General features: G+C 37.1%; 9 protein-coding genes across 13 annotated transcripts; 3 read left to right on the top strand and 6 right to left on the bottom strand.

Moving 5' to 3' along the window:
* The first annotated feature begins 36,805 nt into the window (after nucleotides 1–36,805).
* On the top strand, nucleotides 36,806–37,558 carry LOC131438313 (uncharacterized). Its single transcript, XM_058608228.1, has one exon. It carries the CDS (start codon nucleotides 36,944–36,946, stop codon nucleotides 37,484–37,486), a length of 543 nt encoding a protein of 180 aa, XP_058464211.1. The 5' UTR covers nucleotides 36,806–36,943; the 3' UTR covers nucleotides 37,487–37,558.
* Nucleotides 37,473–38,204, bottom strand: LOC131438314 (waprin-Thr1-like). Of its 2 annotated transcripts, none has more exons than XM_058608229.1 (4): nucleotides 38,064–38,204; nucleotides 37,938–38,000; nucleotides 37,712–37,876; nucleotides 37,473–37,650 (listed from the first exon to the last, which is right to left on the bottom strand). In XM_058608229.1, the coding sequence occupies exons 1-4, from the start codon at nucleotides 38,065–38,067 to the stop codon at nucleotides 37,544–37,546; spliced, it is 339 nt and encodes a 112-aa protein (XP_058464212.1). In that variant the 5' UTR covers nucleotides 38,068–38,204; the 3' UTR covers nucleotides 37,473–37,543. The 2 variants fall into 2 exon arrangements, with proteins under 2 accessions (XP_058464212.1, XP_058464213.1); XM_058608230.1 differs by having other exon boundaries at nucleotides 37,938–37,997; nucleotides 38,064–38,152.
* Nucleotides 38,205–61,617: 23,413 nt separating this feature from the next.
* On the bottom strand, nucleotides 61,618–92,476 carry LOC131434882 (cGMP-gated cation channel alpha-1). The gene is made up of 7 exons (XM_058602118.1): nucleotides 92,384–92,476; nucleotides 84,495–85,355; nucleotides 84,266–84,438; nucleotides 83,822–84,207; nucleotides 83,607–83,756; nucleotides 83,451–83,535; nucleotides 61,618–63,251 (listed from the first exon to the last, which is right to left on the bottom strand). Exons 2-7 carry the CDS (start codon nucleotides 85,280–85,282, stop codon nucleotides 62,005–62,007), a joined length of 2,829 nt encoding a protein of 942 aa, XP_058458101.1. The 5' UTR covers nucleotides 85,283–85,355; nucleotides 92,384–92,476; the 3' UTR covers nucleotides 61,618–62,004.
* Nucleotides 92,477–92,674: 198 nt separating this feature from the next.
* LOC131437908 (probable tyrosyl-DNA phosphodiesterase) lies at nucleotides 92,675–95,323 on the bottom strand. 2 transcript variants are annotated; one of them, XM_058607570.1, is made up of 5 exons: nucleotides 94,865–95,323; nucleotides 94,678–94,758; nucleotides 93,568–94,621; nucleotides 92,926–93,511; nucleotides 92,675–92,867 (listed from the first exon to the last, which is right to left on the bottom strand). In XM_058607570.1, exons 1-5 carry the CDS (start codon nucleotides 94,896–94,898, stop codon nucleotides 92,733–92,735), a joined length of 1,890 nt encoding a protein of 629 aa, XP_058463553.1. In that variant the 5' UTR covers nucleotides 94,899–95,323; the 3' UTR covers nucleotides 92,675–92,732. The 2 variants fall into 2 exon arrangements, with proteins under 2 accessions (XP_058463553.1, XP_058463554.1); XM_058607571.1 differs by having other exon boundaries at nucleotides 93,568–94,618; nucleotides 94,865–95,322.
* Nucleotides 95,324–96,240: 917 nt separating this feature from the next.
* On the bottom strand, nucleotides 96,241–98,071 carry LOC131437967 (inactive peptidyl-prolyl cis-trans isomerase shutdown). Its single transcript, XM_058607679.1, has 2 exons — nucleotides 97,800–98,071; nucleotides 96,241–97,734 (listed from the first exon to the last, which is right to left on the bottom strand). Exons 1-2 carry the CDS (start codon nucleotides 97,841–97,843, stop codon nucleotides 96,450–96,452), a joined length of 1,329 nt encoding a protein of 442 aa, XP_058463662.1. The 5' UTR covers nucleotides 97,844–98,071; the 3' UTR covers nucleotides 96,241–96,449.
* Nucleotides 98,072–109,137: 11,066 nt separating this feature from the next.
* LOC131436763 (uncharacterized) lies at nucleotides 109,138–111,463 on the top strand. Its single transcript, XM_058605664.1, has 2 exons — nucleotides 109,138–109,273; nucleotides 109,330–111,463. Exons 1-2 carry the CDS (start codon nucleotides 109,248–109,250, stop codon nucleotides 111,443–111,445), a joined length of 2,142 nt encoding a protein of 713 aa, XP_058461647.1. The 5' UTR covers nucleotides 109,138–109,247; the 3' UTR covers nucleotides 111,446–111,463.
* LOC131436764 (UPF0598 protein CG30010) lies at nucleotides 111,357–112,669 on the bottom strand. Of its 3 annotated transcripts, none has more exons than XM_058605666.1 (3): nucleotides 112,262–112,669; nucleotides 111,835–112,042; nucleotides 111,357–111,774 (listed from the first exon to the last, which is right to left on the bottom strand). In XM_058605666.1, exons 1-3 carry the CDS (start codon nucleotides 112,388–112,390, stop codon nucleotides 111,476–111,478), a joined length of 636 nt encoding a protein of 211 aa, XP_058461649.1. In that variant the 5' UTR covers nucleotides 112,391–112,669; the 3' UTR covers nucleotides 111,357–111,475. The 3 variants fall into 3 exon arrangements, with proteins under 3 accessions (XP_058461649.1, XP_058461650.1, XP_058461651.1); XM_058605667.1 differs by having other exon boundaries at nucleotides 111,835–111,964; XM_058605668.1 differs by having other exon boundaries at nucleotides 112,227–112,404.
* Nucleotides 112,670–118,455: 5,786 nt separating this feature from the next.
* On the top strand, nucleotides 118,456–119,488 carry LOC131437603 (ribose-5-phosphate isomerase). Its single transcript, XM_058607058.1, has 2 exons — nucleotides 118,456–119,011; nucleotides 119,073–119,488. Exons 1-2 carry the CDS (start codon nucleotides 118,574–118,576, stop codon nucleotides 119,460–119,462), a joined length of 828 nt encoding a protein of 275 aa, XP_058463041.1. The 5' UTR covers nucleotides 118,456–118,573; the 3' UTR covers nucleotides 119,463–119,488.
* Nucleotides 119,466–120,629, bottom strand: LOC131437604 (protein TEX261). Its single transcript, XM_058607060.1, has 4 exons — nucleotides 120,341–120,629; nucleotides 119,975–120,276; nucleotides 119,802–119,913; nucleotides 119,466–119,747 (listed from the first exon to the last, which is right to left on the bottom strand). The coding sequence occupies exons 1-4, from the start codon at nucleotides 120,408–120,410 to the stop codon at nucleotides 119,632–119,634; spliced, it is 600 nt and encodes a 199-aa protein (XP_058463043.1). The 5' UTR covers nucleotides 120,411–120,629; the 3' UTR covers nucleotides 119,466–119,631.
* Nucleotides 120,630–132,933: the final 12,304 nt, after the last annotated feature.

Genomic DNA, 132,933 nt, shown 5'->3' with positions numbered 1-132,933 from the left:
CGAAAGTATTTCTGAAATGTTTGAATCCATGGATGAGTTGATAAATGGGAATACTTACCTTCACCTATCCTTAACATGGTAGTTACTAGTGACTCACCTGAAAAGGAATTTCATTAGAATGCACTTACCGTATGTGACACTCTGGTAAGTACCTGAAAAAAAACAAAAAAAATCATGTCAACATTAGGCTTTTTTGTTCGATATCACCTGAAATCGCAACTCGGTGAAGTAAGGAAACACGCCCTAACCTAGATGCTAATAAAAAATGTTTGAATTATGGAAATTTTTAAAAAGTACAATATAATTACAGGTTAAAGAAGTATTCGACTTGTAACCAAATATAACGTGTTTGCGAATGTAAGCAGTGAACATAACATTACTGTAGAATTAGAAAGAGTACGATCGTTTGAAATTTTAAACTTTCATAACCCGCTAAATTCCGAACAGGATGTCGTATCTGGATTGAATTTAGTAATTTTGTATAGAATAATAAGACCTAATATTTGGATCAATGTTATGTTATGGGGAAAGATGTGCAACAACTTTCAAAATGCATGCACTCAATTGTCATCGATATTTGTACAGATCTACACACACTAAGGTTCATTTTTGTCGTGATTACGTCTTACTTTACTATGGGCCGCCTTTTCAAAATTTACCCAGTACAAGAATTTAATAGCGAGTATCTCATTTTGTTATAAAATCAGGAACATTTGTTTTCCATATCATCGGAAATATGGTCAGAAATATATGATAAAATTTTCAGTAGTTTGAGACCACAAATAACTCAAAACTGAAGTTTTCTGGAATGTTTAGTATGAACGAGCATTAAGGTGAAATTCAGTACCAATAAAAGACGCGTAAAATTTCAACCGCTTGAATAGAGCGAATCATCGCACAAAGCATATCGACACATAGAAATACTGAATATTTTCAGTGGTTGAAAGCAGCGAACAACATATTGGTGTTCGTTAGTAAAACAGACACTTACTATGAATTCTTATGAATCATGAGTGTTTTCAATAGACTACTATGATGCATTTGTGCATGTTAATTTTTTTGGCCGCACTAGTTTCTCAGAGATGGCTGTACCGATTTTAACAAGTCTAGGCCCGATTGAAAGCTATTGTTAGATCATTGATCAAGTTCGAAGATCAAATGGCTGTGACTTTTGGTTCCGGAGATATGATGGTATAAGTAACGTAATTGATAAAACGCGTTGTGTTTTTACCGCGCAAGACTTTTTTCGAGATGACACTAAATCTCGACGCTTCATGCTATTCTAAGCCTTTTGGCATCAAAATTTTTTTTCGATTTCGAAAATTTCATGTACTCCCTCCTATGGTAATTTTTCAAGATATATGAAAATGCCACTAAGTGGACTGAGAAGAGTTTTTTTTAGATTAGCATCACTGTTCTCATACCAATAGGAAACGCAAATGTCAAGCACTGGTTTGGAAAAATGATGCTGACTGTGTGACATAAACACTGAAGCATGGTTTTGTGAAGAACAAGTACTTGTTCTTGAACTAGTTTAACTTTGAGCTTCCGTTCAGAAAGTAATACCTGAAGACACTTATTACGAGAAAATGTGTCTTAATAAACTCGTGAAGATGAAGACACCCTAAGTAGCGTGATTCCGTTAGATATGGCGTTTTCACACAAATCTGCTTGATATAAGATGCTCTACACCGTTTTTCTTGGGCAAAATAAAACAGTGCCTGAACGACATATTGAACAATAATTATCAAATCGGGATCCCGGTTCATTGCTGCATTCCTGGCGATGAAAGAGCCGATATTTTAGCCAAGTGTGGTGCTATTGAGGATGATATTTATGAGCGAACGATTGCTTTCAACGAATTCTATAGAACACTTGCCAGCTGGCAAACTTCTTGGGATAGAGATGATCTGGGTCGGTGGATGCACTCAATGATTCCGCAAATATCGACAAAGGCATGGTTCAGAAGACTGGATGTCAGTAGAGATTTCATTCGTATGATGTCCAGACTCATGTCCAATCACTACACGTTAGACGCACATCTCCTTCGAATCTGACTCTCCGAGACTAATCATTGTGCTTGTGGTGAAGGTTGGGGGGATATTGATCATGTCGTTTGGACATGCGTGGAGTATCGTGATGTCAAAGCTCAACTAGTAAATTCTTTGCGTACCCAAGGTAGACTACCCAATGTTCCAGTTCGAGACATTCTTTCTTGTCGTGACCACATGAAACATCTTTATCATTTCATAAAGACAATTGGAGTTTTAATTTAATAAATGACCCTTTTAAGACTTAATTCTAATTCCAGCTGCGTCCATGAGTTCAACCAATAGCTAAATTAGAATAGAAATTATGTAATGATACAAACAAGTTCGAAATAGTTTATGAAATTATAAACAAAATGTCAGAAAATAACAGCTTATTTTATATTTTATAGAAGTTAATCATTTGGTTCAAATAATAATATAGATTTCATTATTAATGACGAATAACCTAATATGATATTTAAGTAATGAGAGGAATATAAGATGCTCTACAATTTTGCCGAAGAATGTCATCCTCCTTCTCATCTAATTCGGCCAATAATCTTCGTATTACCCTAATCATAAGAGTCATCCTCACACTGCTTATATCCAAATATGATTTTTGGGACACTGATAATTTGCCCTAAAGACATTACAACTCCATAATAATAGACAATGCTACACACATTTTCGTTCCACTAAATTGTGGATCTGGACCACCGTGCACTGGTAGTTGTAAAAACTAAAAGTTTTCTCAGCTCCATCTTTGAGAGGATCGATTTGGTGGAGAAAAAACAGGCCCCAAAAAACATTGCGCCGAAATATTTTAAGACTTAAAATGAAAAACGAATTAAAGCGTGGTCCGAAAATCCTTTTTTTGCCTTTTTTTAAATCCCGCTAAGGAACAGTTTCGTTTGTTAACACTACAAAAAATAGGATGACGAAGTGGGAAGGAGTGAAAATGTTATTTTGAACTAACATCTCATAGAAGATTTACAACAAAGCGGTTCTGCATTATATAAATAATTGCTCCTATCCCTGCCAGATTTTTCACATGATCTAAATCCTACTTTTTTCATACATTCATAAGTAAGCTATTAACAATTAATTACACCGAATTGCGATTAAGTCTCAATTCATTACGGAGATATACGAAAGGCGGGCACAAATCATGGCACTATAATTGGCACACGCAACACGGAACATGCACTTAATTTAGTGTTTAAACTTTTCCAGCCAGATTATATTATACATCGAAATGTTCATTCCACGTTTCAGTACCAGTGCCGAATTATAAAAAAAACGGTTGGTATCATTTTCTTTTCGTCGTGGGTAAGTAATTGCATGAATTCCTACTCTGCTGTCCTGCTGTTGACTATAGCTCTATACTAACTAAACACAAGAAAACCTCGCGTGTAGCGGAAACTTTTTGCATAATTATTTTTTCACGGTAGAAGTTTTAATGGTTTCGAGAAAATAGAAGTATTATTCAAAGTTTTCCACATTTCATAAATCTCAAAGCCAAAACGAATAGACGCCACTTTTTTTCTTTATAGTTCTTTTAGTACTGAAATGCCAAAAAAAAAGTTTTATAACTTCAAATTACCAGCGCAATTTTCAAATTTCTTGGTCGGTTCATTTTGAAGTTGTATCAATATGACTTTTGAGTGCCTCACAAAACTGCTGGAAAACACAAACTACAATCGGTTTACAAAACGGTGGCACAACTATCGACCCTCGTAGTTCTCAGACAACTAATCCTAATCCTTACGGCATTGAATGTCTTTAACAAACCTAATTCCAATTTAATTTATTATATTTTGCTCATCACTAAGCGACAGCGTAGTTCTTTAACTCTTTCCTGATTTCGGTACACAATAACCGTCAATAGCTTTATTTGCGATATTGAAATCGGAACCCAATCGGTGACCTTGATTGGTGAACCTAAATATAAGGCTTGATGAATGAAGTTTATAATGAAACAATTATCCGTTCGCACAGGTTTTCAAGTTTGATTCCTTGTTGATTCTATTTCCGATTTTACTGTTTTAGTTTAACGTTCAATCAATGTTTCTATTGGCGCACAACCACGTGTCGGAAGTGTGTTCTTGCTACGTCGGGCTAGCTAGCATCGATTCAACAGTTTAATGACGAAACTGGATAAAGTTTAGCAGTTCATCGATTATTGTGGCTATTATCAGACATTGATTTACACCACTCGAAGTACAGTTAGATGTTACGGAACTAGTGAGGGCGGAGAAATTCCAATACACGTGGCACGCAACTTATTGGAAACGTGGCGTGCATAGCACATTGAAATATATGCTGTTTCCTGTGCGAACTGTCTGAATTTTTTCGAACCCTGCAGCCATATTTCAGATTCACAGAGGTAAACAGCCACACAAAAGCATAATTACACTCATTACTGAATGATTTCTAAATCCAATAATTTACACCACTTCGTGATAGTTTTTTATATCTTATCTTTTGAATGTCGAGATTCGGAACGAAGAGTTATATAGGATTTTTTTATCAATGGGGCACACTTTTAATAAATATTTAAAACGAGCTAAAGTGTCAAAAAAGTTTATTTATATAGAGAAGAATGTTTTGGTCTGGGGAATATCTCAAAATCTTTCAAGACAATTACCCTACCGAATTCTAGTCGTTGAAAACAATCTGGTACCTTTATGCAGTTAACGGCTTCAAAGTACTATCCAAAGTGTTAATCCAATTCAAATTCTCCGTTTTATTAGCAGAGTCTACTCAACAAACCACGCTTTTCATCGAGTAACAATAAAATAACAAGATTATATCATAATATTATAAACATCACCATTACAGAACACACGCGCTACATAAATCACTTGGCGTAGTAGCGATATCACATGCAAAACAACATCGTTCTTTATCTGTGTCTCAAACGAATCCACGCCGGTTTTATGTACGATTTGTTACATAGCCTAATTTAACCAAACCTAGCTCGAATAATCGAATCACATGATTTCTATTGACTACAGCCTCAACAACAATTTCACTTTAATGCGTCGTCGACCGTTGATCTAATTCGACCGGCGGACGACCGACGATTGCTGCTGAACTATATGAATAAAAGCTACTTCTCCATCGCTTCTTCTACTACCTATGCTGTGGTTGCACGATAGTAGAATGTATGGTAGGGAGAATATGCTTACAGACCACATGCCCAGAGTTGTTTGGTTACATGATGTTTTTTGTACAGAGCCAAACTTCTGAATTAGTCAAGTTTTATTTATGCACATTGAAAACTTTGATGACTAATATAAAATTAAGCATATAGTATATAAAGTATATATGGAAATTATCTTAAATGTGTTCAGTATCTAACTAGGAAATCGCATAGAAAAAATGACATGTGAATGCAACTAGGTAATGAAAATCGCAGAAATGTTACCGCAAAGACGGTACTCGAACCCTTATCTAGCTTCTAACTGGGTAAATTGTTTTGCCAATTAAACTACCCTGCATATGAAAACACATGGCGGGACAGTCCAAAAGACTAGCAGAACCAAGCATGCTTCGCTGTACTTGGCCACCACAGAACTAATTTATGTATTTATTTGTGTATTTATTTATTTATTTATTTGTTTATTTATTTATTTATATTTTTATTTATTTATTTATTTATTTATTCATTTATTTATTTATTTATTTATTTATTTATTTATTTATTTATTTATTTATTTATTAATTTATTATTCCTTCATCTGACCAGATATAGTCTACATGAAGCATTGGAAGGGGAAAAGCCCAATTCCTCAATCTTAAAGATCCAGGTGGTACGTTAATATTAGCTCGAGAAAGTATATGGAGCGTCAATTTGACCGTTTAATAATTTTCCAATAAAAGCGGCCCTAAAGATATTCCTCCTTTTGGCAAGCGTGTTCATACCAAACAATCTGCAGCGATATGTATAGAGTGGTAATTCTGTAGGGTTACGCCATGGCAGAGATCTAAAACAATGACGAATGAACCTAGCTTGAACTGATTAAATTCGGTTAATCCAGACATCAATGTAAGGACTCCAAACTACAGATGAAGTTTCTAGGACTGATCGCACAAGGGTGAAGTACAGTGATCGAAGACAATATGGATCTTTGAACTCTTTTGCTATTTTGAATATGAATCCAAGATTTCGGTTGGCTTGAGCAATAATATGACAGTAGTGGTCTCTGAAGGACAGCTGTGTATCCAGTAGTATACCCAGATCTCTGACAACTGATACTCTTTCGAGAAATTCTCCGGAAACAGTGTAGCTGGTGGCAGGCTAAAGCAAATATCATTAAAAAATAAAGAAAACAGCAAAGGTCCTAGGTTGCTACCCTGAGGTACGCCTGACAAATTGGAGAAATTATCTGACTCGTTATTTCCAAGTTTGACAGAGAGAGTTCTACCAACAAGATAAGATCTGATCCATTCAGTGAATGTTTTGGAAGCACTTTTCGAATTTTCGCAAGTAAAATAGCGTGATCCACGCGATCGAATGCTACTTTGAGATCAGTATAAATCGTGTCCACCCCAGCTTCCATACTTCGAATTCAATCCCGATCAACAAGGGAGAACAAAATTATATCTGGGGTTGTTTCGTTTTTTCTGTCTAAATTTTGGCCTCGTTAATAGTTCAAATAACAAAAATTATAACTCAATTTAACCTAGATGATAACAAAACTTGATATGTAAATATCAATATAATATCTAAATTTGTTACAGTTTTAGTACGACTTATCAGCTGTTATTACCCATTTTTGGGGGGGGGAGGATTTTACCGTGCACGAATTTTGACCACACTAGTCTGTTTTATGGTCCAATTTGGCTGTTTGCTAGCTCGATACGACTTGATTCCTTCCCGAAGTCGAGTTCACCTCATGGTACTATGGGCAGCACCGAATTTTCTGGCCGACAGATTAGGATTCCTCTTAATCAATGGATTTTCCAATTAACTGGGCACAATTTTGTCCCTTCTTTCGGCTTCCATGTTGATTGTTTACAAAGTACAGTCGATTTGCGAAATGTCAAAAATCATACGTGAAGCTGACAAAATTCCCGACACGTGGGCGCCAAGAACTTCCAAATCCGTCCACCATGAGCGCCACAATATGATCAAAAGTTTGTTCCAATTCCAAATGAAGCAAGCTTTATCTGGACTTGCTATAATCTTAATAAAATTTGAATGTTTGTTTCTGATTTGGAATCATATTTTTAACATATTGAGATAAAAATATTAAAATCATAAATAATTTTGATAGAATCCTGTTATGCTCTGTTGATCGGGATGCGATGTAAACTGATCTAGGATTGTATCTGTAGGTCTACCAGGGAAAAATCCATGTTGATCTGTGGATATGTATGTTTTAATTTCACTTAGAAGCTTAGTACATCACAAGGAACATCTCTTAGACCGGACTCCACCTGTGCTGAAGTAGACGGAACAGTCTCAAAAACACTTGAAAAGTGTTTAGCAAACAGCTTGCAGATTTCACCAGGCAAACTTGAACTTTCATTCCCAAAAGTCATCATGGAAGGAAGACCGTTCTCCTTGCGCTTGTTATTCACAAAAGCGGTCACGTACCCAGAGGGGGGGGGGGGGGGGGGGGGCGAGGGACCCTGGCCCCTCCCGAAATCAAAAACAGATATATAATTATTTAGAAGATCTTAGACATATGTTACAGAAAAAATAAGACAGTAAACGTAAAGAAATGTAATACAATATGTTAACAGTTCCAGTGGAAAAGTTTATAGTGTCTGTTAAAAACACCCGTAAAAGGCACACCGAAAATTAGGTACATAAGCAATCTTCAGTAACATTATTTTCTATCTTTGGGCCCCTCCTGGGTACGGGCCACCATATCCACTATTTCCAGAATCAAGAACAGAAGTGAGTCATCAACTAACAAGATATGTTAATTAAAAGATTTTACCAACCAGTTTCAGATTACCCAATCGAATTTTTTTCGAAGCTCAAAAGTTGGTTTTCACAGTGATTACAATCCATGTCAAAATTAAAGGAAATGGTACGGGATGACCAGAAAGTGCCATAAGGATTAGTATTGAGAAAAATAATCATACTTTTAGCAAGATTCTGCGAATGAAAATGATGTCCTGCCGCTGGATGCTGCACTTGCATACTCAGGATTAAAACGATGAACGCGAGCCTACGTCGGAAGCATGTCCGCCTATGCTGATGAGAATGATATCGGTTAGTTACTATTGACGAAGTCTGGATCCATTATTATACACCAGAGAACAGAATCATTAACCGAAAATAGACTGAATTCGGCACGAGTGTTCTGAAGCGACCTAGGTAGGCTAAATTGGGCGGAATGATTATGAAGTCGGTTCTTTGGGTTTGTCTCGGTATACTTTTCGTGAACTACCTCGAACAAAGAAAAACACCTTGGACAGCAAGTATAAGTGTGCATTATTTGAGCGATCGAAAATGAATTCATAAGACCATCAGTTTTTACATTTGTGCAAATCGTCCTAGTCATCCGTAAGAAATTTATGTGAGTTCCATTTTGGAGTTTTTGACTAACAGTTCGGCTGAAAAGTTCGTATCGTTTAATAGAAACACACATTTTTTTGCCAAAATTCGTTTTTATTATTCAACATAATTGCCATCAGAGGCGATACAGCGATTAAAGCGATCTCCCAACTTTTCGATACCATTTTTGTAGTACGATTTATCCTTTGCCTCAAAATAGGCCTCAGTTTCAGCGATTACCTCTTCATTGCTTCTGAATTTTTTACCAGCGAGCATTCTCTTGAGGTCTGAGAACAGGAAAAAGTCACTGGGGGCCAAATCTGGAGAATACGGTGGATGAGGGAGCAATTCGAAGCCCAATTCGTTCAATTTCAGCATAGTTTTTCGTTGTTGTTTTTGATCGATTGTGAGCTCACGCGGCACCCATTTTGCACAAAGATTTCTCATATCCAAATATTCGTGAATAATATGTCCAACACGTTCCTTTGATATCTTTAGGGTGTCAGCTATCTTGATCAACTTCACCTTACGGTCATTGAAAATCATTTTGTGGATTTTTTTCACGTTTTCATCGGTAACAGCCTCTTTTGGACGTCCACTGCGTTCATCGTCTTCGGTGCTCATATGACCAGTACGAAATTTTGCAAACCACTTACGAATTGTTGCTTCGCCCGGTGCAGAGTCTGGATAACACTCATCAAGCCATTTTTTGGTATCGGCGGCACTTTTTTTCATCAAAAAGTAGTGTTTCATCAACACACGAAATTCCTTTTTTTCCATTTTTTCACAATAACAAAAGTAGCTTTACTCAAAACTCAATATCTCACAAACTAATAATCAGACAGCTGTCAAATTCATACACGTATCTTTTGAAGGTTGGTACTAACTGAAAATGGTATGGATTTAATTCTAGTGGCGCCCTCTCATAGAAACGATACGAACTTTTCAGCCGATCTGTTACTACTAAGATTTTTCTGTTGTAGCATCGTCACTCCCAATGACGAATTTAAATTTTTATACTCATCACCCTGTATAACCAGACCAGAGATGCAAAGTAAAATTTTTGAATATATTCATGCAGGGTTGAAGAAGTTTGTAAAAAATCTGCGAACTCCAAGTTTTTCTTCAAAGAATGATGTAAGGAATTGGTAAAGTGAACAAAAAAAGACCACGGCGATTTCAAAAGTCGGTAAATTTTTACAAACGTCTACATAAAACGTGATTTTCAAAAGCCTACAAAAAAGTCTGCAACTGAAACATGTCTGCAGCTTATTTTATAAATCTGCTGATTTGCAAACAAATCTGCAGGACTGACATCTCTGATCCAGATACGGAAGATGACTCGATGAAATTAAATAGGATCATGTGGGATTATTATGCGGGATGTTCGACAAATAATCAACAAATTTTGCAAACTAGAAGAGCTTGAATAGTTTCAAAATATTTGTTTCTTTTTACATCGTGAACACATAAGAATATCCTATTTACATAATAAACACCTTTAAAACTTAAGATTTTAATACTCATCACTCAATTTTCCCGGAGCCAGAAGTCGAAGCCGAACTTTGTGACTATATGATAAAAGAAATGTTAAAAAATCGATCCCTTTCCTTTGACACATATAACTTCTTCCTTCAATCCCTCATTGTCCAATCCAAAATATGATTTACTGATACCGTTTTCGTTTTTGAACCTACACGCGGGCGACTCTGACTTCAAGTAAAACGAACACGTGGTACGCGCCCTAAACAACCACTCATAAAAAAGGAAAAATAAACAAACTCGCATGGATGCGTAGTGCGACTTGAGAAAATTTTCAGAGCGAAACTACGCGATTGGAGTCCGATCTAGAGCGACCTCAGGTTGCTAAAACAAACATATCGAACGTTGTTTGGGCGACTCTGGATCATCTCTTGGGCTGTTCTGATCAATAAACGAAAACGGTATTGAATTTATAATTACTTGCACTCACTCTTATAAAAAAGCAAAAACTACTTAAGACACAAGAATGATCAGTTAAATGCATTATTTCTGTGTGGGCCCCTCCCGAAACGAAATCCTAGGTACGGGCCTGCACAAAAGCGATTATACGCCTTATAATTATTGCTGATTCCTGAGTGAATTCCCGTTTGGTAGTAGGATTACGTCGAATTGTATAGTGCCGAAGTGTCCTACCTCTATGGAAACACATCCAACAGGAAACAGCACACACACACATCACGTGTTTATTTCTATTTTGACGTCGGCCGGACACTGATTTGAGATTCAATTGGCAAAACAATTTCCCGGTTAGGAACTAGCTACGGGTTCGAGCCCCGTCTCTGCGGTAACATTTTCGCGGTTTTCATTACATAATTGCATTCACATGTCATTTTCCAATCTGTTTCGCCGTTAGATACTAATCAAATTTAAAACTAGCTCAGGACGGAGAAGATTGTTATTTTTTATTTCAACCGAATGTCGACATCATTTACAGTTTTGATGGAAACAAATTAAAGGTATTTGTGAAACAAAAAATCGCACAAATAGATTTATTTGGAATTTGTTTCGATACGACGTAAGTCATCATAAACTTTTTTCGGTCAACTAAAATTCTATTTATTCTATATACGTATATGGCGCAGCAATCCTTGACCACGAACTAGAGCAAGTCACGACTGACATCGATCTGTTTAAATTACAAGCCGCTGAGGAGGTGGTAACTGTCGAAATATTCGAGAAATTTTCATTATAAATTAAAACAACAGAGAACTGTTATTACTGTTTTGGAGAGCAAAAGTCTGTTCAAAATATATTCAATTTTCCAATTTTTGTTACGTGAAGAGTTTTAAGAATTATTTGTTTGTTATTTTTTGTTTTTTTTAAGCGGTTTGGGAAAAAAGGTACAATTCTGTTTGTTTCGCCTTTCTCATACAGAAAGCCTGTGAAAACCTACTTTTCAACCGATGCCCGGGGGACCGAATGTAATATACTATTCGATTCAGCTCGACGAACTGAGAAAATGTCTGTGTGTACATGCGTGTGACAAATATTGTCACACTGGTTGAACCGATTTTCACAAACTTAGATTCAAATGAAGGGTCTTATGGTTCATTAAAAAGCTCTTGAATTTCATATGGATCCAACTTCCGATCCCGGAAATGCCAGAAAAAGTGAAAATGATGTCACTTCATTTTCTCGAAGATGGCTGAACCGATTTTTCAAACTTAAATTCAACTGAAAGGACTTATGGCTCCACACAAAGTTCCTGAATTACATTTGGATCCAACTTCCGGTTACAGGGAAATATGTACCAAAAAAATTAAAATAATTTCACTGTTTTCTCGAAGATGGCTGAACCGATCTTCACAAGCTAAGCATCAAATAAAATGTCTTATGGTTGTGAAAAGTTCCTGAATATCATTTGGTCCGACTTCCGGTTCCAGAATTACTAAAATTAATTTACAACGGATCTTACCTCATTTTCCCAACTATTGTTCAATCGATGTTTCAATTGCTAAAACAATACTTTGCACTTCACATTTACTTTATTCACAGATTACAGAAAAAAAGTATTAACTAAAAACACTAAACTTTTCCCACATCAGATCAAAAGAAAACATTGCCAGTGAATCTAATGTCGCTTTCGTTTTTAAATTGCACTACACTGGTGTAGCGAAAGCTGCACTGAAACCGTTCGTTTTTACCAATTGCACTACACCAGTGCTACACTTTTTCTGCTGGTCCAAAGTATTAACTAAAAACACTAAACTTTTCCCACATCAGATCAAAAGAAAACATTGCCAGTGAATCTAATGTCGCTTTCGTTTTTAAATTGCACTACACTGGTGTAGCGAAAGCTGCACTGAAACCGTTCGTTTTTACCAATTGCACTACACCAGTGCTACACTTTTTCTGCACCGATGCCACTGGTGTAGCACTCATCAAAAGTTTGGTGTAGCTCTGTGCAATGGAATCGTCTATTGTAGTCAATGGTTACTGTTTATGTTTTCGTCATTTTTGTTCGTTTATTAATACCTCAGTGTAGCACTGCACCGGTGTAGTGCAAATTAAAAACGAAAACGCCATAAGAACACTTACACTTCACCCTGCAGTAACACCAATTTTTAAGTCGAAAACTTGCTTATTCAAATTTCCATCAATCACAAGCTGGTCCAAATTGATTCTGAAATCGATTACCGTCTTATGTTCGGACCAGCTCATGATTAATTAAAAATTATTAAGGAAAATAAAAAATATTGAATTTAATCTTACTACAGTATAAAAACTAGCACCAAATCATTGGAAAATTTTCTTTGTTAGTCCTTTTTTTTAAAAACTGTGCTAAGGTAAATCCGGGCGAGACGCCGTGACGGTACAAATGCCGTAATTTCAATATCTAATATCTTTTCAATTTAACTAATATTCATGAAACAGTGTTCACTACTCTGCTCCTAATTTCATCTCAATGGATTTTTATTCATCCTATCGTTGGTCCTTTATTCATCCTATAAATTTGTAATGGCGACAGCAATCAAAGCAAAATATTCCACTATTACACTCTCAGGTTCAAAATGTCAGAATTCTTCTTAAAAACGGCCTAGTGCCAACTATAAAACAGCACACGATATTTTTTAGAACCAGTTTGAACTCATTTCAACATTCAAAAATTTTTCGGTCGCTTTCGTCACCTTTCGCTTTTAATTAAAATTTTATTGCAAAGTTAATTTGGTGAACTTTAATAAAACCAAAAACGGAATTGTTACTATTTAGGTTACTATTTTTGCGTTCGCATACTGATTGAAATCAATGTACAGATTTTATACAGATTTCCTAAATTTAATACATATTTGTACAGGTTAATAAAAAGTGAGAAATAAAAAAATAGATTTTTCTCTCTGAGTATCTATTAGTATTTGATTGCTGTGATTCTTTAAAAGTTTATTAATCAACGGACAAATCACATGTTAAAGAGGAAATCTTTTATGCAGATAATTGATTATGATTAACACCATTTTATTAGTGAAAACAGATAGAGCAGATATAGACTTTCTATGCAAAGTAATACATATTTTCTACGAAAATATCTGGCATCTCTGTGCACAACCGATGAAACACATACACTTCACAGCATGTTGCGGATGCCGTCAAATTTTTAGCGCTGTTTCTTCTCGACTTCAAGAATGTTTGTTGGTTTCAACGATTCTTTATACGCCATACGCCACAACCAGTTGGTCCCACCATTTATCAAGCATAACCTTCATGCCATGAATATTCTGAACGGCAGCCGATGATGATGCAAAGCCGGGGTATCCATAAGTTGCTTGATGTTTTGGATTATCGAAATGGACTCATTCTTTATCACCAGTAACAGTTCGATGCAAACAACCTTTTTTTGTGTCGGCGTTTGACGCCATTGGCTTCAACTCATACGGCACCCAATCGCCTACCTCTCGAATCATTCCCATTGCTTCTAATCGTTGGCAAATGGATATCTGAGTAACTCTGATTGATTCTCTTCGTCAAAATTGCAACTTTCCAACAATGAAAACTACTTCCTACATGACACGCTCAACTAGAACATGCCCCTAAAAAACTTTCAACGAAATACGATGACTTTTGGCGGTTGGTATTACAAAAATGAAGAACTCCACTGATTTCCAATGCAAGTTTGTAACTGGAATTAAAATCAAATTGAACCATCTGTTACAAAACTATTATTATTATTATTATTATTATTATTATTATTATTATTATTATTATTATTATTATTATTATTATTATTATTATTATTATTATTATTATTATTATTATTATTATTATTATTATTATTATTATTATTATTATTATTATTATTATTATTATTATTATTATTATTATTATTATTATTATTATTATTATTATTATTATTATTATTATTATTATAAAGTATTATAAAGTATTCTAGAATTTGTATTAATCTTTTTTAAAGATTTCTTAAAACTAGACATTTGATCAAAATGAATTCAGAGAAATAGCGTTGGTAGATACAACATTTTTCTAAATGTTTTGGAACGATAAATAACCACATGTAATGAGGAGAGATGTTTTTCGAATGATTAGCTAATTGTATTGGTCGCGAGGGGTGTATTTTCTATAACAAGAAGCAACCAGCATGAGAAGAGAATATTTTTCCTAGTAAAAAGAAGCCAGTTGTCAGGTCCTGTCCTAATATTTTCCAAGCATCATTAAACACCCTTCAAAAAGCATTCCTTTTGTTGTGTACCGCCAACAAAGACTCATCGTTTTTGTTTATTCCTAGATCTGGTTACCCACGCGATATCAAACCAAATGTAGCTATTGTCGCAAGGGTATACAATAATCAGAATTGACACCACCCAAGAATGAGACCTCGAACTTTGCAACTATCAATAGCACAAGAAGACCAAATTATACCACCATCGGTATATATTTGTGGACGTGAACGTCGTCGAGCAAGGTAGATGTTCCATTGTTGGTCATTTTCCAAGATTTGTAAAATCTGTGACAAGAGATTTTTTCAAACGTTTAGAACTTTATTCATCGGATTGTAATTAATTTCACTTCGCATCAAAGCATATTAAAATGTTTTACCAGGACTGATGTATGAATGTTAGTATCAATACTACTTCTAACGAAAACTTATTAAAATAAGAATTGCTTTGATTGAACATTGAATTAAAATAATATTCCATTGATTTTTCAGGATAAAGACTTCAAATCGTGTTACTTGTTGCTGATTTCACATAAATCATCCTAAATCATATCAGTACGAGCACAGTGTGCGAATGTATCGAAAACTTTCAAATGACCAAGAAAATTTATAACTTTGAAGTATGTTTTAAATATTTTAGAAATTATGGCAGTACCAGTAGATGCACATGTTTTACTGAAACATAGAATTTTTATGCAATTTGTGTCAGAAAAACTAGAGTGCATATAACCAGAGTGACAACTTCTGTTGTGCAGAAGTTGTCAGCCACAGATTCTACGACAACCAAAAACTTGTTTTTTTCATCCAAACACAAAACAAAACGTTCCAGCACACTACTTCTGGAAAGCCATTGCACAGTGGTCCGGATCCACAATTTAGGGGGACAAAAACATTTGTGGCTTAGCCTTATACTTTAGAGCTATGATGTCTTCGGAACAAATGATCAGTGAAAGATAGGCCATATTTTAAAGCATATGGTATTAGGGTGGTTCTAATTATTAGGGTGATCCAAAAATTATTTTCCGTATGTGTTGAGATAGAGGACTGCATCCTTCGGCAAAATTGTAGGAAAACTTATATCAAGCAACTTTGCCGAAAACACTATTGTAGTATCTCTAACGGTTTTAGTGTTACAGCTATTTTAATAGATCAACTTAGGGTGTTCCTAAAAAAATCAGATTTTTGGCTCTAGCTTTCTTAATATTCACTTCTCGATTTTGGTGTCTTTGAATATCTTTTAGAGTTTATTGAAACCAATTTTTTCATGACTAGCGCATTCAGGTAGCGTTTTCTGAACCGAAGTTATGAGCAAAACTAGTTCAAAAACAGATCATTTTTAAACTGCTATATTTAACATTGGAGCAAACGAAAAAAAAATCGGTTTGTTTCATTTGAAAGAAAATACTTTCGAGCATGTTTATAGAAAAAATGGCGGAGGAGATATTTTTTTAAATTTTTTAAATTGTGTTCAAACATTGTTTTTTTTTTTCATTGAAAAATGCTCTTTCATGTAAGACATTTATTAGCTATACATATTAAAATAAGGTATTGCTGTCTTCTAGCGTGTTAAAATTAAAAATGTTAATTCAGCTGCATAATCGGGAAGATGGTGTACACTCACGTTGGTTGTTACTCTATTCGATAATGCTATTACAGGATCAGACGTTAAAAGAAATCGTTTGAATACATCCTCTAGATTCACTAAACGATTGAAGTTCTGCGGATGGAACTGCCTATACTTGCGAATTGATTTATTTCGACTCTCTTGCACTTCCTTACTGTACATACCAATAGGAAGCAAAGCATGTTTTATAATTGCAGTCCCATGCACCAGAAGTTTATGCACGGTTGGCGACAGAGCATACCATCCATACAGCTCCACAAAACGAATTCTCCTGGAAAGCAGGTACCGAAATCTTCACATTGCTGTTTATCAACGTTAAGATTATAAAAAACCGTTCAAGTATGATTTTGACGTTTATCTTCCCTACTTCAATGTACGAGATTCGACGCGGACTCACCTGAGGGCACCATGCTCGCAAAAAAGGATGTTTCCAATGATTTATTCTAGAAATGTGCGAGCTGGATATCTTGTTAATATGATGTCTTTGCTAATACGTAACCCTAGCCGCTCTTTTAATGCCGTTAGAATGTTTGTCTCTTGCTCCTTGACATGCTGATTTTGTCGGGACACGCGCCATGTCGGTTTCTCAATGTGCAAACAATAGCTCACTTTTAGCCAAAGTTCCATAGATCGAATCATTGCGTGCAGAAGCGAAATTCCAAATTGATATTTGTTTGGATTATTCTCATTTGTTTCAGTTCTTGAAAAATTCAGAGCTTTTCCTGACCGCTTGCATATGTACCAAGCTTGGGAGTGTGTGCCGTCGTTTAACACTTTCGTATCGTTCAGGCAGAACACTAGCTTCGTTGATACAAATACTTTCCCCAGTACTGTGGGAGAAAGTTCTGCAATTTCTGCATTTACTTTGTCCACTTCCTGCTGTTAGTTCCGTGTTTTCCTTTTGAAAGATTATTATTCTAGGCAGCAAAGGGAAACAGATGAAGGATAATTGTTGTTCCAGATTATCCAGCCTTCTTGCTCAACAATCAATCGCAAGGGAACCAAACAGATAGCAAATATTGTACAGTAACGAAGCGCAAGAGAGTCGAAATAAATCAATTCGCAAGTATAGGCAGTTCCATCCGCAGAACTTCAATCGTTTAGTGAATCTAGAGGATGTATTCAAACGATTTCTTTTAACGTCTGATCCTGTAATAGCATTATCGAATAGAGTAACAACCAACGTGAGTGTACACCATCTTCCCGATTATGCAGCTGAATTAACATTTTTAATTTTAACACGCTAGAAGACAGCAATACCTTATTTTAATATGTATAGCTAATAAATGTCTTACATGAAAGAGCATTTTTCAATGAAAAAAACAAATGTTTGAACACAATTTAAAAATTTTAAAAAAATATCTCCTCCGCCATTTTTTCTATAAACATGCTCGAAAGTATTTTCTTTCAAATGAAACAAACCGATTTTTTTTTCGTTTGCTCCAATGTTAGATATAGCAGTTTAAAAATGATCTGTTATTGATCTAGTTTTGCTCATAACTTCGGTTCAGAAACGCTACCTGAATGCGCTAGTCATGAAAAAATTGGTTTCAATAAACTCTAAAAGATATTCAAAGACACCAAAATCGAGAAGTGAATATTAAGAAAGCTAGAGCCAAAAATCTGATTTTTTTAGGAACACCCTAAGTTGATCTATTAAAATAGCTGTAACACTAAAACCGTTAGAGATACTACAATAGTGTTTTCGGCAAAGTTGCTTGATATAAGTTTTCCTACAATTTTGCCGAAGGATGCAGTCCTCTATCTCAACACATACGGAAAATAATTTTTGGATCACCCTAATAATTAGAACCACCCTAATACCATATGCTTTAAAATATGGCCTATCTTTCACTGATCATTTGTTCCGAAGACATCATAGCTCTAAAGTATAAGGCTAAGCCACAAATGTTTTTGTCCCCCTAAATTGTGGATCCGGACCACTGTGCATTGTACTCATAGCTCAGAAAATGCAGTAACAATTGCTTTTAAGAATTCCTTTGCTTCTTGAAAGAAACCAAAAAAAATGTTTGTGTATCAATTAATACAACCAACAAAATGAAACAGTTTTGCTATTGCAGGTACTTCTGCTACCGATGTAAATGAAGTCGGTTCCATCTGTTAACATGACTTACAAATTGTATTCGTTTTAGTCAATATTATAAGATTTTATGTGATTCGGAAAACGACGGTTTGATATTTTAAATACTCATAATTTTAAAAATTGCAAAAATAAAATTTTATTTGTACTTAAATTTTGAACAAATTATTTGACCCTAAATTTGTGAATATCGAATCCTATTAACGTGTATTAGACATCCCTTCTATCTCTCAACCACGTGTACTCACTTCTCACCGAACCGCGTCGTCAATATCGTCATTTCCGGTCCGGAGCTTATCGCACATTTCGTGGAATTTTTAAAAGAAATTGCTACTGAATTTTCCGAGCTCTTCCTTCAAAATAAAGTGCAATGGCTTTCCAGAAGCATGGTGCTGGAACGTTTTGCTTTGTACTTGGATGAAATAGAAATATTTCTTAATGAAAAAAATATTAGCCACTCTAATTCAAAAAAAAAACTGAATCGTAACAAAACATTTACTTGCTTGAAAAATTTTCCAGAGTTCGCAAATATTAACCGAATTTTCAATACTTTACCGTTCGTTCATTAGTTCGATAATTGAATAGATTACAAAGCGTTTGGTAATATACTTATGGATCTGTCAAAATCTGAAATCTGCCCCAAAGGGAATTCGTTCCGTTATAGGGTAAGGGCTTCCTATTTCATCTCATTTGTAAGGACGTTGCCTCAATACTCCGATTTCGCCTTGCTCCACATTGAGAATTGATTCACATTTCTTCAAAATTATATAAATATTCATAAAACAGCTAAAAACACTTATGATGTGTTCACTACTCTGCTCCTAATTTCATCTCAATGGATTTTTATCCATTCTATCGTTGGTCCTTTACTCATCCTATAAATTAGCAATGGCGATAGCAATCAAAACGAAATATTGCACTATTACACTCACAGGTTGAAAATGTCAGAATTCTTCTTAAAAACGGCCTAATGCCAACTAACAACAAAGCGCAATCAAGTGAACTAAGTGAAAAACTTTCATCTTTGAAGACTTTTATTGCTTGTCGGGTAGTTTTGAAGTTTTTAATCGTTAATTGAACAAGTGGCAAGTGAACATTACTAATTATAAAGTCATTCAGCATTCAATAGTAGTGTAATTGGGCGAAACAGTGACCATGTTTTGAGACGAATCGTTTAGTAGATATTCAGAAACATGACGAACTGTAAATTTTGAGACGAAGATGTGTCCTAAATCGAAAAGTGAGGTTGTTTTGAATGAAAAAAACGATCACCGAAGAATTTAAAACCATTTCTTCCAAAGGAAAAGTGTGACAATAGCTTAAATATTCATTTTTAAACATTTCACAGTTTGGTTCAGGTACGTTATAAGATATTATTCATGTTCAAAGTAATGAGGTGAAGGGATGAGATGGAAATAGGAGCTCAGATGAAATAGGGAACCGTTACTCTACCATATTTTAAAGAGCATGGACTGGAGACAACCTTCCCAAAATTTCAGCCCTTTAATTTTCATATTTACGGAGGTAGGATGATTCTATGGATTTTCATAGCATTTGATTTTTGAATATACCACTCTATTTACATTTTTTTTATCGAATAGCTACGCATTGACTTAACACCATTTCAATTCCTACGAAAAGGTCGAAAATTGGATGTCTGATCGGTGAAGTATCCACAAATTGCCAAAAAGATGATCACGACATGTAGAAAACAAAATTTCGATTTTTTTCTCGTGCAAAATAAGCGTTTCATTTACACAAAAACACGCTCACTTCATACTTGGTTAATGAATAATTTTTAGATACATTGAAGAGCTTCATTTTTTTGAAGGTTTCATTTTTTTTAAATGTGGAAAAGTTCAGTAATTGAGTTTTCCTAAAATAATAACCAATCCACCATTTGCCTACGGGCCTCGGAAAATTTTTCTAAAGTTTAAGCGAATCCTATACCTGTGTTTTATATTTGGTAAAAAAAAATAGAAAAGAAACCGAAGTACATTTATGTACTTAAAATTTGTTTGGTCAATAACTAAAAAATCTATAGTTATACCAAATTCGAAAGTGTAATATCTCAAAAAATAATGAAAAATTAAACCTTCTCGACATGCATAGAACTTCCATAGGTTCATCAAAATGGTAGTTAAAGAATTCATATTTTGGGAAATTCTTTTACAATCCAAGCGACTTTAAATGTAATACATAGTTGTCGAAGTTCGACAGTTAATTTTCATAGAATGTCAAATTTGCAGAAGTTCAGTAATTTTAATTCGATTTAATGATTTGAATCAAATCATGATTTAATGATTTGAATACAACCCAGAAGTGGAATCAGAACAAATTGGCTCAAGGGGAACGATCACCCAGGTTCAATGCATAGTTCGCCGGTCTTATAAGCCAGTTGTCATATGTTCGAGCCCCGACCTGGGAGGATCCTTAGGGTCAGTAGGATTGCAATTATCCTCTACGCTAAGGACGGATGCGAAGTCTGTTGGAAGACCAATTCCACAATAGGAATCTAATGCCAAGACTTCGCTTTGACACGTTCCTCTGGTTACTTGTAGATTCGTGCCATACATTTGACAGCAGTTGCACTTGAAACTGGGATGGGTTTTACTTCAAGCGAAAACGCAATAAAACTGTAAGGAAAGGAAACCCAGCCTATGTTTTGTAATAAGAATGGCTTTGCTCCGAACATTAACCAATTATTCTGAAGACGAATGTTGAGCGATAAATTATTTAATTTCCAATTTCTAACACAATATTGCGACAAAACCAGTGAATCTGCTGACACGAATTACTTCAGTATTGTTATAGAAAAAATGAAGATAAATTTGACAACAGATTTCAGTGATTCAGAGTAAAAAAATCTATCTATCTTTATTTAAGTACTTTTTATTGTTGTTCAGAAAATGTTTCGTGACTCTTCAAAATGTTGTTAAATTTTGTAGATAGCATTTTAGGTTTTTTCGACTCAAAATGTTCCCTACCCCTGGGAAATAACTTTTTGGTCATCTGTTGACAATGATTATCGATTTGAATAGTTTTGAGCTCAGATTACATTTTTTTTGTTTATATTTTGCTTCACCGTTAAAAGCGACGGTATGAAATTTTGAACACCAGATTTTGAAAACGCTTAAAGCGACGGTAAAAAATTTTGAACTCGATACTGTGTGTCCATTTTTGTTATATATGGAGATACAAGCAGCAGTAGTTCTTCGAAGCTCTATCTGCTTATGCTGTTGGAATTTTGGTGAATCCTGAATAGAAAGTTCTTTAATTAGCTCAACATGGTAACCATCTCACCCAGTTTTTTTTATAAAATCGGAAACCCATGTACGTCTGCGTTTGGTAGGTCTTTCTCCGTCTTTAATTGCTTTCAAACACAACACACCAAAGAGCAACGCAACGAACTTCCTTTTGTGGGACCTGATCGACATTTTATCATAATGCGATATTCCGTGAAAAGTTCTTTGCTCCACAGACTGCCACTGTGTGCAGAAATTTGTATTTTAGTCGGTATCCAGTTTTATCTGTCTGAACAGTGTAATCACAATACAGACATGCTCAAAAATTCTGTCACAGTCACACATAACAACTGTCCAAATATTGACTGTCGGTAGTTAAGCTTGACTGTTGCAGTCATTTAACTGTGATTATATAACATACAGCTCACTCGGAACTTGTTCAGTACTTTCAAGTTACCAAATATTCCACGTATTTTTAGCAGCGATTTTTTTTATCTTTAACTTTAAACTTTTAACCTTGAGATTAAAAATTGCAGTGATTTTAAGGTCGCGGCCGAATTTTATATACAAAGGGATTTGTGTACTACACAGAGAAAAATTATGAATTTTACAGGTGATATTCTACAAATGATACAATTTATAACTACTTAAGGTATCAAATGACGCAATATTCGATTCGTACAAAATTCCGAGTGTTATTTGCAATAGGCTATTAATTGCCGCTGTATGGATTTATATGTAGCAATTATTCATCATGCCGATATGTGCTTCTGTGGTTCAGTCAATTAATTGACGTGCTTGTGATCTAATGTTTCTCTGTTCAAGTCGCGCTGTTGCTAACGGTCTTTTGTTTTTTATTTCATTCGATTTCAAGCCATTTAATTTTCAAATCAGCTAAATTCACATGTTCTTGAATATAAATTTGTGTGAAATACGACGCTCCATTTATGTGCATCTTATAAAATGTAAAATTACAAGAATTTTTTCGATCTGTGTAGATATTTAAATAATACGAAACTAATTTCACCGTTTGAAGATTTATGCCAGTGAAAATATAGCACCATATTTTCAAGAAATCTAATTCCAATCGAAAACTTTTCGGCTGAACCATAAGTTTTTCCATAACTTGTGCTTCTTATTGAATAACTCGCAATGTTTTTATTCACACAACCTAAGTATGTTGTATCCATGATCGTTAATGTGAATTTGACACGCTTTCACCACCCCATCGTTACGTGCGCGATATTGTTTGGAAAAATTCATACCGGCACGATATTGATTAGACAAATATAATTTTAACGAAAGCCACCGATAAATCGTAATAAAGCGGTGAACTTTATCTTCATTGAAGTTGAAAGGTGTATTGGTTTCCCGTCAGCAAGAGTGTTCTTATAAAACAGTAGCTTCACAGTGGGCTCCAGCAAGGATTCGATTAAAACGACTGGAAAAACATATCATATATAGTATTCCGAACAATAGGCGTAATTTAAATGAACCTAATTTTCTACCGAGCCTCTATTCGTTTGTGTTTTATTTATACTGTTGACGTTTTCAACTAAGAGTTTGCGATTGTCATTGTTCTTTATTCAGTAGAATGTTTTATTTAACTTCACCGACTTCCTTTTCTGGGAGGCATATTAAATTCTGCTATTATATCGTCAACTGTTTTCCAATTGTACGATGTCAAACTTGACTTATGAAGCTATCATACCGATTTGGTTTTAATGAAATCTCGATTATGATTTTCTCGATTTTTTAATGTCACTCATCATATTCTAGACATTCTGTTCTGTTCACCATCTGTTTGTTCTGTTTTGGTCCACCATCTGTTTGAAAAATTCTTAAAATTTCTCAAATGGGCGATTGGAAGAATTGTTGTCCTTTTCGATGAAATCTAGCCCGTCATCTCTATACTGCTGAAGTGACAGCTTGCCAAATCAGGCCAAAACTTTGCAGACCCATTGGAAGCATTAAAGTACGGAAGAAAACGTTTTTAAGGATTTTCGATTCGCCGCTTTCAACAAGTACAACTTCATTAATCGTGACGAAATTTATAGCAATAAAAGAGGAAGCAGGAGCAAGTAATATAGTAAAATGAACAGTATGAACAGATGATAGTTAACTCAAAATTTATAACGCTCTAGCTGTTGTTTTATTCTGGTTTATGATTTAACGTTGCTTTGTTATTATTTCTGTCGCTCGAGATTACCATTATTTGTTTGTGCATATTATTCGCTTGACGTTGCTCTTATCGGGGTTATCCATGGCAACACGACACCATTGATCAATCTTTCCTTTATCCATAACAGTAGGCTATCGGTAAAGGAAAGCAGCTGGAAACCCTTCCACAAACAAAAATCTTATTACAGCCTAAACTTCACAACTGCAGGAGCATCGATTATTGTGGACATTGTTTACTGTGTGCACAGACTGGTAAACGACTGCTGAATCTCAACAATACTGCACAAATAGTTCACGTACATATTTGCACATATTTAAACATGTCAAATTTTTTAGGCTGTTTGGAATTATTTTAACTTATATTGTTCAAACAACTTACAATTTTTAAATTAAAATTTAGATGATAATGGCTTTTTAAATAATGAACAAAAGCTTTTCATTGGATTAAACAGGAAGTGAATTCTTTATTTTCGCTGAGTAATAGCAGCATCGTGTACTGTATCTAAATTGATTTCGTCGCATTTCACTTGTTGTGACATGACAATGAAGATAAGAAACGACACGAAATTAGCGTTCTCCATTAGTTTTGGAGTATTTTAAGGCAATCAGTGGCATCAAATCTATAAAAAAAATGAGGCCATGAGTTGTATTCCTTCCTAGGTCATTCTGATCACGTGGTGGAGTGTGTCGTATAACCCCTATCTTTCGGCCCTGAATAATAATAGTAATAGATTCGATTTTCAACCACGTTTCAGCAGGTTCTGGGGTCAAATAACCACAAGATATCCATTGCCCTTTTTTTGGGTTGGACATCATTCATCCATCCAACATCACAAGAAAAATAATTAGCATTGCATTTTCTAAATTGAAATCATCAGCGAATGCCAAACCCGATGACATCTCATCGATTTTTCTGATGGATGGCTCGAATAGCTTCCTGCTTCTGATGTCAATGCCGGTGGATATCTCCTTAAACTCAGGTATGTTCGCAGATGCATGGAAGAAATTTACCATTTTTAACTACTCAGGAATAGTTTCTCCCTGTGTTGTGTCGTAAAACTTGAAAGTTATAGTTCTGGAATCTCTTAATTACATATCTGAAACTGACGTGGGACTAACGATTTAGTAGTTCATTCTTAACTTGGCTCCAATTATATCCAATCGGTCGCATCGATTTGAGTAGATAAAGCTATATATTGGGTGGTCGAAACTTCAATAAATAACGAATAATCTATAATTTTGCCGTTCTCTTAACATATACGACAATTTCGTATACATTAGATAGTTTTGCAGTTCGCATAGCATGAACGGGACTATTTAAACTGAGCCTCTTCCATCCAAATTAGTATAGAACGGACTTCCACTTCGTGTGGTTCGTTATTGCCGTAGAAATGAATCCTGTGTTCATCAGCAAATGGGCCTCCTGCTGATTTTTATGCGTAGTTTGCCTTGCATGAGATCCAATGGTTTTTGTCGGAGTTCTGTTGATTTTTCGCATTCGAAGTGCTGAACGACCTCGATTTTCAAGAACTGGATGACGAAACATAAACGAACTAACGATGTTTTTCAGGAAATTCGAGATTCTGAAAGAATTAATCCAACGTATATTTCGCCGTGATACAAATAAGGATATGAGGATCACAAAAAATCACTGGTAGGGGAAAGTCTTATAAAGCGCCAAAATGCCCCCTGTCCTTTCTTAAGCATTGAAGACTTTTCTGAACCAAAGTTTTATCACTAACACTATCTTTTCGTAGGATCTTTCTGCTATGCAAGTTTGGTGGTTGTCGTTTGCAGGAATGTATGAAAAAACTAAAAATTTCATTTGGCAGCTTTTCGATGTAAGGTTTTGCTTCGACTAAATAGATGTTTTATCCGCCATTTCTTTGACATACTGATTATCTCAAAACAGTAACTTTATGGACATTTCAAGAAGCATAATGCATCATTGTTGTGGGATAAAATGTCTTTTGTTGTGTGTCATGCCACTGACTTGTTGTGAGACATATTTTACGGCTGCTGGGGCATTATGTCTGAGGCGAGCGAAAAAAACTAAGATTGTGGCCGCTTTGGAAAATGTGTTTATATCAATCAATTCTCATCTTTTCTATTGGAGTCATTGAAAATTATGTTCCTCATCCGTATTGCAATGAAATACTTACATTCTCGAGGAAAATATATCAATACACTTGGAAATATATCAATGTTTTCTTAAGGGGGGCATATTATAACACTTTACCCTATCTAAATGTTCAAAACAGAAATTAAATATTTTTCGTTTTTTAACGATATCAAGCTACCTACAGATCGTGAGAGGAAAATTTTCGAGCCTTAGTGACAGCCGAACTTAGGCACCTGCGATGCGAATCATCCGAGTCTCTGATATGTCAGAAAGTAACGGTAAAATTCTATTACCAATTACTATTCGACTCCTCTAGTAGAAGGTAAAAGTTTAGATACGAGAAGCCTTCCGCTTATTTAAAATGACTCTTGTCACCTCTCACTTTCCGTACTTTATCTTCACATCCTTGCTCTTCCTTGAGTACTATGGTTCTACGATTTTCATATTCTTTCTCCTCTCACGATCTCTAGTTAGTTTGATATCGTTAAAAAACCGAAAAATAAAAAATTACTGACTGACCAGAAGTCAATAAATAAGTAAAAACATAAATTAAAGTTATTTTGACAATAGTTGTGTAGTCCTACGCTATGCTGCAAATATTATTCGGGTAACTAATTCATTCCCGATCCTCCATGCGAATATCCTGTCTTCGAATATTTCTGTCTCGAACAACGTTGAACTATTCACTGCACGAAAGAGATAAGGGTGAAAATGAATAAGCAATAATCGTAGAGAACCCAAATCTACTAATACAATCTTCGCTGCTGGTATACATCGTGCATATTCGTTTTATACATTCGTTTGTAACTTGTTCATTTACTTTACTCTTCGATTTGGTTCGAATAGCGTCACTGCGATGTTCGTTGGTTTCCATTCTTCGCGAAGCATTCTTCATCTAAAAAATTCATCATATCTTGTGAGGTAGCAGCAATGGGAGAGTGCTGAGATATGGTTCATCACATACACATAAAACTATGGTACTAATGCAGGGGGAAACGTCTTAATTTGCTTGTTTTAGAGACAGCACGAACGATCATCGCGAATTAGGTTTTGACGATGATCGCTGCATGAATATTCGTTCCATATTCGCGTTTTGTCAATCGGGGGTATGTTCAATGCGAATAACAACTGCAAAGAATAGATCTTCGTGCGAGCAACGAAGCAGCGTCGGCTTCGTGTGCACCCGAATATACGGACAAGTCCAAATATCAAAGCGATTATTGAACAAAGGCGAAGAAAAGCGAACGATGATCATTGGCGTTCGTTGCATTTTTGATATTCGAGCAACATTGGTCCTAAGTCAACATTTCGAACAAACCCAAAATGATTATCTTTTGTACATAATTAAAACAGATTCTCGGGCTGGGCATAATGAAATGCCGAATTAGATCGGTAACCTGACATACTACTGATTGTTTAGTAATCCTCATGATCTTTTCCGAAATTTGATAATGTAATATTTTGATATCTCGATCAAGCGTATGTCGAAGTCTGGCATTATACAGGGTGATTTTTTAAGAGCTTGAGAACTTTTTTAAACAATAAAACGCATAAAATTTGCAAAATCTCATCGGTTCTTTATTTTAAACGTTAGATTGGTACATGACATTTACTTTTTGAAGATAATTTCATTTAAATGTTGACCGCGGCTGCGTCTTAGGTGGTCCATTTGGAAAATCCGCTTTTTTATCGACAAATTTTGTTCAGCGATGAGGCTCATTTCTGGTTGAATGGCTACGTAAATAAGCAAAATTGCCGCATTTGGAGTGAAGAGCAACCAGAAGCCGTTCAAGAACTGCCCATGCATCCCGAAAAATGCACTGTTTGGTGTGGTTTGTACGCTGGTGGAATCATTGGACCGTATTTTTTCAAAGATGCTGTTGGACGCAACGTTACAGTGAATGGCGATCGCTATCGTTCGATGCTAACAAACTTTTTATTGCCAAAAATGGAAGAACTGAACTTGGTTGACATGTGGTTTCAACAAGATGGCGCTACATGCCACACAGCTCGCGATTCTATGGCCATTTTGAGGGAAAACTTCGGAGAACAATTCATCTCAAGAAATGGACCGGTAAGTTGGCCACCAAGATCATGCGATTTGACGCCTTTAGACTATTTTTTGTGGGGCTACGTCAAGTCTAAAGTCTACAGAAATAAGCCAGTAACTATTCCAGCTTTGGAAGACAACATTTCCGAAGAATTTCGGGCTATTCCGGCCGAAATGCTCGAAAAAGTTGCCCAAAATTGGACTTTCCGAATGGACCACCTAAGACGCAGCCGCGGTCAACATTTAAATGAAATTATCTTCAAAAAGTAAATGTCATGTACCAATCTAACGTTTAAAATAAAGAACCGATGAGATTTTGCAAATTTTATGCGTTTTATTGTTTAAAAAAGTTCTCAAGCTCTTAAAAAATCACCCTGTATATTACTGATCTTGTCAGTAAACAATAAATATACCGAAATCAGCCAATCCGTTTGCCGAAATTTCTAACAGTGTGTTGGTTTTTGGTTGAAATTCGGTGAAGCACTTGTTATCTAATGTTACCTGTCGATTTTGCAAAGCACCGTCATTTCTCGTGGAGCAGTAATATATACAAATTGGATAATGGAAAAAGATTTCGATACTACACGAAAAGATAAGTGAAACTAAAATCTATCTACGACGATAAGAAACAGTAGAAACAAGTGTATTTACCAGTGATGTTTTCTTATGGGGTATGCTTTTCTTGTTTGGATACTAAATTTAAATGAGCCCCAACCTTAGGTTTTACGATAATTACTTCATACAATAATAAAACAATATACTCTCTACGCTAGATTGCTGATGACTCAGGTCAGTAATTCATGATTCATTTTCGATCGCTTTTGGCGAGTAAACAGCAGAATTGCTGCTGACAAGCTCGGCAATAGTTGACAGTTATTATTATATCGTTTATTTAATTCCGGCATCAACCTAATTGTGGTCGTTCACCAGGGGGTAATTGACAGTTAACAAATTACGATTGCCGAGAATCTCAGTATTGGTGAATTTTGCCGAGGTAATTACCGAGCAACCGGTTGTGCAAATCTCGACATTTTTTGCCGAGATTCAACAATAAAGTAAGTGTGTAGTGTTTCATCATATGTACTTTTAATCTATATCCAAGTAACAATGCGAATTTCTTTTAGTAAAAATTCATATGGGCTATGTAATTAATTCAGCAATAACTTCCTGTTTCGTGATAAATATAATCAATTCTTCTTCTGCCATTCAATATAATAGTTTTTAGGCCGTTTTGGAAGCTTTTCTAAAATCTTTCGCATGAACTAAACCTCACTAAACTAAAATTTACTTACCTTCGTTTCATATAAAAGGAACAACATTGCAGCATTTTTTCAATTAACTTAGAAACCTGATACACTCAGTCACGTACTCAGAGGGGGCCTGAGGGACCCTGATCCTCCCGAAATCGAAAACAGATATATAATTATTAAGAAGATCTCAGACATGTGTTACAGAAATAACAAGACAGTAAACAATTAACAGTTCAAGTGGAAAAGTTTAAAGTGGCTGATAATAATACCCGTATAAGGCATACCGAGAATCAGGTACATAAGCAATCTTCAGTAAAATTTTTTTTTTATCTTTGGGCCCCTCCCGAAACGAAATCCTGGGTACGGGCCTGGATACGCTGATGATGAATATAAGTAATATTCGAAATACGTATCTGTGATGTGACGTTTATTATACATGTTTTAAAAGTGTTGTGAGATACACATTGAATGTGTATAGTAACGTGATATACCAATAGTAGATAATCAATGGTGTAAACATTTTTATTCTATCAACGAAATGAAATTTCTGAGTTACTAAGCTTTCGCTGTGAAAACTTTTTAACAATGTCTGTGCGTGTGCGTGTGTCTATATGTGTGTGTATGTAACAAAAATGTGCACTCGAATTTCTCGGAGATTGCTGGACCGATTTTCACAAACTTAGATTCAAATGAAATGTCTCTTGGTTCCATAGGTTGCTATTGCATTTTACCCGGATCGAACTTCCGGTTCGGAAGTTACGAGGTAAAATGTGCAAAATGAACTAACAAAGTGTTCTTGATTTTCTCAGAGACTGTTCATCCAATTTTCACAAACTTAGTTTCAAATGTTTAGGTCTATAGGAATTACAGTTCGATAGGTATAAACATTTTATTTGTCAGGAGCGTGTTATTATACATGGCATGAAAAAATCAGGTATGGTATGGTTAGCTTATGAACGTTGACTTTAAATATCGTTGATTTTAAGGATCGTCGTTCTTGGTTTCGGAAATATCGGAAGAGTGCTCGTATGCTCCAAACCGGAAATCATTCTGATTTCTCAGAAACGACTAAACCGATCTTCGCAAACTCAGATTCAAACTAAAGGTATTATGTTTCCATAAATTGATGTATAATTTTATCCCGATCCGGCTTCCGGTTCCGGAAATACTGCGTAGTGTATATGAAATTGCAACCTGACATATACATAAAGCGATAAAGCAAAAAACGCAAAATACTTCTAAATTTTATCCAAAACTGTTTCAATTTATAGGTTATGCTTAAGGCTCGTATATTTTTCTTGACGAAAAACAGTATATTTAGCATAAACATCAAGAAAACACAGTACATCGATTTTGAAAAAACAGTACGCATTTTTACTAAAAATAGTGATCAAACTACAAAAGTCAATAAATTTGATTAGTATCTAACGAGAAAAAGAGATTGGAATAATAACATGCGATGGGACTCGAACCCGTAACTAGCTTCAATACGAGAAAATCGTTTCGTCAATTAAGGCCAATCGACTTTTTCTAGATACTATGTCTTTCAACTGTGTGTCAGTCGTATTCCAAAACAGAATTGCCTTTTGCTTTCTGACGATTGGTGTCCATGGAAGAGCCGCCATATTGAAAAAAAAGGAATAATTTTTTTATGGAGTTTAATATATGTACTTTTATCTGTAAATAGTATAATTTTGAAATATTATTTAAACAATAAGTGGAATTTAAAAAAAAACATGTTTTTGAAGGAACCAGTCCTTAAACTATTTTGCATGTGAAACTCACGAAGAAATATATTAATTGAATAAAGACTGTCCAAGAAAATATGGGCGCATGTAAATAATTCACAAGTGTTGGATATTCAAATTTTATTCGATATACTGATTATATTAGACTACAACAACAGAATATTATTTTCAACATTTGCTACTTAGCCATTGTAGACTAGCTGGCGAACCTTCTTGCGAACGTTTCTCATTAAATACCGTACAGACTTCTTGGCGACAAGTTTTGACATTTTTTTCCATTCTTTTTCGAACTGTTGAATGGTTTCGGCTGCCGAGACATGTTTCCTAAGATGCGCCTTCGTTAATGCCCAAAATTCCTCAATTGGTCGAAGTTGTGGGCATGGTGGATTCATATCTTTTGGACGAAAGTGACATTTTTGGTAGTATACCATTCTACCATTGATTTCGAATAGTGGCAAGAAGCAAGATCTGGCCAGAAGACAACAGGATCCTTGTGGCTTCGAATCATGGGTCGTTTTTGTAAACATTTCTTGATGTATATTTCGCTGTTCATTGAAGCAGTGGTGATGAAGGGTTTCGAAATCCTCCCGCAGCTACAAATTGCTTGCCAGACCATAGCTTTCTTACCACTTCAATCGATGTCTCGGACTGGTTTAACACTTGCCCTTCTCGCACCGTATAATATTGTGGTCCCGGCAAGGATTTGTAATCGAGTTTCACGTAGGTTTCGTCGTCCATGATTATTCAGTCCAAATTTCCAGCAATAATCGTATTGTACAGTTTTCGAACCCTCGGCCTGATCGATGCTTCTTGTTTCGAACTACGTTTTGTTGTTTCTGCTTCTTATAGGTTTCAAACGTTCTTTAGCACGAAGAACATTTGACTTCGAAGTGCTCACTTTTTTTACCACATTCCGAGCTGAAATCTCCTTCGTTTGCTCGAACGCCTTCAGTATACGTTTATCCAACTGAGGGTTAGCAGGACCTTTTTCCGACCCGTTTTCGGTTTATCCTCAAAGGTTTTATCCTCACCGAACTTCCTGATTGCATTTCGCACGGCTTTTTCACTTACTCCTTCCATTTTTGCTATCTTTCTCAGTGACAGTCCGCGTTCTGTGCACCATTTGTACACCATTTTTCGACGTTGTTCTGCTGAAAGTCCACACATTTCGGAACAAACTAGTGAAAACGAATAAACAACTGCACAAGTGGTTAGAGGAGAGTGTAAACAACAGGACGCAGCCATAAAAATTGACAGATTCTGAACCATTGCGAAATGGCAGCGGTTTTTGGTTCCGTCCATACTTTCTGGGACAGTCTTTAGAAGAACCGAGCTACGCCGTCCAATTGTAGTCATATCTCTATAACAATCCCTCCGCCAGCTGTTTTAGCCATCAATTAATCTGTTCCTTCGTGTGATTCACATGTAGGGTAGTTTAATTGGAAAAACGCTTTCCCCGAATAGGAGATAACTACGGGTTCGAGTCCCGTCTATGCGATAGCTTTTTCGCGATTTTCATAACATAGTTGTATTCGCATATTATTTCTCAATCTGTTTTCCTCGTTAGATGCTAATCAAATTTATAACTAGCTCAAGGTGGCTCTACGTCTTTACAAGACCAAACAAATCGTTCAAAGCAAATATTTTTCAGGATGATTAATTTTCATAGTTTCTTTTTATTTTCCTTTTTAAAGCATTATTAATCTCAATGAAACCAAAAAATGCACGAAATAATCATCAAACATGTTTTGAAAAGCGGATATAACTGATATTATAGATTTTGATTTAGTTGTTGAGACGCACTTTGAGCAAGAATGAATAAGGATAAAATTGTATGCAGGTTACATTCACATTACATTACAATTTGTTGTTTCTATGTATTTACATTCGCTACGTGTTGTATTGCTGACGTTTTATATAGCCGCAAATCGAAATGAAATACGCTAGACTTAAAATTCGGTATTTATTTTTCAATGTGAAAAATACAGTACATTTCAGTAGAAAATACCGTACAAATCAAAATACAATACATTTGAGGGTAAAAAGCAGTACGCAGTATTTGGGTCGAAAATACAGTACAATACTGTAAAATACAGTACGGTTACGAGCGTTAGTTATGCTAGTTGCGAACCGATTTCAGCTATGCGTCTAAATGTATGACCAAAGAAACTTTTTTGTTCCTATTTAATATTCAAAGAATAGTTTATTTGATGAATCCCTCAGTAGTTTTAATGAAAATATGAGTTATTTGAGAAAGGAATTATAGTATTACTAGGTGGATAAAAATAGGTTTTTTTTTGTCGTGAATACGACTTACTTTACTATGGGGTGCCTTTTCAAAATTTACCCTCTGAGAGAGTAATAAGTTTTTGATCATGAATATCTCTTGTTGTATCTAACAAATCAACATAATTTTTGCTACATGGCATCGGAAATATGATCACAATTTTATGATAAAATATTCAGTTGTGTGACATAATCTCAAATAATTCAAAATTAAACTTTTCTGAAATGTTTGGTATAAACGAGTATCAAAGAGGATAATTCATAAGGCGCGTTTGCCTTTCTCGTATTTTTAAAGCTCATAGCTCAGTGATCTGTGGAAGGATTTATATAATCTAACTACCAATAGAATCGAAATTTTTCAAATTAAGTGTGTATAGAAAAAGCATTGAAGTATTTCAATAGTACACTATTGAAAAACCTGTCTCATTTGACCCATGTCAACACCAGTCAATCAGAACGCGTTCTGAGGAAGAGAACAAAATATCTGCTGCTGTACAACAAATCGTTCGAGAAAAATGTTCCGAACAGTGTTTAATATCGTAGTGAGTTCCACAATTTGGTCCTTCTGAAAGGCAGGAATGAATGCCGTACAGCATCCAGATAGTTTCTTTCAATGAAATGCAAATCCGTAATGAAATAATCGAAATTAAAATTTTGTATGCGGCTATTTTTATAGCCGTTAGGACCGCCCATTAGTGAAAAAGCTACAAACGGAATCAGGTAAAAACAAACCTCTCAACAAAAATTGGATCAGTTTGGATTCTATCGCCACTGCAAGCAGATGTATTTTGTGTCGTTTGCAAAGCTAGCTCTTCCGACAAGAGCGATCACGTCACAGCTGCCAGTCATTTGCATTGGTGAAAAAGCAACGGTGGAGAGCATTACACACAAAATCAGCCGTTCTAATGGCTCTAAAAGTTTTCTAAAGAACTATTAGGATTTCTATTTTTACTATTTTTACCTGGAGCTGATAGCGGAATACATAAATAGTGCAACTATTAGGATTTGTTGTTCGCAAATCGTAGGTAATTATCCTTAGTTTAGTGCAAATCAAGAACAGTTTGGTTAGATTTGTGAACTTTTCGCTGTGTGAAATTCACAGTAATCGAGATCAAGTGAAGCCTTCTTTTCTTGCGAAGAATGTGAAAAAGGGAAATGCTTGCATAAATCATACAATTGATCAACTAATTGATATTCGGAAGTGTTACGGAACATGTCAGTTGTTTTCGTATTCACGACATTCAGTTATGTCTCTGACATTACCCGCCCGCCTTTTTGATTGAAAACATTCAATCGGAGATCAAAAGTTAATTGCATTTTACTTATGTCTCGAGTATGTACAATTATAAATATGCAATTAGGAATAAACGCAGATTGTCGAATATGTTATTTGACATGTTATTAAAGTTCTTCGACTTATCCTATAAAGACTACTTGACAGTTAAACCAGGATCTGGAAGATGCTTTCTATTAATAATTTGTAGTTATACTTACTGAATAGATGGTCACGTCTTTCTTTTGGACTAATTCTAATGATTACCAAAAACTTCCCCGAAATATTTCGTAAGAAAATGACTTCGTTGCGCTAGGCAAAAATATGAAACGTAAATGACGTAGAACGTAAATGTCTTGTCGAATTTCGACAAAAGCTAATACATGTTCCGAAATTTCGGCAAACGCATTTGCTGATTTCAGGATAGTTGTTAAGGTCTGAGGACAGAGGGTCGAGTGTTGAGTTTCAAATCGACCACGTGGCTCGCTCAATTCCCTTTGCACATTGTATTTCTCTTGTACTCTCTAGTATATGAGTGAACTGTACCGGGTTGCCAGCAAACATTTTATTATTTTGATGGGAAGTTTCATCACATTAATCTATTGTATGGGTTGGAAATTACATGCAATCCAATTAACAATGAAAAACTATTCAACTTTCATAAAGATAGAATGTCTGTGTGTTTGGCAGCCTTGTCGAACCAATTTTGTTTCTCTCTCCTTTTTCAGAATGCTATCAGGAAACCAAAGCGGAAAAAAATGGCGGATGCATTGAAACTGACTTTGTTTCTCAGAAAAATATAAGACTTTATTTTTATCGCGATAACATATGTTTTTATGTACTAATCGCATCTAAACTAAATTATCTAGACTTTGTCACGGTAGATTTATGATACAAGCCTTCAATGCCGAGATATTCGATGAAGAAGTAGAGGTATGCATTTCCGAGCGTTCCATTTTTCTACAGTTCTTCAGTCAGAAAAAAAATACAACACGACCGCTAAACTCAATGAATCATTCTGAAAATTTCACAGAATATTCTCAACTTAATTTCGAAGGCATTGTCAGGTGGGTTTTTCTACATTCTGCACCGTTTCCAAGAAAATTTAATTTGAAACGGGAAAATAGCAAAAAAAACTATAACTTTACGGTACTGTCCTCAGCCATTAATTACTGATGAGTTTAGTACAACATTTTCCTTAATCTCGATAAAAACATAAATATACTAAACGCGTCTCGGAAAACATAATATTGATTACTAAGTAATCAGCAAAATTATGTGTTGCCGATCTGTTTCGGCATATTACTTTACCGAGCTCGAGAACTGATTTTAAGTGTGTAGGAAGTGTTCAGTGTTAAGGATCTGATTAGCTGTTTCGTTAAAAGTTAAAAAAAATTGTCTTGTATATTATATATTAATAACACATTGACAACAACATTTGCCAGGTGTAGCCATTAAGGTGGATATACTGTTTGTAAAAGAGTAACTTCAATCAAACGAACATTAAATCAAACTAAAATAAACGAAGAAAAAGCACACTCTCTATCATACGCGTCGTAAAAACACGTTTGCAACGTCAGTCTCTTTGCTTGGTGCGGGCACTACACAGCGAAAACAACAAACACAACATGAAAACTGATAGAACTACTAGTCACGGCCAAGGATCAAGCACAATATGAAAATCAATAAATCATATGCAAAACAAATTGCAACCGTGCTGATGATAAACGACTACCAATATAATGATAACACAAATTCCGGTATCAGGTTTCCTTTCTGGGTATAAGCTAAAATGATCAGCTCTATTTATTTTCGCCCTCGGGTGGGTGCCGCATCAAAGTTTCAGTCAGGTCTGGTTCTTGGGATCTTTTAATAGCATATTATCAATAGGATATTCCTGTATAAATAATGCAAATAAGACAATTACTAATCTGTGACCTTTTTCCTTTGCTAATGCACGACCGATGGCATTTATCAAGCGTGGCATTGAAACTGCACTTCTTTGCTGTATTCACATTCTTTAAATTGTGGTTTATTGAACTTTTGAACTGTTACGGACACCACTCGGGACTCAAAGATCGCATAAAAGTAAAACTTGTTTTTCCATCAATAAGTGCCATCAGCGGTACACTCCTCTGGCTATTGGACATCGCCCAACTGGTACATAAACCAGATACAATTAAGAAGAGTCATGAAGAGGTTCGCTGTTGTCGGTACGCATTGGACATTCGGTTTACCTTGAACAAAATTCAATATATGGAACAGTTTGGTAAGGAAGCGATTTAGTGTTGTTTTTAGATTACAAATGAAAGCAATGTCATCGAGGTTTGTGTTTGCGATAGTAGTGTGTTTAGCTGCCGTGATTTATGCAGCACCACAAGTCAACTATCCGGTAGGAGTACGACCCGAAGCCGTTCCTGTTCGGGATGACCACGAGCAACAAGATAGCGTGAATACTAGTGTCCTTGCAAAGAAGAGCGAACGAGAGCAGCATGATGAAACCCTAGAGGAAATCCAGGCCAAATCCGCCCAATATTCTTACGACTCTTCAATTAACGATTCAATTAACGATCAGACCGTGACACGACAGGAAACACGCGATGGGTTAGCATTGAAAGGAATGTACGCGTACAGTGACGGTTTCTATAAGCGCGAAGTTCATTACGTTGCTGACGACAAAGGATACCGGGTAGTGAAGGAAATAACAATCCCAATCGGAGATGGACCCCGGGTAGACCCCAACGGAAAAGCGAACGTGTCATCGTCTCTATCCGGATCATACTCGATCACAGCCGATGATATCGCAAGGCCGGCGAAGAAAATAGCCAAGAAAGTTGAAAATAACTAGTTCTAGTTTAATGTGTTTTATGTAATGTATCAAAACCGGAATACGTTGAATAAATGTTTATGATCGAACACACTTCTGACGTTTGGTGGTTTTATCCAACTGACATGTCTCATATGAATTGCATTTGGTGTTACCACAGTACGAGCCGGAACCAGATGATTGTCCTATAAAAAGAAGTGTTCCATGAAGTACTGGGCATACGCAGTGCGTTGCAACGATACTTACCCTTGTTCCCAGTCGATCCCTGAACCAGCTGATTGGGACTTACGCAAGATTTGTAGTTACATGAATTAGGGCAACATTTTCCGCCACTAGTGCTACAATCCAGGTCGCTCAAACACTTGGGAGAACATGTTTGTACTTTAGACGCGAGTGGACACTGACCGGAAGCTAGAATAATGAAAACTTATGGAAAACTATTCACAATTAAAAATTTTAAATGTATACTCACAGGCAGCGTCGATCGTGGCAAGAAGAGCCAAAATTGCGAAACATGAAACTAGAATTTTTACTGCTGTAATAAAACAAATATTCCAATCAAACATTTACATCACAGTTTAACGAATTACTATAGTACCCATTCTATTAGGATAAAATTTGCTTGCACTGATGAAGCAAAATTGCTGTGATCAACTCAACGATCCGAACAAGAATGATGAAAATACTGCCGTGAGACACGAACCTGTTCTCAAATAAATAACGTAGGGCAAAAACTCTCAGCCTTCAGCCGGGTCAGTTTATTTGAACGCATAGCTGCCGGTGCAATAAAGTTGTCTGTCTTCCTTGCTCCATTGTTACATTGCGACCGTATATGAGGAAACCACTTAGGATCGACTGTAGGTACTTACAGTTGTAAATTTATTTTGGAAAAGATTAGTGAATGATTTTCTTTTGTTGATCTTCGGGTTTTTTTCAATTTCTAAATGTGTCTTTGTACCGTATGTGCATGAAAAAAATCCAAACCCTCTAAGATTTTGTCGTGAATACGACTTACTTTACTATGGGGCGCCTTTTCGAAACTTAATCGTGAATATCTCGACTTGTATTAATGGCAGCTACATAATTCTTTCACTATTTCATCAAAAATATGATCAGGAGTTTAGGATAATATTTTGAACAGTGTGAGATAACCACAAACAACTCATAAATTAGGTTTTCAGAAAATTTTTAAACAAGGCGGAAAACTCTTTACTTTTGCTGGGGTTTTTCGCGCAAGGACGACGATTTTGATGTAGTCAGGCACATATCTTCAACTGAACGTTATAAAAGGGGAACCTTGGTCGAAAATCGATCATTTCTTCTTGTGCGTTGGATGAAAGTAGACATCGGGGCGAGAAGACGCATTCAAACAGCGGCATCGGAGAGCGCACCTTCTGCGTGGTTAAAAACCTCAAACGCTCAGGTCGTAGTTCTCATTTGCCTTCCGGTCGTCAAGGCGAGAAGACGCATTAAACCAGTTTCGCATCATTTAGCACTGCGCGCGGATGTGTCGGTTTGTACGCAAAGCTAGTTTCAATTCAAGCAAGAACGATTGCATCAGCTGCTGGTGCTTTGCATTGGAGAGAAAGAAAACAACAAACGAAAAGTGGACAACATTGTATAAAATCAGTCGTTCTAATGGCTCTAAATGTTATCTAAAGAACTATTAAGATTACTTCTTTGCTTAAACGTTTAAATTCTGAAACATAAAATCAAAACTGAAGTAATGAATGCAAGTAAACACGTTATCTCTTGTGTCGTCGTTTTTCAAAAACAAAAATTCTTTCATTTTATTGTCGTGAATACGACTTACTTTATTATGGGGTGCCTTTTCAAAATTTACCCTCTAAGAGAGTGATAAGTTTTTGATCGTGAATATCTCTTGTTGTATCTAACGAATCAACATAATTTTTGCTACATGCCATCGGAAATATGCACCCCTATTCTGCAATCCGACGGATTTGTGATACGAACGAATCTACACTTTCGTTCGAGTTCGAATTTTGCATTCTTTATTCCGTTCGACTTGAATGATTCGTTCGGGAACACTTGAAATTTCGAACACTAACCATCAAAGCTGTCAACACTACTTACACGTTCTATATTATTTATATTATTTATTTCTTAGTAAACGAAACCGTCACACTTGTATAAACAAATTAGAACGATTCTAAACCGAACATAAGTAATACGTACGCAAGTCGATCGAGTAATGTTCGAAAATTTAACAACTCGAACGAATGAAATTCGAGTTCATACCCAACTCGAACGGAATGCAGAATGGAAATTGCACATTCGATCGGAATATTTCGAATCGATCGACGTATAGAATAGGGGTGATGATCACAATTTTATGATAAAATATTCGATTGTGTGACATAATCTCAAATAATTCAAAATTAAACTTTTCTGAAATGTTTGGTATAAACGAGTATCAAAGAGGATAATTCATAAGGCGCGTTTGCCTTTCTCGTATTTTTAAAGCTCATAGCTTAGTGATCTGTGAAAGGATTTATATAATCTAACTACCAATAGAATCGAAATTTTTCAACTGAAACGTGTAAAGAAAAAGCATTGAAGTATTTCAATAGGACACTATTGAAAAACCTGTCTCATTTGACCCATGTCAACACCAGCCAATCAGAACGCGTTCTGAGGAAGAGAACAAAATATCTGCTGCTGTACAACAAATCGTTCGAGAAAAATGTTCCGAACAGTGTTTAATATCGTAGTGAGTTCCACAATTTGGGCCTTCTGAAAGGCAGGAATGAATCCCGTACAGCATCCGGATAATTTCTTTCAATAAATTATGCAAATCCGAAATAAAATAATCGACACTAAAATTCTGTATGCGGCTATTTTTATAGCCGTTAGAACCGCCCATTAGTGAAAAAGCTACAAACAAAATCACATAAAAGGAAATCTCTTAACAAAAATTGGATCAGTTTGGATTCTATCGCCACTGCGAACAGATATATTTTGTGTCGTTTGCAAAGCTAGTTTCGCCTCCGACAAGAGCGATTACGTCACAGCTGCCAGTCATTGGTTTGCATTGGTGAAAAAGCAACGGCGGAGAGCATTACACAAAATCAGCCGTTTTAATGGCTCTAAAAGTTTTCTAAGAAACTATTAGGATTTGTTGTTCGCAAATCGAAGGGAAATATCCTCAGTTTAGTGCAAATCTAGAACAGTTTGGTTAGATTTGTGAACTTTTCGCTGTGTGAAATTCACAGTAATCGAGATCCAGTGAAGCCTTCTTTGTTTTTGCGAAAAATGTGGGAAAGGGGAATGTTTGCATGATTCATACAATTGATCAACTAATTGATATTCGGAAGTGTTAAGGAACATATCAGTTGTTTTCGTATTCACGACATCCAGTTATGTCTCTGACATTACCCACCCGCCTTTTTTTTCATCTTTGTTTTCTGTTCAGAAAACAGAATTCTTTAAAATTTAATTTTAAAAGAAGTTCGTCGTGATTTTCACTGAATTCATATTGCAAAAATGACCATCGTTGCAAAAATGTCACATAACACCTGAATTTATGTTGCAAAAATTACCATCGTAGCAGAAACACGCCTGAAGTTATACCCAACAACTTCGAGTGCGTTACGTTTAAATTTCATCGAAATCAGTCCGAATGGATCATCCGAGAAATTTTAATCATGGTGTATTATCATAACATGAAAATATATTATTTTCCCCAAATCATGACTCATTTTGCTCATTTCTAGAATCGGAGTTTTGCCCGTGTAGAGAATTCCACAATTTGGTCCTTCTAAAAGGCAGAAATGAATCCTGTACTGCCTCTTGATAGTTTCTTTCAATGAAATATGCAAATCCGAAATGAGATAATCGACGTCAAAAATTGTTGGAAATTTTAGTAGTGAAAAGAGGGAAAGTTTCGCAATTCACACAATCGATCAAGTATCAATTCGAATTCGAAAGTGTAAAGAAATCGTGTCAGTTTTATTCGTATTCACGACATCCAGTTATGTCTCTGACATTACACACCCGTACTTTTTTGGTTTAAGAATATATTCCAAAAAAATGTAACATTGATGTTTGTCAAATGAAAAGCGTAGTCGTGCTCAATCACTTATGAGGTCAATTTTCGGTTCATTGTTTTTATGTTGTCAATTCTTTGTCAACCGGTGGGTAAAACAATACAATTATGAAATGAATATGCCTAAGGATCAAGTAAACATTTTCAGTAGTTCTTGCTTTTCAATGTCTACTTGCCTTACCATTAATCTATGTTTGTATAAAGTCAGGCACTAAATTACAAGGCACCAATTTTTTTTGGTGCCTTAAATTCAACGATTGCTGCGCTATCTGCGTGTCACATTTTGAAATGTTTAAGTTTGGCACCAAAATTTATGCACTAAAAATGTTTGTGCCTATTGAAGAATCCAACCAACTCTTTTGCGATCGCTGCGCTGCCCGAGTGGCGAGCTTTGAACTAAGCGATGGTGATAATTTTCAGATTTTGCTTGAAGATTCGAACAAAATGCAGGGTTTTTATTTTTTGTCGTGAATACGACTCACTTTACTATGGGGTGCCTTTTCAAAATTAGCCATATGGAAGAATGGGCAGAACTTAATCGTGAATATCTCGACTTGTATTAACGGCAGCAACATAATTCTTTCACTATTTCATCAAAAATATGATCAGGAATTTAGAATAATATTTTGAACAGTGTGAGATAACCACAAACAACTCAAAAATTAAGATTTCTCAAACTTTGAAAACAACGCGAAAAACTCTTTACTTTTGCTTGGCTTTTTCGCGCAAGGACGACGATTTTGAGGTAGTTAGGCAGATATCTTCAACTGACTGCGTATAAAAGAGGAACCGCGGTCGAAAATCGATCATTCGTCATCTAACACTCGATGTGGATAGACGAATAACCTACTACGACTAATTTCGATTTTGTTTTATTTTTTATTCGCAGTTGTCTACCTACCCAAGCTATGGGTAAAAACCGCCATAGATCCGAGAAGGATCCAAAGGATGCTAAGCGTCTGAAGCCAAGTGATGTACAGGTAAACGACCGTTTGCTGAGTAAAAACCAATATGCTGATCTGCCAGTAGATGTCGAAGAGGAACTGCAGAAGAAGGAAAAAATGCCGCCTTTCTACCTGAAGGGCTTCCCACCAACTCTACGCTCAGATTTCAACACACTGATCAGCAAAGGACTACAGGCAACAATCCGTTTATGTACTGAAGGCTACAAAATAACTGTTCCGGCTTTGAACCACTACAAAGGAGTGGAATGCTATCTGAAGCAGACAAAAGCGGAATACTTCACACACGATATTGCCGCCAACAAACCTATGAAGGTTGTACTTCGAGGACTACCCGACATGATGGAAGCCGAACTAAAGCAGGCACTGTCGGAGGCTGGACTAAAGCCTTTGATGGTATTTAAAATGAAGCGACATAATACGGACAAAAAGTTTAGAGATCAACTGTACCTGATTCATCTGGAGAAGGGCTCCATCACCATGAGTCAACTGAAAACGATTAAATCGTTATTTCACATAATCATCGAATGGCAAAAGTATAAACCGGTACATCGGGATGTCACACAGTGCACGAACTGTTTGAACTACGGCCATGGAGCGAGGAATTGCCACATGAAAAGTCGGTGCGGGAAATGTGCCGAACCACACAATACCAACGATTGCCTACTAGATGACATCGCTGTAAAATGTGTGAACTGTGATGGCGACCATCCATCTACTAGCAAATCGTGTCCCAAACGTGCTGAGTTCACCAAAATTCGACAACAGGCGTCCCGCAAACAATCAACGCGCAAGAATGTTCCACAGAAGGATGAAGTTAATTTCCCACGGCTCCCACCGAAGAGGGATATTCCGAATTTGCCGCCACTTCCTCGCAGCAATCCAAAAGATTCAGCCGCTGGATCACAAAAAGAATCTTCCTCAAAAATCCCTCCTGGATGGGGCAATAATCAACCACAAGCAAAGGATGACTCTGGTGATTTATTTTCTGCTGAACAACTGATCGTCATTTTTGAAACAATGACAACAAAACTACGAAACTGCAGAACGCGGTTAGATCAAATCAACGCCTTAGGCAAATTCATCATCGAATATGCAATATAATGAGTTGGTTATAGTAAATTGGAATGCTTGCTCACTCAGGAGCAAAACTGCTGAATTGTCCGACTTTCTTCAAGAGAAGAATGTCGATATTGCTATTTTAACTGAAACTCATCTTAAACCTGAAATTTCTATTTTTATTTCCAATTACAGGATTCACAGGCTCGACAGGGCAACTACCAGAGGAGGGGGAGTTGCCATTGCCATTAAACGATCCATTCAGCACAGGCTTCTGTCAGCCTTTAAATTGCAACTCATAGAAGCCATCGGAATTGAGATTACAACGACGATGGGACCCATCATCATCATTGCAGCGTACTGCCCCAAACAAACAAATCTTCGAGATGGTACGTGTGCATCATTGAAGCGAGATCTGGCTATGCTCACTCGACGACAGAACAAATTCATCATTGCTGGGGACCTGAACGCACGGCATGAGCTGTGGGGAAACAGAAGACAGAATCGAAACGGATTCGTACTTGCCGAAGATTACGAAGCTGGACAATACAACATCTTCGCTCCGGATCAACCAACGCGACTTTCCAGATCGGGAGTTCATTCCATTTTGGATATATTCATCAGCAACATCGCCATAGACAGCTCTCCGGTTGTCTTCTACGAGCTCTCTTCTGACCACTTTCCAGTAATATTGACGTTGGGATCTTCACCAGAAACAGTGCCTATTCAACCACGGAGGAACTATTATCGCACCGATTGGGTCCAATTTCAACAAATCGCCGACCAACTTATTAATATCAATGTTCCACTAGATTCCCCGATGGAAATCGATGCGGCCCTATCTTCCTTCCAGCATTCAATCACAGTCGCTCGTGATAGGACGGTTCCAGTACAACATATGCCGAGTTCCTCTCTTCAAATCGACAGTGTCACCAAGAAACTCATCCGACTTCGGAATATCTACCGGAGGCAGTATCAACGAACTGGCATCCTAGATAGGAAGACTACTTATAACAACTTAACTACGATAATCCAGGAAAGGATATCTGAGCTTCGCAACAGGAACTTCCAGCAAAAGCTTCGAGAAATTCTCCCACATTCAAAGCCCTTCTGGTCCTTAACGAAGGTGCTTAAGAAAAAACCGAAGCCTATTCCTCCTCTGATGTCACCCCAGGACGCAGCTGAAGGAATACCTTTAATCACACCAGTAGAGAAGGCAAATGCGCTAGGCCAGCAGTTTGTGTGTTCTCACAATTTAGGACTTAACATTGTTAGTCCATATGAAAGAGCCGTTGCTGATAGCGTAGCTGAGGTTGACCAATCAGACAGCTTGGTTCCTGAGGAAAGTAGAGTCACTGCGAATGAGCTGATGGCTTTTGTGAAAAAATCCAAAAATATGAAGGCCCCCGGTTTCGACAACACATTCAACATTGAGCTGAAACATTTGAGTATTCGCTCATTTGTCTTCTTAGCTAAACTTTTTAACAGGTGCTGGGAGCTTGGTTACTTCCCTTCAATGTGGAAGTTAGCTAAAGTTATCCCAGTTTTGAAACCGGAGAAAGATCCTTCCTTTTCCAAGAGCTATCGGCCCATCAGCTTACTCTCTGCCCTATCCAAGCTGTTTGAAAAGTCAATACAAAGGCGAATTCTTGCTTTGCAGATGAACAGGATATATTTCTGGAAGAACAGTTTGGGTTCCGGAAAGGAAGATCCACCATCCACCAGCTCACAAGGGTTAACAACGTCATCCAGCAAAACAAATCAGTGTCCAAAACGACTGCCATGGCAATATTGGATATTGAAAAGGCATTCGATAATGTGTGGCACGATGGACTGGTGTTCAAACTGCATCGGTATAATTTTCCCATGTATCTTATTAAAATTATCAAAAATTATCTTGCAGATAGAGCATTCCAGGTTTCTCTGAATAATGCACTTTCAGAAAGATTTACTATTCCTGCTGGTGTACCCCAGGGAAGTATCTTAGGTCCCATTCTATACAACATTTTCACATCAGACATCCCACCTCTTCCAGGTGGTGGTGTTCTGTCACAATTTGCTGATGATACTGCCATTCTTTACAAAGGTCGTGTCATTAATGCTCTGAAAAATAAACTACAGACAGGTCTGGACGCTTTAACGGAATATTTTACAAGCTGGAAAATTGTGATCAATGCAGCAAAAACTCAGGTCATCTTGTTTCCACATTCAAGATCTCCAAAACTTGTTCCATCAGACGAATGCAGAATACGATTCGGTGATGAGGTCATTCAATGGTCCGATGAAGTTATCTATCTAGGACTCACCTTTGACAGACATCTGATATTCAGGTCACATGTTGACAAAATCGTTCAAAAATGCAGCATACTCATTAGGTCTCTGTATCCGCTGATTTGTAGAACATCTAAACTATGCCTGAAGAATCAGATGGCTGTCTATAAACAAATCATCTACCCCGCAATTGAATACGCAGTCCCTGTTTGGCGGGGTTGTGCACGAACACACAAACATAGGCTTCAACGCATTCAAAGTAAGATCTTAAAGATGATTCTAAATCTACCCCCTTGGACAAGGACTAGTGAAGTACATGAGATTGCCTCACTGGATATACTAGAACAAAAATTCGAACAATTCTGCACGAAATTTGAAGAGAGGTGCTCAATCTCTGAAATACAAATAATTCAAAATTTGTACGTATTAGGTTAAGGATAGTTATAAGTAGGTAGACATTTTATAAATAATTAAAATAAATATTATGATTAAACATTAGTATGTAAAACAAGAGTAACTAAAACACCTAATATTAATAACGAATCGTATGAACAACAAAGATGAAAGGCCAAAGGGTCAAAACACTTTACTGTAAAATGTTGATGTAATACACAAAAATAAGATTAATAAACAGATATTTATGCAAAAAAAAAAAAAAAAAAATGCGAAAATCGATCATTTCTTCTTGTGCGTTGGATGGAAGCAGACGTCGTGAGACCAGCAGCTTCGAAGAGTGCACCTTCTGCGTGGTTAAAAACCTCAAACGCTCAGATCGCAACGCAGTTGGCAATGAAAGCAGACCTTTAGCGTTGTACAAAACCTTAAACGCTCAGGTCGCATTGCCAGTTTCCCTTCGAAGAAGATCAATTACATCATCCTGTTGGTGGTCGTTTGCATTGGAGCAAAATACAACGGGAAATGGACAACAATGTGCAACATTATGCAAAATCAGCCTTTCTAATGGCTCTAAATGTTACATAAAGAACTATAAAGATTGCTTCTTTGTAAATCGAAAATTAAAATTAGCAGTGCAGTGCAAATCTAAGATAATATGATCAGTTTTTTTTGCAATTTTCAAGGATCTAAATTCGCAACAGTGTTTAAAATCGTTTATATCCAATCAGTGTTTAATATCTCAGAAAATTGAACAATTTGGCCCTTCACGCACGTCTTCATAAAAGGTTCTTTTCAGAACTACCAATATTTTATCATAAAGAACTATACTGGTTATTTTGTAATATTTTTGTGTCAGAATGTTTGATGTAACTAATCTGTATTGTAGTTCAGATGTATCGTTTCAAATTCTAGTAGTGTAAAAGGGCAAAACTTGCACAATTCACACAATCGATCAACTAATTGATATTCGGAAGTATAAAGTAAGAGTGTCAGTTTTATTCGTATTCACGACATCCAGTTATGTCTTTGACATTACACACCTGATCTTTTTTTTATATATTTATATAGATATAGATTAACAATTGAACTTATCAAATATTTTATTTACCATACAAGACAAATTGTTCAAACGTTCTTCAGACTCTGAAAAGAAAAATAAACAATCATAAAATCACTTATATTTATATTATATTTAAAAACTAACCAATTCTCGGAAGCGAAGCCAGCTTCACCTTACGCCTGATTGCTGTTGCCGTTGTATCTGTTGTTGCCGTTGTTGTGGATGTTGTTGTGACCGTTGTTGTGGATGTTTGCCGTTGTTGTGGATGTTGTTGTGGCCGTTGTTGTAGATGTTGTTGTGGCTGTTGTAGTATTTGTAGTGGCTGTGGCAACCATGGCTGTTGCTGTTGCTGCAGCCATGGCCATTGCTACTGATGCCACGGATGCATAAGCGGTTGATATAAATGGTGTGGTTAGAATTGTAAATTTTGGTATATTTGATACTCCGGTGTTGGTGGTGGTGGTGTTGGTGCTGGTGGTGGTGGTGGTGGTGGTAGTGGTAGTGTTGGTGTTGGTAGTGGTGTTTGTTTCGACTTTTTTCTATAATGGTACATCAATATTTTGTCGTGAAAACTATCATAAACACTAATGAACTATTTCATGAGTTTACACATAGCAGTCGGTGTTGAACAGTCGTTAGCACCGCACGCGTATAGCTATTGGCTCCTGGATTTTTTTTCTGACTACCAATAGTTTCATTGATTCAAGGCTTCAGTCTTATTCTACGCTACCTGAATCACTAACAATCTTTTTAAAGACTAACAATTAGTCAGCCTTTCTCAAGGCTATACAAAATGTGATATTTTAATATAATCAGTCTTTTTCAAGACTAAGAAATTAATCAGCCTTTTTCAAGATTAAGAAATTAATCAACCTTTTTTAAGGCTTGCTATTCAAAGAACTATTCTTCGAACTAATCAGTCTTTATTAAGACTACCACAAAATCAGTTTTGTCGTGAATACGACTTACTTTACTATGGGGTGCCTTTTCAAAATTAGCCACATGGAAGAATGTGCAGAACTTAATCGTGAATATCTCGACTTGTATTAATGGCAGCAACATAATTCTTTCATTATTTCATCAAAAATATGATCAGGAATTTACGATACTATTTTGAACAGTGTGAGATAACTATATAAACAACTCAAAAATTAAATTTTCTCAAAATTTGAAAACAACGCGGAAAACTCTTTACTTTCGTTAGGGTTTTTCGCGCAAGGACGACAATTTTGTGGTAGTCAGGCACATATCATCAACTAACTGCGTATAAATGGGGAACCATGGTCGAAAATCGATAATTCGTCATCTAACACTCAATGTGGATAGACGAATAACCTACTACGACTAATTTCGATTTTGTTTTATTTTTTATTCGCAGTTGTCTACCTACCCAAGCTATGGGTAAAAACCGCCATAGATCCGAGAAGGATCCAAAGGATGCTAAGCGTCTGAAGCCAAGTGATGTACAGGTAAACGACCGTTTGCTGAGTAAAAACCAATATGCTGATCTGCCAGTAGATGTCGAAGAGGAACTGCAGAAGAAGGAAACAATGCCGCCTTTCTACCTGAAGGGCTTCCCCGACTCTACGCTCGGATTTCAACACACTGATCAGCAAAGGACTACAGGCAACAATCCGTTTATGTACTGAAAGCTACAAAATAACTGTTCCGGCTTTGAACCACTTCAAAGGAGTGGAATGCTATCTGAAGCAGACAAAAGCGGAATACTTCACACACGATATTGCCGTCAACAAACCTATGAAGGTTGTACTTCGAGGACTACCCGACATGATGAAAGCCGAACTAAAGCAGGCACTGTCGGAGGCTGGACTAAAGCCTTTGATGGTATTTAAAATGAAGCGACATAATACGGACAAAAAGTTTAGAGATCAACTGTACCTGATTCATCTGGAGAAGGGCTCCATCACCATGAGTCAACTGAAAACGATTAAATCGTTATTTCACATAATCATCGAATGGCAAAAGTATAAACCGGTACATCGGGATGTCACACAGTGCACGAACTGTTTGAACTACGGCCATGGAGCGAGGAATTGCCACATGAAAAGTCGGTGCGGGAAATGTGCCGAACCACACAATACCAACGATTGCCTACTAGATGATATCGCTGTAAAATGTGTAAACTGTGATGGCGACCATCCATCTACTAGCAAATCGTGTCCCAAACGTGCTGAGTTCACAAAAATTCGACAACAGGCGTCCCGCAAACAATCAACGCGCAAGAATGTTCCAGAGAAGGATGAAGTTAATTTCCCACGGCTCCCACCGAAGAGGGATATTCCGAATTTGCCGCCACTTCCTCGCAGCAATCCAAAAGATTCAGCCGCTGGATCACAAAAAGAATCTTCCTCAAAAATCCCTCCTGGATGGGTGGATGACTCTGGTGATTTATTTTCTGCTGAACAACTGATCGTCATTTTTGAAACAATGACAACAAAACTACGAAACTGCAGAACGCGGTTAGATCAAATCAACGCTTTAGGCAAATTCATCATCGAATATGCAATATAATGAGTTGGTTATAGTAAATTGGAATGCTTGCTCACTCAGGAGCAAAACTGCTGAATTGTCCGACTTTCTTCAAGAGAAGAATGCCGATATTGCTATTTTAACTGAAACTCATCTTAAACCTGAAATTTCTATTTTTATTTCCAATTACAGGATTCACAGGCTCGACAGGGCAACTACCAGAGGAGGGGGAGTTGCCATTGCCATTAAACGATCCATTCAGCACAGGCTTCTGTCAGCCTTTAAATTGCAACTCATAGAAGCCATCGGAATTGAGATTACAACGACGATGGGACCCATCATCATCATTGCAGCGTACTGCCCCAAACAAACCAATCTTCGAGATGGTACGTGTGCATCATTGAAGCGAGATCTGGCTATGCTCACTCGACGACAGAACAAATTCATCATTGCTGGGGACCTGAACGCACGGCATGAGCTGTGGGGAAACAGAAGACAGAATCGAAACGGATTCGTACTTGCCGAAGATTACGAAGCTGGACAATACAACATCTTCGCTCCGGATCAACCAACGCGACTTTCCAGATCGGGAGTTCATTCCATTTTGGATATATTCATCAGCAACATCGCCATAGACAGCTCTCCGGTTGTCTTCAACGAGCTCTATTCTGACCACTTTCCAGTAATATTGACGTTGGGATCTTCACCAGAAACAGTGCCAATTCAACCTCGGAGGAACTATTATCGCACCGATTGGGTCCAATTTCAGCAAATCGCCGACCAACTTATTAATATCGCATTGCCACTTAATTCCCCGATGGAAATCGATGCAGCCCTATCTTCCTTCCAGCATTCAATCACAGTCGCTCGTGATAGGACGGTTCCAGTGCCGAGTTCCTCTCTTCAAATCGACAGTGTCACCAAGAAACTCATCTGACTTCGGAATATCTACCGGAGGCAGTATCAACGAACTGGCATCCTAGATAGGAAGACTACTTATAACAACTTAACTAGGATAATCCAGGAAAGGATATCTGAGCTTCGCAACAGGAACTTCCAGCAAAAGCATCGAGAAATTCTCCCACATTCAAAGCCCTTCTGGTCCTTAACGAAGGTGCTTAAGAAAAAACCGAAGCCTATTCCTCCTCTGATGTCACCCCAGGACGCAGCTGAAGGAATACCTCTAATCACACCAGTAGAGAAGGCAAATGCGCTAGGCCAGCAGTTTCTGTGTTCTCACAATTTAGGACTTAACATTGTTAGTCCATATGAAAGAGCCGTTGCTGATAGCGTAGCTGAGGTTGACCAATCAGACAGCTTGGTTCCTGAGGAAAGTAGAGTCACTGCGAATGAGCTGATGGCTTTTGTGAAAAAATCTAAAAATATGAAGGCCCCCGGTTTCGAAAACACATTCAACATTGAGCTGAAACATTTGAGTATTCGCTCATTTGTCTTCTTAGCTAAAATTTTTAACAGGTGCTGGGAGCTTGGTTACTTCCCTTCAATGTGGAAGTTAGCTAAAGTTATCCCAGTTTTGAAACCGGGGAAAGATCCTTCCTTTTCCAAGAGCTATCGGCCCATCAGCTTACTCTCTGCCCTATCCAAGCTGTTTGAAAAGTCAATACAAAGGCGAATTCTTGCTTTCGCAGATGAACAGGATATATTACTGGAAGAACAGTTTGGGTTCCGGAAAGGAAGATCCACCATCCACCAACTCACAAGGGTTAACAACGTCATCCAGCAAAACAAATCAGTGTCCAAAACGACTGCCATGGCAATATTGGATATTGAAAAGGCATTCGATAATGTGTGGCACGATGGACTGGTGTTCAAACTGCATCGGTATAATTTTCCCATGTATCTTATTAAAATTATCAAAAATTATCTTGCAGATAGAGCATTCCAGGTTTCTCTGAATAATGCACTTTCAGAAAGATTTACTATTCCTGCTGGTGTACCCCAGGGAAGTATCCTAGGTCCCATTCTATACAACATTTTCACATCAGGCATCCCACCTCTTCCGGGTGATGGTGTTCTGTCACAATTTGCTGATGATACTGCCATTCTTTACAAAGGTCGTGTCATTAATGCTCTGAAGAATAAACTACAGACAGGTCTGGACGCTTTAACGGAATATTTTACAAGCTGGAAAATTGTGATCAATGCAGCAAAAACTCAGGTCATCTTGTTTCCACATTCAAGATCTCCAAAACTGTGTTCCATCAGACGAATGCAGAATACGATTCGGTGATGAGGTCATTCAATGGTCCGATGAAGTTATCTATCTAGGACTCACCTTTGACAGACATCTGATATTCAGGTCACATGTTGACAAAATCATTCAAAAATGCAGCATACTCATTAGGCCTCTGTATCCGCTGATTTGTAGAACATCTAAACTATGCCTGAAGAATCAGATGGCTGTCTATAAACAAATCATCTACCCCGCAATTGAATACGCAGTCCCTGTTTGGCGGGGCTGTGCACGAACACACAAACTTAGGCTTCAGCGCATTCAAAGTAAGATCTTAAAGATGATTCTAAATCTACCCCCTTGGACAAGGACTAGTGAAGTACATGAGATGGCCTCACTGGATATACTAGAACAAAAATTCGAACAATACTGCACGAAATTTGAAGAGAGGTGCTCAATCTCTGAAATACGAATAATTCAAAATTTGTACGTTGTAAGTAGGTAGACATTTTAAAAATTAATAAAATAAATATTATGATTAAACATTAGTATGTAAAACAAGAGTAACTAACACACCTAATATTAATAACGAATCGTATGAACAACAAAGATGAAAGGCCAAAGGGTCAAAACACTTGTACTGTAAAATGTTGATGTAATACACAAAAATAAGATTAATAAACAGATATTTATGCAAAAAAAATGCGAAAATCGATCATTTTTTCTTGTGCGTTGGATGGAAGCGGACGTCGTGGGAATGATTAATTCAACCAGCAGCTTCGGAGAGTGCCCCTTCTGCGTGGTTAATAACCTCAAACGCTCAGTTCGCAACTCTCATTTGGACTTCGGTCGTCCGGTGGAGCAGATGGCAATGAAAGCAGGCCTTTTGCGTGGTACAAAGCCTCAAACGCTTACGTCGTGCTTTCATTTGGACTTCAATCTTCAGGTGAAGCAGTCGTCAATAATAAGAGCAGACCTTTCGCGTGGCATAAAGCCTCAAACCAAAGACATCATATTAACAAGATATCCAGCTCTCACATTTCCCGAACAAATCATTGGCAACATCCTTTTTTTCGTGCATGGTGCCCTCAGGCGAGTCCGCATCGAATCTCGTACAGAAGTAGGGGAAAGAAATGTATAATTCGTGCGCGCCAAAACAGCAGCACTTCGCACTCATACAATTGACATGATATGTTGAATGTGATGCCGTTGCTGAACTGAAGATTAAGATCGCTTCAAGCTGACAGGGTCTGCTCAAACGGTCGTGCTTTCATTTGGACTTCAATCGTCGGGAGCAGCAGTCGTCAATGCTTTCATTTGGACTTCGGTCGTCAAGTGGAGCAGTCGCTAGTAATAAGAGCAGACCTTTAGCGTTGTACAAAACCTCAAACGCTCCGGTCTCAGAGCCAGTTTTTCTTTCGAAGAAGATCGATTACATCATCCTGTTGGTGGTCGTTTGCATTGGAGCAAAATACAACGGAAAATAGACAACAATGTGGAATGTCTAATGGCTCTAAATGTTACCTACAGAACTATAAAGATTGCTTCTTTGTAAATCGAAAATTAAAATTATCAGTGTAGTGCAAATCTTAGATAATTTGATCAGTTTTTTGCAATTTTCGAAATGCTAAATTCTAAATTTTCTAAATTCTAAATTCAGTTCTAAATTCGCAACAGTGTTTAAAATCGTTTATATCAAATCAGTGTTTAATTTCTTAGAAAACTATACAGTTTGGCTCTTCTGGGATGCCAGAAATTAATCCCGTACAACATTTTGATAGTATCTTTTACTAAAATATTGAAATCCGAAATGAAATAATCGACATCAAAATTCTCTAAGGTGCCATTTAGAACCATAATTTTATACCCAAAGAATTATGCGAAATTTTACTTCACTATACTGTATACGGTCCATTTTTCAACCAGTTGTAGTTTGTAGTAAACTTTCTGCAGATTTGCTATATGAAATGCATAGCTCCGACTCAGAAGCCATTCATTTCGAATTTGGTTGTCGTTGTCATCGTGTTGATTATGGTGCGATCGAGGAATCTCCAAGCGAAATACAAAGCTTGTTACCGCAAGCGGAAGAAGCAAGAGCCTCCAACAGAACACATATCAGTTTCGCATTCATGGACAACAGGTCATCCTGGAAATAGAAGACGGAAGTCAGCGGTATCCATCGGAATTTGAACTCAACTTATCACTCTTCATTACGAACGCCTTCATTAAAGGTTCTTTTCAGAACCACCATTATTCTATCATAAGGAACTATACTGGTGATTTCGTAATATTCGTGTGTCAGAATGTTTAACCCTCAGGGTACGGATTGGGTTACCGTAACCCGAGCGAAATTTGAAAGAAGCGCCATACGAAGAGAAGTCGGCGAGGGGGGTCCGGACCAGGGGGGGAAAAACTTATAGGTACACACTATTAGAGGCCCAAGCGGCAGAGTCAGTTTCCGCTTTGTGTCCGAGCTAGACACATATAAACATTGTGCTCGGGTGTGATACACCCAGTCCGTATCGAACGTTACAAAATCCAAAATTTTCAAAAAAATTAAGTTTTAATTTTCGTCTGTTTGCCGCTGAGGAATAAAAAGGTAAGTAAGAATACGTACTCTTTACTTAATTTTGTAGATTCTAACCTCAAAATAACGCGTTGTACATGGTGTAAGCGAAGTATTGTAGTAGATCTCAATCACTTGAACGTACGTCTTATATCGAAATCTTTGCTGCTCGTAGTGAATTATAACTCATTAAATTTTGTTTCTTGTAATGATACTACTTGTAATGATACTACTCAACAATATCTGAGAAACATATTTTTTACGCTCAAAGTAATTAATTTTAACCTTTATCATCATAAATCAACGAAACAACGTTTTTTCGCTAACTCGAAAAAACGCGTGTTTTCATTTTTCAAAAAAAATATAGTTTTTGGAATAAATCAAAAAACCGTTATGGACATTTGTAAGAACTACTTTTTACCTTTCAAATGCGAGTTATACAATGTTAATATTTTTTTTTTCAAAAAGTTACAGCATTTTGAAAAAAAACGTTTTTTACAAAAAAAATTCAAGACCCGTTCACATTTTTCATTATAATTTTTTTTCAATCAGTTAAATGATTAATCTGACAACTCTATTATATTTTTGAGACAATTTCACACAAAATAAAAAAAAATTATTCAAATTGACAAAGTACAGCTCGATATACACCCAATCAAAGTCGCCGGGTTAGGCTAACCCTGTCCGTACTGAACGTCACTTTTTTATAGTCCGTACCCTGAGGGTTAATGCAACTAATCTGTACTGTAGTTTAGGTTTCAAATTCTAGTAGTGTAAAAGGGCAAAACTTGCACAATTCACACTATCGATCAACTAATTTATATTCGGAAGTATAAAGTAAAAGTGTCAGTTGTATTCGTGTTCACGACATCCAGTTATGTCTTTGACATTACACACCTGTACTTTTTTTCTTATGAATCGAATACTAACATACAAAAACGTGTGAAAATTTGGTAAAAAAAATCGATCATTAATGATTCAGTAACTTTCCGTGGTATGTTTGATTGATATTTATGGAGAAATCGTAACATGAAATACCAAATTCGAAGAAGTGAGGTTGGGTACTGTTTTCATATCTGGGATATTCTTTGTTTTTTGGGTTGAATTTTGAGATTAATTGATAAATTATGATCAAAAGTTTTATGACTAGTCTATTTACTCATGTTTTATCATCTAAATCAAATCTGTATATGAACTGAAAATTTCAAATTTCATCCGAGATTGTCAAGAGTATAGGACAATTTGAAATCATATGTTTGACATGAATAATCGTTTTTCTTTCCCATATTTGTAAGGTTTTGCCATCTGCATTGTTTCAAACTCAAGTAAATTGAAAAATTCCTCAAAAACCTTTCTAAATACATGGGATATGTCAAAACAATCACCATAACGCTATCTCGTGGTGACCACGCTGATTGGATAGTTCAATTAGTTGACAAACGTATGAGAACGTTTACGGTCCATATCACCTAAATAAAGTTTCAAAAAATTTGTTAACTATTCGTTTCAGAGTTTTATTAAATAAAAATGGCTAGTTGTGAATTGTAAAGATGATTGTTAAAGATGTGTTCCTCGATTTTGTTTAAACTTGTTTGTAAACAGTACCGCTGAACTGTCAAGAATGAATTCTTGTTCATTTGTGACGTCACGATAAAAAGTCTAATACATGAATTGTAATACACTTCCTAGTATTCATTATCGTTACAACAAATCCAATTAAAGTCCTTTCTCATTTACTCGTCAAAATGAACAAAAATCCCTACGAATGATTTTTCGTAGTTCATCGGTAGAATTAGTTCTGAAAGATTTCTTCAGTTTCCAAAGAAAAATACATATACAGCTGTTGTGCGTCACAGAATATTACGAGAAAATGATAGTTGATAGCGAGTAAACATAACATGGATTCACTGGTTCTTATCTATGCTTTCATTTCAGCCGCTCATGTTCAGCTAACTGGTCCTAGTCTAATGTGATCGTCTCGTGAAGTAAATCGCTGTTCCAAAACCATAAACCTCATCAACTGTAAATGCAACTTAGCATCCATTCCGAGCACTATCACCTCCTTCCCAGGAATCTGTACTTAGATCGCGCAATCCCGCAAGCGCAAAAACATCTGCAGCTGAATGAAACCGGTGTCTCATTTCGACTTCCTTCTTTCAAATGAAACACCTGGGATTCAAAGCTATCGTTTGCCTTTACAGAGGATTGGACATTAGCATGGCGCAGTTAATCACCAGCATAGGACTCTTCTTGGACTATGTGGAATGATTCGATTGCGGTTATAGTCAATTTGATCCCTAGGAAATAAAGTACAAATAAAGAATTGTTTTTAGATTATATTCGTTAGCAAATAAATTGTGTTTTTAATCCAAGCTTTCAATATGGAAATAGATTAATGATAAGAAGCTTTGTCCAGCATTTCAGCTTACTTAATTATAGTATAAACAATCGAATGATCGTATTGTCCAAAATGCTCATTGCAATGACTTCATATAAAATTTTTTAAAACGTACTTTCACTTTACTAGTCCGAAAACAGTTTACAATTTTTTGAATAACTTTTAACTGGCCCTGTCCATTTTGCTCAAAATTGCTGCACCAAAAAATTTTGGTGCCTAACTTGACGGTTTCAAAATTTGACACGCAGATGGCGCAACAATCGCTTAATTCCAGACTCCAAAAAAACTATTAAGCAATTCATCATACCACTTGAGGCAGAGGGTTCAAAGTGACATCCGGATAGAAAATTGGTCTTACGAACTTTGAAAGAAATACACTCCTAAAGTAACGCATTTTCGAACCATGATTAATTTTCATGGGAGAAGAGTTTTGCTCATGGTTTCATGAGAAGTTAAAATGATTGGTTTCATGATTTTCTAATCATGACAGCAGTAACGGATTTCTTTCCGTGCAATACAACTGAACTTAATTTGAGTTAGTTTCAAATACGATTTGTACATCGGGTTCACTAACACTACTACCGGTTATTACGAACCCAATACGATTGCATGAAAATTTATTAGTTTTGAAATAAATGGGAAGTATCTGACACATTCCTGTACCCAGTATTTCGTTGTAGTAGGGGCCCTCAGATAAAAAAATGTTACAGACGATTACTAATGTAAATAAATCTCGGTGTGCCTTTTACCGGCGTTTTTTAGCAGACACTTTAAACTTTTCCAATGGAACTGTCATATGGAGTAATCAAATGGAATTTGTAGCTGTACCCGAGAGAAGGTTATTGTATTAAATTTCTTTACGATTACTGTCATGTTATTTCTGTAGCATGTCTAAGACCTTATAACTATTTATACAGCACAACAATCCACAAGACTTGTGATGATGCCGTATATTCTGAGATCGTTTACATTCCTACTTTAAATCACGACAATTCACTGCAAAGAGTAGCACAGCCAATTGGTAGGAAACGGAAAACATCTTCTAAATTTATAGGTCGTATTAGTAGATGGTCATACAAATTTACTTTGGCTATAATGGTTTCAGATTAAGGTTCCAGAAGTAGTGGTCTGAAATTCCAAAACGAAACTCTTTTAAATTTCTCAGAGATAAATTAACGTTTGAGTACAGATAATAGTATGAGGAAGCCAAATCAGGTGAATGAGGGTGATACCCAAGTAATTGAAACCATGGTAGCGATACTGATGTGCTTCATGTAAGACCATTTCACAGCGATTTCGATCCTCAATCGTTTCAGTAATGAACGCTAATACTGTTTTTTTCGGATTTGTGATCATTCTGTTCTCTGGTGTATAATAATGGATTCAGCCAAATATGTACTCGAAGTGCAGTTGCGTTCGTCTTTCTGGCCCTGAATAAGTATGTGCGGTATCCAGCGGCAGGACATCTTTCTCATCTGCAGAATCTTGCTTAACTAAGACATGCTCGCGCACTTCACAGATAAAAATATTTTGTGATTTTACATTTATTTTCATGCACATATTTGGAGCAGGCAATTGAATGGAAATTTTCATTACAAAACGAAGCGGTTTGTAAATATACAGTCTTGTTCAATGAAAAACTAAATGAATTTTAATGTAATTTTACATCAATCATGGTTTTAAATCAGATTTTCGTTTCAACTGATGTCTATTTCATAGTACTATCGGTTTACATATCGTGTAAGTTTCATCTTTTCTTTCTGTGTTTCTCTTTCCGGTCGTCCAGTACAATTTTATGTATTATTATCATTTATTTTACCCCGTTTCCATCCTCCATTTTATGTGGTTTTGACTCTGTTCTGCTTTGTAGGACCAGCCGCTGCGTACTTTATTGGTAGTGGAGTTTTGACCATCACGTAACTCTCAAAACGGTGTAATCTACAGGATCAACAGCCCCATAATATTTCTCAATTCAAGCCACTCGAACACCCCCTCCCAAGCCTTTCTGGGTACGTGGCTGTTGGTAACATTTAGAATATTAAAAGCGTTGAATCATGTGAAATAACATTTCAATTTACTGGATACTTTAAATAATAGAACTAAAGATTACTCCATGTACAGAATAGAACATTTAATTCTCTTGAATAATTTTAATGCTCATTTTTCCCAAAAAGTATGGACGCAACCAAAAACCGCTGCCATTTCGCAATGGTTCAGAATCTGTCAATTTTTATGGCCGCGTCCTGTTGTTTACACTCTTCTCTAACCACCTGTGCAGTTGTTTATTCGTTTTCATTAGTTTGTATCGAAATGCGTGGACTTTCAGCAGAACAACGTCGAAAAATTGTGTACAAATGGTGCACAGAACGCGGACTGTCACTGAGAAAGATAGCAAAAATGGAAGGAGTAAGTGAAAAAGCCGTGCGAAATGCAATCAGGAAGTTCGGTGAGGATAACACCTTTGAGGATAAACCGAAAACGGGTCGAAAAAAAGGTCCTGCTAACCCTCAGTTGGATAAACGTATACTGAAGGCGTTCGAGCAAACGAAGGAGTTTTCAGTTCGGAATGTGGCCAAAAAAGTGAGCATTTCGAAGCCAAATGTTCTTCGTGCTAAAGAACGTTTGAATCTTCGAACCTATAAGAAGCAGAAACAACCAAAACGTAGTCCGAAACAAGAAGCATCGATCAGGCCGAAAGTTCGAAAGCTGTACAATACGATTCTTGCTGGAAATTTGAACTGCATAATCATGGACGACGAAACCTACGTGAAATTCGATTACAAATGGTATACTACCAAAAATGTCACTTTTGTCCATAAAGACATGAATCCACCAAATTGCCCACAACTTCGACCAATTGAGGAATTTTGGGTATTAACGAAGGCACATCTCAGGAAACATGTCTCGGCTGCCGAAACCATTCAACAGTTCGAAAAAGATTAGAAAAAAGTGTCAAAACTTGTCGCCAAGAAGTCTGTACGGAATTTAATGAGGAACGGTCGCAAGAAGATGCGTCAGCTAGTCTACAATGGCTAAGTAGCAAATGTTGAGAATAATATTCTGTTGTTGTATTCTAATAGTATATCGAATAAAATTTGAATATCTAACACTTGTGAATTATTTACAGCGAAATCAAAGTGCGTCCATGCTTTCTGGAACAGTCTTTACGGAGATTTCCGTAGATCTGACATCGCTGCACTAACCTCGGATTGATCTCGTTTTGAAGAGGAAAGGTACCAACATAATTACAAGTCTATTTGCACCTAAGACAAGACCTGACAACTGGCTTCTTATTCTTCCTTCCGAATCATCCTTCTCTTCATTTTGGCCCTGTGGGATAAATACCAACGTATCGGCTACAGTGTAGCCATATTTACAGATTTCATAATAACTTTATGCTAAAAAAAATTTATTTAATTTAAATGTTTAGACTCAGTTTTTGATTTGCAATAAACATGAAAAATGTTTTGATAAATGCATTTTTTATTATATAATAACACTTAAAAACAATTAATTGAGCTTTGATGACAAAACACGAGATATCTTATGTTGAACGCAAAACCGAATCCATTGTTGACGTATTACTGGATCTATTGGAAACCGGAAAAAGTTAAGTTTGGATAGAAATGCTTAGTGCGACCACAGTGTGAAACACAACAGTTCATTCTTCTCGTAAAACAAAACACACTTTCGAGTTTACACTAATTTAACAAATCTTTTTTGGTTACACTTTAATTCACTAAAAAAGAAAAACGGCTTGAAACTGATTTTAATTACACAGTGCTGCCACTATATACATTTATTACAAATGAGATTGAAAAAAGTGAGACATTCTCTGAAAATTTTCATTTTTATAGGTGAGCTAAAATAATACATTTTAATCAACTTATTTTCTGATTTTCTTCATACTTGACATCATTGCTCGCGTACCCTGCAAAAGTGTTTTCTTTTCACAATGTGCGGGTAGCAACATCAAAATCAAAATCAGCCAATCAGAAACTGGTCCATTTTGGAATAAAAGCAGCCCCCCAGTTGTCAGGTCTTGTCTTAGATTCAGGCCCGTACCCAGGATTTCATTTCGGGAGGGACCCAAAGATAAAATTAATATTACTGAAGATTACTTTTGTACCTAATTCTCGGTGTGCCTGTTACGGGTGAATTTAACAGACACTTTTAACTTTTCCACTGGAACTGTAATTGTATTACATTTCTTTACGTTTACTGTATTATTATTTCTGTAACACATGTCTGAGACCTTCTAAATAATTATATATCTGTTTTTGATTTCGGGAGGGGCCAGGGCCACTCGGCCTCCCCTCTGGATACGTGCCTGCTTAGATTCGCACTATTCCGGGACGGCCGGAACAGGATGAATTGTCAGCACCGAGAGAAACTCGTCGAGGAATATCGGTGGCAACTAAATGGATTTTATGCCGGATCCGTTTTGATTCCGATACCTGCACACGCCGGCAGCTCATTCATCTCCGATAAGGAAAAAAAGTCCCGGATCGTCCCGGCTGGGGCCGCCCCGGAATAGTGCGAATAGACCTTACATTCTGGACGTGCCTCGTACTGGCGACGATTGGGTTGGGAATTAATTGGTCTTATATAAATTTTAATCGAATTTACCGGGATAGTGGAGTTTTGAGCACAAGTACATTTTTGACGGAGAATATCATTAAAAACCAAATTATTTTTACAATTTTATTAGAACTTTGAACAGTAACGTTTATTTCCAGTTCAATGGCAGAATAGTTTTTAATAGTTCATTGGTTTGATATAGCCATATGGTAACAATAACACATTCCTCTATTCCATCAGAATGTTTAACATACTACACAGGCATTATTTTTCCCTTCAAAAATATAAGTCTTCATTCATGAAATCATTCCTGCCAAATGAGCACATCCTAAATGATATTTGAAAGAGTCGAGTCGTTGGATCGCTTTAGATTAGTAATCTTCACTTAAATTATTTCAATTTTTGTACCATGAACCATTTCATGATGATCTGCTATGCAAATATATACTTTATTCACTAGTAACCTCTACTAGTGCGCTTGAAATCAGTCATTCCATTAAACTGGGGATTTCTGCTGTTCATAACTATCCTTCGACAGTTCGTTAAGAAGCTTATACTTCTCTGCATCGGTCAAATTAATATAGCTGTTGTTATCCATAAGTTCCTTTTTGATGCTATACACCAAATCACATGGCAAATCAACATTTTTTTCGTTTTCAATCTGCACCTGTGTAATGTGAACCTCAGAACTTCGCGTGGAAACAGTATCCTCCGATTGAAACTTTTCAACCTTTTCCTCTTTCACCTGGTCATTTTTAAATCCTTGGGTGAGTAGCTGCACGGTTGGCGATTCCTTTGGTAGCACTTGTATTACCGTTTTCAGTAATTTTGGTGATGAGTTGTGGTTCGGATTATTAATCACTACATCCGTATCGGCATCATTGGTATCAATGCTTTGCTGGGACTCAGCCTTTTCACGAGCTGCGTTTTTACGCATCAAACTCTTCGCGCGTTTCTTCAGAATAGCTTGTGCATTTGGATAGTATACAATCGCCTCGTTGAGATCGGATTTTGATAACACAAACAAATTGGAGAAACCTTTAGATCGCACATCTGCGGTCCGTCGATTTCCTTCGGCTCCATTGATTGCTAACAAACTAATCTCACCAAATACTGAACCTTCATACAAAGTCGCTAGGACGAGATCGTTTCTAGGGCCACCCATGACCAACACCTGACCGGTTTTGACAATGTACATTTCCTTCCCGACTTCGCCCTTCCGACAAACATAGTCTCCGGGAAGGAATGTAACCGATCGCAATTTGAGCACTAGTTCGCGTAGCAAAGCTTCTTCACAGTCCGCAAACAGTTGAACCTTGGAAAGGGTCTGAATGTGTACCGAGATTGCTATGTCGGTCTTCAGGTTCGCTGGCAAAGCATCCATAATATGTGTTTCATCCAAACTGCGCTGCTGTTCCCACGTGAAAGTGAACCACATCTTCACTCGTCGCTGCAAGTCCGTCGGTAGATTCAGCTGCCTCATGTACTCCAACGTTTCATCCACCAATTGTTTATATTCCGACTTTGATCGGGTTGCGGTTGCTATAATATCCCTGATCTGACCAATCAGCAGCGCGAACACAAACACGCCCATCAACCAGGCGGCCGTCATGAACATCAGTTCGCCTTCCTTTTCCGGTTTGGGATTCTTACCAATCGAGGTGGCAGTTTTGGTTGCGAACGCAAAACATCGAACGTAGGCGTGGCCCTTATTGTTGAACACCCAACGGTTGGAACCGAGTCCTGCAATGAAATGGTAATGGTTTCAATGACATTTCATAATAGCGTGTTTCGGAAATTATTGTATATTACACTTTTCGGTTTCAGTGCAGTGGATGCCTGAGAAAATGCACAAAATATACATTTCCTAAAGCATTTCATCTTCCGCAAAAAAGTAACTCTTTCAAACATTTAAGAGAAACCTGTTCTATTCCATCTCATGGTGTTATTATGCCTTACTTATATTACTCAATTTTTTGTTCATATTTTTTTTAATGTGGAACACATTTTTGTTTTCTATATAGGGGTGCAAATTAGAAACTCAAGAAAAATACATGTAGAAATGTGGTCATGTTTTGAACAATTACAGCTCAGTCAATTTTGTATCAATTATTAATATTATGTCACCATTTGATTGGAAATATTTCTATATTTCTACGTATTGATTTGAATGTTCATAGCCATGTAACTTTAATTGTATATCATTGAAATGTTAATTAATAGATAGCAGTGTCCTATTTTGTTTGCAAAAAATCTCCGGCATACCGGATTTCCCTGTCATAGTCGACGGTTTTGAAGGAGTGAGCGATATATCAAAGTGAAAGCATCGCTCTGATTGGTCAATGGATGCAAAAGCGAAGCTGTTGGAAGCACGCGAAGCTATAAATATAAGCAAAATTATAGCTAATGTTTCAGTCCTACGCGTAGCATGCTAGATTCATGTAGGTTGTTGCTAGACAGCAAGACAAAAAGTGCCATAAAACGATTTGAAGCTTTAATTGATATGCTCTGATCTTGTGTAAAGCAAGTTCGGATTAAATTCCATGTTATGTCGTCGCCTGAGAAATTGGCAACTACCCCAGGGTAAATTTTGAATGCATAAGATTAATTTCTAATTTATATAAGATGAACTCGATTGATGATGAGAAAAAGTTTATCGCTTCATACGAAATCGCAGAATGGTAGTAATGGTAGAGAAACGCTATAAAAATTACTGCTTGCATACAAAACTTGAACACAAGCTTGACGAAGAGAAGCTTAAATATCGATATCCGTATCGCAAGCATGTACAAACATATAATTACATACATTTTGGCTATTGATGTAATTTCGTCTGCTACAAAACAAATACATATCACGACAAATAGAGTCTACATTCTGGGTTTGCGAGTTTGATGTTGGTTTCTAATAAAGTTCTATCTGAACAAACTCTCGTGCATTTGCGGATTCAAAAGTGTGACGATTATTTGAAAATGTCGATCATTAGAAATTTTGGTTGCCTTGTTCCACATCTATGGCTCGAACAACTCCATGAGGGCTGATCCTTGTAGTTTTTCAACAAAATCATATCATTCCCCAATAAATAAAACATCACGTTTTGTCTTAGACTTATCAGTGCGTAGAAGTTTATGTTGAACCGCTACCTTCTTGTTGTCTTGTTGAAACTGCTTGCAAATTGTTTAGATGTTTTTCGCATGTGTTAGGATATATCCATATATAAATTTCTAAACCAATATGTAAAAATGACGTAAACTGTTAGTGGAAAGTGGATTTACTCAGAATTTGTGCACATTTGAAGCGATTGTGCGTAATAATGTTTTTACACGGAACAGTGAAGTGAGTTTCGAATGTTGCACTCTAATTGTACATGTCAAATCTCGATGAACATTAGAAAAGGTCCCAAGTGCAAATTACAGTTTCTCTTGGTTTACTTTCTCTTTCAATTATGACGGCAAATTTCCAACAAATTCTACAGTGCATAACGAAAATTGATAGTTTTTGCTATTATCCTATGTGAAGTGTTAAATGGAAAAATTGCTGATTGGACCGTAATAGAGAAAGTAAACAAAGAGAAAGTGTCGTTTGCAGTTAGGACCTTTTCTCGTGTTTGTCTTCAAATGATGTTTTTTTGTATCTTTCAACCTTCCGGGCTACGCCGTCTGGTGTACTACTTGTATTCGGTTTTTGTTTTCCGAGTGCTCAAAATTTTCAGTGAGAAAGTCGATTTCGCGAAATCGAATGAAGAAAACAGCGATTTAGGAGAAAAATTTTCAAAAAGAAGTTTATGTTTCGCTTATGTCTTTTTCTCCAATACAACATCGTATTTATACCTGCCAATACAGAAAAGATAACCGCGACTGAAATTATTTTCGGTAGTAGTGTGCCATCAGTGGCTAGTAGTCATTACATTTTAAAAACTCAACGACTATAAGTTTATTTTAATTTGAATTTTTGTTTCTGAAATTCGATTTAGCTTTTTTTGAGAAAAAGATTGAGCTTTAAGAAACGATTCGATACTAGAACAGGAATTCGAGAATCGGTGTAGCCGAAGTCAGATAAATTCGCCTGAGTAGCTGTATAGTTTACGTTTGTTTCAAAATGTTTGAAAATCAGTGTAGACATCTTTGAAAAATCGTAGCGCGAATTGAATTGTCGGGTACCTTCCGAATCTAAAACTGAATACCACTAAAACTGAAATAAGTTTATTTGGTTATCGCCTATCCAAATCTGCTAACTCGATAAACCTGATTAATTTATGTGAAATACACATTTTTATACTAATCACCCTGTATCCCCGAAACCGGAAGTTGGATCTGCCTGAAAAGCAAGATGTTTTATAGAATCTTAAAACTTTTCATTTGAATCTCCGATGATTCTTAGATTTAATTTGAACCTTAGATCAGTTCAGCAATTTACGAAAAAAAAAGAGTTACACAATTTTAATTTGGTTTCACCTATCATCCTGTAGTTCCGGAGCCAGAAGTCGGATCCAAACATAATTCAGAAACCTGGTTTGGGAGCGGATATACGACTTTTCATATGAATCTGAGTTTGTAGACAACGGTTGAGTCATCCCCGAAAAAAATTGAGTGAAATTATTTGTCACGCACGCATTTGCTGATCTCGACGAACTGATTCGAATGGTATATGGGTGTTATGTTCTTTCAGCATTTATTGCTGTAAGTAGTTTAAAACAATATAATTATGGAATCGCTTTTGACTCGAAAATTCTGCCATCATCTGGTTTACATATGTCATATTCGAACGGTTATGTTGCCAAAAACGAGCCGTGCTAAAATAGGTCTGAACCGAATTGTCATGAAAAAGGATGCTGTGCAAAGTCTTTTCGATACTTAGAAATAATTTTTTTTTCATAAATACGTTTATTTCATAGGCAATATACATAAGTTTTTCTTCGCCGTGGAATCTACAATACATAGTACTTTAAACCTAATACATTTCGAATATCCTATTAGTATGTTGGTATTCATTAGTTAATCTAAACACTGTTTTTATCAAGCGAGTTGCTATTATAGATTACATTAAATGAAATACATTTATTTTGTACATGATCTTATAACTATTTCAGGTTTGTTTGTATCAGTTCATCACTTTTATTTAATATAAGATAGCTGGCTATTGGTTGAACTCATGGAAGAGAAAACAATCTAACATAAAATAAAATTTAAATTGGAACTCCAATGGACTTAATGAAATAATAAAGAAGTTTCATGTAAGGAACGTCACGACAAGCAAGAATGTCGCGAACTGGGATATTGGATAGTCTACCTTGGGTACGCAAAGAATTTATTAGTTGAGATCTGACATCACGATACTCCACGCATGTCCAAACGACATGATCAATATCTCGATAACCTTCGCCACAAGCACAATGATTAGTCTCGGAAAGTCCAATTCGAAGGAGATGTGCATCTAACGTGTAGTGATTGGACATGAGTCTGGACATCACACGAATGAAATCTCTACTCACATCCAATCCCCTGAACCATGCCTTTGTCGATATTTTAGGAATAATTGAGTGCATCCACCGACCCAGATCATCTTTATCCCAAGAAGCTTGCCAGCTGGCAAGTGTTCTTTGGCGAGACGCGCTATAGAATTCCTTGAAAGCAATTGGTCTCTCATAAATTTCACCCTCAATAGCACCACGTTTGGCTAAAATATCGGCTCTTTCATTGCCTGGAATGGAGCAATGAGCCGGGACCCAAACTATTGTGATTTGATAGTTATTATTCAATATGACGTTCAGGCACTGTTTTATTTTGCCCAAGAAAAAAGGTTCATTTTTGCCAGCAGCCTTTGAGCGAATGGCTTCAATTGCACTCAGACTATCTGTGAAAAGAAAATAATGGTTTGGAGATAATGTGACGATTATACTCAAACTATAATGAACTGCTGCTAACTCTGCTATATAAACAGATGCAGGTTCTTGAAGCCTAAAGGAGACCGAAACATTATTGTTGAACATACCAAACCCTGTCGCTTCTTCAATTCGCGATCCGTCCGTGTAAAACATTTTCTCAGAGTCGATATGCCTGAACTTACTTGTAAATATTTTTGGGATTTCCAACGAGCGTAGGTGTTCCGGAATTCCACGCACTTCGCGCTGCATGGACATGTCGAAAAATAAAGTTGAGTCAGGGACATTTAGGAGGCTGACACGGGTAGGAATATATCTTGAAGGGTTGATTTCCTGTGACATATGGTTAAAATATACTGTCATGAATTTTGTTTGAGATCGAAGCTCGACTAGTCGTTCGAAATTATTAATTACCATGGGATTCAGCACCTCACATCTTATTAGCAGGCGTGATGAAAGCTCCCTAAATCGATCTTTTAATGGAAGAACTCCCGCCAGAACTTCAAGACTCATTGTATGTGTCGAATGCATGCAGCCTAAAGCAATTCGCAAACAACGATATTGAATTCGCTCTAATTTGATAATATGAGAGTTTGCAGCGGAACGAAAGCAAACGCATCCATATTCCATCACTGAAAGTATCGTTGTCTGATACAATTTTATTAGATCTTCCGGATGAGCACCCCACCAAGATCCGGTTATTGTTCGAAGAAAATTTACTCTTTGTTGGCATTTTGTTATCAGAAACCTAATGTGTCCTCCCCACGTGCATTTGGAATCAAACCACACCCCGAGGTATTTGAAAGTCAAAACCTGTTGGATCATTCTTCCCATCATATGAAGCTGAAGCTGCGCGGGATCATGCTTTCTTGAAAAGACGACCAGCTCTGTTTTCTCCGCAGAGAATTCGATACCCAGATGGACAGCCCAAACGGACAAGTTATCTAAGGTATCTTGCATTGGTTTTTGCAGATCAATAGCTTTGGGTCCAGTAACTGAAACTACGCCATCATCTGCCAATTGTCTTAGTGTACATGGGGATACTAGACAGCTGTCAATGTCATTCACGTAAAAATTATAGAGGAGCGGACTGAGGCAAGAGCCTTGCGGTAGACCCATGTAGCTAATTCTGAATGTTACCAAATCGCCATGTGAAAAATGCATGCGTTTCTCTGACAAAAGGTTGTGCAAATAATTATTTATAACCGCTGGGAGTCCATGTTGGTGAAGCTTGTCTGAAAGAACATCAATGGAAACTGAATCAAATGCTCCTTTAATGTCTAAAAATACAGATGCCATTTGTTGCTTTTGAGCGAAGGCAATTTGGATGTCAGACGAAAGTAATGCAAGGCAATCATTCGTCCCTTTATTTCTACGGAAGCCAAACTGAGTATCTGACAACAAACCGTTCGTCTCGACCCAAGTGTCGAGACGTCGTAGAATATTTTTTTCGAACAATTTTCTGATGCAGGACAACATTGCGATGGGTCTATATGAGTTGTGATTGGAAGCTGGTTTCCCCGGCTTTTGAATGGCGATAACTTTCACTTGCCTCCAGTCAGGTGGAACAATATTTTGCTCAAGAAGCTTGTTGAACAATTCCAACAAACGTCTTTTTGCGAGGTCGGGCAGATTCTTCACCAAGTTGAATTTAATTCTGTCCAACCCAGGAGCGTTATTGTTACAAGACATGAGTGCTATGGAAAATTCCATCATTGAAAAGGGGCTATCAATGGAACCATTATTTGAAAAAGATTCCCTAATAATGCTATGCGTAGGAACAGAATCTGGACAAACTTTCCTCGCAAAATCAAATATCCATCGGTTCGAGTATTCCTCACTCTCATTTCCTACGTTACGATTCCTCATTCGTCTGGCCGTATTCCAAAGAGTGCTCATTGAGGTTTCTCTTGACAAACCTTCGACAAAATGTCTCCAATAGCTACATTTCTTGGCCTGAAGTATGCTCTTGTACTTGGTTTCTAAAGTCAAGAATTTTTCAAAATTCTGAGGAGTTCCTCCTCCTCGTTTTAAAAACGTCTTGAAGGCATTTTGTTTCGCGTGCTTAGCATCTGAGCACTCTTTGTCCCACCAAGGGTTTGGAGGCCTTCTGTTAGACGATGGACCAAGAAATCGTTTGGTTTGGGCTTGTTCTGCGGCCTCCAGAATCGCACAAACGAGGAAGTCATATTCTTCAAGTGGGGGGAACTCTTCCATTGAAGTTAAGGCACTTGAAATATTACTTTGGTATTTAATCCAGTCAATATTTTTTGTCAAATCATATGGAATATTAACTGAATTAGCAATGCCTTTGTTACTGCTAATTGAGATGATGATTGGTAAATGATCGCTACCGTGTAAATCAGGAAATACTTTCCAGGTGCAATCTAGTCGAATTGAAGTCGAGCAAAGAGATAAATCTAATGCACTTGGACGTGCAGGAGGTCTTGGGATCCGTGTCATGCTACCCATATTTAGTACCGTCATGCTAAAATTGTCGCAAATATTATATATTAACGATGATCTGCTATCATTGTAAACGGAACCCCACATCATTCCGTGCGAATTGAAATCTCCTAAAATCAAACGTGGAGCAGGAAGAGCTTCGACAATTTCATTAAGCTGTCGTTGTCCAACTTGAGCTCTTGGATGAATATATACTGAAGCAATGCAAATGTCCTTTCCTTTAATGTTTATTTGACAAGCAACAACTTCTATACTAGAAGTCGAAGGAATATTGAATCTATAAAAGGAATAACATTTCTTAATTCCTAAAAGCACTCCACCATACGGAGAGTCTCTATCGAGACGTATAATGTTAAAGTCATTAATATTTAAGGCTATGTTTGATGTAAGCCATGTTTCGCACAAAGCAAATACATCACATTTTTGACTATGCAACAAAACTTTAAATGAATCAAGTTTTAGCATGATGCTTCGACAATTCCACTGCAGAACAGTGATTGAATCATTTGCGGCGGATGATAAATTATCCATCAAATGATACAAAACCTGAAAGAACTGGCCATTGAGCTGATAACTGTTTCAAAAAAGTTCTAGCTATTGGAAGGAATGCCGTTATGATAGTCTTTAGAGGTTCAGAAATATTGAATGCTGCGAAAATCCATTCTACAATTTCCGAAAACTTAAGTAATCCTGTTGGTGAATGTGAAACGGAGCCCACTGGATTATTGTCTTTTCTTGAGCTAGTTTCTGGATTGGTTTGTGAATTTGACAAACCAGGAGGCACAGTTTTTGGTTTTAAATTTGGCTTTTTAGCTTTAACACGGGGATCTTTTTTTGAAGATGTAATTTTAGGTGTCTTTTTAGGTATTTTGTGGTTTGTTAATCTCCTCTTAACAGACCCTTGAGGAGTGACAAACGAGGTATCTTCACTATTTCCGTCGGAGTCAGATTCCTCTGGCTCCATAAGATTTGAAAAACCGTTTTCGGTTTCCAAAGGGGAGACATGTATGACCGTTTTTAGCATTTCTGCATATGTGCGCTTAGACCGTGCTTTTAAAGAAAGCTTCATTTTGTCTTTACGCAGCTTAAATGCAGCGCACACTGAAAGATCATCTTGAGGACTTTCCCCACAATAAACACATTTTTCAACATCTTTATCGCAAAGATTATCCTTATGAGGCCCTTGACATTTGATACATTTGGACTTATTACTACAGTAAGTAGCTGTATGCCCGAATTTTTTACAGTTCGTGCAATTCATAACATGCGGTACGAAAAGCCGAACAGGAAGACGAATTTTATCGATATGGACATGGCTAGGCAACGCAGATCCGGCAAATGTTACACGAAACGAATCTGAGGGACGATACGACTTTTTTCCATCGACAATAGATGCTGAGTACAATTGCTTGCACTCGAGTATCTTAACTCCCTCAAGCATGGAGTTTTTAAAACGACCAACTCCATTTTTAAGTAAATCATCGGCCGTCAGACTTGCTTCAGTCACAACACCGTCAATTTCCACCTCTTTCGATGGAATGTAAACTCGATATTCAACCGAAAATAATTTACAGGTTACAATTTCGTTCGCCTGTTTCAAGTCATTGACAACAACTCGAATTTTATCTCTATTAACTTTACATATTTCTTTAACTTCAGAGAAATGTGATGTCAAATCCTTGGTAATTTGCATCAAATTTAAAATCTTTTCTTTTTTTCGAAGATAGACTATTCATGGCCCAGTGGTACCCTGTGGATAATGTTTAGCCCTCGGAGTATTTAAACTCTTACTAGTATCCGGAATCGGATTCGGATGATCTTCCATGAGATCATCCATTACATTAAATTTTTTTGTAAATTAATAATACCAAAATAAAAACTTATGTTTAGTAAAATTTCAGATATAAGAAATAAAAAATAAATTTAATTAAATCTACCTTGTAGCTGATGTCTCTGTTCCTTTATCGTGAAGAACGACGTGAAGCTCTTCCAACGATTTCCAATTGGCAGTCTTCTGCTGTTTCCAATTGGCAGTCTTCTGTCGTTTACTGCTATCTCAGTTGCTCTGCCGTCGTTGTGAACACCACTGCACTTGCTGTGCTGCCTGTACCTGACCCCAGGTACAGTGCTTTTGCTCTTGGTGGCGATCAAATGCGATGCTTGCAGTGTAGCACCTCGCGATATATGCCGTCTCTTTTGATCCTACGCAGCGTACAAATTCTGGTACCTGGTAGATCAGCACTGGGTTGCTTTAGCACCTTTGTGCCTTTGCACCCCTTCGTCTTCGCACCTTTATGCGATGGCACCTCTGTGACTCGTCACTTCTATGCTCTCGCACCTCTGTGTTTCTACACCTCTGTGCGTATGAACGGGATGGCCTTCGTTGCTAGCTTTCCAGTCGGGAAACGCCCCGAATATTGCGTTTGCTATGGGCAGTTTAACTACCTGAAGCTTAGAATTGTCTCGGTAGCAGCCGTTAACTCACGAGCCAGTACAATCGAAACACAACCTCTTCGCTTGAATGGTTTTTACTGAATCAACTTAGAAATAATTGTATGTAACAGTATTAAAAATCGTGTTTCACGTTGCTCCCTAGCATTGCATTATCAAACAACGTTCAAAACTCCTACTACTGCAATAAGGCGAAAAGTCGCTTACACAAAAATATCGATTTTAACAATCTATGGCTTGTTGGAAAACTATTACCGTGCGGGATCGAAGTCGGGAAACATATTCTGTTTTCAAGGTCAAGTGTGACCGATACTGTCAAAAAACTGCAAATTTTGACATAAAACTTCGTATAACTCAAAAAGTAAACATCCTATCTCAAAACAATCCATTCACACATACAGACCCTCTCTCTCTCACTCACTCACACACACACACGCGCGCACGGACATTTGCTCACTTCGTCGAGCTGAATCGATTGGTATATTACATTCGGCCCTCCTCGGAAAATTTTTCTAAACTTTGAGCGAATTCTATACCTATTTTTTATGTATATAAAAAAGAAAAAAAGTGACAAGTTTCATTCAACATTCCTTTTGGAAAGTCATTTTAGTTATCAAATAGAACTAAATTTTCAAAACTTGAACAAAAATTAAAAAATCATTTTTTTCTGGGCTATTTTACGAACTCTGGCCCACAGTTTTCAACAAGTTGCATTCACTACTTCGGCTGGAGCCGGTATATTCAAAGTCGGAATATACAAATATAACCTCCAAATCTAAATAGTTTTAAACCAAATTTAGCACTTTACATCGCTTTAAAAAAAATTTTTAAAAAAATGCATTGTTAGATAGTTTTAATTGTTAGTCAGTCATTTATTAGTCAGGTTTAAATCTTTAGGACAAATCTCATTAATTCAACTATTTAATTTTTTTTTATTATTTTATTATTGCTAACGTCACGGAATAGTAACAGACGTAGACACTAGTATCAGAGTATCAGTTTTAATGAAGGCTGCGAAAAGTAGACATATCAGTATCAGTGCTGTTACTATTTCATGACGTTAGTGACGACATTGAATATTGGAATTAAAGTTTGTTTTTATTTTCTTCGAGGCGCTATAATTTATTAAATTAAGCGCTTTAAAGACTGTCCCAGAAAGTATGGACGCAACCAAAAACCGCTGCCATTTCGCAATGGTTCAGAATCTGTCAATTTTTATGGCTGCGCCCTGTTGTTTACACTCTTCTCTAACCACTTGTGCAGTTGTTCATTCGTTTTTATTAGTTTGTTTCGAAATGCGTGGACTTTCAGCAGAACAACGTCGAAAAATTGTGTACAAATGGTGCACAGAACGCGGACTGTCTCTGAGAAAGATAGCAAAAATGGAAGGAGTAAGTGAAAAAGCTGTGCGAAATGCAATCAGGAAGTACGGTGAGGATAACACCTTTGAGGATAAACAGAAAACGGGTCGAAAAAAAGGTCCTGCTAACCCTCAGTTGGATAAACGTATACTGAAGGCGTTCGAGCAAATGAAGGAGGTTTCAGTTCGGGATGTGGCCAAAAAAGTGGGCACTTCGAAGTCAAATGCTCTTCGTGCTAAAGAACGTTTGAATCTTCGAACCTATAAGAAACAGAAACAACTAAAACGTAGTTCGAAACAAAAAGCATCGATCAGGCCGAGGGCTCGAAAGCTGTACAGTACGATTCTTGCTGGAAATTTGAACTGCATAATCATGGACGACGAAATCTACGTGAAACTCGATTACAATTCCTTGCCGGAACCAATTATTATACGGTGCGAGAAGAGCAAGTGTTACACCAGTCCGAGACATCGATTGAAGTCGAAAAATTTGGTAAAAAAGCTATGGTCTGGCAAGCAATTTGTAGCTGCGGTAAGATTTTGAAACCCTTCATCACCACTGCTTCAATGAACAGTGAAATATACATCAAGGAATGTTTCCAAAAACGACTTCTACCCATCATTCGAAGCCACAAGGATGCTGTTGTCTTCTGGCCAGATCTTGCTTCTTGCCACTACTCGAAATCAACGGTAGAATGGTATACTACCAAAAATGTCACTTTCGTCCCAAAAGGCATGAATCCAACCAATTGCCCACAACTTCGACCAATTGAGCTATTTTAGGCATTAACGAAGGCACATCTTAGAAAACATGTCTCGGCAACCGAAACCATTCAACAGTTCGAAAAAGATTGGAAAAAGTGTCAAAACTTGTCGCCAAGAAGTCTGTACGTCTGTCTGTAGTCTACAATGGCTAAGTAGCAAATGTTGAGAATAATATTCTGTTGTTGTAGTCTAATATTGTCAGTATATCGAATAAAATTTGAATGTATAACACTTGTGAATTATTTACAGCGAAATCAAAGTGCGTCCATACCTTCTGGGACAGTCTTTAAATAACAATATATAGAATATAGAATTATTTTGAAATTAAAAAAAAATAAACGCATTTCACTATGTAAATCCGGAACTGGAAGTCGGATCCGGAAAAAAATCAATGAGCTTGTGATAATCGATCCAGCCAGCTCTGAGAAAAATGAATCTCATTATTTGACACGTATACATACATGGGAAGCATACACATTAAGATTTGATGTCGATTTTGTGGTGTAATGATGCCGTTCTCACATCACTAAATTCTTGTATATAATACTGTGGTATTCTTCAAAATAATTTTCCGTGCATTCCAAAAGAAAACAAAAAAGTTTGTTTGTGTATTAACTAATATAAACATAACCTACAAAACAAAACAGTTCACAAACCGGTTAATCCATGCATCTCTGAGAAAACAAAATGAGTTCCACTATTTCAAGTAGTTTCGGAACTGTAATCCGAGAACCGGTATAATCGAAATCGATTCGTATCGCCATCAACTAACATGACCAACAAAGTGTGTTTTTAGTGAAATTTAGAAGATTTTTCACGATTTTTGTATCGGAACCGGAAGACGGATGCGAAAAAAAATTCAGAAGTTGTGTATGAGACTGCAATTTGCATCTAAGCTCGTGAAAATCTATTTTTTCACATCCGAGATATCGAACTGAGAAGACCATATTGGTGATTTTGACCATTATTTCCTATTCTTCCGGAATCGGAGTCAAATAACATTACTCAAAAACTGAGCTAGTTTAGACCCCAATTTTTTTTTGTTTCAATTATAGAGGCTTTAACATCTTAGGTCATTCGCCTCTTTTTTTTTCATAAATACGTTTATTTCTTAAGGCAGTTTACATAAGTTTTTCTTCGCCGTAGCATCACTTTTACATAATATTCTTATCCTAATTTAATTCTAACATAGTCACAACGTTTTGCATTTATTAAAACATATTCTCTTATTACTTAAATATCATCTTAGGTAACTCGTCGTTAATTATGAAATCTACTCGGAAATATTATTTGAACCAAACGATTAACTTCTATAAATTATAAAATAAGCTGTTATTTTCAGACATTTTGTTAATAATTTCATAAACTGTTTCGAGATTGTTTGTATCATTACATTATTTTTATTCTAATTTAGCTATTGGTTGAACTCATGGACGCAGCTGGGATCAGAACTAAGTCTTGAAAGGGGCCTTTATTAAATTGAAACTCCAGTTTTCTTTATGAAATGATAAATAAGTTTCATGTATGAAAGGTCACGACAAGCAAGAATGTCTCGAACTGGGATATTGGATAGTCTACCTTGGGTACGCAAAGAATTTATTAGTTGAGATCTGACATCACGATACTCCACGCATGTCCAAACGACATGATCAATATCTCGATAACCTTCGCCACAAGCACAATGATTAGTCTCGGAGAGCCCAATTCGAAGGAGATGTGCATCTAAAGTGTAGTGATTGGACATGAGTCTGGACATCACACGAATGAAATCTCTACTCACATCCAGTCCCCTGAACCATGCCTTTGTCGATATTTTCGGAATAATTGAGTGCATCCACCGACCCAGATCATCTTTATCCCAAGAAGCTTGCCAGCTGGCAAGTGTTCTTTGGCGAGACGAGCTATAGAATTCGTTGAAAGCAATTGATCTCTCATAAATTTCACCCTCAATAGCACCACGTTTGGCTAAAATATCGGCTCTTCCATTGCCAGGAATGGAGCAATGAGCCGGGACCCAGACTATAGTGATTAGATAATTATTGTTCAATATGTCGTTCAGGCACTGTTTTATTTTGCCCAGGAAAAACGGTTCAGTCTTGCCAGTCATGTTTGAGCGAATGGCTTCAATTGCACTCAGACTATCTGTGAAGAGGAAATAATGGTTTGGAGATAATGTGACGATTACACTCAAACTATAATGAACTGCTGCTAACTCTGCTATATAAACAGATGCAGGTTCTTGAAGCCTAAATGAGGCCGAAACATTATTGTTGAACATACCAAACCCTGTCGCTTCTTCAATTCGCGATCCGTCCGTGTAAAACATTTTCTCAGAGTCAATATGCCTGAACTTACTTAAAAATATTTTTGGGATTTCCGTCGAACGTAGATGATCCGGGATTCCACGCACTTCGCGCTGCATGGATGTATCGAAAAATAAAGTTGAGTCAGGGACATTTAGGAGGCTGACACGGGTAGGAATATATCTTGAAGGGTTGATTTCCTGTGACATATGGTTAAAATATACTGTCATGAATTTTGTTTGAGATCGAAGCTCGACTAGTCGTTCGAAATTATTAATTACCATGGGATTCAGCACCTCACATCTTATTAGCAGGCGTGATGAAAGCTCCCAAAATCGATCTTTTAATGGAAGAACTCCCGCCAGAACTTCAAGACTCATTGTATGTGTCGAATGCATGCACCCTAAAGCAATTCGCAAACAACGATACTGAATTCGCTCCAGTTTGATAATATGAGAGTTTGCAGCGGAACGAAAGCAAACGCATCCATATTCCATCACTGAAAGTATCGTTGTCTGATACAATTTTATTAGATCTTCCGGATGAGCACCCCACCAAGATCCTGTTATTGTTCGAAGAAAATTTACTCTTTGTTGGCATTTTGTTATCAGAAACCTAATGTGTCCTCCCCACGTGCATTTGGAATCGAACCACACCCCGAGGTATTTAAAAGTTAAAACCTGTTGGATCATTCTTCCCATCATATGAAGCTGAAGCTGCGCGGGATCATGCTTTCTTGAAAAGACGACTAACTCTGTTTTCTCCGCAGAGAATTCGATACCAAGATGAACAGCCCAATCGGACAAGTTATCTAAGGTATCTTGCAATGGTTTATGCAGATCAATAGCTTTGGGTCCAGTAACTGAAACCACGCCATCATCTGCCAATTGTCTTAGTGTACATGGGGTTACTAGACAGCTGTCAATGTCATTTACGTATAAATTATAGAGGAGCGGACTGAGGCATGAGCCTTGCGGGAGACCCATGTAACTATTTCTGAGTGTTGCCAAATCGCCATGTGAAAAATGCATGTGTTTCTCTGACAAAAGGTTGTGCAAATAATTATTTATAACCACTGGGAGTCCATTTTGGTGGAGCTTGTCTGAAAGAACATCAATGGAAACTGAATCAAATGCTCCTTTAATGTCTAAAAATACAGATGCCATTTGTTGCTTTTGAGCGAAGGCAATTTGGATGTCAGACGAAAGTAATGCAAGGCAATCATTCGTCCCTTTATTTCTACGGAAGCCAAACTGAGTATCTGACAACAAACCGTTCGTCTCGACCCAAGTGTCGAGACGTCGTAGAATAATTTTTTCGAACAATTTTCTGATGCAGGACAACATCGCAATGGGTCTATATGAGTTGTGATTGGAAGCTGGTTTCCCCGGTTTTTGAATGGCGATAACTTTCACTTGTCTCCAGTCAGGTGGAACAATATTTTGCTCAAGAAACTTGTTGAACAATTCCAACAAACGTCTTTTTGCGAGGTTGGGCAGATTCTTCACCAAGTTGAATTTAATTCTGTCCAACCCTGGAGCCTTATTGTTACAAGACAAGAGTGCTATAGAAAATTCCATCATTGAAAATGGGTTATTAATAAAACTATTATTAGGAGGAGATTCCCGTATAATGCTCTGCGTAGGAACAGAATCTGGGCAAACTTTCCTAGCAAAGTCAAATATCCATCGGTTCGAGTATTCATCACTCTCATTGCCCACGTTACGATTCCTCATTCGTCTGGCCGTGTTCCAAAGAGTGCTCATTGAGGTATCTCTTGACAAACCTTCGACAAAATGTCTCCAATAGCTACATTTTTTGGCTCGAAGTATGCTCTTGTACTTGGTTTCTAAAACCATAAGTTTTTCAAAATTCTGAGGAGTTCCTGCTCCCCTTTTTAGAAACGTCTTGCAAGCATTTTGTTTTGCGAGTTTAGCCTCTGAGCACTCTTTGTCCCACCAGGAGTTGGGAGGCCTTCTGTTAGTCGTTGGCCCAGGAAAGCGTTTAGTTTGGGATTGTTCTGCTGCCTCCAGAATCGAACAAATGAGGAAGTCATATTCTTCAAGTGGAGGGAGCTCTTCCATTGAATTCAAAATACTAGAGATACTACTTTGGTATTTAATCCAGTCGATATTTTTTGTCAAATCATATGGAATACTAGCGGAAGTAGCAATGCAATTGCTACTGCTAATTGAGATGATGATTGGTAAATGATCGCTACCGTGTAAATCAGGCAGTATTTTCCAGGTGCAATCTAGTCGAATTGATGTTGAGCAAAGAGATAGATCTAATGCACTTGGGCGTGCCGGAGGTCTTGGGATCCGTGTCATGCTACCCATATTTAATACCGTCATGCTAAAATTGTCACAAATGTTTTGTATTAAAGATGATCTGCTATCATTGTAAACGAAACCCCACATAATACCGTGCGAATTTAAATCCCCCAGAATCAATCGTGGTGCAGGAAGGGCTTCAACCATTTCATTAAGCTGTTGCTGTCCAACTTGTGCTTTTGGAGGAATATAAACCGAAGCTATGCAAATATCTTTGCCTTTAATGTTTATTTGGCAAGCAACAACTTCTATACTAGAAGTTGAAGGGATGTTTAATCTATAAAAGGAATAGCATTTCTTAATTCCCAAAAGCACTCCACCATACGGAGAGTCTCTATCGAGACGTATAATGTTAAAATCATTAAAATTTAAAGCTATGTTTGAAGTAAGCCATGTTTCGCATAAAGCAAATACATCACATTTTTGACTATGCAATAATATTTTAAATGAATCAAGTTTTGGCATGATGCTTCGACAATTCCACTGCAGGACAGTGATTGTATCATTTGCGACGGGTGATAAATTATCCATCAAAAGATACAAAACCTGAGACAATTGGCCATTGAGCTGATAACTGCTTCAAAAAGGTTCTAGCTATTGGAAGGAATGCCATTATGAGGGTCTTTAAGGGTTCAGATATATTGAATGCTGAGAAAATCCATTCAACAATTTCCGAAAACTTCAGTAATCCTGTTGGTGGCTGTGAAATGGAGCCCACTGGATTATTATCTTTTTCTGTACTAGATCCTGGATTGGTTTGTGAATTTGACAAACCAGGAGGCACAGTCTTTGGTTTTGACTTTTTTTGTTTAACACGGGGATCTTTTTTTGAAGATGAAATTTTAGGTGTCTTTTTTGGTAATTTGGAGGAAGACTTCTTTCTCTTAACTGACCCTTGGGTAGTGATAAACGAATTACCTTCACTATTTTCGTCAGAGTCAGAGTCCTCTGGTTCCTCTAGATTTGAAAACCCGTTTTCGGTTTCCAAAGGAGGGACATCAATGACCGTTTTAAGCATTTCTGCATATGTGCGCTTAGACCGTGCTTTTAAAGAAAGCTTAATTTTGTCTTTGTGCACTTTAAATGCAGTGCATACTGAAATATCATCATGAGGACTATTCCCACAATAAATACATTTTTCAATTTCCTTGTTGCAATCATTATCTTTATGAGGCCCTTCACACTTAATACATTTTGGTTTATTACTACAGTAAGTAGCTGTGTGGCCGAATTTTTTGCAGATCGTACAATTCATTACATTTGGAACAAAAAGCCGAACAGGGAGGCGAATTTTATCGACATAGACATGGGACGGCAACGCAGACCCGGCAAATGTCACTCGAAACGAGTCTGATGGGCGATAAACTTTTTTTTCCTCTTCATGAACTACTGAGTACAGTTGTTTGCACTCCAGTATTTTCACACCCTCAAGCATAGAGTTCTTGAAACGACCAACACCATGCTTGAGTAAATCATCTACCGAAAGACTCGCTTCGGTAACAACACCGTCAATTTCGACATCTTTGGAGGGTATGTAAACTTTATACTCTTTATTGAAATGTTCCGAAGAGACAATATCATTCGCGTGTTTCAAATTATTTACCACAACACGAATTTTATCGTTATTTACTTTTATGATCTCTTTGATTGAAGAGTATCGTGATGTCAAACCTTTATTAATTTGAAAAATGTTTAATGGCTTTGATATACGTCTAAAAAAGACTATCCAAGGCCCAGAAGAGCTCTCCTGATATTTTTTCGTTCGTGGGGGTATCGGATTCATGCTAGGATTTACGTCCATGGATTCATCCATTACATTAAAATTTTTAACTAAACTTTAAAATAAAATTTGAAACCAACACTACACAGTACTCAATCAAAAGGAAAAGAAAAAACTTCTACCTTGAAATTGTTGTCTATCTCCGTTGCACTGCCGTGTAGATCCTCGTTGCTCTAGATGTTCTTGTTGGATGTATCTGGACGTTGATACAATGCTGAAGCTCACTGTAGCGATAGAATATGATGTGATGCTACTGCTACCTGACATCCAGCACCACTCGAATTCCGATTTGCTTTCGTCTTCGCCAGCTGTAACCAGCGCAGGTCACCGGTGTATACCTGCGTGTTGTATGGCAGTGGAAAGACCGAGTTGTCTTGTCTCCTTCTTCCTTGTGCTCCGCACCGATATGCTTCTGCACCGAAGTGCCTTCGCACCGGTGTGCCTTTGCACTCTCCTGCTTCTATGTGCCTTTGCACTCTTCCTCTTCGATGTGCCTTTGCACTCTCCTGCTCAGCACTTGTGGCTGTATATTGCGGCCTGGGTAGAGTTTGGGAAACGCCCTTTGTTGTTTCCTTCACCAGCTTGGCCCAGCACTAGGGCTCTCTTATGCAGCACGACTATACGTTTTAACGGCTGCTGCCAACAGGTCTCTACCTGTAGTTCAACCGTTGTCGTATTTAACGCGTGTAAACCAACCAGCGTTATTAAACTGTACGCTTCTATACACAACCTTCTCGGTTGAACGGCTATTACTGAATGATTCGCCTCTTCGGACCAGAAAATCTTTCTGACCCTATGTGCGGGGTTGGGAATCGAACCCAGACGGACTGCGTGAAAGGCATCGACTATCCCATCACACTATACCCGTCCCCAGACCCCAATTTTTTTTGATTTTTTTGGAGTTTTCTGCATCGTCGCTTTAAACATGGGTTTAACATTTTAGGTATTTTATAATCTGTGGGATTGTAGCCCGAAGTCAGATAAAATTCAGTAGATTTTATTAACTGATGTAGAGGAAAGTTTACGTTTTCTGTATCGCCGCTCTGAACAACGGTTTAAAAGTTTAAGAATTCATCACTCTATAATTCCAGAAACGGAAGGTAGATCCAGATCATATTCAAATGATATTTAGGAATTTTGTATGCAACCACATTTTATTTTAAGTAAGTTGCATCTAAGCTCGTGAAAATCTATTTTGTCACATCCGAGATATCGAACTGAGAAGACCATATTGGTGATTTTGACCATTATTTCCTATTCTTCCGGATTCGGAATCAAATAACATTACTCAAAAACTGAGCTAGTTTAGACCCCAATTTGATTTTTTTTGGAGTTTTCTGCATCGTCGCTTTAAACATGGGTTTAACATTTTAGGCATTTTATAATCTGTGGATTGTAGCCCGAAGTCAGATAAAATTCAGTAGATTTTATTAACTGATGTAGAGGAAACTTTACGTTTTCTGTATCGCCGCTCTGAACAACGGTTTAAAAGTTTAAGAATTCATCACTCTATGATTCCAGAAACGGAAGATGCAATAACAGATCATATTCAAATGATATTTAGGAATTTTGTATGCAACCACATTTTATTTTAAGTAAGTGAAAATCAATTCCATCTCCGAGGAAAGTAAATGCACTAAATTATTACATACATTTTGTACATTCGACAAACTTATTCAAATGGTGTATGCCCCTTGACCCTCCAGGGTTCGGTTCAAAAGTCGGTTGTCACTGTGATTGTATAACTAGTCTATACGAGAATGCAAAAAACTGGAAAAGGAGTACTCACTTTTCTCGGACATTGCTTTTTACGACATCTGGTTCCGGAATAACAGAGTGATAAGTGTCGAGAACATTAAATTAAAAGTGTGTTTTTATAAGTGACAATATAATGACAAATAAATTGGTCCGTACATTCTCTGGTTTGCAGAACTTGTTAGTTGGTGGTCAAAAATATGAACCACGTCACCCCTGATATCACGTTCCGGGTGCTCCGGAATTAGTATTCAAAAGCCACCGGAACGAGACTTAAATCGATTTTAAAAACGGCTGGGCCGATTTTCCCAAACACAAGTCTGAACGGGACAACAAATGGTCCCATCAACTATTATTTTTACGGATCCCAGTTCATGGCAGGAATTACAGGATTACAGGAGTGTTGATTTCATATAAGTGATGTCAAAAATATGACCCAAGGTCTTCATAACTGGATCAAATTGCTAGGTTCCGATTGAAAATAGTGATCAAAAGACATCGTAATGGATCTCGACATCAGGAATGGTTAAACCGATTTTTGCAAGTTCAGAACCAAATAATAAATCTTATGATACTATTAACTCTTATTCGATTTCATCCGTATACGACTTCTTTTAGCGTACACTTTTTGCTTTATGTTTTCAAAAGGAGAATTTATTACAGAGCTTTCAAATTCCCCTTTCTTGTTATACCAGAGTAAGTGTAGTTTCTTGTTATACCAGAGTAATGAGATTTAATTTCGAACCAACGCGACTCGAACTGATTCCAATTAAATAACTTGCTAGTATTAACGCTTAACCTTTTTTGACTTGATTACGTGCTAAACCCATCGTCATAATATGATTTACCTTGATATGCACTGTACGCATAGTACGAGCAAGCCGTCAAATGTATCATATACAGCATATAGGTGAGTGTCTTGACGACGCGTATCTGTTATGTACAAAACAAAAACATACGTACGGATTAAAACCCATTCAGACGTGTCAATGTCACCTGCTTACCATATGCGGCGAAGAGATGACCCGATCAATCAGCTTGAAGAATTCCCAAAAGCTTTGAATCTTTAACAATCGTGGTGCACGGAGCACCACGTGTTCGGTACCAACCTTCAAGTAAAGTAAATCCAACGGCATTAGAGCAAGCAGGTCCATCTGGAATCAACAGCACAAAAATGTTACTTCAGTGAAAAGAAAAACTTTTTTCCAAACACTCGTACCTTAAACTGCAGCTTTCGCATGTAATTTTTTCGTGTCAAGTTCGTATCTTTGACCCAAAATCCTTCGAAAAGATACATTATTCTGTGTTTGACGAATAGAATATCAATTAGATAAACGACATCGGCGCATATATCAACGGCAATCCAGTATTTAGTGTTCTCTGGGGTTTGGTACGGAAACGAGGATCGCAACGGGATCACCCAAGCGTTGTACAAAAATGAAAGTGATACTATGAATAACCAAGAAATGTAAAATTTTCCTTGTGGATCTAGAACCGTATTTGTTTTTGCACCGGTGCAAAAAATGGGACAGAAATAGTGATGATGACACGTGTTTGCTCCAGTCGCCGACTGAAGGGTGAGGGCGGAATTTTGAATGGCTCGCACTGGAATAGAAAATATTTTTAAACTTTTCATGTTACAAGCACATTTTCTTTAGCTCACATTCATTATTGTGTCTTTGTGTGGAAGGCGCTATAGAAGGGGCACTAACGCTACTCGAAGGGGTCGGAGGAATCTCCAGCTTGCTCCTCATGCGTTTGGTACGTTCCGAAAAACGATTTGCGAGATGTCTTAGCCGTCCGGTTACAAAATCGTTTGCGCTTGGTGGAGGACTCCTAGAACACAGAAAAAACTATAATAATTATTTCCGATGTTAGCTTCACCAAGTTACGTGTTTCCAATGTCCTCCAAATCCTTTTCGTTACTAAGGATTTGTGCTGGCTTCGACTGGAGCATGTTATCTTCGGATTCGTCGTGTATTGCCTTATATGATTCATCGCAAAGCGAGTGAGCTGACTCCGCAACACACATCTGCAAACTTTCCAGCGCAGCTCCCACCCCGACCGACTCTTCTTTTTCTTCTTTCACGCCCGTCGTGTAGTGTTGATGTTCCAATTTAACTAACATGTTGTTCTCATCGTTTATTATCTTTTTCACTAATTCGTGCGTACTTCTTAAATTTGAAACGGCGCCTTCAGCCTCCAGACATCCGATTTTTCCGTTTCGAAAATATAATTTCGACTTATACCCTTTCGGACTGAACGATTTGATGCGTCTCTTTTGTGTTATGTTTACTTTAAAGGTCGGTGATTTGACCCTGGAACTATCCGTTCGGCCAAAGCAAATCTTCGTCGGACTGCACTTATTCTTGATCTGCTGCATCGTTTTCTCAAAAGCTTTCCGTTGACGTTCTCTTTGATAGAGCTGCTCGTCGAATTCCCGCTCACGCCTCAAGATGTCTTCCGTGACCGATATGAAATCTTCCAATTCCTTGATGTCCTTGGAGATCTCTTCCAAACTCTTGTGTAACTTTGCATCATCTCTACTTCCGCTACGTGCTAGTCCACCACGGCAGTACAAAAAACGTCCGTTGGCAGAGGTTACTTTTTCCGGATACAGTACTGTTTCAGAACGGGACTTGTTGTCCTCCCAGCCGCTCGTTACCCTCGCCAAGGACATCGTGTACACCACGAGCTACCCTGTGACACCGTCTCAGGTGAACGACGTACAATGATCGAAACTCAATACGCGACTGTTGAATAGAAAACGAAAAAGAAACATTTCCTTCAGCCATCGGTTCTACAAGCGAACACTGAAGTACAGTGTACAAGTAGATATCATTGAAAAAGGCATTACTTGTAACCATATAGCGGTAAGCTTGGCACGATGAATACTAATCGCGTGCCGGACTGTAAATTAATAGCATTATTTTATTGCAAACCACGCGAACCGCATTGGCATCGGCGAAAAGATACTCCTTAGTAAAACAAACAACTGCTGTTGGAGTAAATCAACCATAAGTTAGATCCCATCACGTTATTGCATTTACTTCATTCTACATAGACGGTACAGTTTTTTTTTCAATTCGTGCTTGAATCTAGCTATGAAATGCGCATAGTTTAGAGGTGTTTCAAGGAAGGTTCTTGAGGATTTGTTAAAAAATCAATCGAATTTTAAGATGATTTTCGTGGTATAATGAAATGACATAAGAACTCCCAGTTTCGATTATCAAATTATCGAACGCATCCCAAGTTGGTTTACTTATCCATCAACATCACTTGTGAAAAAATACAAGTGAATGAATGAAATTGAAAAATTTACATGCGTGGAGTATCGTGATGTCTAGTATCGTGGAGTATCGTGATGTCAGACTATCCAATGTCCCAGTTCGCGACATTCTTGCTTGCCGTGACCTTTCTAACATGAAACATCTTTATCATTTCGTTAAGTCCATTGGAGTTCCAATTTAAATTTTATTTTATGTTAGACCTCTTTCTCTTCCATGAGTTCAACCAATAGCCAGCTATATTAAATGAATAAAAGTGCCGAACAAACCTAAATAGTTATAAGATCATGTACAAAATAAATGTATTTTATTTAATGTAATTTATAATAGCAAATCGCTCTATAAAAACAGTATTTAGATTAACTAGTGAACACCAACATTCTAATATGATATTCGAAATGTATTAGGTTTAAAGTACCATGTATTGTGGATGCAACGGCGAAGAAAAACTTATGTATATTGCCTATGAAATAAACGTATTTATGGAAAAAAATCCGATGGAATTGAGTGACAATTTTTTCATAAATTTGCACAGATTATCTTGCAATTCCGGAATAATGATTTAATAATTAATTTTTAATAATTAATAATTTTGCTCGTCTAGACTTTTAAAACCACTATTAACTCCAACGTCTGAAATATCATTGGAACTCTTGTTTTAAAAATGCACCAGCAATTTTATTCATAAATTATGACGTTGTGTGTGTCATTAAACTGAGAAAACATATCATAATTGGTAACAATTTTGGTTACGAGAAGGTGCGAAAGGATTTGATAAATCTAAATCTGCCATTGTCATTTATAAGTTGATAATCAATCTAATGTCGTTTTCGTTTTTAAATTGCACTACACCGGTGTAGCGAAAGCTGCACCTAAACCGTTCGTTTTTACCAATTGCACTACACCAGTGCTACACTTTTTCTGCACCGATACCACTGGTGTAGCACTCATCAAAAGTTTGGTGTAGCTCTGTGCAATGGAATTGTTAATTGTAGTCAATGGTTACTGTTTATGTTTTCGCCATTTTCATTCGTTTATTCATGCCTGAGTGTACACACTTAAAACCATTTCTTGAGCTCGGCATAATAAAATGCCGAAACTGATCAGCAACACCTAAATTTGCTGATTGCTCAGTAATCAATACGCATGTTTCTGAACTTCGTTAAATGCATTCACTGATATTTCGGTAAAATGCTTCACTTTGCCGAAATTTGGCATAATTGCTTGCTGAATTTATCAGTAAACAACAGATATGCCGACATCAGCAGAGACGTTTGCCGAGATTTCGGAATATGCGCTAGCTGTTGCCGAGATTCAGCACGACAGCTGTCATTTATTGCTGCGTTACATTTTCGCTTCGCATTGCGCGATTATTTTCTGATGAAATTCTCGAGTGAAAAAATGAATAATCTTCGAAGAAACGTGGCACCACTTGCAAGTAAAAATATTGAATAAATATAGTGACATGTTTCGCTTTATAAAAAGCGACTTTATCAGATCACATTATAAGGGAAAAACACCCAACACGGCTCAAAGAGTCCTCGAGACAAAACGGAGGACAAATTCAATAGATCAAAGTAAGTTTATTTTTTGAACAATACCGTATATGCATCATTAAATATTGAAAATTTTTGTATATTTATTTTTATTTTCATATTTCCAGCTCGACTCAAGGTGGCCGCATCCGGAAACGCCGCTTTTTATTATGCTACATGTTTTAAGGTAGAGGCTTTAAGCACTACTGGCAACAAATTTATAAGCCTCCTTTAAGTGTTAATAAAATGAATTTTTGATCCTGAATGGTGTGTTTATAATGTTTAGAAATTACAAACAAAATTAATTGACTAAATTTTTAATTACTGATGATTTGGTAATTTGTTTTTTTCATTTTTTCGTTTTATTGGATTGCCGAATATTCAGCGAACGTTTCACTGAGCAAACAGTAAATCTTATGCTGGCGATTTCGGCAATATTTGACGTTTGTCAAATTTGAGGGTGCCGAGACGCTCAGTTATTTTATTTTTGCCGAGATGATTGCTGATTACTCGGCTGTGCGAATCTCGGCATTTTTTTGCCGAGACTCAGCTAAAAAATTTAAGTGTGTAGATATTCAGAGTTTAGTTTACTCATTTGATAGTTAAATCTCCTTTGTCTATCTTTTCGCGATATATAAGAATCTATTACCTAGCACAATTTGCATAGTGTTTCGTTACACAAGAAATATCGACGTGGTGTGATGCAAAATTGACAATTGACAGATGACAAGAGTCTCCCCGAATGTCGGTAAAAGCTAATACATTACATTTACTGATTTCGGTATATTCGTTATTAACCGACATGTTCAGCCAATTAATTACGAATCTAGGAAAAGAGCATTCAGATTTGTGAACAATCAGTAAAAATCGTGTTGTCGATTCAATTCGGTAATCTATTATTCCGAATTCGAGAATCGATTTCGGGTGTGTGCATTAGCTGTCATTTTATTTTCACATTCACATTCCGATACGGAATACCACTGAAACATTGATATTGACGGGAAGTAAAGAAACCCGCGATTTCAGATTTGGAATTCCACACACACTTAAATTTTTTAGCTGAGTCTCGGCAAAAAAATGCCGAGATTCGCACAGCCGAGTAATCAGCAATCATCTCGGCAAAAATAAAATAACTGAGCGTCTCGGCACCCTCAAATTTGACAAACGTCAAATATTGCCGAAATCGCCAGCATAAGATTTACTGTTTGCTCAGTGAAACGTTCGCTGAATATTCGGCAATCCAATAAAACGAAAAAATGAAAAAAACAAATTACCAAATCATCAGTAATTAAAAATTTAGTCAATTAATTTTGTTTGTAATTTCTAAACATTATAAACACACCATTCAGGATCAAAAATTCATTTTATTAACACTTAAAGGAGGCTTATAAATTTGTTGCCAGTAGTGCTTCAAGCCTCTACCTTAAAACATGTAGCATAATAAAAAGCGGCGTTTCCGGATGCGGCCACCTTGAGTCGAGCTGGAAATATGAAAATAAAAATAAATATACAAAAATTTTCAATATTTAATGATGCATATACGGTATTGTTCAAAAAATAAACTTACTTTGATCTATTGAATTTGTCCTCCGTTTTGTCTCGAGGACTCTTTGAGCCGTGTTGGGTGTTTTTCCCTTATAATGTGATCTGATAAAGTCGCTTTTTATAAAGCGAAACATGTCACTATATTTATTCAATATTTTTACTTGCAAGTGGTGCCACGTTTCTTCGAAGATTATTCATTTTTTCACTCGAGAATTTCATCAGAAAATAATCGCGCAATGCGAAGCACCCGACACTTTCCAGACTATTAAGATCTATTCAAATCTTTCCGGTCCGGATAAGTTATGGCTTTTATTCAAATGTCAAAAAAATTTTGTTTAAAGAATTTTACTTCAGATGAGAATATGAGAAAGGCATCATTCTACCACTCGGGGAACTAAAACAGATGCTTCATAATGGTAACTATTTGAACTCATTGCTCCGTTCTCTGGTCAAGAAAATTTAAATTATTTTTAAAACTCGAAAACTTGTTGTTATTCACATGTTGTTATGTACATCAAACTAGTAGACAGTAGACGCAACTAGGTTAAATCCGGGTATAAATAAAGAAATATTAATAACAATAACGATTCTGGCACATGCAGTACCTCCTGAACCATCGCACCTGACAAATGTTACAACCTAAGAGCAAATTCAGCAGCTGCAAGATTCATATGGGTGGTCTATAATGTAAATGAAACTGAAACAAACGTATCCTCAGCAATCCGTTTTAGTTTTATTTATACGACCAGTTCTATTGTCAAATTTAAAACTGGTATACATTGCCGTTCTATTTTTTCTATATTTGAAACACAGATAGTAATGTATGAATAAATGCGAGAGAACTCATGGCAACGAGTTTATTTTACTCAAATCCATACTCAAATTTTGACATATTGTTCCAGTTTATGAATTTGAGTAATCGCAACTCAAACCATGAGTTATGTTCAAAAAGCGTGTAAAGCTTATACTATTTGCAAAATACTTTTCGTTTTGCACCGACGTGCAACCACAGACTAACAGACAGGACACTCAAATTAGATTCTTCAATCATTTTAACCGTCATTTCGAATATTCCTTTAGTTGGGACAGTACTCGCATATGGCATGATGGCGCCAGGTTACCCTATCAAAAATATCCTGTCTGTCATCTAGACTGTGTTTATTTTTTTCATTTACCAACAGAGTTGCCATTCATACAGAATTACCTGTAGTGTATTGATTTGTATACGTCCATGCGAATTTAATGCAGGATACAGATTTAATACATATTGCCAAAACTATATACAGAATTGTGCCTACTTCTCATCTTTCAACGCAATACAAAATCGAACGCGTTTTGTTACAATATTTACTTTCTTCTGGTCTGCCACCACTTAATTTCGGGTGAAAATTACCAACACAATCAAAAATAGTCTAGATGAACAACGTTGAGAAAAATAAATACGTAACACAAAGGGTGTGCCGATAGTAAATAGTTCGCGCAGTACAATATAGGTGGAACTAGTGCATCACGAAAAATTATTTTTATAAGAATTTACTCATTTCCGGCGAACGACCGCAACTTGGTTAAAGCCGGGTATAAATAAACGATATAAAAAAAAAATTACTCATACTGTCATGTCTGTTAGTCTGTGGTGCAACGTCTTTACTGAATGCGTACCTATAAATTTTTTGTCGGGGGGTGTTTTCTGAACATAAGTATGGAAATATGTACATAATCACTTTAAAAATTTTAACTATAAGGTCGTTTGTTTAAAATAATCATTTTTAATTCACTTGAATAGTTGAAGAGGGGTAACGAAAAGAAACGCATTAAGCACAAATTTAGTGTAACCCCTTGATCAATGTGTATGTATTTAAAGGAATATTTTATATAAATTCCGTGAGATATCATGAACGCGAAATAAAGAAGTCTCAAACATTTTATTAGAATTTCTATGATTTCTAATATTTTTGGTGAAGAAACAAAACAAGAAATTATCTTCAAATGCTTACCTTAGTAAGTGAAGTTCGAGTGAACTTCTGAAACAGATTAATATATTTCAACGGACATTTTATTATTCAAACGTTGAGACTAAATGATACCAACGCAGAAATAATATTAGAAAGTTTTGTTATGTCTTTCCCGGACGACAACTCAATGAAAACTGTCCGATATGCGGAAGAAGAAAGGAACACATCAGGATTTATCAAGCGGTGGGTGATTTAGAAAGTATTGGAGTGCATGGCCTCAAAACCATTAGGTTTTTTACCGTCACTGCTAACCTCAATCCGATGAACACATTTTGACAGTTCAGCAGTACTGTTTGTAAACAGAGATTTTTTTGTTAGTTGACAAATTGGATGAGAGCATTTACGGTCCATATCGCCTAAATAGAGTATTAAAACATTTGCTCACGATTTGATACGATTTTTTTTAAGATTTTTAAAATAAGAGTGACTAGTTGCAAAGTGTAAAGATGAATGTTTGAAATGTGTTTATCGATTTTTGTTCAAGCTTGTTTGTAAACAGTACCGCTAAACTATCAAGGATGAATTTCTGTTCATTCGTGAGAGTAAGATAAAAAATTCAATACGAGTTACTTTGAAACGTATGTTCATCCAAAGACAAGATATTCAGTTCTCACATTTCCCGAACAAATCATTGGCAACATCCTTTTTTGTGAGCATGGCACCCTCAGGCGAGGTCGCATCGAATCTCCTACATAGAAGTATGGGAGGGAAATGTCAAATTCGTGCGCGCTAAAATAGCAGGGCTGCGCATCCATACAATTGACATATGTTGGATGTGATGCCGTGCGATGGCGTTGCTGAACTGAAGATTGATTTCGCTCCAAGCTGACAGGGTCTGGCAATAGGTCAGGCATTCAAGGCAGAAATTTTGTCATTGAAAAATTTCGTTGAGCTATATCAAACAACAAGCAAGCTTTTGTCTCCGAGTTTCGTACTAAAGGTTGATGGGATCAAAAATTGACAAACATCTACTTGAAGATTTTTTTTGCATTGTGTACTCATTAAAAGAAGGGGATTTTGACATTGGTGCACTTCGCAAAAATCCAAACTAATTGCACACCAAGTTTTGAGTATGTGTGTTCGATTCCAAAAATAGTCGTATTCTCTTATACCTTTATTTCGTAAAAGTATCTACAACACTTAGAAAGTCATTTCCTAGATTCGATCATTCCGATTGCGATTCTAATAATATTCTTCATATCATGAAGAACATAAAGTCAAACCACAATTATGACAACCGAAGTTAATATCTGTTTACTACTGCTGCCTATTTTTTCAGAAGACAGCTCGCGTGCATACAAATTCTTGGTTATACTTCATAATTGTATAACAACACTAATATTTTCATTCAATGTATGTCAATATCGACATATAAGATATAAACACACTATCGTTACATTACCTTGAATTTCACAACTTATTACACAAAAACACATTTTTACGATCTGATCAACTGACAGCTTCCGACATAATGAAGAGCAAACAAGGATGCACAATCAGGAAGCGCATGTCCTTAAATTTTCTCTCCATCCTTCTCAATACACGACATAGTATATATAGCTATAGCTCACGATAACAACATGTTCAAATCAACAAGTGTACAACGTAGCGATAGAAACAAACATTATTGATGTCATGCGCAAGGACGAAGAGCCTGAAGTTTGTTCGAAAGTAGTAAATAAAGAAACCAGGCTACAAAACAAAAACATTTTATTTTATTTTGCAGAATAACTCCTAAACTGGACCTATAATTATTGTCTTAAATAATCCATAAAAAATGGACTATCTTCTGGAGCATAAGGAATGATGGGAACATCATACGGCATCGGAAACGGAGCATGCTGCAGGTCCGCTTTAGAATCCATTGGAAAAAAGTTATCACCTATCTAGAAATTTAGGAAATATGCAAATTTCGTCTTTGCAAAAAAAAATTAATATGCTTACCACAAATTTTGGCAGGAACAAAACTCCCGCCTCATAACTGTTTATTCTCAATGGAGCCTCAAATTTGGCAGATTTGTTGTAAACTCCCCATGCCGCTTTGGACAGATTCGCAGACGTCAACAGGAACCAATAGAGACCACGGTGCGACCACCGACAATACGTTTTGATGTGAGGCACCGCCTTCGTTCGGTTTCTGGACTCACTTATCCACTGATGAAGATGATCCTTGAGCCACAACTGTTTGTCGTTAGTGGCCTTCATATAAGGCAGGCATCCTCCCCCTAGTAGATTATCGTGACTATTCCTAACATTACTGAAGCTTGGAAAAATCATCTTGAAAGCGGGTATTCTTCGTAAACCAATTGGGACAGAATCTCTCCTAAAACTTGCCATGAGCTCTGACAAAACCCAAGACTGAGGATTCGGTCCTAAACTACCGATGCTGGAACTTTGTGCCACAAGCGGACATGTATCATCAATTGGGGCAGAATGTTGCCCAAGTAGATACCCCATTCGGGGATGTCCCCAAAGTGGACCCTTCGGAGTATTCAGATGACCACCAGGAACCGATGCCACCAAGAACACACTGTAAAAATTTGTAATCACATATTTTAGTAAATTCAAAAATGATTCTATCCATACTTAACTACTGAAAAATCAGTTTTTTGCACTCTTGCAACCCATGGCTGCAGTTGAGATATTTTGTAGGCATTCAAATACGAAATCAAGCATCCTCTGAATCCTGTACCACTTTCTCCAAATCCGGTGTCAGCATCCTCAGGAACCGGTGGTAGCTTTGGACTCACCCAAAGTCCCTGCGTTCGATTGTGCCAATCGTCTTCGTACAAATTAGCAGTTGAAACGACAATCCTCATGGAACCATCCGTGTATGCGTACAGCCCCATTTTGGTGTGATGTACTCCAAAAGGCGTTGCAATGTGCACTTTCACAGCTGTTACATTCGGTTTCTTGGATGATACCGTTTTCAATTCCGGTGTTTCATCTCCGTACAAAATTAACAGTGGGCGATCCTCGTAGCCAGCGAAGAAGTAGTGCCCTAAAAGCCATCCAATATCTACCATAAAATTCATTTGTACAGATGATTCTAAGTCTCCCAAGCTGTTGTCGAGTAATTCCTGAAACGTTATCGATAGTGGTTCCCGGTGAGTTACCTTGGCATCGGTGATTGTTGTAAGAAAAAAGTTGTATGGAGCAGCAGATTCCAATTTTTTCGCCATTTGTCCACGAGGTGCCACTACCGGATAATAATCGTTTATATTACGTGGTATCACTTTTTTCAACGATATTCCTACTGGTTTTGAAGGATCGTTTGAACCTGCATGAGCAGTGCTAGGTGTTTGCTTCACTTCAGATAATTTATTTTCTGCATACTGTTTGGACATTTTAGCACGACGTTCAGCAAAAAGATCCGTAACGGCATTTGGCCGTGAAGTATCAATGTTGACGTTTTTTTCATTAGCCAAAGAAGGTTTCGGAGTACTACAGGATGAAAGCTGTTCATCGTGAATTGCCGAATTTTTCAATACCTTCGTTGATGGTTGGATGTTATTCAAAAGTTCTGGATAAATTTGTGCTACAATCTTCAATTGCTCTCCAACAACCTCTCTACTCATAGAGAGATGATCAGGAATTTTATAACTATCCTTAGATGGAGCATCACTAACTATTGATTCTACTGAAATAACGAAACGAAATCAAATACAATCTATTAAGACGTTTTAGCCGACTTACAATGTGGGTGAGAAAATTCCTTGAAATGGTTTGGATTTTTGCGATAACAGTCCGTTCCATATTGACAGATTTGATCGGGAACTACAATGATAGTATTGATTAGGGGCCTATTCGAAACTTTCCGCTTATTTTCAGTACCGTTTCAATAAATCGTGTACTTATTTCTCCGATTAGCACGATAACTTACCTTTATCAAATCCCTTTCTTTTGCTATTGCTCATTTCGTTGAATTTTTAACAATTATGAATGATTAATTTACAAACAGATACCTCGAAAAAGCCGGATAAACATAAAGAGAGCATCAAACATAAGAAAAAGTCCAATCTGTCAAAGTGTTCTTGACAGTTTCTCGTTGTTTACGTTCTCTAGACTTTCTCTTTTGATTATTACGTTACTACACAGAGTGGAAATGCCCAACGGTTGAGCTTTTTAACTTTCGTGTAAATTTTTAAGATGTCACCTTTCATTCGTTCTTTCAGTAAAACTACCCAACAGAGGGAGTTCAGGCTACGATAGAAACCACAATCTCAAATTGAATTAAAAAATTAAGTTTTTAATCCACCTAGTGGTGTGATAATGCCTGTCTCTTGATATTCAAACAGTTTTTATTATAACATTTGTTTTCATTAAGATAATTTCTGAGACGAATTCGAACTGATTCATTCAGTTTGAATCGGTTAGTTCATAATAGCGGGGCGCTTATTGGACAACAATCTCGAAAGTTTCAGCAATAATAAATACTAATCAAAAGCACTAGCCATCGTCATAAATCAAATAAACATAGATCACTCATTGTACGGAGACACTAACAGCGCTTATAGTGAGAAACGGTGTACTTTTTTCCATTAGCTACTGTCATAAATCAAATAAACATAGTTTTCCCAGTGTAATAGTAATTTAGGTGAGCAACTTGTGACGCCAAAAGCGCCGTCTGGTGGAGAATGGGTGCGTAAATGCTCCTAAAATGTATGCATAAAGTTGCCTGCGCATTTAACACAACCACAGTAGCATAAATCAAAAAAACTTAGATTTCCCATTGTACGGAGACACCATCAGCGCTTCTAGTGAGAAACGGTTGTACTTTTCTCCATTAGCTACTGTGGTTGTGTTAAATGCGCAGGCAACTTTGTACATGCATTTTAGGAGCATTTACGCACCCATTCTAGACCAGACTGCGCTTTTGGTGTTACAGGTTGCTCAACTACAGTACTATTACACTGGGGAATTTAGGTTTATCTTATTTATGACAGTAGCTAATGGAAAAAAGTACACCCGTTTCTCACTAGAGGTGCTGTTAGTGTCACCGTACAGTGGGAAATCTATGTTTATTTGATTTATGCTACTGTGGTTGTGTAAAATGCTCAGGCAACTTTGTACATGAATTTTCTCTGTCGCTTTTGGTGTCACGGGTTGCTCAACTACAGTATTATTACACTGGGGAATCTAGGTTTATTTTATTTATGCCATCGTGTACAAATCTCACTATGCTGAGACTGAAAATCAGATCGCGCTTCGAACGGAAAAAAGCGAGAAGTTGGATTTCTTTATAATGCGAAATCTTCGTTGAAAAGCTATTCTTACAAATTTTATTCGGTTCAATAGTCTTAATATTAATCAAATACAGTAGTGTCATTAAGTCACCGTTAAGAAACTTCGTTTTTATGTCAATTATATTATATTTTTAAAACTCTGCCATAGGAATGGATTGACCTCAGAGGACTTTTTTAACATGTATTATCCACTTTATACATATTTAAAAACTTAAAATTTAATTATTCGTCATTTTTAATGTTTTTTTTCTCCAGTCTGTAAAAGTCCTTGCTGTTATCCTTATAAAGGTTCAATTTCAATTGAAAATCATCTGCCAGATCTTGCACAGTATCCATTTCTTTGCCGCTAAGTCCTTCCGGTAATGTTAACTGTTTACTCTTCTCATCATCGACGAATGCTTGTAGTGTTTTCCTCATTGTTTCCGTAAAGCGAATTTGCTCTTCGGAACATTTTTCATCTTTACGCTCTTTTAGCCCGAATGCACGCGCACAAATTGATTTCTCATCTTGTCGATGTTTTTCCCAACGTTCATTTAATGTTTTGAGCTCTTTGCTGATGTCGTTGTTGTTGGGCTCAAGCCGTTGGGCTTTCAATAGACTGCTTTTAGCTCGATCATATTCGCCGAGGTTCATAAGAGCTCGGCCCTCATGAAATAAAGCGCGGGACAATTGATCTATACTACCAAGACGACGAATTTCATTTATCATTGAGCATGCACGCCGAGGATTGTCCTTTTTGTTGTAACATACAGCCAGGCTCGTGTAAAGCTGAATCAATGTTTCGATTTGCTCCTTTTGTTCCGATTCATCCTTGACAGTACATCGTTCGAGATAACTAACTGCTTTATGATAATCATTAATCGCATTTGACACCAGATTTCTTTTGAAATAATCCTTAGCATGGTTTCTAGTATCTACTACTTTTTGCTTAACAACGGCATATGACATCTGTTCTTCGGGTGTAAGCTTATCCAGAGCCTCAGCGTCCCCAGGATCAGTAAAACCAACAAGCTTAATAATAAATAATGCGTCTGCCTTTGGTTTGATTCTCGGTTTGCAACCGAGTTCTCCAAACAGAACTTGATATCCAATAACAAACTGTGCTTCTTCACTGGGTTTCATGGATTTTACAGCATCCTCCAATCCGCCTAATACTTCAGCTGCTCCGATGGTAAACTTTTTGTACTCTCCACGCATAGACGTCGAATCGAACGCATATGCTTCTCCTTCAAAGTACGCATTGTAATCTACCGTGACCCGCGCCCGGTCAGGTACTAATTCATCGCCAACTCCTTGTTTTGTAGTACGCTTAAATATATAGTCGGAAATCATAAACATTTGGGCTCTCAGTTCATCGAAACTTTTATCCCATGGATTCATTATATTCCGGTGAGCATCCTCGTCCTCATCTGCACTCCCATAGTCATCTTCCATGAAAAATTCCTCACCATGTTCATTATATTTTGTACTGATCTGAAATTGTGCTCCATTTTCACCAAGTAAGTCTCTGTAGAACAGAACGATATATTTATACAAGATACTTCAGATTTCAATAATGCAGCATCAGCATACCTTATATTAAGTGCTTCGCTAAGCACAAAGCCGTTTGAGTCCATTTTAGCTTGAACAACGCTGCTAGTACTCTTTCAAATGTAAATATTTTTGGTTAAATAACAATTCCGAAAAACTCGGACCACAATAAAATCCGCGAAACACAAAACAATGCAATAAGTACCGGAAATTGATAACAACATACGCCCATGAGGCAATTTTTACGTTCGGTAATCATGAACAGCAGAAACCACCAGAGATGCCAGTGATGGAAAAATATTCAATATCTTCAGGCAGGTTTGCAAACATCTGTGAATCCGAAAAAATGTCTGCGGGCTCTCATTTCTGTATTGAGTCTTCGAATAACTCGGGTTTAAAAAGACTACAGAAAAGTGCAACAAAATAGTCTTATATAAAGTGCTGCACAGAGATGCCATATATTTTCATAGAAAATCTGTATTGCTTTGTATAAAAAATCTGTATTTATCTGTATTCCCTAATCAAATGAAATTTCTACTATAAAATGATGACGAATCTCTCATACAACTCTCAGTCTGACAATAAAGTTTCATTATAATACAAATGTTTTTCAATGTTTACCACTTGGTTGATCATCAAATATTTTCGGAAAATATTTCCATTTTAATTTGTGATTTGTCAATCGATTAATAAACTTTTATCTCGTCACTGCTATCAAATACTAATAAATAGTTCAGACGAAAAAGTTTTTTTTTCTCTCATACTTTGTGTGAAATTTGCCAAAATCTGTATTAGGTTTAGGAAATCTGTATAAATTCGGTACTCAATATTCAATCTGTATGCGCATGTGGAAATCTGTATAATACAGATAAATCTGTATAAATGGCATCTCTGCGGCTGCATAAGAAATCTGCAGACTTCCAGACAAATCTGAAGACCTGGCATCTCTGGAATCCACAAAGCACTGTTCAGAGATGCCATTTATACAGATTTATTTGGAATATTTTACAGAATTTTACATGCGCATTCAGAATTAATCAGCCCGGTAGCAAGTAAGGGCACTCAAGCAAGTGCTATCGTAGCCAACATCTGGGGTATTTGGTGGGCAATCAGAGCGCTCAGAGTATGGTGAACAAATATTCGAGCATTTCAAATCGAATAAAATCTTAGTTTCCTTATCGTAGTGATGATATTCTGATCGATAATTTGTGGGGAAGTGCGGTAAAGGGTACTGAATAAACAAGTTGTTTGTAATATCCGTTTTTTGCTAGCCATTCATTGTTTTGGGTTTTGCAGAATGATGCTGACCACAGTTACAGTTAGTCCGCTGGACAAATCACAAATTATAGTGGAAATCTTTGTATAAATATTTGACGGTCAACACTGAAAACTAATTTGAACTGATACTGAAGGAAGTCATAGCATTATGAAACTTTGTCAGATTGAGACCATTATGACTTGACTTGAGGTTGCATATTAGGCGTTGACAATCCATGTCAACTTATGAAATCAACATTTTCAATCAAACTAGATAAGGAATGAGAATAATGCAATTTTATAACCACACTAAAAATAATTTTTACCTATTTTTTGAGGAGAAATCACTCATTAGCGGTCCTTACACGAGACAATATTATTGTCAATACAAGGAGTATTGACAATATTTTTAATCGTGTAATGGAAACTTCATTGGATTGACGAAAATATTGTCAAAAAATCAAAACTACTCATCAATCCGACAATACTTTCTCTCCAGACAGAAACTGTTGAATATGTGCAATGACCTCTTCTCTCAATATTTTAAAATTCATTTGCAATATTTAACGCGGTAAACGCTTGAATTTTTCGAAAAACTCGGAGCTCTTCTATAAGCTACCCAAAATTAGGTCGTAATCTACTCCAACTTTGACTTGATCGTAAAAAAAGGGTAGCGTGCTTTGTTATGGCATAAACTTTTTGGGTAAACTTACATTTGCCTAAATTTTGAGGTCATCACTCATTACCTAAAATTGGGGAGATGTACTTTAGTTGCTTTTGGGTAGATTATGACCCAAAATTTGGTAGCGGCTAGTAAGAATATCTAATATGTTGGGATATCTTTTGGCATTACTTCATAGCAGAAATTTCATTTTGTGCAGGGTAATATTGATTTTCCATGAGAATATCTGACATCTCTGGCACTGTTCAATATGTACACGCTGAGCAAAGATTACCTCATATTTAAAGCTTTCCTCCCATAACAGGACGCTGAACGTTTATTTTAGTTTAAATGGTCGACTTGGCAAAGATAAACTCAAGATTACAATGTCTCATACGATTCATTGAAAAATGCTGGGTCAGTAATCGTGAACCAGTTGGTTCAATAATAATGTAATTTAATTATTAAGCGTTGTCTAGTCCAGCGTCTACTAGTTCCGACAAAATGCCATGGAAACAATACAAGTTAGAAAAGAAGCAAACATATGTTTCATTCAGCACATAATGATCTCTTGCCTCAACTGACTATGAAGCGTCATGAGATGAGGAAATAAACGAAATAAATTCTAGGCAATAGTTCTAAGTAGTTTTTACTTTCTTATTGTAAGAATCACAGGATATGAAGCAAAATTGCTTAATATCGTTCATACTGTAACTTGATACAATCATTGTCATAGTTACGACGCATCTAGTAATCAGACGCTTGTTGTTTTGCTTCAAAAGACTGAAACTAACAATAATAAATAGGTTATCATGGATACCAGCATTATCATTGAACCTTACAGACTGAGGGGTCAATCAACAGATATTCTGAAACTGTTCATCGGTTCACGAACCGTGACCCAAAATGCTTCATAGGCTTCTATGATACTTCGTAATCTTGAGTTTATCTTTGGATTTATCGTTTTCTGACAATAAGAAAAAATGGAACGGAGCAATAATTTATCCTGGAAATATAATGGAAATTCAAATACAGAAATGAGTGAACCTTTTTATTTTTTGCAAACCAGGATGATCTCGATCTGCAATATTGTTACACTGAAAATAATTTGCACGCTAGCATCATGGGCGAAGCATTTGAACTATCACTAACAGTTCGGCTGAAAAGTTCGTATCGTTTAATAGAAACACACATTTTTTTGCCAAAATTCGTTTTTATTATTCAACATAATTGCCATCAGAAGCGATACAGCGATTATAGCGATCTTCCAACTTTTCGATACCATTTTTGTAGTACGATTTGTCCTTTGCCTCAAAATAGGCCTCAGTTTCAGCGATTACCTCTTCATTGCTTCTAAATTTTTAACCAGCGAGCATTCTCTTGAGGTATGAGAACAGGAAAAAGTCACTGGGGCCCAAATCTGGAGAATACGGTGGATGAGGGAGCAATTCGAAGCCCAATTCGTTCAATTTCAGCATGGTTTTCATCGACTTGTGACATTGTCTTGATGAAACAAAACTTTTTTCTTCTTCAAATGAGGCCGTTTTATTGAAATTTCGTCCTTCAAACGCTCTAATAACGCTATATAATAGTCACTGTTGATGGTTTTTAGAAACATGGACAGAAAACTTTGGTTATCGTAAACATTTTCTACAGAAAGAAAGAGTCATTCCTGAACTTCTAGACACACGCTACAAAAGCGTTCACGGATACCACCTCGTGAGTATAAACTGGTTTATGTTTTCAATTCGCAATAAAATTCTAAACTTTCTCCATTATTGCAGATCGACATTGATTTTCGTCTTCTGAATGCCAGCGCAGTCAGTTATTCTCCAAAAATAACAACTGTGATACCAGCAGTTGTAGTATATGCAACAACAAAAGCGGTGGATCTACAGCTAATGAACTGGTCAAGGCTTTGACCGATAGTTTAACAAGTGATGGTATGAACCATAAATACCAATAAAATGGTTTAATTATAGTAGTCCATTTAGATACAAAACACTGCGCACTGTTGCTTTTACTAAATACAGTGTTACCACCCACCTCAGCAGCATTCCGGTTTAAACCCACTATTTGTCTTTCTCAAGAGGATACGATCATTTTCGCAGTATCTCTTTCCGAAACAAGACTGAAAATACAAAACATTTATGAAACATATATAGAAAGAAATTTACCTGTAATACCAAAACTAATTGCATTGGGCAGTGACTATTAGGCTCTCTGACAGCTCACTTACAACCACAAATGCAAATGAGATTGGTTTGTTTTCATCAGGAAACGCATGCATTAAACACCATTCAGACGATCAATCAACTTCCGTCGACGTCTAGATTATTTTTATTAATTTTTTTAGCCGAATATTGCTCACGTATCCGACGTTAAAATTTTCCGTGAACTTGAGGTAGTGTCCTTTCATATGAATTGCTTACAATTGATGTTGTTGTTCCGTAATCGTTCCATGCAGGCGATAGTCGCACATAGGACACTACGTCAAGTTCACGGAAAATTTTAACGTCGGATACGTGAGCAATATTCGGCTAAAAAAATTAATAAAAATAATCTCGACGTCTAGCTATACTTGGACAATATACTATAGTATTCCATTTATTTTTACTATAGTATTCCATCTATTTTTACTATAGTATTCCATCTATTCCCGAAGAATTCATTGCAAAACTCATCAACGTATAAATATGTTGATGAGTTTTGCAATGATCAAAAAAGCTGACATAAAAGAACATGCATTAACAAATTAATAACTCCTTTAATTGATAAATTTATAGAATTAGAGAATCGCGGAATTAACATTACTTAAAGGGTGAAATGAAGTTTGTTCGACCTGTCTTATACTTGCTTCAAGGAGATAATTTAGGAATTCATTCAACTCTACTATTATCTGGAGGATTTAATGCCACTTTTTATTGTCGATTTTGTCGACGTCCTAATGATGTGTTTCAGATATGAGGCTAAGCATAGAGGATTTAAGCAATATGCGCACATCATGTCTTCTCTCAAAAATATATGTTTTACACTATGTATTAAAGCTTTACTGCAGTGATGCTTTAAGTGAAAGCTTTTTTTAGATTAGAAAATATCAATGCTTTTCAAACATCGAACATTTTATTTCGCAATTATTTTGCCAACCTGCAACAACCAATAAATAGTAAATAATTTTTTTGAACTTAAATCTTTAATGCAACTGCCTATATCTATTTATGTTTATTATGTTTACTTGCCACAATCGAAACAACACTATTTTGGTAAACATTAAAGCTACGCCAACATATAGTCTGGTGGATAGGAAATATGTAGTGAAATGTCTTTATTAAAATAATGCGTCCGAAAAAAGGGCCTAACTGAAAACGAGAGCCTCCCTTTGTTTACTTTCTCTTTCGATTATTACGAAGCCAGGATACAAATCTCTTCGATGATTCCAATATTAATCGAAATCTTGTTATATAGACTTGAAAATAATGTGAAGAAGTCTGCATCAAATATAAAATCAATCCGATAATTCGTGAAAGAGAAAATAAACAAAGAGAAACTGTCACTTGAATTTAGGCCCTTTTGTCGTGGGACGATTGAAAATTAAATAAAAGCTATACCAATTTCAGGTAAACTTCATGTGATTTTCCTTTGATTGGTAAAAAACAGTTCACATGAAACGATGAAACATACATATTATTCAAATCGAAGATGTATAGTTTTCAAATGATATGTATGTGACATTCCCATGATAAATAAGTGGAGTACATATATAATGCATATGCTTATATTATTCACCATCTGTATTGTATAAAGTACTAGATAACAAAGACTATAACTTGAGAAAACTATTTGTATTTATGACTTTTATGGTATGGTCATTTTAACAATGGTTGTACAAATGTTACCATGAGCACAAACGAATTTCCAGACATGACAGTCACGATCTCTTTTTGGCACACATCTACGGTCCTCCGTGAAACTGGCACCAATGGTGATAAATTGGTTGCACTGCTGAGTTCCCATTATACATTCATAATGCAAATGTCAAACCGTGAGAACCCTTCAGATTCGGTAGCTCATTTGTATATATTGAGATTGGTATGGCACACTTTGGTTGAAATGATAATGCAATCAATCTCGCGCTCCACCAAGCGGTGAGTGCGGTCATTTCAGAAGGTACCGGGAACGAATCACATTTTTTAAAAATATTTATAAGCACGTACATGTCGTTATTATTTATCTTTGCCATGAGTACATATATAGTTGGCTGGAAGATTGTGAAGTTTGAAAACACTATTCATGTTGTTCATATGAACCGAATTGATGTGGTAATTACATGATCGTATAGTGTTTTTCAACCGACTATGTATTTTATTTAAGCTGACTATACAAGTTGTCAATAAACGCTTCTTTTTTTTATTTGGCATAAAAAAGTTTCAGTATGGCTGAAAATTGCGTACGTGTATAACATAACTGGAGTGATGGATGCAAAGTTTTTGTATTTTGTGATTGTGCATAATTTTTCATTTACACTGGTCTTGAAGGTAATTAATGTATGTTTTATAGTCATACTCGTTTCCGTCGTTGAAATTTAACTTTTCAACGTTTTCACCGATATCGGTTTTGTTTTCAGTGAAGTCGAATCGTTACGTAAATGGACGTCTTGTATACGAAAAATTAGTCAATTATAGATCGCGGGGGCACAACATAAGCGCTTTATGAAGGGAGAAGTAGCAAGATATCTCAGTGCGGTAATCTAATAGGTTTACTTCTTGATTCGGCTGTTGAATTTGTCCTAGCTGCTCATTCTTGTTCCGGGACATACTTCACCGGATAGTGATCCAGATTTCTGGATCAGCAACCGCAACCAGTAATGCTTCTACGTCAATCATCAACTTTTCACCAGACACCGGCGTAATGAGTGATGCAGCATTGAACTGATGTCACCACATGAGTTGAAGTGGCAGTTCCCAATTCCAGACGGTTTATATCAACCAGCGGACTTGAAAAAGCGCCGTTTCCGACTACGACACGATGCACCTGCCACCGCTGCATGAGGATTCATTCCTGATGAGGACCTTGCTATCTTAAGGCTTGCTATCGGAACTGGGAGAACATTAGCAGTGGAATCAGTAGTGGTGCGGTGGCGGTACGACGGTCCGTGCCGTTCCAACATGACTACAATCAGAGTTGCACTGAGTCGTGATCATCATCCACACGTCAAATCATACGAAGTAGTTCCGTCACGAACCAAAATGATCGTCATTCAACGTTGATCGAATTCATGCCATGGGTAGCGTACTGCGAAAACGAACAACAGTGACGCGAGAGTGGCAACACGCAGAGAGTAAATTATTTCGAATGAGAGAACAGATCGGTCATTCTCTGTTTGTTTTTAAAACGGTCTGTTTATAGTTTTATAGTGAATTGAAAATGATAACACTTTGATTTTCATTATCATTTTCTGACATCACATCATTGCGAATGCACACTTTTATTTTCCTTCTAAGAACTAAGTCAAACCAAGAAAACGTTGTCCTTGCAATTGATGATCACGACGGAAATTTTAAAAATTGATCGTCATTCTAAGATTTCAGTCATGTTGATTCGTCTCCAAGTGAGCATCAGACTGAACTGACGGAATATCTCTCTCAGTGAAACTCATACATTAGTAATGACAGTGCATGCAGCTTCTCAGTGAGAGAGCTTGCAAGAGAGACGATGCCTGTTGGAACGCTTGTGTCCGTCAGTGAATATTCTCTGTTTACGGATACTGGATGCAACACTGACTACAATGACTACAATGTCACTCCGATGCGTCCACGTAAGCAGTAATATGTTACTTCAACATGGGCAATATTATAAAATTTGAATCGAAAATAAAACAGATCATTAATAAACTCTTATTTTTATAGTACTGGATTTTAAATTCATATAACTTTTAAACATTTGCGCATATTTTTCTGACATTCAATATTGTCGATACTATACTATACTCGCATGGTCAAAATGATCCCTGATATAGTAACTGACACTATAACATTTTTCTGAGTGTATAATTAGGTTATTGAACGGAACCAACGTTGCCAGGTATACCGATTTCTCGGTATTTATACAGATATTTGACTTCTATACCGCAATACAGATATGCCCAAGTAACAATTTTAATATTAATAAATACTTGTAGCTGTCTTCAATGCTACATAATAAATCTTGCATTAAAACTTTAAACTCCACGAAAGTCTACTGAGAACCTTTATAAGAGCATGTTCCTGCCAAGTGGACCATTCTTCATAAGGTTTATAAAGCAAGGTGAAGAATTAGCATGAACCTGCGTTAAAACTCCAAATTCAAGAAAATTTTGAAACCAGCTTTACGATCAACATTTAATTTATTCGGAAGGAATGAATTCCGCTATGAATAAATTGTCGTTTTGATAATATTGTTCATGGCTATGTGTGTGTCATGTCTGCTTTGAATGTAACCAGTAAGAATATATTAGATTTCATTTACAAGTTTTAGGTTTTTTCCAAACTTAAAAACTTCATGCGTTTTTATTTTTATCGTGAATGTTTGGATAAAAATAAGAATTATAACTAATCGCCTTGAAATAAATGCAGCTTTTGCGAAAATCTCCATGATTTTTGAAAATTATTTTTTGTGATTCTTCGTCATTTTTGTATAAAACTATTTCATGGCATTAAAACTTGTGTATACGTTCTGAAAATGAATCATTAAAGCCCATCATTTTTATTCGTTTTTGCATTTCGAAGTATATTTGATGTCAATAAATGCTACGGTATAGGACATCATCATGGCGGCCAAGAAATTTTCTTTAATGCAAACTACGCTTAACCCAAGAAGCAATAAATCAAATAGCCCACAACAAATGTGTCATAAATGTACTTTAGAACCCTCAAATTTGCTCTGAGTGAAACTGTTATCCAATGAACACGCACACACACAAAACTAGATTTATGAAAGGATTTAACTGACAATAATGTTTTAAAGAAAATGTTTGAAAGCAATATCCCACATGATCGAAATGACGGAATGAGCAATGAATTCTTACTCGACTGCATGATTTTTTAGTGCTCGATCGGTTCAGTGCTAGAATTTTCGCCTATGTTGGCTGCTCGATCAACCTGATTGACAGTGACATTATAAATGTCATTGAATATTCGCTCATTTTATGAATGTGTTAGTGTGAAATTTAAGCGACTTAAGCCATTTCACTACACTCCAGCTAGAGGAATGGATGATGCTGACTAAGGTAAGCCGTTTTGTTAATTTCCAGCGAATTTCAATAGTTTATGTTGGGATTCTAAGAAGAACTGGTTATTCACTAGTTCTGTATATCCGAAAAACATGAAGATTTAAATTTGTATATTCAGTTATATAATGTTTTCGTTTAAAAATAAACTGGAAATCAGCACGAAAACGTGCAAAATCAGGAAAGAAGAAGAAGAAAACGAATTGACAATTCAGTTCGCATCTTCTCACTCAATTCCGAATGATTTCCGAATCAACCGGTTGTAGGCGAACCGGTTCCCACATTATCAGATCCGAATGGATTCCGAATCAATTCCGAATCGGCGAGAAATTTTCATTCGGAATTTCATGTGGAAATCATAATGGATTCCGAATCAATTCCAACTCCAGTGCAACAACCGATTCCGAATGAACCGGTTCGCCTACAACCGGTTGATTCGGAAATCATTCGGAATTGAGTGAGAAGATGCGGACTGAATTGTCAATTCGTTTTCTTCTTCTTCTTTCCTGATTTTGCACGTTTTCGTGCTGATTTTCAGTTTATTTTTAAACGAAAACATTATATAACTGAATATACAAATTTAAATCTTCATGTTTTTCGGATATACAGAACTAGTGAATAACCAGTTCTTCTTAGAATCCCAACATAAACTATTGAAGTTCGCTGGAAATTAACAAAACGGCTTACCTTAGTCAGCATCATCCATTCCTCTAGCTGGAGTGTAGTGAAATGGCTTAAGTCGCTTAAATTTCACACTAACACATTCATAAAATGAGCGAATATTCAATGACATTTATAATGTCACTGTCAATCAGGTTGATCGAGCAGCCAACTCAGGCGAAAATTCTAGCACTGAACCGATCGAGCACTAAAAAATCATGCAGTCGAGTAAGAATTCATTGCTCATTCCGTCATTTCGATCATGTGGGTTCATTCGGAATCGGTTGTTGCACTGGAGTTGGAATTGATTCGGAATCCATTATGATTTCCACATGAAATTCCGAATGAAAATTTCTCGCCGATTCGGAATTGATTCGGAATCCATTCGGATCTGATAATGTGGGATTAAGAGTGTTTGCATGGTTTTATTCTAGTACACATTGTTTTATTTTTAGTCCAGTTGTTAGTCTGGGTAAAAAGTTTTATAGAACCATTAAAAACTATGATATTACTTGTCAAAAGAGACATTTATTATAGTCGTCATAAAACAGGTAGTGATTGAAAAATCAATTACAAAACTCCTATAAATTACAATCAAAACCATAAGGCATTCGAATTGTTACTTGGGATGTACTCCCAAAATACCGATAATTCACGGATCGTACAGATAAATACCGATTTTCGATTTTAGCTTGGAAAGACATGAAAAAAGGTTGCTGTGGCTCGCCAAAATGAGCTTTGGTGACATTTTCTTGGTACTTATGCTACGGGATTCTGATACCGGTATAGTACAGATAGATTTTTTAGCCAAATACAGGTTTTTGGAAAAATGAGCTGGCAACGCTGAACGGAATCCCCAATTTGCCCCGCTTGTGAGGAATTCTGGCAACCGTCAGAAGACTGGCTGCATTCCGGCTGCTGTCAAAATTGTTCAGGCGAAATTGCGTCATTATCTCGCCGGATGTGTTTTGTTTATTTCTCTCTTTCTTCTTTTTTCTTTTTTTTTTATTCGACTTCATTTGATGTTTGTCAACCCCGCATGTACATACAAAAAACGAATCATCAGACGAGTTAAATAAGATTGAAATATGTGTATGTTTGGTAGTGAGAAAGCACTGTTATTGGCAATAACATTTTCATAATTAGTATGTATGAAGGGCAATAATTTGTTGCCTTTCATATGTACTTTTTAATGAAAACATGAAACCAAGACGCTAAAAATGTAGAACCAATTCAAAACGGTTCTTTCAATCTTGTATGGCAAGAATCTGGCAGAAACAGAACCGTTAATAACCGCTAGGCGAAATTCTCTGCCGGAAACGGTTGTTGCATTGTTGCTAGACTTTTGCCGGAATTCTGACAGAATTCCGGCAAAAATGGCTGGCAGACATAGCCAACCGTCTGGGGGGAAATTTGCCCGCCGAGTACAAGTGGGTGGGTGAAATGTACTTAAGATTAGGTTGTTCTGCGGTTCCGTGTATAGATATTTTGTATGAACACAGATTTCTGAAAAAAAAGACCTGGCATCATTGATGTCAAATAACGAAAGTGTCGAAGGAAATTGTTTATATTGATTATTTATTAAATTACCTGGACGATAGGAAACTAAGCCATCAAAATTGAAATTATACGAATACGAGACAATACAATGGAAGCGTATACAAATTTAGATTGGTAACTTAATCATATACAAATTTATAACAAGTACAGTCATCAATCCAAACCAATAGGTCGAAGAATCACCGGCGGAGTGAGTCGCGTCTACTCGAGTATTTTTCCATCGAGTTCTCTATTTACGAAGAAGATATTTTCAACCTACACATTAATGAAATCGATCCGGTTCACCAGTTAGCAGATGTCTTCGAAGACGATCGGGTATCACTCGAATATCCAATTGACCCACGTACCGGAACGGTAGTTCGTCAGTTAGTGATTGATACAAGTAAGCCAATCAGACTTTACGATCAATTCCCCAGTGGATCTCTATTAAATCGGGCCGATCATCAGCACTGCTTGATGGTATTAAATCGCTTGAACATGCGGCTTGCATTCGATACTGCAGAAGAACAGGAAGCGTTGACCAAATATAGACGATTGACAGGAAAGCTAAAGAAAGAACGGGCTCTTTTCGATAGTTTTGTTAGGAATTATTTTATCAACAATCTTGTCAGTCGGAAAAGAATTGTAAATCAGGAACTAAATAACATTGTTGTTGAAATGTGGAGGAGAAAAATAGACAATATTATCCGTACAATGGCTGATAGTACTTATCATTTATCCACGGCAGTAATGTGGTTAAAGTATATAAAAAACGAACGAAACGTTGTGTTTGAGCCAGCATCAGACAATCTTCTAGAATTTGGACAGTTGTTGCATATTTTCACGGAGAATTTATTGAATTGCAGTACGCTGAAACGAAGTACCCGTGTTCTGGAAAAGTTTTTGCAGGACCAATACAATTCAGTGTTTGTAGATGATTCTACTCATGTGGACACAATTCTAAAGCAAGATGAGGATGTAAGGTTTGTTGTTAGTTCTGGAACTTTGACATATCTTTTGGACAATGTGAGCAACATGGATAACCGATGGATGATTCCTTTTCGTATTGTAACGATTGGAAGTAGGAATGTTATCTATTTGAATAAGAAACTGCAACCAACAAAAATGATGGCTCATGATAGAAATATTAAAGCTCATAAATATTGTATTAGAAGTTTTATGTCCGTACTCAAGAAAGATGTAAAACAAAGCATTGATAAAACCACCGGTAATCATAGAGAAACATCTGACACAAAAAGTGAATACAAGCCTTTTAGATTCGAGGAGTATCTCCAGATGATAAACACCCAAACAGAATTCAGGAATAAACACGAGCGATACTCATGTCTTCGGCTGTGGACACTCAAAGACAATGATGAACAATATCGATTTCTTATACGATCTCGAATGGATTGTTACGAATCTTTGCGGAAGATGAAATTTTTCATCAATATTTCAATAAAACTTGAATATCAAGCAGAGTTTGGAGCTGAGCAAATGACGAAAAGTGAATTGATCAGAGAATGGGCGAGGCAGTTCATGCGACCTAACTCAAAAACTTTGCGATTGCGAATAAATCCTGTTACACATTCTATCCTTTCTCACCATTACTTGGAACTAAAAGATATCGAAGATGAGCTCAAACGAACGCACGACATTGACCCAGCAAATCTTATAACAAACCTCTGGCAAACTTTAAAAATTCTGTTAAGCTTCCCTCCTGGAGAGCATCTTATGCAGCATGATATTAAAAACCCTCACACCGTGTTAATCCTTTCGAAGGATCCAAAAGCCAGTGCTTCGATTACTTCCGTACATCTGAACGAAGTTTATGCTTCCGTCGATTATGAACGGTGCGCCCTGGAGGAATACGAATGGGTGCCAATTGATAGAACCATCATAACGAAGCTCCACCGCGAGCACACATTACTTCCTTGCACATTCCCTCACTGGAATAAGGTCCAACACATTGTTTCACGCGAAGTATTTAAACCAAAGAAAAAACCTCAACCAGCACCAATTTGCAAGACGAAGGGTAAGAAATCTAAAGGTCATCGAGAGCGACGTATCCATAGGGAGCGGGAAAAGAAGCAACAGAAGAAAAAAGAAAAGATATTCGTAGCAAAAATGCAACACTCATTGGATCAATATGCTCCCTACATGGGCCCCACGCGCAACACCGTTGATGGGCTGTCATCTAACAAATCTACAGAACATCATATCTCAGCAATTAGTTTTGTGAAAGCTGATACAATAGATTATAGAACGTACGTTGACCAAGCGAATGTACGAAAGCAAGAAGAATAAACTAGTTTTGCTAATTTATGTCGATGAAATTTATTCCACTTTATCTATCCTCCCGCTGATGTATGTGCTTTTCCACCATTCTCGATTCAGTTCGTAGGTTGTATTTTTCCACGCAAAATGCGTCGGTGGCTCATCTTCTCCTTCGAGGAATGTGAAATGCTTACTTAACTCAATAGCCAGTTTTGATCGGACTAAACCGATCGATCCACATCGCTCGGGTGCAGGATGATAAACTCGTCCACTTAGTGGAAACATACATATACGATCAGGTTCCCAAGGTACAGTGAGAAGATCGCCGGCATGTGCAAAAGACAGTTGATCAATGCCCTCTAAAAGTATACAGATTCATTTTCAAGCCATCCGGCGTTGAGTATAGAAAATGCACTCACTTGAATCCTGAAATATGTGTGTGAATACAATCGGGACATCGTCACACCGAACGTAATTTCGTTCGCGTCCGCATGGGGATAAAAACGGAAAATGCTCCCGATATCGAGTGCCTTCGTTAAATCGCAAACGCTTGAAGAAAAATTCGAGAAACTTTTTTTCTTTGAAGCATGACGTAAAATTTTTGATTCGAGCATCGTCCAGAAACAACTAAATTGAAAAACTTTTACAAAATCGTACTCTCATGTTTTAGATAAATATAAAATGTATTTCGTGAATGTAAATATAACCGTTTCCTATCAAAATAAATCGCCAATTACATAATTTTCACGATTATACTAACATGGTTCTCGGATTTTTTTGTTTGTTTTGATACAGGAGGTACAGGTCTTACCAAGTTCTCTCCCATTAGTTTTTGTGGTGTCTTACCATTCCTTCATGATCGATGTAATAAAAGTATTCACGGACATTTGGAGCGGGCGATTGTCCTTGGCGATACATAAAACTAGAACATTTTCTGGCTGATACCGTTGCAACTTGTATGCTCTTGAGTATCATTCTGCTGTTCTCGGTACTTAGTATTGGCACACTTGGAATATTACTGCGTGAAATAAAATGTAATTATCCAATTCGAAACAGACAATAACGATCTGATTATATACAATCCAGGGTTGTATTTATAGCATGCATGGTGATTGTGGGCATTCACGACAGAAGCCGTTTTGCCGTCATTGTAAAAAAAAGTTGAGCTGGTATTTGATGATTTCTCTTATAATGTGTTCGTTTATATATCACCGGAAGCGACCATATTCGCTCCAATATACGAAATCACTATCAGGTACTGAAACCACACTAAGGGCATATTCAGGAGTGTTCAGCGCCTTTAGTCATTTTATGACTTTCCCCAGGTTTAGGTCAAAGTGGTTAAAAATCATTCGTAAATGATTACTTTTTCCTTAGCGTGTAGTTCTAGATGCATAATTTATGTCAGTTTTAAAATTTAAATCTAGAAATTATAACAAAATAAACTGGCAGCCCCAGCAGCGTTTTATCTGTGTTTCAAATATAGAAAAAATAGAACGGCAATGTATACCAGTTTTAAATTTGACACTAGAACTGGTCGAATAAATAAAACTAAAACGGATTGCTGGGGATACGTTTGTTTCAGTTTCATTCACATTATAGACCACCCATATGAATCTTGCAGCTGCTGAATTTGCTCTAAGGGGCGTTCCAATGTTAGCAGCCCTCCAGTCTCCTAGTTTTAGATTTGACCCTGAGGTTAGCTGTCATATACTGGAGATGGCATGAAGGTTACCATATTTTATTTGTTTTGGTTTTCCTCACTCTGCTTTATCGATTAGTATATGTGAGTAATCCACCTTAAGAACAAATTCACCCACATTATCGAAATGACGGAATGAGCAATGAAATCTTACTCGACTGCATGATTTTTTAGTGCTCGATCGGTTCAGTGCTAGAATTTTCGCCTGAGTTGACTGCTCGATCAACCTGATTGACAGTGACATTTTAAATGTCATTGAATATTCGCTCATTTTATGAATGTGTTAGTGTGAAATTTATGCGACTTAAGCCATTTCACTACACTCCTGCTAGATGAATGGATGATGCTGACTAAGGTAGGCCGTTTTGTTAATTTCCAGCGAATTTCAATAGTTTATGTTGGGATTCTAAGAAGAACTGGTTATTTACTAGTTCTGTATATCCGAAAAACATGAAGATTTAAACTTGTATATTCAGTTATATAAGGTTTTCGTTTAAAAATAAACTGAAAATCAGCACGAAAACGTGCAAAATCAGGAAAGAAGAAGAAGAAGACGAATTGACAATTCAGTCCGCATCTTCTCACTCAATTCCGAATGATTTCCGAATCAACCGGTTGTAGGCGAACCGGTTCATTCGGAATCGGTTGTTGCACTGGAGTTGGAATTGATTCGGAATCCATTATGATTTCCACATGAAATTCCGAATGAAAATTTCTCGCCGATTCGGAATTGATTCGGAATCCATTCGGATCTGATAATATGGGCAGCAGCTGGAAGTTCTATATGGACGATCTAAGGAGTGTATCGAAAAGTAGTTAGCAACATTGATTATTGAATAAAAAAGCAAAAAAAACATATTTTGACATCAGTTTTCGATATATTGTAGAAAAATTACATTTTTATGCATTTCACTGATTATATTGAAGAAAATCCTAGTTTCTGTGAAACGCTCGCACTTTGGACTTGACATTCTTCATTTTAGTTCAGTTTTGCACAGTGACTTTCCTGGTGGCAGCTGTCCAGTTCTTTTTAACTCCTGCATGTTTTGGGACACTGTACCTTCCTTCCGAAAGTGCCGCTTGACAATTGCCCAATACCTTTCAATTGGCCGAAGATCCGGGCAGTTCGGTGGGTTGATGTCCTTTTCCACGAATTGTACATTATTTTTTGACAACCACTGTAGAACGGAGTTGGCGTAGTGAGCTGAAGCCAAATCCGGCCAGAAAAGAGGAGGAGCCTTATGCTTTCTGTACAGTGGCGGCATTCTCTTCTTGAAACATTCTTCCTCGTACACCTTGGCGTTAATTGTGCCCTTCGTGAAGAAAATCGACGACAGCAAACCACAGGTACAAATTGCTTGCCAAACCAACACCTTCTGCCCAAACTTTTCCATCGCCACCGTGGTGTCAGCGTCGTCCAGGTCCTGGTATACCGATTTCGTATAATATTGCGGTCCGGGCAGCGCTCGATAGTCTTCCTTGACGTAGACTTTTTCGGCACCTTCTGTTTCTTGTACGTTTTCAGGGAGTTCCGAACTTTGATCCGTTGAATCATCCCGATGCTGGTGTTGAACTGCTTGGCCAAATCCCGTGTCGACACCGTTGGGTTTTTCCTGATGTACTCAACCACTTTTAAGTCCCGGCCGGGCTGGCTGGGACCCGTTTTCCTGCCGGATCGGTGCAAATCCTTCATGGAAAGGGTCTTACCGAACTTCTCGATAATATTTTTGACATTGGTGTGGTGCACTTTCGCCCGTTTTGCAATTTCGTTGTACGTGACACCACTTTCTGAGCACCAAGTGGTCAGAATTTTCTTTCGCGTTTCCGGATCAATTCGAATCATCATTGAAACGATAAACCGTACCGAAACCAATCGATTGCGCAAAACACGCTGCAAAAAAATTAAGAAATTTCAGAGTAATAACTGTTTGAATGTTGCTAACTACTTATCGATACACTCCTTATAATAGAATTATAACTGAAACAAACGTATCCCCAGCAAGCCGTTTTAGTTTTATTCGAACAGTTTTTCTGTCAAATTTAAAACTGGCATACGCTGCCGTTCTAGTTTTGTATTCAGGAGTGTTCCAGTTCTAGATGCATAATTTATGTCAGTTTTAAAATTTAAATCTGGAAATTATAACAAGAAAAACTAGCAGCCCCAGCAGCGTTATACTAGTGCTTCAAAAAAAAAACGGGTGGGTAATGTCAGAGACATAACTGGATGTCGTGAATACGAAAACAACTGACATGTTCCTAAACACTTACGAATATCAATTAGTTGATCAATTGTATGAATTATGCAAGCATTCCCCTTTTCCACAATTTTCGCAAAAACAAAGAAGGCTTCACTTGATCAACATCACTGTGAATTTCACACAGCGAAAAGTGCAAAAATCAAATCAAATAGTTCTAGATTTGCACTAAACTGAGGATATTTACCTGCGATTTGCGAGCAAGAAATCCTAATAGTTCTTTAGAAAACTTTTAGAGCCATTAGAACGGCTGATTTTGTGTGATGCTCTCCACCGTTGTCCTCTTTTCGTTGTTTTTTCACCAATGCTAATGACTGGCATCTGTGACGTAATCGCTCTTGTCGAAAGCGAAACTAGTTTTGCAAACGATACAAAATACATCTGCTCGGAGTGGCGATAGAATCCAAACTGATTCGATTTTTGTTGAGAGGGTTGTTTCTACCTGATTTCGTTTGTAGCTTTTTCAATAATGGGCGGTCCTAACGGCTATAAAAATAGCCGCATACAGAATTTTAATGTCGATTATTTCATTTCGGATTTGCATAATTTATTGAAAGAAACTATCAATATGCTGTAGGGATTCGTTTCTAGCATTCAGAAGGACCAAATTGAGGAACTCACTACGATATTCAACACTTTTCGGAACATTTTTCTTGAACGATTTGTTGTACAGCAGCAGATATTTTGTTCTCTTCCTCAGAACGCGTTCTGATTGGCTGGTGTTGACGTGGGCCAAATGAGACAGGTTTTTCAATAGTGTACTATTGAAATACTTCAATGCTTTTCTATACACGTTTAAGTTGAAAAATTTCGATTCTATTGGTAGTTAGATTTATATAAATCCTTTCACAGATCACTGAGCTATGCTTTAAAAATACGAGCAAGACAAACGCTCCTTATGGATTATCCCCTTTGATACTCCTTTATACCAAACATTACAGAAAAGTTTAATTTTTAATTATTTCAGATTATGTCACACAACTGAAAATTTTATCATAAAATTGTGATCATATATCCGATGGTGTGTAGCAAAAATTATGTTGATTCGTTAGATACTACAAAAGATATTCACGATCAAAAACTTATCACTCTCTCAGAGGGTAAATTTTGAAAAGGCACCCTATAGTAAAGTAAGTCGTATTCACGACAAAAAAAATACAAAAAATAGAACGTCAATGTATACCAGTTTTAAATTTGACAGTAGAAATGTTCGAATATATCAAACTAGAACGGCTGGTTGGGGATACGTTTGTTTCAATTTTAGTTGTGTTATAAATCGCCCATATAAAGCTTACAGCTGCTGAATTTCCTCTGTTATTGAAAATAATCGTATTAATTCACCTCAGATGTTCATTGCCATTATCAGAGCCGCTTGCAAATTTTGAGAATGATATCCATATCCAGTCAACGACAAGCGAAATAATAATTTCAAAGTTTTGTTTTCTTACGTTATCTTCTGTTTTCAGAAAAAATCGTATACTGTACAGTATCGATATTCAACCGAAGCTTCGAGAATCGAAAATGCAATAAAACTTTAAGCAATGATTTTTACCTGTTGGCCTTTGTATCTACAGTAGTATTGATTTTCAAAGTGGTTCTGGAATGTTACTTCAATTTATCAATTTTAGACACTCTTTATAGAAACACTTAACAGATTTTGATTATATTGAAGAAATAATGAGAATTGAAATTCGACTGATTCTCCCTGCAGACGTTATGTTGGTCATAGGGGAACGAAAGAGGTTAGAATTGATCGAATTGATACTCTTTTTTGTTGCTGTGAGAGACGAAAATGATTCCAAAATAAACGTCTCTCTTCGTTTATTTTGGATGCGATCATTCACGCATGAGACAGCAAAAAAAAACGAGTATGAGGCAGTTTGATTGGATTCTGTTTCATTGGAAATACGTGACAATTTTAAGCTCTGCTCATCATGGCTATTGTTCAATTCTTCTATCCCCAGTTTAATTTGGCTCTGACGGAAAGGATTTTGTGTGATCAGTTTTTTTTTGCTGCAATACATTTAGCATACCAAAGACCTGCAAATACCTACGATTCAAAAGTGGTCTTTCAGTGTGAAAGACAGAAAATGCACAGGTCAACCCAAAAAAGTTAGGATGCCGAATCGCAAGGGTTGAACGAAACGTTAGTCGCCAAGCCATTTCTGATCGTCTACATGTCATGAGAAACATTCAGAAGTTGAGAAAATCGGTTCCTCACGAGCTGAATAATACACAGTATGAAAAGGAGGGATTTTCTGTTCCAGTGACGGCAAATGAGAAAAGTATTTATTTCACGAAACCTAATCGCTTCCAATAGAAAATGAACCTGTCAACTTAAAGGAATCAAAGAGATATCGTGCACTGAGAAGCGGTGATAAAGTCATTTTTGAACTCAGATGGGAATTTTTGCAACTCGTCTTACTCCCCAGATTTGGTGCCAGGACAATATAGGGCTTATTTAGTTTCTGAATAATCTTTCTAGAACACACACAGATTTCATTTAGTTTCAGTTAACACTTACTAATTATACAAGCAAATAAAAACGGAGTAAAAAAAGATATCCGGAGACTTCATCGCATACAATTAACTTCTACAGTAGTAATGAATGCATATGATTTTGTAATCTTCTTAAAGCTTCTATACGGATAGAGTATGTATAGCAAAGCAAAACTAGATGAAGAGCACTACTGCAATTGTCACCGTTCACGACATGGAAGTAGAAACCCAGTTGCTCTATTCTTGTCTATTTTATACAGCTGAATGACTTACGACCTATTAGCTGACCCAGTTCGGAGAAAGATAATAGGTTCTATAAACATGCCAATGGATCACAGCCCCTATTGTCTTTTATCTTTTTCCTGTGGTTGGAAAAGTGTTGTGTTCAACACTCTATGTCACGGACTTAACCCCTCACAAAAGGTGGATTATTTCTCGGTCCCGATAAATGCACAATCAACACTTCCTGAGAATTACGTCGAAGTTAAAGCCGGGAAAAGAAGAATTATAATTAGAATTATAAACAACAGAAAATGATCTTAATTGTCTGACAACAGCAATAATCATTCCTATGTTGGAGATAAGAAACGCAACAAACCCATACCATAACAGCACATGTAGGCAGTGTTAAACCTGCGAGTTATCGTTGTTTTGTACGATACTGTGATATTGGTGTAACAACAAAGTGAAAGGCGCCATTCCATGTCCTTATTTCTATCTCGCGCCGGATTATTTGCACGTTACGTGAATACCATTTCTGAAGGTTTTTTCACAAAAACAATATTTCTCCAGCGTGTATTTACATCGTCACCGCTTGCCGAAATGAGTCTTGAGCAGTCGAAAAAGATCGCGGCCTTCAAAGCTGTTGACGAATATGTGAAGGATAACACAGTTGTCGGTGTTGGTAGTGGATCAACGGTGATATATGCGGTTCAGCGTTTGGCCGAACTGGTCAAAACGAAGAGATTAAATTTGGTCTGCATTCCTACCAGCTTTCAAGCGCGGCAATTAATCATCTCGAATGAATTGGTGTTGGGTGATTTGGAACAAAATCCGAAAATCGACTGTGCAATTGACGGCGCAGATGAAGTCGATGCGAATTTGGTTTTGATCAAGGGAGGAGGTGGTTGTCTACTACAGGTAACATGATGGAAGAGTATCAACAGCGTTTTGATGTTTAATGCTTGAATATTTAATTCAGGAAAAAATAGTCGCATCCTGTGCCAATCAACTAATCATTATAGCTGATTACACTAAGAACTCGGCAAAATTGGGTGAACAATACAAAAAAGGAATTCCAATCGAAGTAGTTCCGATGGCTTATGTTCCTATCGCGGATAACATTTCAAGCAAGTACGGAGGCAAATTAGAGCTTCGCATGGCTGTCGCAAAAGCTGGTCCGGTTGTTACAGACAATGGAAATTTTATTCTTGATTGGCATTTTCCTGTTGAAAAAGATTTCGATTGGAATATCGTAAACCGGGATATCATAATGATTCCTGGTGTAGTTGAGACTGGACTTTTTGTTAAGATGGCTACAAAAGCGTACTTTGGTCTAGCAGATGGATCTGTCATCGAAAGAAGTGGCTGAACATATATAGTCATTATTTATCATTACCTGATGTTTGTTCCTTATTCCGATAAGTCCATTTCAATTTCATCACGTTCGTTTAATAAATAAATAACAAAAACTAAAGCTTGAACAACCCTTGTCTATATGAGGATGACTAACTACATGGCTAGCTTGGTGTACAAGGATATTAGAAAGACTTTTTGTTTCGCTCCGGTAAGAGTGATTCTTTAGCATAATTGAAAAGTGACAGAAGTCCCAACTTCTTTTTACTGGAAAAATAATTTGTTACAATATCATTGTCACCTGAGAATGAGAAATGTGTTAGGCTGTTTCATTTTAAGCTTAGCAAAAACATACTTAGCAATGGCGTTTTCTCGCTACTCGTTGGTAAGACATTGTCGTTAGCAGATAATGACACAAAAAGTGCAAATGGCACTAGCCATAAACAAAGTGTGAAATATGCCATCACCTATAAATTGAAAGCATTAATGAATCATGCAAAAAATATATTTATTTTACTTTTTAAATACCTCTACGAAAGGATGATGATGTTGTTGGAAGTAGATGAACGCCAGATAGTGATTGAACAGCAATAGTATTAGAGCGCCTAGAAAGCTTAGTGACAAAAACTTGACATAAGGGAAGTTTTTCAGGATAGCCACATGTAACGCTTGTGCTCCCATGCCACAAAGCAACATTGTCCAGGAGAACTGTTCAGTAAAAATGAATATCACATAGAGCAAAACTGATGCAATTACCATCCAAGTAATAGTCTTTTTAGCGGTGACCGTATACTCTTCGACTAATTCTGCTAGATAATAGAGCCCGGCAGCTAAAAAAATACATTCTAAATAAATAAAGCAGAACATTCAATATAAGCTAAGATGATAACTAACCGATGGACACCGTCACGAAGCAGATCTGCACTAGCAGAGATGCATAACTGAGAACACTTAGGAATGTCATCCTAATTCTGTAGTATTTTGGATGATGTCCTTTTGGTTCAGCTTGCTACTATTACTTGTGCTATTTTTCTGTTCTGACTACTACAGTAACTGTGGAACCATTTTCAAGCAGAAAATCGTTCAATTTGTTATCATATTACTATCCGAAGGCAAAATGCAAAACAGAACACTATAGAACTGTGTGAAAAGAAAAAACGTAAAATTTGTAAAGTTGTTCTGAAAATGTCATAATAAATCCCTTCAGGATCGCATTGTGTATGTTTGACAAGGGTGGAACAAGGTTGTATGGGGAACAATGAAAGAAATTATATCCTCGCCAGAGATGCCAGGTCTGCAGATTTGTCAGTAAATCTGCAGATTTGGGGTATAGTGCTACAGACATTTTTTGTTGTGCAGACTTTTGAAATTCTCGCAGACTTTTACATACTTTTGAAATTCTCGCAGACTTTCGTCTATATTTACAGACTTTTAAAATTTCCGCGACCTTTTTTTTTTTTGCTCGCCAAGTCAGTTTTGTGTGTCATACTTTATAGAGAAATTGCTGCCAGCAAGACATACTTGCTGACTGCAGATTTTTTTTCAGATTTACAGACCCTGGCTGCAGACATTTGAAATTTTTACCTGACATCTCTGATCCTCGCTCCAACAAACTTTTCTTGTTCCTTCTAGGTTCCATAGAAACTATGCCAAATTTAAGCTCTTTTGGTGAAATTTTCGCGCAAGAGGTTAAAATTTTTTAATGGGATTTAGTATGCGGAAACAAAAAAAAATGGGTGAAATCCAGCCCAGTGTCAAGTATAGGGTGCTCCAGTAAGTGGTGAGCAAAACAGCGTCTCGCTACTTCCAAACGCTTTGCAAGAAATACTTTCGCAGCTCTTTGCAAGCGTGATCGGTTCCAGAACTCTGTGAAAATCAGTGTCATTTTTAAAATGTGTGCCGCATATTGAGAATCGGTGAAACACAGATGAATCTGAATATGGCCTCTCTCATGCTAGAACGGTTCATCTAAGTTATTTCACGCGTTTTTTTTATAACGGCCAATAAGCCATCCATCAACATTCACTTTGAAGAGTAATTTCGAATGACTCGGCACTCGCTGAGAGTAAGTCATAATAGTAGACGGCAGAGAAAAGTTTCCTCTTTCGTCTGGTGTTAAATTTAATATTCTATTTTTCATAGCTCGCCTGCAATTTCTTTCGAAAGTGGAAGTTGAAAGGTGGCTTATTGGCCGTTATGAAAAAACGCGTGATTTGATGTCTGAAGTGTCTTAACGATAGTTAAGGTACCAGAGGTATTTTGGCCACTTCATATATTTTGTCTCACCTAACAAACTTAATGGATTTAACCGATGTTAAGTAACCCATGTTGCGTCAATTTGGAGCTAAAGTCAACCTTAAATTACCTATTGCGGAAGGGGTTTTCAATAATATTACATCATTTGTTGAATATTTTTACAAAAAAAAATAATTTATTTAAAGAAGTCAGTCAGTTGATACCTACGGATGACGAAAAATTAAGAGATTGAATTTTCACTATCATTTTTCAAAAGATATTACATCTAAAAACGACACGTTTTGTTGTTCTAATGAAGTAGGCTAATAATTACGAGCTATTTGAAGTAAGGATTATGAAAATAAAAGCAAAACAATCATGTTTTTGAATTAAAAATTACGCAATGTCCAAAATACCTTCTATATTTTAAGTAAAATTGCGTTTTCGCCAGAAGACTTTTTATATTTTTTAATTTGTCTGAAGTCTTGATCCAGCTATCGATAAAGTGATTTCTAGAAGAGGAGAAAAAAGTCATGCAAAAAGCAGTATAACAGAGTCCTGCAAAAAGCAGTATAACAGTTATGGTGACTTGTGCGACTGATGAAAAGATGTATGAGTGTTTTGCCATACCATTTTTTCAATTTTTATCGTCACCAGATATACGACACAATAGGAAAAAGACATTTTAAACATCGGAGTCCAGTTGTTATTACGTCACGTCGTACACTACAATGTCATATAGCGATACTTTTTTGCTTTTAAGTAGACAGATTGATTGCTTTTAGCAAACAGCTGTTACTCTGCCATCGGAGGGATGACTCGTGATAAACCTCGATCTCTGGTCACAGCCACGGAGATCTAATGAGGGTGGGTTCTACAATAACCTCTTTTACGGCGACTAGCTAGGCTATGGGTAGCGCTCTCGCTCTCAGAGTCGGCTTTCACAAGGATCAGCTGATCAAAATGTTCAAAAACACAGATTTTCTTTAATAGACAGATTTATTTTACCTCGTGTGTACATATCTGATTCGTGTATGGTGTAAGGTTGGCCGGCCGGCAGGTGACACTGATGCTGCTTACTCCGATCTGGAAGCAAATGTCGTGCTTTTTGATGAATGTGCTCACGCTGATAGTGATGATGTCCGGGGGATCGTGTTGCTGTTCAAGGAGAGGTTATCTCCGCCTTACAGGTTGAGTGTTCTCAGTCTAGGGGGTTTCCGTTCCAATTCTCAGCCGGTGGGGCGATGATCCGAACGACTGGCGGGAGGCCTACTCTCGTAGAGATTTGACCGCCCCAAGTATCATGGATTGGCGGTTAGTTTGACATGGTGAACTGGAACCACGACCAATCTAGGTCCTCCGACCAACACGTGGTTGTTCTCGGGTCGTCTCGGTATCCTACAGGCTTAATATTCGCTTGGTTTGCTCCTTAACAGACGAGTTATCGAGCTATCAAATATGACGGGTCCTGATTCGACGCTTTTGAACCGTAATCCAATTTTTATGGCAATTCGGTTTGCTCACTTTGCCTATTTCGAGGCTCTACTTTTACTTTTATACTTAGACGTGTTTCTCAGTAGAAATCTTAAAACGGAAAGACCTTTCGACTTCTATCGACCCAGTAGCTCTACCTCTATTCCTTTTTTCTTCTCCTTTCCTTCCTTGTACTATCTATCGCGACAACAATATTCTCTTTTGGTAGCAGCGTCAGTAGAGGATATAGTGTATAGTGTATAGTGTGTGATGTTGATATATTACGTACTAGAATTTTAACATTTATTGGTGTGTCTATACAGTGACATTTATATTTTATTTTATCCTAGCTTAAACTATATATATATTTTTTTACAATTTTTAATATCAATATACATTTAACCAATAACAATAATTAAGTTAATTTATCCATATGAGCTCTGTGCCTCGACGGTAACACTACCTTCCACTCCCCCCCCAAAATTGATTGATAACAAAGTTATCGATTAATTTCAAAACTTAAACCATTACGAAAAACCAGCCCAGGTTTGAGTTGCATCTTTCATGCTCTCGAAATCTGCAAAATGAATCGAACAATTCTAAGTCAGTATACCAAATAGATGCTTTCATGGCATAAATGAAAGTCTATTCTCTGACTCTACTATCACGGATTGTTTAGCAAATCTTTTCATCTCACCAATCATCCAAACAGAGAAATCGTTTGTGGGAGAGAAAAGATTCTCATCCATCAGATAATGCGACTAGTTCACGAATGATCATTCTAGGGAATTAAACGAACTCATCAATCATTTCTCTTGAAATTTATAGCAGTCGACAAAATTTGAGTACACGGTCACAGATCAGACCGGTCTAAAAATCTCTGCTAAACGCGATGCGGAATTTTCATTGTTTGTTGTCATTTTACCGATCTGTCCTATCTCTCCTTCGCAATTTGCTCACTCAAAAATGACATTGCTCACTACTACTGTTTCTTTAATTGGCTAAGGTAAATAATTGAAAAGGCTTTTAATTCGCTAATCATCCGATCGCAACTGTATCCCTCTCTTTCTGACAAAATTTGCTATCTAGACCTAGAACAAAGAACAATTAATATCATCGGATCGACGCCGTGCTACACAAGTGTTTCGTAACGTAAAATAACTATCGTAAGTTTACGGTGCATTTATTATAAACAATATCAACAAAATAGTGACGAAAAATATATCAATAATTATGTTTTTTTGGAGATGCCGTGTTTCAGATCGGCTGACGAAAATATGCCCAGGTTTTTACCCTGCTCGTCCACCAACTCATAAGAGCTAGTGCCGCGACGCGATATAACCTTACAAGGAACGTAAAGCGGCCCCAATTTAGCGTTATAGGACTCACTCGCTGAAGATTGGACGAAATTGCGCTTGAAAACCTGCTCACCCACCTGATAAACTGGTGCCGGCCTACTAAACCGCAGATTATATGCTTTGGAGCCCTTCGCGTGTGCTTTTTGCAAGTTTTTCTTAACGATATCATAAATAGATTTATCTACTCTGCATTGTTGTACATCTCTATCTATTTTAGAAACATCAGAAGTGTCAACTTCTCGCCTATGGTCTCCCCCGCTACATACCTGTTCATGGCCGAACAATATTTTATACGGAGTGAGCCCTGTAGACGAATGCGACGTGTTATTCATAACGAGTTCTACCTCGGAAATTTTTGTATCCCAAAGTCTTTGGTCGGTTCGTACATACGTTCGTATACAGGCATTTATACTTCGGTTTAAGCGTTCGACCGGATTGGCCTGGCTGTGATGCCTCGAATTGGCCCAGTGCCGTACCTGGTAACGCTCAAGGAATTTTTTAAAATCTTTACTAAGAAAAGTTGATGCGTTATCGCTAATGATGATTTCTGGAACCGAAAAACGACGGAACCACTGTTCTTCAAGAATTCTGACAACGAGTGGAGTAGCGATCTTTTTCACCGGGATCAAAAGAGTCCATTTCGAAAACAGATCTAATAGCACAAGCAAATGCATATTTCCTGCTTTGGACCTAGGTAATGATTGAATAAAATCGATCGCTAATATTTGGAACGGTTTGTTGGCCAGACGAGGGTTTCCCATTGGAGGGTGCTGAGACGTATTCGACGGTTTGCATTCTTTACAGATTCGGCATTGTTCAACGTGTTTACGAGCCGAGATTCTCATCTTCGGCCAATAATACCTCGTTCGGATTTTGTCTATCAGCTTTTCGTAACCGATATGGAAGGCTTCGTCGTGCTCTCTTCGGAGAATATCGGCTCGCGCTTTCTCCGGAACACATAGCTTCCATTCGAAGCGATAATCCAACACTTCTGTTTTCGTTGGTATAAATCTGTACAACTTGCCCTCTTCCACTTTATAATCCATATGCTCATCTGGAGACGCAAGTACTTTATTATATTTTTCATAGTACCAACCGTCCGTTTCCGTTTTCAGTTCATCTGTGTCAACCGAGCGCGATAATGCGTCGGGGATAACATTGTCCTTTCCACGCCTATGTCGGATTTCGAAGTCATACCCCTGCAATTCAATGCTCCATCGGCTAAGCCTAGATGAAGTGCGCCACTTACCTTTCATAATATGAGTAAGAGCGGACGCATCGGTAATCACAATAAAGCGAGTTCCTTCAATGAAAGGACGAAATTTTTCAATGGCTGCCAACACAGCTAGTCCCTCTTTTTCCGAAGCTGCATAGGCCTGCTGAGCCGGAGAGAGTTTTTGTGAGAAATATGCTACTATTTTCTCTCTCTTTTCATGCTGCTGTGTCAGAATAGCTGCTATAGCACTATCACTCGCATCGGTCTGAACTTGAAAGGGTAAGCTAAAGTTTGGGTTTGCTAGTACGGGTGCTGCTATCAGACTATCTTTCAGTTTGATAAAGGCTTCTTCGGCTGCCGGATTCCATGATAGTTTCTTTGGTTTTTTTCGAAGTAAATCGGTTAGTGGAGCGGACAGTTTACTGAAACTGGGGATAAAGCGTCTATAATAGTTCGCCATCCCCAAGAAGCGGCGAAGTGATCTCAGTGACGCGGGGCGCTCATAGTTCACTATGGCCTCCACTCTTTCGGGGTTAGGGCGCAATCCCTCCGGAGAGAGGATATACCCGAGGTAGGGGAGTTCGCTCACGCAAAACTTCGATTTATCAAGGTTAATCGATAAATTTGCCCACTTCAGTCGAGTTGCCACTTCTGATAAGGCTCGGAGATGTGCTTCGAATGTTTCGCTCACGACAACGATATCGTCGAGGTACACGAACACATTCGGTTCCAGCTCACCGTATCCCAAAACTTGGTCCATCAGTCGTGATAAGGTTGCCGGACTGTTTACCAGACCAAACGGGAGTCGGGTGAACTGAAACAACCCTCTGCCCAGCACCGAAAACGCCGTATATCTCCGCGAGCTAGGATCGAGTGGTATTTGTAAAAATGCCTTTGTTAAATCAATTGTTGACAAATATCGGCTCGCTCCCAGTCGACTTAATATACGGTCCTGGTGTGGTAGAGGGTAAGCGTCTCTCCGAGATCGTTCGTTTAACCGTCGTGCATCTAAGCACAATCGAACTTCACCCGTCGGTTTCATCACCGGTACTGTGCTGAGGGACCAATCGCTTCTGCTCGGTTCAATTACCTTTTGACTGAGCATTTTGTCCAATTCGCAATTGATTTTTTTCTGCATCTCCGGTGATGTTGGGTACGGATTGATTCTCACCGGAGGAAAATTGTTGAACTCTTCCTGCAGCTCAATTTTGTGCGAAATAAGAGGGGTAACATCAAGTACTTCTCCCTCTAAAGCTACTTTGAACTGAGTTTTCACTTTCTCAAGTTTTTTTCTGGTGAGCTTAAAATTTTCTTCTTCTTCTATTCCTGCCTTTATTTCCTCAACTCTACACTCCTCTTCCTTGCTTAAAATATCGCTATTCGTTTCTCGGTTTTTTTCAACGGTTGGTTGAATTTGAAACGCTCTCCAAAAATCCCCGTACCCTAAAATCAATCTTCGTTTCAAATTAGGTGCAACAAGAGCAGGGATGATTTTATTTTCATTATTGAAGGTAACTGGTAAGTGAACATACCCTTCAACAACTATTGATGCACCTGAAGCCGTTTTAACCAACACATCGGTAGGAAAAATTTTCAATTTCAATGATTTAATCAGTTTTCTGCAGCCTACTCCAAGTACTGTTCTTTGAGCCCCGCTATCTAAAAGACCAATAATTTCTTTGCCCATTATATAAACTTTAGCAAATGGTCGGTTATCTGAGCCTAGTTTTAAAAAAATCTCCTCTATATCCATGTCGGAATAGTATTCCTCTTCATGGACTGGTTCAAAACCATTTGCTATCAAATCGTTCGGTATATTTTCCGAATTAGAAGGTTTTGTTAATGGAGATTCAACCTGCCTTCTCAGGTTGAATTCTTCTCGTTTTTTTGGCAAAACGGACAGCAATGTGTCAGAACTTCGGCGAAACCACAAACTCGACAAAACTTTTTCCTGTGTTCGGGACATTCTACATAATGATGCCCACTTTTCTTGCAGTTATAGCAAGTGCCAATTGGTGGTCGCTGATAGTTGTCAACCAGGGCTTGCAACGTGCCTTTCGCTGAACCTTCCATTGGATCTAATGCCTCTTCATGTTTTCCCTTTCTCCCCTCCTTTGATTCTTGAGAATGATGTCGCTCATTTTTCTCATTTTTAGATTTGTTCTTTATATTGTTATTATCTTGCTTTGGTTTTAATGTGTTGCCCGACGAAATCTCGCTGACCTGATTTATTCTAGGACGGATCGGAGTCTCGGAAGCTTTGTGAAACATACTCCAGTTGTTTTCGTCAATAATTCTCCCATATTTTTTTAATTTTGAAAGATTTTTTATTCCTGCGCCTGTCATAGCATTTTTATAATCAAATCGCATATTCCGCCAAATTATTTCGAATCGCCGACGTTCCGAAATAGGTCTTGTCATTGACTGAAAAAGTTTTTGCATTTCATGGAAATAATCCACAAATTTTTCCCCACGAGTTTGCCGCCGCGCGGTGGCTTGTATCTCAATTTGAAAATCTAAATCGGGTGGTAAAAATTCCCGTTTTAGTTCGCGTTTTAGCTCGGGCCAGGACCTAAATTCCCGATTTTCAAACCCATCTATGAACCAATCTTTAGCGCGACCCGCAAACAAATGTATTGCGCTGCGAAACAATTCGCGATCTGAAATTTCTTCAGCATTGCATCTCATTTTTATTTCCTTTAAAAATTCTGCTAGACGCCGACCTTGATATCTCCCATCATACTTAATTTTCCATTCTGATACTGGAATTCGTTTCAATTTTTCCTTCCTCCTATATTTTCTGCACTGTTTATTTATTCTTTTACCCTTCCTCGCGTCTTCCGAGTTTTCGGTGCTATCACTGTGATTGCCCGAGCTTTCAGAGCGCCAGGAGCTATCTAACGATGTCGTTGAAGAGCTCACATTACGTCGTATCTTTCCTTTGTTTCTCCCAATCAACCTTGCTTTTTGATCTCTCTTTCTTTTTCTCTTATCTCTTTGGTTATCTTTTTTATAATTTCTTGATTCACTCGTGCTTGTACCAGATGCTTGCCCTAAACTGTGTTCACTTTGACTCTCCGATGAGAATTTCTGTCTAAGGCCCCCTTTAATCTTAGATGAGTTCTGAGAACTTGTCTCGGCTTTGCTTTTTTTATTCAAATTACTCAATAGTATTTCCAACCGTTTTTTCCTTTTTATATTCTCTTCGGCTTCTGCTATTCTTTTTTCTTCTAACGCTATCTCTCTTTTCCTCATTTCTTGTTGTTGTTCTGTCGTTTGAACAACGAAGTCTTTAAATAATTTGATCAAATCAGTAGCACCTTCTCTCTTTCCATTTTCAAACTCACTCAAAACATTCATTACTTCTTGCGATCTCTCTATCGAGGATTGCATTTCCAATTTCTTCATTTCTAAAGTACTTTTTTCTACCCCTCCTGATGCTTCCGCTAATAACAATCGTTCATCTTTCTCTTTTCCTGATAATGTTTCATTCAGTATTTCTATTTCAGTTCGAACTTCATCTAATGCCATAGAAATATCAGCCTCCAAAGGTTTTGGTGCTGACATTTCTGTTTCTGCCCCATTCAGAGCAGGAAAATGTTTCTGAAAAATACCGTTTGCATGTTTCCCTAAGCTTTCAATCTCTTTCACATACTTATGAGCTCCCGACGATTTTGTCAACAAGAAAATTCGCACGCGGTAATGAATTAAACGTGTTTTTAGCTTTAAACGTTGACGGATGTCAGCCTTGGGGTTGTCAAGCAAACCACCAATAACCGTCAATGCTGGACTAATGATGGCTATCTCTTCTTTCACCCCTCTCCGACTAGGTGAAACTCCAAATCTTTCCGTCTCCCCCTCAATCTTCATCTCATCTTTTAACTTTCGTCTTTTTATGCTTTCATGTTCGTCCATGACGAACGGTACGTTCCGAATCGCAAGTTCGTGCTCCACCTCTTGAATGGAGAGGTGCGACACATCTAAGTTTCTGTAAAGCGTTTGCAAAATCATTGTGCTTTTATTGTACTGTGCTGTATACGAAACGTAAGTATGAATGAACTATAGGGTGACTCCGGTTGCTTAAGGGAAAATTGTGATTTTTAAGTAAACTCGTCTCTGATTAACAATTTACTGTTCAGATGTGTATGTCGAATCAAGACCCGCCAAACAAAAATTATGTTATTTTTAATCCGAAAAACTCTTGCTATTTGGTATGATCACTTGAAAACTTGCCCCCTTTTGCGAGCGTACGCGCACTAGTAGACTGATTTCTAGTAAATTGTACTTTACTATATTTTAACCAAAGTCAATCTCGTGTTACCAGCTCCGCACTTCACTCCTACTATTTGAGCTTTTTGAAAGGTTCCCTAACTCCTATTTCACTCCATTTTTTCTCAATTGTATGTATTGTTGAACTCTTGATCAGCAAAACTTTTAGTTGGGCGCCATTTTGTTACTCTGCCATCGGAGGGATGACTCGTGATAAACCTCGATCTCTGGTCACAGCCACGGAGATCTAATGAGGGTGGGTTCTACAATAACCTCTTTTACGGCGACTAGCTAGGCTATGGGTAGCGCTCTCGCTCTCAGAGTCGGCTTTCACAAGGATCAGCTGATCAAAATGTTCAAAAACACAGATTTTCTTTAATAGACAGATTTATTTTACCTCGTGTGTACATATCTGATTCGTGTATGGTGTAAGGTTGGCCGGCCGGCAGGTGACACTGATGCTGCTTACTCCGATCTGGAAGCAAATGTCGTGCTTTTTGATGAATGTGCTCACGCTGATAGTGATGATGTCCGGGGGATCGTGTTGCTGTTCAAGGAGAGGTTATCTCCGCCTTACAGGTTGAGTGTTCTCAGTCTAGGGGGTTTCCGTTCCAATTCTCAGCAGGTGGGGCGATGATCCGAACGACTGGCGGGAGGCCTACTCTCGTAGAGATTTGACCGCCCCAAGTATCATGGATTGGCGGTTAGTTTGACATGGTGAACTGGAACCACGACCAATCTAGGTCCTCCGACCAACACGTGGTTGTTCTCGGGTCGTCTCGGTATCCTACAGGCTTAATATTCGCTTGGTTTGCTCCTTAACAGACGAGTTATCGAGCTATCAAATATGACGGGTCCTGATTCGACGCTTTTGAACCGTAATCCAATTTTTATGGCAATTCGGTTTGCTCACTTTGCTTATTTCGAGGCTCTACTTTTACTTTTATACTTAGACGTGTTTCTCAGTAGAAATCTTAAAACGGAAAGACCTTTCGACTTCTATCGACCCAGTAGCTCTACCTCTATTCCTTTTTTCTTCTCCTTTCCTTCCTTGTACTATCTATCGCGACAACAATATTCTCTTTTGGTAGCAGCGTCAGTAGAGGATATAGTGTATAGTGTATAGTGTGTGATGTTGATATATTACGTACTAGAATTTTAACATTTATTGGTGTGTCTATACAGTAACATTTATATTTTATTTTATCCTAGCTTAAACTATATATATATTTTTTTACAATTTTTAATATCAATATACATTTAACCAATAACAATAATTAAGTTAATTTATCCATATGAGCTCTGTGCCTCGACGGTAACACAGCTGAATTAGAAGACATTGTTTTATTGATAGTTAGAACAGCTTCCCGAATAAAAAATATTGTAGAAAAACAATACGATTTGCTGTTACAAAACCTGCCACAATTTTGCTTTGGCCATTGAAAAATATTTTAATGTATTGTTACACACTATTTACTCAATTGTGAAAATGCTTTTAACAATAGAATGTATAGGTTGTTCAGTATCGTAACAATTCAAATCATGAAATTTTCTCATACATGTTTACTAGGAAAACAATAAAATGTACAGTTTGCACATTGTTTGAAACACCACGTGTACAATAAATTCAATTGTAGAATCGTATGAACAATATATTGAATCGTAGGAAATGAAAAAAATCTTGTCAAGATACATTAAAATGTATTGTAACCCATATATCTAATTGTGAATCAATTGTTTTATTGTTTAATCTACCTAGTGGTGTAATGTCTTTCTCATATCAATCATAGTATCATATATAATACTGTGGCATTGTTCAAAATAATTTTCTTCGATTCTTAAAAGAATAACCGAAATCGGTTTGTTTGACCGTCTACTGATAAAAATTATCAATTGGAGAAGATTTGAGGTCGATTTAGAAATTTTTTTCGTTTTTTTTTGTATACAATTTTTAACACTCTTTACCCTATATTACCGGATCCGAGAGTCGGATCCGGATGAAATTCAAGAATTACGTATGGGACCACAGGATCTTTCATTTGAGCATAAATTTGTGAAAATCGGTCGCGCCAGCTATGAGAAAAGTTAGAAAACATATTTCAATATTTTTAACATTTTACCCCATAACTCCGGAACCGGAAGTCGGATCCAAATAATATTCAAGAACTTTGTATGGGACCACAAGACCTTTCATTTGAATCTAAGTTCGTGAAAATCGGTTCAGCCATCTCCGAGAAAAGTTAGTGGAAGAAAACGTTACATACACACATACGCACATACACACACAGACATTTTGCGTACTCGACGAACTGTAATGTACTGATTTGTATACGTCCATGCAGATTTCATACAGGGTACAGACTTAATACATATTACCAAATACAAATACATAACTATGTCTACTCCTCAACTTCCAACGCCATACAAAATCGAACTCATGTTTTGTAACGATATTTACTTGCTTATGACCTGCCGCCACTTAATTTCGAGTGAAAATTATCAACGCAATTAAAAATAGGAACTTTTTAAACATTCCGTGCAAAAACTAAATAAAAAGTATAAACATTACAGCTAATTATATTCAACAAACCAATAGTCACAGTTTCACGTATCTAAAAAGCAAATTTTTCTGACCAACGTTAAAAAATAAATTGTTGCCTTCAACCATACCTAAAAAAGTTAAATATATTATCAATATATTATATATTATATTTTTCATAACACAAGAGGTTAACCGATATTAGATAGTTCGCGCAGTTCAATATAGGTGGAACTAGTGCTCCACGAAAATTTATTTTTAGAAAAATTTACTCATAGTGTCAAACCTGTTTCATTTTTGCTAAAACTTTTTCAAACTCGCCAATCCGCGTAATCCCTTCTAAACTTTCTTGAACCCGGTATTCTCACACAGTCCCTCAACAAAATTCTAAACTCGC

Source organism: Malaya genurostris, chromosome 3, assembly GCF_030247185.1.
Source record: "Malaya genurostris strain Urasoe2022 chromosome 3, Malgen_1.1, whole genome shotgun sequence".
In the NCBI taxonomy this organism is placed as follows: Eukaryota; Metazoa; Arthropoda; class Insecta; order Diptera; family Culicidae; genus Malaya; species Malaya genurostris.
The sequence above is the reverse complement of the archived record's forward strand: the minus strand, read 5'-3'. Positions and strand labels throughout refer to the sequence as shown.

Coding starts and splice junctions, on each gene's coding strand:
- LOC131437603 (XM_058607058.1), top strand. CDS start 118,574: ATGTCCTTATTTCTATCTCGCGCCGGATTATTTGCACGTTACGTGAAT. Junction 119,012..119,072: donor GAGGTGGTTGTCTACTACAG/GTAACATGATGG, acceptor TATTTAATTCAG/GAAAAAATAGTCGCATCCTG.
- LOC131436763 (XM_058605664.1), top strand. CDS start 109,248: ATGGAAGCGTATACAAATTTAGATTG. Junction 109,274..109,329: donor GCGTATACAAATTTAGATTG/GTAACTTAATCA, acceptor CCAAACCAATAG/GTCGAAGAATCACCGGCGGA.
- LOC131437908 (XM_058607570.1), bottom strand. CDS start 94,898: ATGAGCAATAGCAAAAGAAAGGGATTTGATAAAG. Junction 94,759..94,864: donor AAGAAAGGGATTTGATAAAG/GTAAGTTATCGT, acceptor CTATCATTGTAG/TTCCCGATCAAATCTGTCAA. Junction 94,622..94,677: donor GGAATTTTCTCACCCACATT/GTAAGTCGGCTA, acceptor TCGTTATTTCAG/TAGAATCAATAGTTAGTGAT.
- LOC131434882 (XM_058602118.1), bottom strand. CDS start 85,282: ATGTCCTTGGCGAGGGTAACGAGCGGCTGGGAGGACAACAAGTCCCGT. Junction 83,757..83,821: donor TGCGAAAGCTGCAGTTTAAG/GTACGAGTGTTT, acceptor TGTTGATTCCAG/ATGGACCTGCTTGCTCTAAT. Junction 63,252..83,450: donor TGCGTACAGTGCATATCAAG/GTAAATCATATT, acceptor ATTTCATTGCAG/GACTCGGTTCCAACCGTTGG.
- LOC131436764 (XM_058605666.1), bottom strand. CDS start 112,390: ATGATACTCAAGAGCATACAAGTTGCAACGGTATCAGCCAGAAAATGT. Junction 112,043..112,261: donor ACATCGATCATGAAGGAATG/GTAAGACACCAC, acceptor TTTTCAATTTAG/TTGTTTCTGGACGATGCTCG. Junction 111,775..111,834: donor ACACATATTTCAGGATTCAA/GTGAGTGCATTT, acceptor GTATACTTTTAG/AGGGCATTGATCAACTGTCT.
- LOC131437604 (XM_058607060.1), bottom strand. CDS start 120,410: ATGACATTCCTAAGTGTTCTCAGTTATGCATCTCTGCTAGTGCAGATC. Junction 119,914..119,974: donor ATCATCATCCTTTCGTAGAG/GTATTTAAAAAG, acceptor TTCAATTTATAG/GTGATGGCATATTTCACACT. Junction 119,748..119,801: donor CGAGAAAACGCCATTGCTAA/GTATGTTTTTGC, acceptor TCTCATTCTCAG/GTGACAATGATATTGTAACA.
- LOC131438314 (XM_058608229.1), bottom strand. Junction 37,877..37,937: donor TGCCACGATCGACGCTGCCT/GTGAGTATACAT, acceptor TCATTATTCTAG/CTTCCGGTCAGTGTCCACTC. Junction 37,651..37,711: donor GGGATCGACTGGGAACAAGG/GTAAGTATCGTT, acceptor TTCTTTTTATAG/GACAATCATCTGGTTCCGGC.
- LOC131437967 (XM_058607679.1), bottom strand. CDS start 97,843: ATGGACTCAAACGGCTTTGTGCTTAGCGAAGCACTTAATATAAG. Junction 97,735..97,799: donor AGCGAAGCACTTAATATAAG/GTATGCTGATGC, acceptor TCTGTTCTACAG/AGACTTACTTGGTGAAAATG.
- LOC131438313 (XM_058608228.1), top strand. CDS start 36,944: ATGAAAGCAATGTCATCGAGGTTTGTGTTTGCGATAGTAGTGTGTTTA.